The sequence below is a fragment of the Ornithodoros turicata genome, chromosome 1, assembly GCF_037126465.1.
Source record: "Ornithodoros turicata isolate Travis chromosome 1, ASM3712646v1, whole genome shotgun sequence".
Lineage (NCBI taxonomy): Eukaryota > Metazoa > Arthropoda > Arachnida > Ixodida > Argasidae > Ornithodoros > Ornithodoros turicata.
Window position 1 is genome coordinate 76265023 of NC_088201.1, and position 136014 is coordinate 76401036.

General features: G+C 45.8%; 3 protein-coding genes across 4 annotated transcripts; 2 read left to right on the forward strand and 1 right to left on the reverse strand.

Annotated features, from left to right (window-relative positions):
• Window positions 1-8299: 8299 nt before the first annotated feature.
• Window positions 8300-62261, reverse strand: LOC135378409 (uncharacterized). The gene is made up of 5 exons (XM_064611439.1): window positions 61520-62261; window positions 45630-45825; window positions 42662-42790; window positions 41053-41144; window positions 8300-8585 (listed from the first exon to the last, which is right to left on the reverse strand). Exons 1-4 carry the CDS (start codon window positions 62095-62097, stop codon window positions 41127-41129), a joined length of 921 nt encoding a protein of 306 aa, XP_064467509.1. The 5' UTR covers window positions 62098-62261; the 3' UTR covers window positions 8300-8585; window positions 41053-41126.
• LOC135378410 (uncharacterized) lies at window positions 12022-81467 on the forward strand. Of its 2 annotated transcripts, none has more exons than XM_064611440.1 (4): window positions 12022-12191; window positions 72449-72664; window positions 78305-78433; window positions 81166-81467. In XM_064611440.1, the coding sequence occupies exons 1-4, from the start codon at window positions 12057-12059 to the stop codon at window positions 81226-81228; spliced, it is 543 nt and encodes a 180-aa protein (XP_064467510.1). In that variant the 5' UTR covers window positions 12022-12056; the 3' UTR covers window positions 81229-81467. The 2 variants fall into 2 exon arrangements, with proteins under 2 accessions (XP_064467510.1, XP_064467511.1); XM_064611441.1 differs by lacking the exon at window positions 12022-12191 and adding an exon at window positions 27261-27444.
• A 29719-nt stretch (window positions 81468-111186) lies between these two features.
• LOC135376241 (uncharacterized) lies at window positions 111187-116469 on the forward strand. The gene has a single exon (XM_064608866.1). It carries the CDS (start codon window positions 111187-111189, stop codon window positions 116467-116469), a length of 5283 nt encoding a protein of 1760 aa, XP_064464936.1.
• The last annotated feature ends 19545 nt before the right edge of the window (window positions 116470-136014 follow it).

The window sequence follows — 136014 nt, forward strand, 5'->3', positions numbered from 1 at the left end:
CAGTGAATACATCAACCCCCACTCCACAGATTCTGCCAAGTCGACAGGTGGAACCATTAGATTTGTTACGTGTTGCAGACTTTGTAACATTTTTGAGTCTTTGGACAAGTGCAGAACATAAGTATGACGTCAACAGTGGGAGAAGAAGCCGATGAGAACTACTAGCTTCTTTGAAGGGTACGGGAATACTTACTGTTGAGGTATAGTTACGACTAAGGGACACTAATTAATTTTCCATAGAGTTGCATCCTCTACACATGAATGCCCAGTGAAACAGCGAAAGTTCATTGTCTTTTAAGCCCCACTACTGGAATTGTTCAAAGTGTGTCGCAGCTACGGTTAGCCATGCAAGGTGACCACATGAAATTGGTACTAACATTGCAGAGTTCCTATTTCCCCTGTTTCCTGTGTGTGCCCCCGGTGATTCCGCCACTTTACTCTAACTTGGGCGCAGCTCTTGAACTTTTGACCTACATATTGAACTCCATTATCATCTCTGTTCGTCTCTGGACATCATCCTTTTGCGTTTTCATCATCTCAGCATCGGATTGACCTTTCTGTATTAAGTGTACTGGGGTAGCCAGTTTGACTTCGTCGAAACTCACATCCCCATTTTTTTCTTTATTCACATCACATCACATCACACCCCCTATTTCGGACACAACAGTCATTTCTTTTTATTGCTTTCCCGATCCTACCTTCTCAGAGATTAATGTGGTTCTACACGCGTTGCATGGGCACTGCCTCTTTTTTTACTCATGCTTTCCGTTTCATGTTCTGGTGAATAAATCTTCAATTGTGAGTTTGCAGCCATCGTGCTGTGTACTGTGTTTGCTCCTCATCTATGTTGATGTGCTATGCCGTCCTTGTCAACATGCCAAATCTTTTTGTTGCTACAGATCATAACTTCAAAGAGTTTTCTTCTGCACCCTGCCGTGAGTGAAAAGTGTCGGGTAGTCCTACTTTTGGACGTAAAATACACGATGTGGTAACATCCACATATCTAAAATTTAAATCGACGGGGATTTGCTGTTTTCGTACAACTTTCATTTTATATTTCTTTTGTCACAATTAGCACACTTGAAGAAAAGTTCTCATCTTCATCAAGATGACAGGTCATTGCTGGATCTATGTGCTGCATTATTATTCCTGTACGCTGGTCATCAACAGAGAATACAAAAGCACACAAATGGTAAAATATAACTTCCTTGTTAAACTCAAAGGGGAAAGACAAAACTGTTTATACTTAATTCTGGTGTTTGTTTTGTTTCAGGTTTTAGAACTCTATGAAGTACGTCAAAACATCAGAGGGCAGAAAGTCCCACTCTGTTTTCTAAATCCCTGGACAATAAAAAGAAAAATATTGTGACAAAATGTTGCTTCGACTGTTATATTATATTTAAATAAATGTTCTGACGCGTCTGTTGTGTACACTGAAACCAGTTGCTATTTGCAGGGCTGTCAAAATTACCTTACAAAAGTACATCTCAATCACAGTAAGAGACGTGAAAAGTGAATAATAAGTGAAATAGATGCGAGAGGCAGAGTCGGCGAAACGGGGGGGGGGGGGGGGGGGCTCAGCCTGGGATGGAGCCCGACGCAATGCACGCCGGTTGCTAGCACCAGGAGACGTGAGGAATAAGCCCCGGCAGGACTCATCAGCGTGTCCAGTGATTTTCTCGCTGGCACTGGCGAGAGGGATAGGTACTCACCTATCCCTCTCACAACAGTGGGAGTCAACAGTGGAAAAGTGGTCCCAATAAGGAAATGACTCTGATTGACTCCTTATTCTATAAAGGGTGGACAAATAAAGAAGGGGACTGCGAACTTACTTTGACATAGTAGGCTTGTAAAACGCCGACTGTGCGCGAGAAAAACAAAAACAAACAAAAAAGAACAACAGCAGAAATCCGAACGTTATTAGCGAATCTTCGGCCTCCGGACAGGCATGAACGAGTGAATAAAGTACCAATTTGGGCCTGTTGGTTACATATAATTTGTTATTTAATGTATTTTAATAATAAGAATTTCATTTTTAACAAAAATTATTTCTTAAAAATAAAATTTAATAATTTAACTATTGTATTAAATGTTTTTAGCACTGTTTTAGCGATTTTATTATGAACGACTGATTTTCTCTTCCACGCATACATCAAATGTGTTGTTCTGCCCCGCGTCTCACGTTGCCCCACTTGTCCCTATATCGGAAGAACGCATTTATTCAGTTCAGCAGATTGTCTAGCCAGAAGAAGTATGTTGATTTGGAACGCCAATTTCACACTTGTCCCCCGGCAGACGAAAACTTGCCCCTCGTATTGCGCATTGTCGCATCCTCCAATCTTCGATAGAAGGCCCTTTGAGTACCTGCACTTCTATGAAATGGTTGCTTGAGAGTGAAGAATACGAACGTACTCAACACACATCCAATTCGTGCCTCAAGACGACTCGGGCGTTGTGCGGAGAAGCGAACCCCTCCTGTTTATTAGTGCAAATGGTCATGTGTGTAAATGTGGATGTGGCCAGGACAATGTCAGGCACCGGGCCTGAACGCTAAAAGCGACGCTCTTTCTGCGTAAAATATCGAGAGCAATAATGAAGGTAATTCGTCAGTGAAACACAATAAATATATTTGCCCCCTATCCCCACAGAGTAATTTTTGCTTCTTTGAAGAATTATATCACATTCCTTGATACTGTAATATGAACGATTTCGAAAAGGAAAGAAGCGTTAGTGACGTCTGACAGTTACATTCCTTTTTCTCATTTCTTTTGCATTCTGCATCTGTGACAAAAAAAGAAAAAAAAAACACCGGACGCGAGAACTCTCACGTTCATGTCAGAGTCCGCTTCCACTCGTATACCTGCGGCCGTACGTACCTTTCCATGAGTCTCTTCCTGAAAAAAAGAAAAGAAGAAGAAAAGAATGTGTGACGCAGCAGCACTCTTGAGTTTAATGGGTCCTTTCATACACCACTCGGAGGAGAAAAGCGTTTGTGCAAGTCCAACATTCAAGCGCTGTGATTCAAACCTCAGAGCGGTGAGAATACAAACATCCTTCTGCGAGATGGTCCACGCTGTCTCCAAAATAATAATGATGCCGCCATGTTGTACGTAACGTTTGTCTGCCCTATAGTACGGTGACATGTTGCATGTGCCGCAGAGTAGGACTGCGGATAACTTTGACCACCTGAGGTCCATTTGACGTGCGCCGGAAATCTCCGACACACGGTGCTGGAAGCAACGTCTACCTCCCCCACATTGCTACCGTCCTAGGCCGGGTTTATGCCGGGGTCTATGCCGAGGGAACCCAGCAAGCCAACACGTTACCGACTGGGCTACCGAGGGGGACGCTGTCTCCAAGGGAATCCCTATCAACGAACACTTTCCCCTCACCTTGGCTTCTGTAACCTTGTAACAGAAAACTGTCATCCTGATCTCACCTTCACTCGAAAGTTGTGTTGGAGTTCTTGCTTATCATTTTCTTCGATTAGATCTCCTTTAATGGCATCATATCGGCATATCGGTAATCAGTCGACGCAAGGGCAATGGGTGGACCGCGATCTCCGACCGTCAAGATGACGGGGTCTACATGACTTGGACTTGGGGTGAAAAAGCAGATATAGTCGAGGCAGACTCGTGAGATGATATTCATTCTGCAGACCATCTGGCAAAGCTATCGTCCAAGTCCTTACACCTTTCGAAAGCCCCTTCCCCCCGTCCCAAAGAAAAACAGAGGACAAAGGGGCGATAATCAGTTATTTTCCCTCTTTTTATTGCCCCTGTTATGATTATCATTATGATGATTGGGGTAACAGTAAAACAGTGGTAAAATTGTGACTAGTTGAAAGTACGTATGAACAGTGATGAGGATGCGACTAGTTAAAAGTAAACGTGATGTGTAATAAAAAGAGAGTGTGAATGAAAAAAAAAGAAACATCAGTCCAAAACTAAAAAATGTTTACAATGCCTCTCAAAAGATTAAAAACGCTACGGAAACGGATGGTAGCCTCATAGGAGCAATAGCACCGGGCGAAGAGGCAAAAACTGTGCGTAAAACTCTCTGACCTGGTTCCGGCGGTGGGTTTCATGACGTGTAAGAAGAGAGGGAAGCTAACCACAGTGCGCGCATTGAGGTGGCTACTCTCTGTAAAGTAAAAACCCGTGGGTAAGGAATGTATGGCCTATGCGCAACCTCGATCGTGAAACGCTACATAGACGAGGAGTATGAGCATGTATCGCAATATTCTCGCGAAAATTTCGCGAATGTTAATTATACGAAGGTAAGCGAATTTATGACGTGAGCGCAAAGTTGGTACGTTGTTATATGCACTTTAAAAGCAGGTGGTCGAGGCGGTGATAGAACTGGTTACCGTAGTCGGCCACACTCAGGCGAGCAACGTCACCACAACAGGTCTTCACTGTAGAACATGTTCAGGACCAACCGGCGTCTACAATGATATTGTTCACCACTGAAAACCATCCCTTTTTGTGGCAATTTGGATACTCATTGCCACAAAACCTGTACGCCTCCCGTTTCCAACAAATGAGGAAAGATTTCCAACGAATCACAAAAGAATGGGCAAAAATCGGGGGGAAGTGAAGCCACTTGAACCCGCGCCTCCTGTTTATCGTCAGGGTTTTTCGACGACTGACGTTCATATTCCTAAGCACTTTCGTATTTGGCACCTGGGCGCTTTGTGTCAGTCGCCTTGCTGTTGTCTTTGTCAGTTCGTGCATCCCAACTACATAATCGTTACTTTCCATCAGTAGGAGCAACAGCCGTGGCAGCCGACCAAGGAGCATCCAGAACGTATATTTCCTCATGTTCCTCACGTGCAAAACGGTGACCCTCTCATGGCAAGCAACCAGAAGTCAAGAGATGACTTACGAGCTCTTGATATTCCAAGCACTGTTTCCTCGTTGAGGAGTCGCAAAGAGGGACGCCTTCCTTCTGTGGACGTATTTCATTCCAACCATGACACGAAACGTGCTGTCAAAAATGTGTCAAGAACGTTGCGATTTGCATCCGCCTCCCCGTCATCGCCGTAAGTAAGACACTGCGAGCGACCCACCAGACTTATCGCATTTTCCTGCCTAAAGTATTCAAGTGTAGGGGTCAAAGTTAGATCGAAGACGATAAAGCGAACGAAGGTTGCGCCGCGAATAGTCTTAATTGCGGGGCTACGCGTTGCATTTTGTAACCGGGACACCGAATGTGCGAGGCTTCCAAAGGTGGATAAAATCCGTTAATCGCAAATAGTTTCCGTCGAGGCCAGGGAGACGTCGCGAAGTTGGTCATCATGCAGGAGAACCACGCGGTTTCCTGATGATGGCGGTGGTGACGATGACGACGACGGTGGTGATGGAAGTGGTAAAGCAAACTATGGTAAAATATGTAGAGCGCATGCCCCACTACGCCGGAGGTCGTGTACTCCAGAGCTATATTATGTAGGGTCACGTGGCCAGTAATGTAGCACGTTAGTTCAGATCCTTTACTGGTTGAAACGCCCCGATGCCGGATTGCATTACTTAATCATCTCGCTGTAAAAATAGTAACGAAATACAATTACAGAACAGGTCTGTTTGTGACAGCAGCGAGGGGCTATGGGTCGTCTTCATATTCTTGCCAAAAAAGAACACTTGTTTCAATTTTGAAACAGCGATGTAGCCAATATTTTTTTGTTTGGAGTCTGTCTCTCTTCCCTCTTCTTTCTGCCTCGAGATTTTCTTCTTATTTTTGTTATACCCACGTTACTATATGCGTTGCAACAACTAGCTGCCTTTCTACAAATTCGGCATTTTCAAAAAGTAAAAGATATATCCCCTTGAGCTGGCGAATTGCTTTGTAAACATGTAAGCAGGCGTTGTGCCACCACTGTTAGGCATTCGCTGGAATCGATCGCTTTTCTCTCGCTAGGTGGTTCACTACAAACATATCGGTAGTGATGGAAAGCGTCCAGGAGCGATCCTTTTCCTCGTTTGAAGGGTCTTTAACTTCAAAGAAGATTTGTCGGAGTACGTCTCCTATCCTTGCGCAGAGAATGCAGTTATCCCTGTTCTGTATTGGGCTTGTCATTCAACCTAACTGCAATTATAGGCCCGTGTGAGAACCGTCGCGGTCTTCAAATGTTTACGGAGTTCCTGGTGACTTCCGGTTTGCTCCGGAGGCTCTACTAGTGTCATACTCTGTTGTCCAACGGCCCTCAGTGCTCCTTTCAGTGTTTTTCCTTCTTTCTTTTCTTTTTCATTTTGTCGTCCTTTTGTTAGGAATACCACAGCCCCCCTCTGTCCCCTACTCCTTCCTGCTTTCCCCTCTCCATCTGTCCACGTCTGTACGCCGCTCATAGCCATAGTTGCTTCGAGGCGCTAACACGGAATTTAAAAAAAATACCACAGCCAACCTGGTACACCTCCGTTGTTCTGTGAACGACTTCTACTTAGCTCATTTCACTTAACCCTCATATCTCTCATTTAATGTTACACATGTAATGGGGTTATCGTACTGCTCCTCGGCGGTGAAACAGCTGATGTCTTATGGTCATATGGTGATAGCCATATTGATGTGTTGTTGCTTTTGTCATGCTCGAATGTGACCATAAACATGAAACTGTCAAAATGTTCCCCGAGCTTCCTCACCAGTTTCTGTATAGTCTTCCGGGGCGTACTCGAAACACCGTGTTGTCAACCGGAAGGAGCATGCTGCCGTGTGATGTTTTCTGTGTTTCTTCTCTGCAGTTTACCAAGAAAGCCGAGCTCGTGACTTGTTTCTTGTAACATAGTATGCCAACGCAGGCATTTATTTTTTAGTCTAAATATTACTGCCGAAAAAAAACTACAATGTTTTCTATCAAATAAATGACGATAAGCACACGCCACATTTAATTAATGATAATAATTGGGGGTTTACATCGCGAGACAACTGAGATCATGAGCGACGCCACAGCGGTCGGTGTGTGGATTGCTTTTGCCCACCTGAGGGTTCTCTCAAAAAAGCTCATCACACGGCACCCCGTATTTAAACGTCCCTCGCGGAAGACGGCGTGCCTAAGCAACTTGTACGCTGCCACCAAGTTCCTGGTGTCCTCGGCCGGGTTCGAACCCGCGATCTCGGGATCAGAAGGCGCAACCGACTGAGCCACCGAGGCCGGTACACGCCACATTTGCGTCAAAAAATAAATGCTGAAACTCCGATACCATACCACGACTACTACCAGAAACCTTGTTGTTCATTGGCAACGAGAATATAAACACCCCGAATATTTATAATAATATATGATCAAGAGTCGGAGACTACGGGAAGCAGCCCTTCCTGGGAACGGTTGTATCGGCACGAGAAGTTTACCAACAGGGCAGGTTTCGATAAAAATTCGGGAATCGGGCAACGCATGAATTCTAAATCACCATCGCGTAAAGTTCAATCGTGAAACTATGACTGCAGTAACGCATTTTGAGAAATGTTGTTTAACTATCCGATAAAACTATTACGTTTAATGTCGGAAAATTGTGCTGTGGAATCGCATAAAAGTTTGCTCCTCGATACTGTGCCCTACAGGTCTGCTTGTGCTAAATCGGTCTCTTATGTGGAATGATTTTTTTTAAATGTTCTCTCACTACCAGTTTACTAATTAAATGTACGTAGCTTATTCAGACATTTCTGCGGTGTGGTGGCTGATAAAAAAAAATGAGGCGTTGCTGTTTCACTGAAGTAATGCTACTTTTCAGCAGTTCGTGTATGCACGAAGGCAACGTTAGGGCACAGGTTGCGATTGACTCTCATTCACCGGCAAACAGACGACACGAAGCCGCTGTTACGCGCCTACCTCAGACCATAGAACTATCATAATATCCAGAAAGCAAGGTGAGAAATAGGGACATTTCGACAACTGAGCTGACATGATATACATACGGCAGAGCTAACGGCAGCTCCGTGCACCATTCTCACATGTCGCAGTTCAGGCTACACTAGAAGGTACAATGTCCTTTCCTTGCGGAATCGGGAGCAACCTAAGTACACCCGACGTTAGCAGTCAAAACAGATGGCACCAGAGGGAAAAAACCATCACCAGGGATGCTGAGGGGGAGTGGCTGCATGTATCATGGCGGCTCCCGGACTTGAACGTTGGGAGAGGCCATTGACTCTTCTAGCATATTCCCTTGTGATTTCTACGGCTCAGCCAGACCGTGTTCGTACTGATTAACGGAAGATGCCATAACCAAACGATAATATAAACAATTGCGAAGCAAACGACGTTGGGAACAGCTTCACCGATTGTGAAGAAGAAAGGCGAGAGAGAAAGCGATGTAGTTTGACATTCATATTTTAATTCGTGTCAACATAGAAAGACATGGAATCGCACTGCAAACATGGTAGGGTTTCTACGTCGGGAGAATCTCTTCCTCTGCCGTGACCTCAACGACCGACAACGTATCCACGGGACCCTGGTTGCCATCAACGGGCAAAGGTCGCATGAGGGCAAAGCAGCACTGTTTCTCAAGTGCACTACCGCTGGTAGGGTCCATGCTGGATACGCTGACGGAGTATGACAGAAATTGGTATGCTACTTGCGATGAAGGGATGGTGAAGACCTGCAAGAAACAAAAATGGACAGATTACGTACGATTCCTGCAAACGGTACTGCAACCATCACAGCTTAACCTAAAGGGAAATAATTTCACTCCCGAGTATAGTAATCGAAACGTTGATGACCCCTGCTAGCAATTTCGTCCGAAATAGGCCCTCGCATTTCTTGCGTTTTACATGGTTTGTCGCGAGAACATGCAGCGGACCCCCAATCACGGTGAGGAGCATGCACTGGAAAAGCTTTTCTTCATTTCGCGTAACATTTGCGTGACGTCTCGCCAGCACGGTGACGTGTCAGCGTCCTGTCTCACATCTCTACTTCACGTATTCTCTTTAGTGGAACGCAAATAATTCTGCAGCAGGAGCGCGAAAAGCCGAAGCCTCCCGCTAAGAGAACGCCCTGGTGTTGTCACGATCACGCGTACGCCTCTCTGCGCGGAAATATCACAGCTTGTGGCTTCTAGTGACTTGCCCGTAATATATTACACCGCTCAAATCAGCGGTGGCGGAGCGACACACAAGTGATGGAGGGATACGGTAGACTAGGAGATATTCTACGCGTGGAAACAAAAACTCCACAATTGATTATTGCAAAGTGAACTATCCCTTTAAAGCAGCGCATAACACAGAAAATATGGGTCTTTGAATATCCACTACCCTTGCTTAACCACAGTCATGCCTTGGGTCAACAGCCGAAAAAGTGATCTGAGGTAATTTGGGAACCAGCCGATGGTCACGAAGGCCATGGTTTTGTAGCACAAGACTCTGGCAAAGCAACCTTCCCTAGCAGAATGGACTTCATTCATTGAAAGATCGTGGAAACATCTTCTTGTGCTCTATTCGGTGCCCCAAAATGATATTCCGACACATCCGGAACTGTTCTTTACAGACAAAACGTAGGCGATTCAAATTTATTTTGCGTGTGCCCCGCATTCAAATATCTATCTCTCGTCGCCAGGGCATCATGTTGTCTAGATAACAAATACTTCGTGAACATTCAAGTGCGGAGGTACCGCGTGTCCTGATCATCACGAGAATGTGCCTCATCAGTGCCTGCTTATACACGCATCGTGGAGCAGGAGCTCAGAGGTGTTGATGCACGAATAAAGATGCTGTAACTTCTATATACTCTTTTTTTTCATCATATGACCTGTAATGTGGCCAATGTTTGTATCTTTGTATGGTTACAATTCCCACAGGAACGCACTGTTCACATTAATGACATTTCTGCGCCTGGACGAATAAGTCGTGTAATGGTAACTCGGGATAAGCATTGCCTATATGTGTCGCAAGTTATAGAGATTGATAGTTTTGGGCTCATTTGATTTTCACTCATTTCTACTCAATTATCTTGTAAACAGAGAAACCACAGCCGTACCAATCTCCTTGCCTTCCTTCGTTCCCCTTTATGCATCTGTCATGGCTATGTAGGGTGCCTGTGTGTATTCGAAGCCTGCACAAGGGTAGGAGGCGACGCAGACCTTGAACTCTGATTTCCGACGAGGTATTCCCCCACTATATTCCCGGAATCAACAGTGCACAGCACTACAAAAAAGTCACCCAGTGACATCTTTTCCTGTGCTGTTGTCGGAACTCAATACGGCGATGCTATTATAAGAAAGAAAATCATGTTCGCTGAAGTAAGAGGGGAATTCAGATAAATATATACTCCGTTCTTGCCATCATGTTTCTCGGTGTTCTTTTTTCTTTCTGTTGCTTTTTTTTTTTCATGTCTGGTACATGTCAGCATCCACGTGTGTGCATGCGTGCACGTATGACCGAACTGGTTTTCCACATTCCGCGATGTGAGTGTTCAGCAAGAGGAACTGATAATTTGTGGCTTTACGTGCAGGTATGGTAGTCGTATCTTCGGATCGCCGCTGGAACATCACTTACATTGACAAAGCTGTGGTCGCACCGGCGGTGTCTATACTTCCCAAATTACGCCATAAAATTAATTGACTAGGTCAATGGAATAGCCTCAATGAGGAAACCGTATGATGTGATACGTTGTCCTCCGTTCTTACATAAGGTTGACCTTAACTGTTTTCTTGTGGTGGCCTTTCTACATGGGATGTTAAAGCAGTCTGCAGTGTTATAAATAATAATAATAGTATTGCTACGCATGCGATGCTTATACCGCAGCGAAGACATATTTTCGAAGTTAGTTAAGCTACACTGTGTATTTCCCCAACGATGGTCGCAAGCCTGGTGCTCAGAATATTTTTTTCACCTTTTCTTCCTGCTGTTTCGGTTTGTTCGTTCGTTCCTTCGCTCGTTTGTTTGTTTGTACTTTGTGTGTTGTTGTTGATGTGTTTCGCCTTGTTTCGGGTATCGTCCTCTTCGCTGTTTCGGATAATTTTCGTACATGAGTCGAAGTGAGCTACAAAGTGGGAATCAAGGCTGAAATGAGACGGGGAATAGGAAGATACCATTCGGGTGTATTTTATGTGCAAGATTTGGTGTCTTAAAGTGAAAACTTCAGTCGCTACAAGTGCAAACAAATCTAGTACGCCGCTGTTTCTTCAAATAAGTTGCAAATGTTCGTCGTTGCGCTGGAATTCAAAAGTTGGGCTCGCAATCCACATATACTCACAATCAAATAAACCCATAATGACACGAAAGAAGAAAGACAACGAAAACTTTTCTTTTCATCACTAGGCACGTCTGTGCTATCCGTTTTAGCTTTACGTTATCTTTCAAGCTAAGAAAGTAAGGATGGAACGAGATCGATATCTGTATCGATATTATCGACATTTCTGCCAATCGTTGGCATCGGTGACTTCCGATACCGATACTTTGTCTACTATTGATACAATATGAATATTTTCCTCGGTGGCATCGGCATATATCTATACATTATCTACATTTCAATAAGCATTTTACTACAATTTGTAGAACACGTAGCTAAGCTGTCAATCTTTCTTTATGCCATCACTCCGGTGAACAAATGCACTGGAACACTCGAACCTTTCCTTACGACCATGTTCCCTGTACCACCGAGTAGATACGTTCAAAGTATTCTCCATAAATTACCACTCTTCTTTCACCGTACTCGACAACGCATGGATAAAAACTACAAATCAGACCGGAAAATGAAGTGCCTATCGGAGTTGAGGGTATGCTTCGTCACGTTCGAAGACGGGCCTGTCTGAAGTGTCTTCATTGACCGTTTCGTCTTCTTTCTCGCCCTTTTCACAACCGGCACGCAGACGTACGCACAAAGAAAATACCAAAAAAAGCCTTTAAGGGAAAGCATGTCTTGTAAAGCCCATTACGACATCGACGATCAACTCGACCTTGCCGCCTTGCCCTACACATACGTGAGAGTGCCCTCTCCTACTTCGACAAGATGAAACCGGCTCCATGGGAAAGACCAGATTTCCCTTTTTTAGCCGTAATCTTCGCAGAAATGTAGAGTCGTACATAGAGCTTGTATGAAGTACGTTAAGGGGGTGGGTGGATCCTTTTTTTTAATGGCGACTATAAGGATAGCTCGCACGTGGGAGGTCCTTTCGTTTGAAGAGTGTCCGCAGACGGAAGCGTTTTCGTGCCGTGCGCAATTTGTCGAAATATTTCTGGCGAAGTCTGTTGGAGTTCTACCTTTTAAGGTAGGTAATCTCTTTGTAATTGCGTATGACTAGGATATTGCCGTTGATAGCAATGCGGATGGACTCATTGCAATCTCAGACTGCATTAAGTGCTGGAATCAAAGACGTCCTGTATGGTTCAGCTGTTAACGTAAAACTGATTTTTTTGCGAATTCGGGTGGTCATTTCATGACAACACGGCCTAGCACTCAGAAATTGCTAGGTCGCCGCCCGAGCTGGATCACGTGAACCCGAACACAAGTGCTAGCGGTTTTAGTCACTAGGATTACGCTAGGGGAATCGGGGTCGCCCGTCTTCGGGTTCAGTCGCTGCTAAACCACGTGAACTTCGACGCGAATCAGAGCACGCGCCACCGTTGCAGTGCGGATGTGACGACACCAGATATAGTTGGGCAACCCACTGCTCGGTCGTTTTGAGACCTGGCGAAAAAAGTGCTAGCTGGCAAATTCCGGGCGCTCGGAAAGCGCCACGCGAACATGCGAGATTGCTCGGCTGTGACGAAGCGAACATGACTGCTCGAGATCTGGCAAAAAAAAAAAAAGTTGCCACAAAATGACCACCCGAATTCACCATTTGCCCGTTTCTATTGCTTCACAATAATGCTAGTAGAAAAAATATGTTGTTCCTTTATTGTTAGTAGGCTTGTTGCGCTGTTTGAATCGAACCGGGTAATTACCCTCCGAGTCATTGCCTCTCTGTTGCAATCAGCCGGTTGTGATCAGCCGGTTTATGGGTTCACGGCTGAGCTGGTGTCACGTTACGTCTAAGGCAAGTACTCGGCGCCTCTGGCGGTCAGCGGTATTCACATCACAGGGGCCAACAATGTTTGTCCAATAAGATGTTTTTCCTAAGGAGGTAAAAAAATATCCGGATAACATTCTGCGCAATGATTATTAATCATGCTGTCACCGCAAGAAACTGTAGCGTCTTTGATTTGGCGGTAACATTCTTCATAGTTATTTCAATAAGAGCAAGCGCATAGTGCGAGCTAAGTACATTTCTGATGGTATCTTCGACTGGCGTTACCAATGCTCTAAGCCAGAGCTGTCCGAGCTGGAGGGAGGAAAAAAGATGAAGAAACAACTGTCGAAGTTGTTGTCAGAGCGCTCTAAAGCGATCGCTGGCTGCCAGTTCAAGATACAACGAGAATAATATAAATATAATAATTAGAAGTAGATTTACACATAAGGTAAGTCAGCCTATTTGTGTGGCGACATGCTGCACTTGCCGCAGGGTAGGACTGCGGGTAATTTCGACCACCTGGGCTTCTTTTGACGTGTATCATGAGAAAGTGCACAGGGGCATTATTGGGTGTCGTCCTCGCACTATCTTGATTCTGGTTCTTTTATTTAAGACTATTTCTGTTTACAAGATTTGGTGCGGGACCGCTAGGCATGCCTGTGATGCGGTCCCTAACATACACATTATACAACACGTTATACAATGTACAACACATTATAATATATGCACAATCCAATGTTGCCCTGCAGATAGCATTTCAGATAACTGCAACATCAATGACATCCGGGAGAGAACAAAGAAAAAATAGGTTACAATACATCCGACAATCGTTGCCTGAGAATGTAAAGACTACATGCGTGTTTTATCTGTGTTGGAAGTCCATTCCAATTTTTTCCTGCAAAATACTGGAACATTTGCAGCCCATAATTCGTGCGAGACTGGGGAAGCCGTATACAGAACTCACTTCTGGAATTGTACTGCTTTATGATATAATTAACTGTAATTAGCATTGAGTCGACTATGCCGTGCAACAATTTGTACATGAGCAAGTGACATTTTCGCTGACAAGCAAGCTGATGCAAGCACAGCATGCTCAGCAAGCACAAGCAAGGACATGAGCAAGTGACAGTAACGCTTTCTTTTGCAGTGAATATAATGGCTGAATAGTTGATTTATAGGCAATACCAAATGCTTCAAAGCAGTAAGATATGGTGCGACATATGCTTCAGAGCAATGGTGCGACACATCATATGTTTTAGGAAGTTCGTGAGAAAAAATTCCAATGAACAAAGCATTAAAACGCAAGCAATCTGGTGTAACGACGTTGATGGTATATGCATCTGCATCTCCACAAAATGTTAAGTGAAGCAGAGGAGACTCCGTCTGTTTATTATCGGGAAAGCACGAGAGAGACAGAATGGCTCCCCGCACAAGAGAGCCGTCGTCGTCCTTTTATGATCTCCAATTGCCCGTGACATTATGATTTCCTTGAGCTTGAAGTGGTGGTAGGGATGAAGATTCCCAATAGGTTGACCGCTGAGCTACGTGTTTTAGAAGTTCAATTAAGATTCCTTTAAAAATATCGATAATATACAATACGTGCCGATGTCCGCAAAGAAAATCCTGTCTACTTGTGTTTTCCATTGCTATCCCTACCTGCGCCTCAAGCTCAAGGAAATGATAGCAGCAAGAGTTTTAAAACCTGCAACTTCGATCTCTTATACAGTCGACCCCCGCTTATCCGGACTTCATTTATCCGGATCCCGCGGTATCCGGACAAAAGGCGCGGGAACGGATTTTCCTCCATGTATTTTGTTCTCGTTTATCCGGACTTCAGCTTCCGGACTCGGACAAGAATTCAAGGGAACGAAAGTCGAAAATTCTTGTAATCCAGCTTCAATTATCCGGACTACCGTGAGTAAGAGGAGACGCTGACCCCACTTCGTCACCCTTTTCGCATTTTCGGGGTTATTCCCGTCACACGTCAGGGACCTACATTCCTCCGTAGGGGAGACAACCGTGCACGATGACCCCCTTTTCTATTGGTGTGCGTTGGGGCACGTTGACCAATCGAGTCATTTGGAAATATCTCGAGGAACTGTCCGGTTCTAGAGGGGAAAACTCCAACCCGAGGGCCTGCTGCTTTCGGCCAGTTGAGCTGCGATTCCTGATGCAGAGGCTCACTGCGACTGCCGTAGATGATGCTGCGGTTCCTGACTACGTTGACGTTGATAAGGATGATGACGCGTGTGCAGCTATGACTGATGACGGTGTGATTGCTGCTGTTGCCTCCTATCATGTGCAGCAAGACGGTGCCGATGACGCCGGTGAGAAACAAGGTTCGAACATTGACACTTTGCGACCGCACTGACATTCTTCGAACAGCGCAACAGCGTGGCTCAACTCTATGCAATTAGCAAATGTTTGCAGGAATCGAGTGCCTACACTACTATGTAACAGCTGTCATTGACGAGATTTCTGTGTTTTAATTCAACCTTGCTCTGTAGGTCGTCTCTATTCGGTCGTTTCATTTATCCGGATGCCCCGGTATCCGGACGATTTTGCCGGGAACGGCACCGTCCGGATAAACGGGGGTCGACTGTATTTCCCAAATTGTCAGATAAAAGAACCCGCGACGAAATTCGAGAAAGTGATAACGACGAATCTCTCGTGACGAAAAAAAAAAGGTACTAGAAAAGGCGATTCTACTAAAATGTGGAAACGAGAACAGAATCATAACTGTGGTCGGCTGTAAGGTGACCATGGTACCACCTTCTAAACACATGTGTTTGCAAATTCGTGTGGATACACGGCGGTGTCTCCAGAGAGGATTATCGGAATTTTGAACCTATAGAAGATGCTAGTAGTGTTTGGGGCCCTCAACCCACTAGCCTTGCTAGTCTTCTCGAGACCAGTGTCAAAAGCGCGCTGCATGTTTCCTATCTAACAACTACAGCTATCCTTCCAGTGTTTCTTCTATTAAAGGGCTTGTGACACATTGATAGATGTGATTCATTACATCATACACACATTGTATTACACACAAGGGCACCGAAGAAAAAAAGAATTAACTTTCTACGTGTCGTACTCGGCGAAATATATACCCTAAAACACACGTACTCGACAAGCTCTGACATCAGAGCTCCGGCCGTTTTCATTGGTAGTCGTACGCACGTGACGTTCCTCGCGCTTCCTCATTGGCGGAGACGCCTGCCTTGAGGTCGGAGTCGCATGAGTTTCGGCACGAATGTGCCAGTTATCTACGCGATTATTACACCCTTTGCTGTAAAACTCGGATTGCAGGTTCGCGTCCATGCAAATATTTTACATTTATCTGAAATAACTTAAGACTCTGAAATAAGTCGAAGTGTCGCAACCCCTTTACGCTCTCGCTTGGTCTCACCGATCTTGCGGTACGGAAGGAATACATTATCGTAAGTTTTTTTCATAAGCGATTTTTGAGACCCGATTTCATAATACTGGCCTCCTACATAGCCCCCAGTCTTGACCACCAGTTTAAAATCTAGGGCTCCATCTGTCATTCAGCCGAGTTTTATCGCCCATCTTTTCTACTACTATTTGCTTGGAACTGTCTTCCTCAGCCGCTGATTGCCGTTGTACACGCTAAAAGCAAATTGGAGAGCCAAATGGAGATGAATTGCAGTCCCCTAGACTGAAATTACTCCCCATTACAGTCCCCTAACCCCGAAATTTACTCCCCGGAACTGTAAATAGTCAATGAACTTCGCAAATGGTATCCTGAATGCAATAGTCTACGTAAATATGCGTTCTTCGTGAATTTCATGGAATAAGGCTATATAACATAGCTAACTTAGCAATTTTCCACCCGCACAGAGGAAAAAAATAGTGAGAGATTCTTTCTTTCAAAATTATGCCTTATGCGTGTCGCAAGATTTTATATCACTCGGCATATCACATTTGACGGTTTAATTCAAAGTATAGTTTCATTCATGCCCATGGATTATGTACCTTGGAGTCTTAGAAGAGAGCGTGAAATGATGTCCCCTTTGTGTGACATTCATTTAGACCCGAGCATTTACTCTCGAAATGGACTAATTCCTGTGGCAAGGCAGTTAGCCCCCAGAAAGGCTAAAATTACTCTCTCTTTTTTCCCCCTTAGAGTGTAGGCCATAACGTGCTTAGGCATGAGCATGTCTGTTTTGTTGGCATTGAGTGATTCCTCTTACTTTGATTTGTAATACATTCTTGTTACATTTGATGTTGCAATTGTGTAGTTGTAATTTGTTATGTTATGATGTAAATCTCATGTCCCCTATCATGTAAATCCCCCACGGAGCACTTTGAGGTGTATGCCATAAGTAAATAAGTATTGGCCATAGGAGTATCCGTGATAACGTCCTCGTACAGGGACCTCTGTAAGCGCAAAATAAACCTGGTCTCGGAAACCTACTTGCTACTCCATCGTTTTATTCGGTACTTGTTTGTGTTATTTCGAAATGTCGTAAATTGAGCGGAGTTGTGAGCTGACCAACGACTCATTCGTTCGTTCTCCGGTCTTTCTCTCCTGATTTTGGGGCGCAAATGCCCGGAATATGTATCGTGCTTTTCAGGGTTGCTCTGTGGTTGAATTTATTCACAGTATCTCGGAACCCAACAGAGAAGAACACCATTGCCATCACTCCTCGCGAAGCGACATTCTACAAGCATTTTTTTAGACTTTGTTTCCTTTTTTCATTTATTCTTCCCTCTTTCGTTTTCTTCTCGAATATGTCGCGCCTTAGCAATTGCGAATGGTACCTTTCTTTAGGGGCAGAAGCCAAGCAGGAGCCTGGAAACTAAACAAGTTATCTCTTTCTGTTTTTCGTTATCCAGTGCGAGCACTATCGAAAAAGAAAAACAATTGTAGCATGTTCTCAGTAAAAAGAAGAGTAATACTTGTCTTCTTGGGTACTGCACGCATTGTCAGAACCTCTTTCGGGGCTAGCTTCCATGTCGGGACCAACTGAATGTCACAAAGTGGGTACTGCATTGCACGCATTGCTCGCATTCTCTTCACCGTACTATATGCATAGTCTAGCGCATAGATGAAAATACTTTGACCCTGAATCAGACTGGATATTGATATGCATAATACTGGCACGCAGTTGATGCTGGCATGATACTACGCACGCATACTGGCACGCAGTGTGGCATGCGTAGAGCACTGCTTGCAAAAAAAAAAAAAAAAAGTCAAGGAAAGAAGAACAAGAAAAAAAAAAACTAAATACTTCATGCGCTTCGCTACATTGCGTAGTTCCAGCAAATTCTCGCAGAGCGCATGTAATCGTAGAACGCTGCATTCAGAGGAACACTCGCCAGGTTTGGGGACTATTAGCACAGCTAGTTTTAGGGTCAGGATACTAAAATCGGAAAATGGAGGAGGGGAGGGCAGTAATTACAATGTAACTCTCAAACTTAACTTTTTTTGTTTGTCTGTTTTTTCTCTCTCGTAAACAGCGCTGATATCGCGTCGGCTGACAGACACTGCGGGGAGGACATCCGATTGTTTCTGCCGCTATATAATTGCACTAGTATCATGAATACTAACTGTCTGCCCAAGGCTAACGTCACGGAACAGGCCCGTCTTATCTATGAACAGCTATCGTGATTGTCGTTATGCTACTATAACTAACGGTAATATCAGTCATAATGGAGCCCGTTTGTAAGTCATTGCGTATAAGAATGAGCCTGATGTTTACACTGGCTTTTATGACTTGCTTCTCAAGGACGGACAGCTATACACGAGAGCATTCATTATGAGACGCTCTGACAGTCACTTCTGCGCACTATTTACGTTGGGTAACGTCTCGTAAACAACTTGTTTGAAAATGCCGTTGACGCTGCTTGTTGCTGGGAGCCAGGAGACACCTGACAACGAAGCGCGTCTGAGCATCGCGCCTCCATACGGATGCGTAAAACTGATGTACAACCGTTTGCCTCTTAATATAGGGTGGCACTAATGCGATGGTTCTCAAACTAGGACATCGAGGAAGCAACCATATTAACCTGATATTAGAAATAGATTATGGTTTGCCATTTTGTGTTTATATCGAGTTGTCGTTCTTGGATAACTTTACATCAGTTATAAACTTGCAAGCAACCATTGGTTCTAGTTAGCTTCAAGCAAGATTAGTCTCACGAGCGTCTATCTCATATTTCCTAGTTCGTGTAGCCGTTTAACGCATTTATTTTAATCGATAAATATATAGAAGGCTTGTGGCCCGTTTCCTCGCTCGCATGTTCAATCAAAAAGAATGTCATGTTTTACGGGTCCACGCTGTGTCCATATGTAACCACTGCATATCATACAGAGAACAAGATACCCTAGCAATTATGTGACCTGCACGTCCTTGGCCAGAAAGATATGAGTGAAACAGGTATTGCCTATACAGATCAAGCTGCATATCGAATCTTTCGCTCGTCCTCATAAGAAAACGCTATCGGTCCCCATTATTTTAAGACACATAGTATAGCCTTGAAATGAGGCAATGTCCGCCGGGAATTGCGCGAGGAAATACAGATTTTATATATTTTTCAATGCGTTAGGATTAGGAGTGTCAAAGCGGAAAAAAGCTGTATATATGGGTGCGTGTGTGTGCATGCGGTCTGTGTACGAGATAGTGAAGCCTCACCGAAGCAGCCCGAGCTCGAGAGTGTTCTAAACCGTGCCCGTCGCTTCATATGCTCTAATTATTCTCGTCACTCCAGCATAACAGAAATGAAATCTAGTCTTCAGTTACCTCTACTTAACATCCGTCGCAAGGTTGCGGGTCTCACACTACTACACAGAATTTACCATCACCTTCCAAATCCTCAAGGGCATCCTCTTACGCCGCCTGACTACGTGTCATCTCGCATTGATCATCCATACAAAATAAGACGTCCTGAATGCAGAACATTAGCTTACTCTAACTCATTTCTACCTCTCGCAATAAGCGAATGGAATGGTCTACCCGAATCACTAATAAACATACCGGACAGTGATTCATTTCGTTCCCATTTGTCAACATATCTTCTTTGCTAATGTGTTTTTACGTACAAGGTTCACTTCTGTATTCATATTTTTTGCATTAATAATTATTATGGACGGTGTCTAACTTTTTGCGGCTCTCCTTTATTTTCAATTATCATTTTTCTTTTTCTTGTAACTTCAGCTTTGCGTCATGTTTGTGCGAAAATGTTCAAATTACTTTGTCAATTTACTCCCCTCCCTTATGTAAAGCCCGCAAGGGCATTTAAGGTGAAATATGAAATGAAGCAGAGCTATGAGTGAAAATGTAAAGGGAAGATAAGAGGGTAAATGTAATTGAAGGTAGATGATATGAAATTGAAGTAGTTGAAGGTAATTAAGGATAAGAGGCAAGAGTAATTAAAGGTAATTAGAGGTAATTAAACCAAGAAAGTTGAGTTCAATGGTAACGAATGTAAGAAGAAGAACGATCAATTGAAATTAATGATTACAGAAGGTAACCGCAGGTTACCAGAGGTAATTAAATGTAATGCAAGGTAATTAACGTCAATTAAAGAGAAATTGAGAGTAATTAAAGCAAGTAAACGTAATTAAAAGTAAAAATTCAAGATTACCTCAGGTAACCTGAGGTTACCTGAGGTTCCTCCACAGTGTTGAGCCCCCCTTCCCCTCTGGATGCATTCCATCGTCTTTGTAGGTCACTTCCACACTCGCACAAGTCGAAGTTGCCCCGCTGGTGTGCCGTAAGGGCTCGCTGTGGGCGCCGGCAGTCGAATTTGCCTCCGCCGCTGATCTTCTTGAACGCTCCCGTTGCTCTCTCGATCGCTCAGTGCTGGACTTTGGGGGTTCCTCTCGAGCCGCCCTTTCTTCGGATTGCTGCTTCCTTCGATTCTGATCGTATTTTAGTTCCAGATATACCAACATTCCGGCAAAATTTTGATATTTCAAATTTCCAAATTTATAAAATTTGGGTTGTTGTTGTCGAACCCGATATCACTTAAAGGGGATGCGATAGGTCATCCTACGTTATCCCACACGTAAAGTACTGTTCCTTTTAGCGCCGTGAACCAACCTCGAAAGTTTCACAGCGAAAAGGGTAATAGAAGCGGAGAAAGCGGAGGTGCCGAATAGGCACCAAATTGGCACCGAAAATACCGAAACTTATGCGGCTCTGACATCACACCCTTCGCCGCCGTCAGTGAGGCAGCGCATGAGAAGTCACGTGCTTACGGCTGCCAATGGGAATGGACGCAACTCTGTGGTCTCCGACGTCTGCACTTTGCTCGGGAGTGGGTTCGAGGGCTTGTATCTCGCTGAGTACGACTCGTAGAAGAATAATTTTTTTCTCCCCAGTATTCTGGCGTGCAGTACAATACGTCCATGATGTAATGAAAGGAAATGTAAGAAGAGCGTCCCGACCCCTTTAAGGTCCAGGTACAACCTCTGAAGCGCTTTTCAACGACACCTCGATCGGCGTCCTAGCTTGACTCGTTCGCGAGGTAGACTGCCCGCAAGGTACGCGTACCCCTATATTTCCGTCTCTCTCGCACGCACCCGCCACACCCAAAGATTGAGTCAGTCGCCGCAGTGACCTTGTTAGCTATAATCGTACACATCTAAGCTATCTGGATTTGGCCGGTTGGTTGCTATCGGTTTATTACTAATCGAGTTATCCCATCATGAAATTTGCTATAATTTCGTTGCATCTTAAATTTTTGCCTGCTACCAAACCGAACTTACAGAGGTTTTAACGTCAAAAAAATAAAATAAAAAGCAAAAGCTTGGTCGTGTATGTTTCGAGCTGTGTAATTATAGCTGAGTCCGATAGAGTAGTCTATAAGTTATCTGTGTGTTTACTTTGTTTCCAACTGTCATTCCTGTGAGCTGTTCCAGTCAGCAACAAGCTACTGATATTGGAGTCAAGCATTGCACGGTCCGACTTCTTCGGGCTGGACCCGGCTAGTGCGCGTAAAAAGTGCCTGGCAAGGACCCGATACCTCCTTTTTTTTTCTGTAACCCGATCGCACCGGGGTGAGTAAAGCTCGACCCAGCACATCCCTTGCGTTTAAAACACCGACCCGGCCCGGTCCTCATCAGGCGAACAGCTAAACTCTGAAAGCCTGAACAGCCAGAACAGAAACTACAACAGCTTGAGGGCTAGTAACACATAGCCAGCTCTTGCAGCGCTCAGTAAGATGAGGTGGGGTATTTCTTTCGGGGGTGCTGAAATCCAGATGTATGTGCATATAGGAAGGGTGTATGCTGAAATAAATGCTTAGAATTAAAACATTAAAAACTCCACGCTTAAAATTCCACCCGTCAAAATCCATCCACTGAAGTAGACCATTTCATAATCCACGTCCTTAAAATCCACACTCTCAACACAAGTCATTGTTAGGCCTAGGGTGGTTCTCCACCGTACGTTAGTTCATGGGCGACACTATGTTCCATTCAACGAAACCCGCAATATTTACCTTTTTTTATTCATATCTGTTCCATAATGAAACATGTTTCGTCCAATAATAGCTGAGGAAATCGAGATATCCAGCTTCAAAGAGCAGAGGACGACGCGTACGAGTACAGGCGCAATGCACACATTCCTGCGTCGAGCTGTGAATGAGTGTATTCCTATAAACCGGAGGTACATGTCCAGTAAAGCAGAGACGTAGTCAAAAGTCATTCCAAGAGTGAAGAGTGTACCATTTTCCGACACGGATATAGATAGCTTCCGTTGAACACCAATCCGCGAGGGTGGATTTTGAAAGATTTATTTGGAAGGGTTCATTTTTCGAAGTTTATTTTTCCGACTTTATATTGACGCCGTGGATATATACATGCTTTGTCTTTTAAAGTTTATTTTTGAAGTTGGATTTTCAAGAGATTTATTTGTAAACGTTTTATTTCAGCATTCACATGCACACACTAGATTGACACAACAGGAGAAAAAATGTAATATGCCGTTTCGATGCCTATTCGGGAATCATCAGAAGACACAAACAAGTTCTTGTTTTGTCTTTTTGTTTTGGTCTGTTTTGTTTCTACTGATTATGATGCACAGATAGGCATCGAAACGTCATATTAAATTTTGTTTTCTCCTGTTACGCCAAGCCAGTGTGTGTATGTGAATACTCATGACGTCCCCTGGCTTTTTGGTCTATCTTCAACGTTTTAGAAGTGTTGAAAGTGTGTTTAAAGTAGCACAGAAATCATTTTTAACACCACGTTGTCTTTCTGTAAAACTGTTAAGTAGGCAGTAAGATGCACCGTGAGAAGTAATTCACCCCACAGAGGCAGAATTATCGCAAAAGGCGACCGTGCACAACGGTGGTGAAGAGCATCACCAGCCTGTGCCTTGCACTGATGCTACACCGTCCGCGCTAGCTGATTTGTTCAGAGTATCGTCGGCTAATCAGCTGTTCAGGGCTCTGAAGAAGCATTCCACACAGGGAACTCTGCCCGGACAATGAAATCCTCCATGCGCACGGTCACCCATTCAGTTCCTAATCTCCCCTTAAGGAACAGTTTTATGTACTACAAAAGGAGAACACTCTCACAGACGGAAAGAAAAGACAGGCGCCAACCTCGACTAACCGCGCAAACGGTATGGCGTCATCGGTTGTCCTTCTCCTCCTTGTTACACTCCGGAGGTCAAGTCTAGAGCAGACCTCGGCAAAAAAAACTCATGAGTGCGATAAATCGCGATATGCACAATCACAATCACCGAAGCGAAAAGTCTGACGTGATTGCAATCATTTTGACAAGGGACTTGTGATTAACTTAAACAAGGCTGATGCAACATGAATGAGGAGGGAAGTTTTTACGATTGCGCTCAGCTGTCATCTTATCTCGCTGGCCCGAGCAGTGCGATCACACTGTGGCGCCCCACGGCGGTGCGAAAAAGCAATCTCAATAAAACCGGACTCCGAAATGGCGCGCTTCATGTAATGATTTCGTGAGTGCGCCATCACAAGCTGCGGCGCTTTGAAGGCCGGTGCTCTTTGCTTGAAATTGAAAGCGCTCGCGCAAAACTCCCCTGCATGTCACTTGCTGAATGCTGAAGCACAGTATTTACGGAGCCGGCGACAAAGCCGTGGCACAATAGTGAGTGGCACAATGGTGCATCGTACGCTATCACCTTTGCGAACGTAAGGGATAGCGTGATGGTTCTGCGCACTGCGCGAACCTCTCTTTATGCATTTTGCGTGCGCAAGACCGCCAGCGCTATCCCTTACATACGCAAGGAAGATAGCGTATGATGCACTAACACTCTCTAATGTCTTTGTAGTTTGCTACATGAAACGTTGTTCTACATTGCACTCGTTTTAGTCGTTACCGGCCTCAGCGGCTCATCGGTGTACCGTTTTCGCTTATGATCGCAAGATCGCGGGTTGGAATCCGGCCGGTAACTTTGTGGTAGGGTACAAGCTGCTTAGAAACGCCGTCTTCCGCGAGGGACGTTACATACGGGTGCAATGTGGTGAGCCTTCATCGCAGGTGAACCTCAGGTGGGCAAAAGCAATCTTCAGACCGACCGCTGTGGCGCCGCTCATGATCTCAGCTGTCTCGCGACGTAAACCCCTATTATTATTAATAATAGTAATAAACCTAGCAATTATTATTATTTTTATTATTATTGTTGTTGTTGTTGCATATATCTGTATGTTTGTACTGTATGTAAATATGTGAATATCTGTGATATCTCAATGTGAATATCTCCCTGTTATGTTCTCGTTCGTGAATATGTCCTGAACATGTTATATTTTGCGTAATCTGTATACGTTTGTATATATATACATATATATGTATATATTTGTAAGTACTGCATTGTCTACGTGCGCCAATACCAAGGCTTCGGCTGTTCTTGGGCACGTTAATAAAGGTAGCCAGAGGTAGCCAGCGAGCTGGTGGTATAGATCCATAACTTAAAACTCGAGACTAGGGGACAAAAAACGACAGCACAGACAAGGTCTGAAAGGTCGTTGAGACCTCATCTGTGTTGCCGTTTTTGGTCGCCTAGTCTCGGGTTTTAAGTTATGGATCTATACTACCAGCTCGCTGGCTACCTCTCTATCCTCTCTATTATTTTTCCTGTGCCCAGGACGGGAAGCCCGCTCTTATTGTAACTCCTATACGTCAGAATTTACAACCAACAGACTGTTGCTATTTATGATAACATACACTCTCCCCGAAAAATGAAATCGCTGTTTTCTCTCACAGACCTCTCCTGTGTCATATCAGCGATGATACAGCGTCAGCCGCTGGCGCTGGGGGTGGCACGTCTGTTGTTATCGCTATCGTGTGAGTGCACTAGTAATGCCCCATGATCACGCTTTACAATATCGCGAACGTGTGACGGCAATCACCAGTGTCACTGTTTTTCCTCTTAGCGTGGTAGCCTGCGAAAACCAGCGATCCTCGGCTGAGTGCGTACAGTATCGCACCGGCGCTGCAAATAGTTTCACTGTGAGTACAGATGACGGGCGCCATAGCAGCCACCGCTGATTACGCGTGCGGCTGAAACGGGCGCACACTATATCAGATGATTGTGATCGTGAGTTATCGTGAGTCAAAATGCCGAGCTCTGGTCTAGAGGGAACGAGCGCACCTGTGTTTGTGTACGTTTTTCTTTTTTCTGGTGAGAGAACTGCATGCATCAAAACCGTTTGTGCTGTTCGGCAAATCGACGCATATGCTTTCATCAGATGCCTTAAACTGAAAATATTTCGGATGGCTCTCTGTACTCCTTCAAATGGTGTATATCGGCGTCACCCGCGTAGAAATGACGTAGTGAGTGTAATTGTTGAACACGATGGAGAGTAACTGTTCTGAGGCTGAAGCACACTACAGACGAAGACAACACGAGCCTCAAGTTGCCTAAGAACACGAACAATTGAAATACGACTGTCATATTGAAAATGTAATCGCTTCTGAACAGCGCTCTCGGACATTCCCACCATCACGATCAGGATCGCCATCTCCGCTCCGATAATTCCCGTCATCTCTCATCGTCATCACTCATCATCGTCATCACTCATCATTGTCACCACTCATCATTGTCACCACTCATATTAGATCCCCTAGCTATGGGGTAGCGTTCCACTCCTAGAGTGGAAAACCTCCCCACTTCATCATCAGAATATATCTGTTGTTGTTGTAATCGCTTCTGGAATTCTGCATGGTGACGATCATTCCCTGCCTCACCTGGCCAGAGTTCTTATTGTGGTCTTCAGACGGAAAGCCAGGAATTATTATGCAAGTTATCATCAGCTCTTCGTGGTTTGCAGGTGGTCACTCAGCTAGCTAGATATGTTTCATTTTCAAATCATGTTTCGCGTGGAAGCTAGAGCATATCGACATGTGCACCCCTAGGGTCCTGTCATTATTTCTCAATATGTAATATACTTTAACGACCCGACCCAACGTTTAATAACTCATTCATCCCTGTGTTTCACGCACGTTCTAGTAAAAATAGCACTTCGGCATCCATGAAAAAATTAGCCTTAATTGAGCGTAGATTGACACGCATGGTAAGTTCGCCCACACTTGTGTGGCTACATGCTGCACGTGGGTAGGACTGCAGATAATTTAGACCACCTGGAGTACTTCAACGTGCACTAGAAATCTCCGACACACGGTGCTGGAAGCAATGTTTACCTCCCCCTACATTGCTATCGTCCTCGGCCGCGTCCACGTGTCCTCATGCCTGCACACCACAGGATGTAACATTGGCTTCGCACAAGATAAATTGGATACGTTTGGCTACTTTCTCGGAGCACACTGGCGATTTGTAACGGTTTTTGATCTAGCTGCCTTGTACAGGGCCGCGTCCTTCTGTAGGTGATATCAGATGGATCAGCTCTGTTATGGCCTTTCCTCATACACGGCAGACATTAGAGAATTTTAGTACATGGTACGCTATCGCCTTTGCGTACGTGAGGCATAGCGTTGGTGGTACATAAAGAGAGCTTCGCGGATTGCGCAGAACCCCCACGCTATCCCTTGCGTACGCAAAAGCGATAGTGTACAAAGCACTAAAACGCATTATGTATTTCGGTTAACGACAGCTTAAAGGAGGTACTTTTTTATTATCGTTAAGAGGCTGCAGCGCATCTGTGGTGCAATAGTTGGCTTTGTCCGTTAACCCTTTCGCGTTGAAAGGCAGCAGGTTTGTTTACATTAACCAGCGTCCACTTGTTACTACCGCAGAGCACGCCACGGAGAAAGCGCGTGACACTGGTGAACGACCGCATCGTAAAAGTTGGATCGTGCTAGATAAGCGCTTTACGACACCTTCGGAGACGTCTCAAGGCAAACGGCATCTCCCTCATTACCGGCACTCTTGCGAACGCGGGTATGTCTGCCGGGGTTACCGGTGTTATTGTTGTTGCTGCTATTGACCGTGAGGCGGGATCAACACACCAACACGGGCAGTTTGTGCGTCGACATTCATATGAGCATTCACGTCAGTGCGACATCAGGCTTCAGCGCGCGGAGAGGATCAGTAGCCCTTCGGAACTAGCGGTGAGTCGCCCATCGGTCGTTCGTACTTTCGTTTGCTAATCTGTGTTCGAGGTTAAAAAAAAGTTGACAATTACCCCTTTACAAGTGTGTCGGCATTGCAACATTTGTCTTCAATTTCGGTGAGAACACGAAGTTTCTGTCCTTTTATATTATTTGTGAGCAGGTCCGAGCGTTGCGCCAATATATACAGCATCGCTTTCACGCTATAGGACGAGGCAAGTGGTGAAAAGCTGTTGGCATAGCGAACGATGTTTCCCAACTTATAATATGCGATGCATGAACAAAGTATTAAAATAGAAACGATCTTGAGTATCTCTGTAGAAGGTTAAGTTTCATCGAGCTCGAGGAATTGAAGGTGGACGGGACGAGGCATGAAGGGGTCTGAGAATGACTCGAGTATGACTTTCGTCCTATCCACTTCTCTTTGTCTCTGCGTTCAGTCCCTCAAATGTAGGCAAACGTTATCTGCTACACGTAATACGGGATTATAACTACACATCAGCGTATAAAGCAATGACTGACTCTTCGTATCCTACACAATCGAGAAAATTTTTTAGCTCGCTTGCATCCTACTTTTATCTTTAACATAAGTGTCACAAAAAGGCATACGCCTCCCGTTTTTAACCAACCGGGAGGCAGAACAATGTCATTTGCGATGGTGTTTAGCAAAGGGCGTGATATGCGGTGTTCTGCTTTGTTTTGTTTTAAGAGCGTGGCCAGAGCGCCATAAATTATGCCAAATCATCAGCGACAAAACAACAAAACACTTTCGCGGTGCGACAAAATCTTTACTGAGTTGTTTTACAACACTCCACTCTACTTGATGGCTTATTTTGTATATATTGATATGAGTACAAAACCGCCAGTGGTTAGAACACTGTAAAGATATCAACAGAGCGTTCAGTAGGTACAGGTCCCGACAAAAGTTTACGGAACACTGGAGTGGAGTCATCTGAGCGACACGGTTGCTGCAAACAGGAGCAGATAGACTTACAAACAGGTGACCGGGTACTCGACGCACCTCTTAGTAAGTGTGCCCACTCCAGTTCGCCGCTAGGGTGTCGCTGAGATCGAGAAATACGTCGCTCTGGTGTTCCGTAAACTTCTGTCGGGATCTGTACATTCATATAGTTAGAAACTTACAAAACGAATTCTCTTTCCTTCTTTCTGGCGAACTTTACGACAATGCTGGGTGACGTCACGGTATAGCATGGAACTCTGCTTTCTGCTCTTCGCATTTCAGTTTCGGTTTGCTATTGTCATCATGTACGAATTGATTGCCTGCTGAAAATGAATGCCAATGTTGTATTCGGTATCGAGGGGGTGTCTCGTGTTCGGTATGATGCTCACCAATTTTTGTTTTGTTTTGAATCTTTGCGAAGTCTCCCTTTAACATGCTCCGCAATCAGCACACGGCACACCGTATTTAGCGTCCCTCGCGGAAGACGGCGTGTCTGAGGATCTTGTACCCTGCCACCACGTTCCTAGAGAGCTCGGCTGGGTTTCATATCGCAAACTTCGGGTAAGTAGGTGGATACGCTACCACTCAATCTCACCCTCCACGGTGTCACGAAAAATATCGAAGATGATTCATAATACGAGAGCTCAGGGCTCAGCTTATCCTTCGCAATTTTAGTTGTTGCAACAAAATGTTGCCAAGCCCTATGAATGTCAACAGATCAGAGGCTGAACGAGGGGGGGGGGGTATATTTATTAGACGAAAAGGAAAGAAAAAAAAAGGGAGGAAAGGTCAGCCAAACGGGACGTCGGCTTGCTATTCCATAAATCAATCAATAAATAAATAAATAAATAAAATTAAGAAATAAGAAATAAATAAAAAGAAATGAAAAGAATTAAAGAAAGAAAGAAATAGGAAGGAATAAGAAATAAAGAGAGAAAGAAAATTAAGAAATAAGAAATACATAAAAAGAATATGAATTAGGAAATAAAGGATAAACTAACAAATGATGGAATAAGGATGAGGTAGATTAAAGACAAAGATTACAACAAAAAAGATGACTACCAAACGGTGAAAGAATGATGAGATGGATCACAGATGACTTTAAAAGGAACGCATGAGGGTGAGGGTGGGGCACAGAAGAATGAGATTGCACGACTGAGTGCACAGGCTGTTCATAAGACCTGAATCTCTCAAGAAAGTCAGGACTGCTTTGGTCACAGACCGCTGTGTGTGATCTCGTAATGGACCGAGCAGAGTGGCCAGGGAAAAGTCCGTGCACCGCAGCTCGAGTAGGCATCGTCTCAGCTTGGCTCGAGGGGTGTTGAATCTGTGACAGTCGAGAAGAATGTGTGGAACATCAGCTTCAACAGCGCAAGTGGGGCATTTGGGCGACTGGAGAAGACCCATTTTACAGAGAAGTAGAGGTGTCCTGGCGGCATTATGGCGTAGTCGCGGTGTAGAATGGACGCTTCTTGACGCGAGCAGTGGTGTGTGGCAACGAAATCCATCGACGGGTCGATAGACCGGAGATGGTCGTTCAGTCGAACAGCGTCCTCTTGAAACTGCCGAGTGCCGTTACAACGGAGTCGCTGTGTCTGTAACCGACACGATGAGGCTGAAAGTGGTAGTAGACAGTTATTGGAGGTGCCGTCCCCATGTGCCCGACGTGCTAAGGCGTCTGCGCGGGTGTTTCCGTGCAGGCCGGTGTGACTGGTTACCCATTGGAAACACAGGCTATGACCAAAGGATAGACGTCTGTTGTATATTGCGACTATCATGGTGTCTAGGCCGCCGAGTGTTCTGGAACAATAATTTGCTAGACCTTCTAGCGCCACCTTACTGTTCGTGAACACAACCCAAGCGCATGGCGGTGGTACCGCTACGTGGTTCAACGCGGTTAGTATGGCGAAGAGCTCAGACTCAGTAGTTGACGTTTCGTAGAGAAGCTTGTGCGCCACTTCAAGGTTTTCATGTGACATATAAAAGGCAGCAGTGGACCCGGCTTGAGACACTGATCCATCAGTGTACACAGGGAGTCGTTGAGAGTACGCTGAGTTAAGGTGCTCCAGTGTAAATTGGTGAGCAATAACGGGAGGTACAGAGTTTTTCTTCAGAAGACCAGGAATGTGGTCACATACAGGAGGCCTGCGAAGAGTCCACATTGGCGGGGCATAGGAAAGCACTGATGGTGTGGTGGGGAGGTGCACTTTCAGGCGGTCAACAGCAATATCAATGCTAGAGTCCGGACAGTCAATATCAATGAGCCGAAGATGATGGTAAGGATGCTGTGTGAGGTAACGCGCATATATCCGGAGTGTTTCCACGTCTCGTAGGACGCCTGCTGGTGTTTCGCGTGCCTCTGCCAGGACAGAATAGGTCTCTGTCGTTCTAGGAACTCCTAAACAGCCGCGGAGGATTCGGGCCTGAATATTGAGAAGCTCACGCTCTCCGGATATGCTGAGGCCGTGTAGAATAGGCAGGCTGTACCGCAATGTGCCCAGAATCAACGCTGTGCGCACGTGACGGAGGTCAGCGCATGAAGGGGCCCACGACGATCCAGCAATGCAACGTAGAGCATTTACAAAACCACTGGTCTTGGTGGCTATTGTTTTCACGTGCCGGGACAACGTCATACCTCTGTCTAATGTCATGCCAAGGTACTTGCAATGAGGCACAAAGTCCAGCGGTGTCCCACTGACGAACAATGGATACCTTTGGAATGAGCGTCGGGTGAAAGCTATGGCAACGGTCTTAGCAGGAGAGACCGATAAGCCTCGGTCGGCAAGGTATTCTACAATAGAATCCAAAGCGTATTGTAACCGGCGTTGGACGGTGTCTCGACGAGTGGCAGAGGTCCATATGCAGATGTCGTCTGCGTACAAAGTGATGCGGGTATGATCACGAAGCTGGGCGGGAAGCGAAGCCATTATAACATTAAAGAGGAGAGGGCTCAATACACTTCCCTGCGTGTGGGGCACCACGACGGACGGGATGGAAAGCGGTGTCACCTTCCGTTGTGCGCATGAAGATACGTCGGTTAGCTAGAAAGTCCTGGATCCATGAGACGGTGCAACCTCCTATTTCCGCCTCTTGTAGCGTCGCGACGACGGCGCTGTGCAACACGTTGTCATAAGCTTTCTCTACGTCGAGAAAACCTGCACCGGTGAGGTTGCCTTCAGCCTTTGCTTGTTGAACTTCAGCGACGAAATCGAGAACGTTGTCAATTGCTGAACGGGCTCACACTTAAACTTGGCTACAAGTGCAGTTGGTTTTCGTAGGTGCAAGTGGCGCTCTGAAAATTCGGTGTCTGCACGCATCCCGAAACATGTATCTGTGAAACTAATCCTTACTATCCCCGCAATCTCCTTGAACATATCAAACAAGAAACGAGATAAGGAATATACCCCAATTTAGGTGTGGACAGGCAAGTGAATTGAACGGTTAACCCTTTCTCCACCTCGAAGAATTGGTTTTTCAATCACGTTTCTTCTTCTTCAATGTTATGATGGTATGTATACAATACATTACATATGTGAGCACTGTCGCCTCATGAAAACGCTATTTGCACGCGTCAGCAAGTATTACGAGAGAGAGAACAAATTCATGTAAGACGTCAGTTGATAAAGTTGTGTAATGTGCATCACTGAGCTAGATAGGAGTTGCATCCTTTGTATTACGTTGGAGCACCGATAACGCGGATGGGGTGAGAAGGCCCAGGTATATAATAGATAAGTGAAGCAGACGGCGCGCCATGGCGTCTTAATCTTTCCGCAATGACTGCATCCTGTACGCAAGGAAAAGAGGTGAGAAGCCAAAAAGTAAGAAAGAAGAAAATGAAATGAAAGATGGACCCCAGACACAGCTGACAGCTTTCTGCTTGCTATATTATTCGAAAGTGATCAGCAGTCAATTACTCTATTTTATGTATAGAGCCAATTAATAGCCTCTGCGCATTCATTTTACCGTAACTTTAGAAGGGACGCGGGAAACAAACTTCGTACCTGGCCTCATACCCGCAGATGTGTCATCCGCAACGACTGCGTGCAATGTGAGTGTTACTCGCACTACCCGCAGACACCGTGCAGATATACAGGTGCACACGCATTTTTTATGCAAACAGCAGCAATACTGAATTTCTACACCCAAATAGCAAAAAAGAAAAAAAAAGGTAGAGTACAGCCCATGGCGATGAAACTTCCCATTCATTCATTTCCCAAACCCCTTTCGTCATCTCGAAATAAAGTTGTTGTTGTTGTTAAGCGAATATGGGCCACAACCCTCTTCACCTATATCTATTTAAAAAAATGAAGCTGCAATAATTCTAGTGTATCGTGAGAATGAAGAATTTTGTCACCAGCATGCATTCGTTGGGCATGCGTTGTTTAACTTTTATATCGTAACTGTTGGCTAGAGTAATATAACATTGATAATAGGGTAGACTATCGTAACGTTCGGGTAGAGTATCACCCCTGGCGATGAAACTCCTCATTCCTCATCTTCGAAATAAAATTGTTGTTGCTGTTCATGGGTGATGTTCTGCGTTGTACAGTATTTTCGTCGATATGTAACATCGTTTCTACTCAGAGAAAGGTAAAAGAATCCAGGGGTTGGGACACTTGTATAGATGTGGTTCATTACATCGTGGACGCATTGTAGTGCACGTCAGAATATTGAGGAAAAAAATACTATTCTCCCAAGCAGCACAATGTACTGAAAGTCGAGTGCAATAGGGGTGGACGGTATGTGTCTTATCGATGTCCCTTAGTTTCATGAGTCTGTTCAAGGCCATTCACCTACCCGACCTCCCCTATTGCACCCGACTTTCACTACATTTTGCTGCTTGGGCTCCTACGTGTCGTAGTTAGCGGGATACAAGTCCTCGAACTCACTCCCGAGCAAAGCGCACACGTCAGAGCGCTCAGAGTTGCCTCCATTCCCATTGGCAGTCGTAAACACGTGACTTCTCGTGCGCTGCCTCACTGGCGGTGGCTATAGAGTCACTAAATAGGGTACAGAGTATCGCATTCCTCTTCCGCGCCGGAACCACCGTTCGCTGTGGGCGATTGCACTGAACGTGTCACGTGGTTTCTCCTTCCAAGAACTCGCCGTCCATGTTGAGTCACCTCCATGCAAAACCGCGCACACTAATTTTTTTTACACCTATGTTAGTGTAAGAGGGGTATATTTTGCAATATACACCCAGATCACACTCATATTACACTCCCTCGAGGCTGATCCTCTCATAGATGGGTGTGAATTGGGTGGTGTGTTAAGGGTATAGTAAGGGTGTAATAAGGGTGCAATGGTTTAAGGGTGTTTTGCCTTATTGTAAGATGTTTAACATTGTCGTGGAATATGAGTGACGTGTGCACTGAGTCTCAATTTTCCCCTATACAAAAGCCAGTAAGAAACACAAACGTTATCTTGATGGTGAGGTGGTACACCAAGCAATTCCTCACTTCAGTGTTTTTGTGTATATATAATCAAATGAAACTTAGACACCTCACCCTTCGTTTTGACTGGAATGCGAGCAGGGCTATCGAATTTGTGGACGCCCGCAAAGCAGGCAATGTATATAGTATCTGTTTTCTCTTGGAAAGGAAATGCCTTTCTAAGTGAACTTTTGGTTCGTTATGCCATTTATATGATGTTCCAAATTTATCACTTACTTTAACCGTGTACAACATTGTCCGTATATCAGACCGTATATTGGCCCAATATGGCACCAGTTTGGAATTGCTATATTGGGAGAACACAATGCATTGCATGTTCGTGCTATGTATTTACTTTGGCTGATATGCAAGATACACTCAATATGGAAACAAGGCTGCACACGTTACGCCATTGCTTAATGGTGTTGATTTACACCAAAAATTATACCATCAGAGTATCGTCCAATTACCAGTGAAAACCATCAAGCCGCACACCCGCTAAGTAGGTGTTACACCCTTTCAGAGGTAATGTGGGTGGGTAGGTAATGTGGGTGGGTAGGTAATCACACCCTTTTAAGTGTAAAAGTTTGAATGTGTTGTGAAATACACCCTGAGAGGTGGGTGTATTTCATTACACCCACCTTGTTGGGAGTAGCTCCTACACTCAAAAGGGTGTGCGATATGACGCACCTAACTGACACCAAAAAGGGTGTAAAAAAGTTTAGTGTGCGGTTTCCTGGGTTGCGAGCTGGCTCGACTGCGCGTTGTTCTCCACCGGAGAAGGGGGAGATTGGCGTCCCATTGCTAGGCGACGCAGCCGCGCCTGACTCAAGATGGCGGGCTCGCTCGCCGGCGTGGCTCAGTATCGCTACTCTGCTCTCTATTTAGTGACTCTTGCGGCGGCGAGTGCTGTGATATCACCACTGCATGGAGTTTCGGTATTCGTGGTGCCCATTTTCTCCGCTTCTATTACCCTTTTCGCTGTGAAACTTTCAATGCAGGTTCACATCGGTGCAAAGAACCGTCTTTTACGGTTATCTGGGATAACTTGGGATGACCTGTCGCGTCCCTTCTAAGGGAGGACGAGAGCCGCCCATATTTCGAACAGGGACAGTTCTTCTTTCTGGGTCGGAACAGTCTCTGTTCGAAATATCGGTGGCTCTCGTCCTAGGGCTATCCTTGAACTGTTCCTACAGTCGCAAGTACATGTTTGGAAACAGAGGCATTGGACGCGATGTCGGAAAGTGATAGCCAGAGGTAGCGAGTCCTCGTCCTGGAGTCGCTTTCCAGCTCTTGCTGAAAAAAGAAAAAAAAAAAGATCCGCTCGTTGGGAACGTAGCATAACATATGGGTGAGTGCTCATATCCTCGTTTCGAGGGTCATTTTAATAAATGTGACATGACATCGTTAAGGTAGACGAAGGTGTTGATATATTTGGCACTGAGACGCAGACTCATGCTCGAGGACATGTGTTTGCTAAATACGTGATCCAAAGTTACGAAACATTATACGGCTGTTGACGACTGTCTCTATTACGCGTAATTGCATCAAACAGGAGAGTAAACATCGTGCGCGGTGCACTTGACGATCTCCAGCGATAAGCGAAGTAAATTACTGCCTAGGGATTTACACTTACAGTATTTGATGCAACTGTCCCAGAAAAATGCGCAATAGAACTTGGCACACGCGACCAAGACGTTATCTATTCAACGTCGTTTCCAAAAGCACGGGCCAATATCCCGCACATCGGGTGGAGCTGTCTAAAGGCTTAAGATAGTGGCTGATAAGATCGACACTATCCGCTTGCGCGCGGTACCTGCGTGTGTAATGGCGAATTCGGGTGGTCATTTCGTGGTAGCCTTTTTTGTCAGATCCCGCCTGTTCTCGCCAGTTTTCCCACATCTCGCATGTTCGCGTGGCGCTTTCCGAGCGCCAGGAATTTGCAAGCTAGCACTTTTTCGCCCTGCCTCGATACAACCGGGCAGCGGGTTGCCCAACTATAAGCACACATAATCCCACACAAGCGAAGACGACATCCAACTACTACTTCACTGCACGAAATATGAGAACGACAGAAAGATCCTCGAAAAGCGTCTCTCCACACTGGACAGCCGGCCACTTGGGGCCAGTTCTCACTTGGCGACGCCCGACGCGGCGTCGTGAGCGGCGGCGGAAGTAGAGGCGCATTTCCGCCGCCCCGTCAGCGCGCACGATTGTCATGTTCCCAGGCAGCATAATGTACTGAAAGTCGGGTGCAATAGGGGTGGACGGGTAGACGGAAGACCTTGAACACATTCGTGAAACTAAAGAACATTGATAAGACACATACCGTCCACCCCTATTGCACTCGACTTTCAGTACATTGTGCTGCTTGGGTTTCCACCACAGTGGCATTCCGTCTCCCTCGTCCAAAGCAGACGAAAAATCAGGAGGCGTGGCCTTTCTGTGTCACCTAATTGGTCGCCAGCTGTCGTTCTCGGCAGCTCTCGCCGACGTCGTGAAAGAAGGTCGGCATGACAGTTTTTTTGGCTCGACGTCTCTCCTCTCCCGACTCCGGAAATGCGCGTCTATGTCCGCCGCCCGCTCACGACGCCGAGTCGGGCGTCGCCAAGTGAGAACTGGCCCTTACGATTGCAAAGATTGTGGGTGCATGGTCTAGAGACGACGAATGCCGCAAGGCGGCAGGCTACCTGCTACAATTCCTCAAGGCCGCAGACCTGCGGGACCTGTGACACGTGTGCTTCCGCGCATCTTCGTTTCCCTGTGTCTATGATTGTGTGTGTGAATTTTTTTTTGTCCGGGTTAAATTTTTTTTAAGGGTAGCAAGCCAAATATTGACTGACCTCTCTCTCAAAACTTAAAAAGAACTATAACCGGTGTCGTCACATCCGCACTGCGAGGGTAGCGACGGCCCGCATTGGCCCGTGCGTTCAAGTTCGCGTGGGTTGGCGTACGACGAAACCCGAAGACGAGATAGTGCAGTGCCACTACCGTTATCCAAGCAGCTAAAACCGCTAGATTCCTCGCACTCATGTTCAGGTGGCAAACGGTCATGTGATCCAGCGCGGGCGGCCGACCTAGCAGTTTCCGAACGTAGGCAGTGCTGCCATGAAATGACCATCCGAATTCGCCGTTAGATCCGCGACCCTATCAGCACTAATTGAAATACATGTATGCGCTTTGCGCGTTTATTTAGTATATCGGCGCATTCGGCTGTCACTGCACTTGTAGAGAAAAAATCAGCATGAGGAAAATATTATGTACTACTACTACTCTCAGTTATATGACTCCCCATAGGAGACGTCGGTAGAGACAACAATGTTTATTTGTGGGTAAAATGCGGATATCTGGGCGTACCGTAACCCGCGCCGTTTTCTACGCATATCCGCGCAGATTCAAAACTGTTCGCAAGCAACGACGCAGTGCAACTTTCCCCACGGAATGTCAGACGATGGTGGTGGTGGCGATGAAAGGGCTCGGCGTTGTCAGCCTCACAGAGGTGGACAACGTCACGACTAACGGCCTGGGGAAAATATGCGTCCTGGGCCGCACACGCATCACGCGATAGAAACAGTTTACTACTCCTCCCGATGCTCCATGCAAAACCGTTTTTTCATATTTTTATTAATGTAAGTAACAATGCTGCAAATGTAGCTTGTTCTTCTGCGTTCTGCTGCTTAGTTTTCAGCGGATATCCGCGAATGCGGCCTCTTCCCCAATTTCGCGTAGGCGTCTCGGCTATGAGGGGAGGCATGTGCTTTGAACTTTCTTAGGACATAGCCCTGAAAACAACACTAGAGGGCAAAACAACTTCCATTTTATGACGACTGACAGTTTAGTTTCATCATACTGGCACCGTGCAGGTGGCCCAGCTTCTGCAGTGTTGGCAATGCTAGACCCACGGCAATGCGTAGGCGAACACAAAACGGAAAGGGACATGACATTGAGTGGCACCTTAAAGTTTCCATCCTAATGCCTGTTATCTAAATGGGCATCTATCAGTTCACCATTTCCATGTTTTTCTTTCTACTTCTGATCTAATCTAATCTGATCGTTTTACCATGAGTATCCCTTCCTCTTTCCTCGTGTGACGCGCCTAAACACTAGTGAGTTTTAGCATACCGTTGATAAAGTTGTCGTGCCTATCGGAACCAATCGCAGTGGTGCGTGACTCAGAATCTTACCCACTGATTGGTTCCGGTTGATACGGTTCGACGCAAGCCACGTTATCAACGGTCTGCTAAAACTCTCTATTTCCTATGCGCAGGGACCTGTCCCTGAAACCAAGAGGCATTCATTTTCCTACAGGGTCAAGAGTTTCCCGCAGGGGTTGTATTTGAGGTGTACGATTCTGTTTGTGGCATGCTCGCCGTTGACCTGTCAGCATCGAAAGTGGCTTTGCACATGTCACTGACGTTTGGTGACCGCACATCTCATCCTGTTTCTATGTTATATTCTTCGGTTACACACACAGCATCCTTGACCAGTCGGGCACCGAGATATCCCACATTTTGAAATGAGTGCCATTGTCGTCGATTTGTCATCCATGTCTGTAGGAACCATGTAATCAAGCTTGTGACCATCAACAGAAAGTGGTGTGCAAATGGAACATGCAAAGATAACAGAATGTGGGTCGAGCGCATTTTAACCTTGCTTTCTACAGCATCGAAAGTGGCTTTGCACATGTCACCGACGTTTGGCGACTGCACATCACATCCTATTTCTATATTATATTCTTCGGTTACACACACAGCATCCTTGACCAGTCGGGCACTCGAGATATTCCACATTTAGAAGTGAATGCCATTGTCGCCGATTTGTCATCCATGTCTGTAGGAACCATGTAATCAAGCTTGTGGCCATCTACAGGAAGTGGTGTGCAAATGGAATATGCAGAGATAACAGAATGTGGGTCGAGCACATTTTTAACCTTGCTTTCTTACAGATTGGGCTTGTAGTTATATCACAGCTCTTAGACCCTTGTCAGATGTCCACAATGAAATATGCGATAAAGCTCTAGCGATTATGTTTGTCTCTGCACCAGGTCGTCATACCTATAGTAGTAGAGGTCGTGGGGTCTCGTGTCCTGTGTATTTTTTTTTTTTAAAGGTGGTGTTGACAGAAAGCATTATTGATGCCGCAAATACACAGACCAAATGCATTCATGACTTAGAGCAAGCATATCAAGTGGTAAATATAAGTGATTTTCTGTTCGAAAAGTTTATGTTTGTCAGTTAGTTTGCTTACGTTGTCATATTATTAGATTAGTCAATTTGATATTAGCTTATTTCCCCCTTCGTTGAATGAATAATTTGTTCATCTTAAAATGTACTTTCTCAGTTAGTTAAATGGTTAATGTCTTGTGTATGTCCGTTACTTTATTATTTTTTATCGTTACGTTTATAGTTCCTCTCCTGTCGCTTAGAATCCTGCACCTTAGCGTTGATGGAGTTGCCTAGATGTAGGAAAAAGAGAGGATAAATTCAATTCATCACCCGACGCATTCGGCTGCTCTAATAGATGAAGCCCCTCCCCTTCAAAAACACCCTCTCATCCTTCTCCACACACACTTTCGCCTTCCGTGGAGGCGATAATAACACGAGCAAACACACGGCCGAACAAGCAGTCATCATATAGCGCACGGTGAAACACGATCCCAGTGAACCGTCTCCGATCGACAACTCTGCATATAAAAGTCACAAGTGCTGACAAAGCAGCATCCGTCTGGTGACCAGATACTCAGCCAAACACCGTGCCCAATCGGTCTAGAGCAGATTCTAGCGATCCTTTGATATGCATGCCCGAAACAGTGCAGAGGATGGGCTCAATGCTTTCCAGGGTTGTACGTAGTGAATAATTTGCTGAATCAGCCCTCCCAACGTTATGGAGGCACTGGCGCCAGCACGAGATGTTGAAACGGAACCTGTCCAAAGGCGTCTGAATAGCTCCAGGTAAAACGGACGGAACGCTGAATGTAAGCTCCGGGCGTGCTAGATAGCAGCGAGGAGTGATACCCGCCTTGTAGTCATTGCTCTCTAAACATAGAATGTGTCAGACAGCTCAACAGGTATTTCACATCATGCCTTGGAGCATGGCCCTAGATGTTTCGATGACGACGAATCTGCAAGGTTCGCCACTGCGTCATTCCCCCTATGCCTGTGTGTCCTGGCATTCACTGTAGTATGACGCTATAACCGGCGCCTCCGAATTGGGCATACACAGTCAGAATGCCGCGGATTATGTGGATTATGTTAATACTTAGACATTCAGTTATGGGGATCCAGTAGTCACTGTAACGGCACTTATATTTCGTTTTCGCAGGTGGGTTATACGGCCAGGGGGTCATACTGTAGGAAACCGTATGCAACTACTGGACGACTAATTAGCTCAAATTCATTAATTGTCCTATCAATTAGGTGTGTTCTTCGAAATGCGAGATAGTATAAAGCATAGCCTAATTTGAGCCAGGCATTATTCAAATCCATCGTTCTTATTAAACACCCTGAGAAGCGAACGCACATTGAGATATAAATTCCAGAATTTTGCTACGTAGATGAGCCGAAACCAGCTCTAACACAAGAAGAAACAAGAAAATATTTTCTATATATACCAAGGATTTTACAGAAGTATAAAAATGAGACTTTTTGTCGTACGTTTTCATTACTGGTCAGTATGACGCTGCACCCTTGACGATGAATGATGAAATACTTTTGAACTTCAGAATTTTATCCCTGCATGAGAAGGGAGACTGACCGACGAGATACTAGTATTACCTCCCAACGCTCAATCAAGGATGAAATTCTTACTGGCACACCGAAATGAAGCGTAAATACTCCTCCATTCTATAATTTTCACGATTACTTCTCGAAATAGAAGGCGTGTGTCTGCACGTATTCATCGAGCATGCATACTTTCGTGTTTTTTGTTTGTTTGTTTGTTTTTTGGCGTGAACATCTAAATCTAAGAGTGATTTAGCAGTGACACTTAGTCAAGATTATTATTGGTGTTTATGCATTGTTGGACTGTGAGTCAGTTAAGAAGCAGTCGGATATTCGGAGAATCGCAAATTAGCTGTATCGTTCCTGTTTGCCCGACTGTTTCATGTATGCATGCATCCTGCAGCTCATGTTTGTAACGTTCTATTCCTAATTGAAATAAATAATATTAACTCTACTTTTCGTTACACTGAACTGCACCTGTGCGTCCCGTACTTACTTTGTCCGCTATTGCTGCCTAGAGTTGTTCCGTGTGGTTTCCATTGTCTTTTGACCCCCGCCTGCCTCGCAGCCTCATGCGTGGCGTAGTGCCTGCAATGCACATATCAAAATGTTAGCAAGTTTATTACAGCATGCAGAGCATCGCACTGCCTTTTTAAATTAGTTGTTTTGTACTGCGGCGAGCAGCTCGAAGCGTAGAGCGTATATTGCACATAAGAATGTGTGTCTCTGTTTGGCTGCTGGGTTTTGGTGACACAGAACACATTAGATGTAACATGTAGGAGAAAGTAGGTCACACGGTACGAAATACCCTAAGTAACAAAATGTTGCGTTGGAAATGAGTACAGTTCTAGTGAAAGCGAGAAAGCTGCATGTGTAAGCAAGCAGAACAGTTACTCGTTAATGCAAAAAGGTGAAGGGCGTGTTCGTTGAAATTCCACATTGTAAACGGATGCACAGGGGCATATAGGTGGTACATAGGTGGAAGCTGTCCTTGTGTGTGTACGTGGGCGCGCGCATTGTCTCTGTGCTTTCTGTTACCATGTAGATTAAGTTCTAGCACGGGTACTTAAATTATTCAGACATTAAGTTCAGGGTATATGCTCTAAAATGTCAGTCACATTTTCGCGCGTGACGCGATACCTACTTGACGGACAGATTTTCCACACAATGAATAGTTTATGCCGAGAAACCTACGAAAAAATTTTTGGTTACCAGGCACTGGGTGTAACAAAATAAATACGACCACGCAGACTTTCGTGCTCATGCATTTCCTATTGGCTATACCGATATAAACATGGCGGTCTGCTTATCGTTGTGTGTGACTGTCGCCTGGTGCGCTAGCGATATGGAAACCGAAAGAAATCCATATGGGCTCTCATTTCTGCTATGCACGATACGTACCGTGGTGCTCTCTTAGATCTTAATTGGAGCTTCAGGCGACAAGAACATAACAGATTTAACTGACACAGACATTAGCGGACATAACTGCTTCAAAAGCATGCAAATGCGCTCAAAGAACGTCGTCTCCGACGGGAAGTTTCTCAACACGATCAGTGCGTACAAGGCGCATTAGGCTGCGGCTCGGAGGCGTCATGCGCGCGCTTAAGCCAATCACAGACGCCTTAAGATTTGTGGGCAGACTTGCATTTGTGAACAGGAGTCGGTCAGTCACAGAGTATAATGCCGTCAACTCTGCCACCCAGCAGCGTGGCAAAGATTTTTGTTTTAGATTCCATGTTAACACCGCGAAGCAACTGCGGTTCTGCGCGGTGTACGGATGTGGAGAGACAGGATACTAGTTGGAAAGTGCACAAGACAGGTTGGATGAGAGATAAAAGAAGATAATAAATGAGGACAGGATGAGGAAAGGATAAATGAGGAAATGAGAGATAAATGAGGCCCAGAATCATCAAATCACAAAAAATATGATTTCTCGTTGTCACCCCTGGAGTCATGAGAAGAAAATTCGATGATTCATTGCGATAACGGCTGGTTATTCCACGGGGTGCACTAATTCCTACAGCTCAATACGCATCACCTTGTTCGCCACCCTTGTACTTGCTGATTGGTGTTTTTCAACGCATCTCCGTCACAAATGCACTTACCGATTCCATGCTGGACTTGAGATTGTCCAACTCGCGCTGCAGATCGCCGCAGCGTTTGTTGGCAGCTGATAGATCGTCGGTGGCTTCCTGAAGGTGGCGCTGTAACTCGTTGCAGTAGCCCTGTAGGTCCTAGAGGGAAGTGCCACGCGATTAGTTAGTAAGCTATATCACTAAGCATGAAAGACAGTAGGTAATAGCCGACATTGTTTAACACACTAGTCGAGGAGAAATGTGGCAGATATTCTTCTGCAATAAAGAACGTCCGCCTTTTTTCTGACTCTCTTTTGTTTTCCTCTCCGTGCTGTACGACGTATGTATACGATGTGCTGTGGTGTAATTGAATGCTTATTTAACATATTCTGGTCAGAAAGTCCGTTGCAAGAGAACCTGTAGGCATACCGGTCAAGTAATATGGCTTGTCTTCCAGTCCAGTCGTCCTCGATCATGTTTCACACGGTATTTATATAATGCTTTCATTGGTATGCGGCGGAGCGGATGGCAGGTCTACGATCTCAATGTGTGACGATGATTCCTATTCACTTTTAATTCTTTTACCACAGTAACAAATACATAATATGGTTGAAATCTTGTAAACATATCACAAAACCGCAAAATTGGTGTGGTCAAGGTAGAATCACCACAACAGACCGCTCGAATACCACCACAGCTGGGTCATACACACACATACATAAAGCTCCGACGATGAGGTGGCGCTGATGCCGGTCAGCAGGCCATAGCTGGGTCGGTGACAACGCTGGTATTGTCTTAGAGATAGCACTTTGCCTGGCGACGTAAACAAGAGGACATCGAACGCACGGAAAGACACTTGCAAACTAGGTAACACTGGTAGCTAGAAACGTGTAGGAATGCATACACTAAGTAACACACTTTCAAGAAGCCTGCAATTGACTAACAATTGATGGCGCTTTGACAGCAACCGCTGTCTATTCAAATTGCGTTCTTATTTTTCTTCCTGACTGCGCAGTAGCCACAGTTGCCGCTAGAGCACCCTGTTACGTAAATTGTAGAGGCTGAAGAAACAACAGTTAGGATAATCCAACATTTACAAGGCCCAAGGAACGATCTGGTAATTGACGAAAAGTCAGAAAGTGTTAGTGGCGGGACTCGAACCCACTTCCTCTATGATTGCTGCCAATGGTGTGCTACCAATTACACTACGCCGAAACACTCTCGTCAACGTCTACTCACGTCTCGTTAGTATGGGGCGCGGGAGGAGAATTGACAATGCGGTTGCCACAGGTGAGCGCGATGTCGGCCTATATATCGCCTCTCCTACTACCTATCGAGGCGCTCGCGTCATCCTCACGATGGCGGAGAAAAATGAATAACTCGCCCTGCTTCATGCCTCGTTCCGCGAGACACGCTTTAAAAATTTTACAAATAACATAATTTGAGCGTGGTTTGCTGCTGTCTTCGTTATTTTCGTTCATGCCGCTCCTGTGATAGTATACATGCCTATTTGCACCGCTTCCGGTTTGATGCCAAAATAACATCCGGTTTCCCAGCAAACACGCTCTGCGCCAACCGCTATGTCGATTGATGCAATTATCGCTTCTGATTTGAGGAGAAAGAGTGCCGTATACGTCTTTTTATGTCAATCCAAGTTGCCACAAAGAGGCGCACGCCTCCCCTTTTCAACAAATCAGGAAAGTGAAAAATATCATTCTGCATGATGGCTGGTTCCGAGCGCCCTTCGCGGAAGGACCGGAAGTCTTCGTGACACCAGAAGTTGTGACGGGAGCTTGTTTATGTTTACCTCAGAATCTCATGTATATTTTTCCTCTTCCCCTTCTGGATATTGAATACTCTCCTCCGCAGTAGATTTGCGATGCGGAATTGAGCAGTGCTGTTGCTGTTTGAGTTCTGTAAGCCGCGAAACTCCATCCCACTCGAAGGGAAGTTGCGGCAGTTTCGGGTCAGCGCGAAATGTACCTGTCGTCTGCTGTAGCTATCATTCATTGAGTGCTTCTGCCGGGGTCCGGTAGGTGGCGAGCAGCCAGCTGGAGAGCCACACGGCACCCTAGACTCTTAAAAATGAACTTCACCGCATAGCACGTTCGTAGCCCTCAGCATCTCGAATGATATCGTTATCTGCCCTGATTTGTTGAAAACGGGAGGCGTACGCCACTTTTGTGACACTTATGCAGTTCATAATTGTCACAAAAAAGGCGTACGCCTCCCATTTTCAACAAATTAGGGAAGATAACAATATCATTCGAGATTATGGTTGGCTACGAGCGTGCTATGCGGTGAAGTCCATTTCTAAGAGTGTAGCCACACTGCAAACTTACTGCATTAAACGGAATGGCAGTAACTTCACCTCCTAACCAAACATCATCTCGAATGACATAGTTCTCTCCCCTAATTTGCTGATAACAGGAGGCGTACGCCTTTTCTGGTACAATTATATCCTGCATAAGTGTCATAAAAAGGCCTATGCCTCCTGGTTTCAAAAAATCAGAGGAGAGAACGAAAGGCCAAACATTGCACAGCATGGTATCGTTATCACTCCTAATTTATAGAAAGCGGGGGACATACGCTTTTGTGTGACAATTAACGTAACTGCATAAATGTCACAAAAAGATGTTATGCTGTGAAATTTTGTTTTTTCGTTGTTTTTTTAAAGAATGTGCCGCGCTTATCTTTTCGTTCCCGGGTGGATGCACTGCTTACGTGGCCAAGCTGAATGCGCGTAAATAACTGCAATAACTGCTGATAAACTTTATCTCAAGTGTTCTGACAGTATTTAGAATGAGTGATGTGTTTTAGTGCACCGTATGCTATCTCATTTGCGGACGTAAGTGACAGCGTTGGTTGTTCTGCGCACGCGCAAACAATATAGAGAGCTTCGCGCATTGCGCAGAACCACCACGCTATCTCTCACGTACGCGATGGCGATAACATACGCTGCACTAAAACTCTCTAATATCTCTTTGCGTGCACTTACAAGAAGTTGCTTGGCCTGCTTCTTGAGGATCTTCTGCATCTCGTTGTTCTGTGCCGTGGTGTCTTCCAGAGAGAAGGACAATTCTGCAATCTCTGTTTGCACTTTGTGGCGAAGGGCGTTGGAGTCGTTCTTGGCTCTTGTCTCGGCGTCCGACACCCGCAGATACAGACCATCCAACTCGTGCTTTAGGTCACGGCTGGAAGGACAAGTGTTACGTTTGTGTTAAATCAGTGTAGATCACTAGAATCACTACGTAGCTTTAAGGGCAAGAGAAGCGGTACAGTCGCCATTCTGTGTCCATATTCTGCGAAGCACAGCACTCTGTCTCATTCTAGCAATAGAAGAGGAACTCTAAATGAGCACCCCGACACTCTTGAAACAGAGGGGAGCGGGGGGGGCTAATATCGAAATAGGCTTGCCGTTGTTCAAACAGAGGTGGTGGTTGTGGTGGTGCCCCTAAAAGAGCTCGCCGTTGTCGGCCTGACACAGGTGGGCAACGTCACGACTAACGCTTCTGTTCAAACAGAACTTCACCGTTTAGAATGAAGCTGGCCAACCATCATCCCCAATGACATCGTTCGATCTCCTGATTAGTTGAAAACGAGAGGCGTACGCCTTTTTCAGCACTTTTGTATTTAATTTAATTGTCACAAAAAAAAAGGTACACGCTCCGTGCTTTCCACAAAACAGGAATGATAAAGGCATCACCCTGGGCAATGGTGGACCTTCAGCGAACTACGTGGTAAAGTTCTGTTTCAAGAGTGAGAGTTAGAGTCCGTGATGTGGCTAAGCGTTCAGTTCGCTGGCGTAGCCAGGAGGTTTCTGGGTGTTCCAACCACCCCTCCGAAATTGTACCTTTGGTAGTGCATTTGAACAAGGAAACGAGGGGGAAATCCTCCTCTCTCATGTAAAGTCCCCATACAGCCCCTCCCGAAATATTTGTCTGGCTACGCCGCTGGTTCAGTTAGGCATTTTTCGGGAGTTTCACACTAGGGGTTTCTGCAGACTAGCATAAGTACGAGCTATATCACGTGTTCCTTGGAGCACTATCTACAGCGGACTGACCTTCTACTGCAGTTGCAGTTGGAGGTCACTGTATCACAGTAGAACGGTATCATGCAAGTATATATCAGGACGGCATGAACATGCGGGAATGCCGTTCACTGTGGAGGATCATAACAAATATCTGCTCCCTTCAAGTTGCTCAGCAATAGCAGAAGCTTGCTATACAGGGTGTCCGGCGAAAATCCCGCGGTGAATAATTCGTGAACAGGTGGCGCTATCGAAGAAATTTCTTTCCGGTAAAGACCATTTGTCCATATGTACGGCATCATCGGTAAAAAGAGAGAGAGAGAGAGAGAGAAAGGCGTAGGCCACCCGTACTATTCAAATCCAAGGAGAGAAACGTTGTCATCCGGTATGATGGTTGGCTAAGGGTGCGTTTTTTTTCTTTAATTCTACCCGGGTAATCCCCGGGTTACGCACCACGTGACCAGAGTGAGACGTCACGTGACCTGTGGATAGTTACCCCGGTTTAGAAATTTTCGCCCATTACGAGTTATGCGCCCGTCTCAGCGAACATGGCGGCAGAGGCAGACGACGTTTTTGACGGGGACATGATTGTAGAAGTTGCGGCACTTGTGCTTCTTGACGCATTTGACGAAGGGGAAGATGATGACGAAGGAAGAAAAAGGCATGCATCCAACGAAACAACAGTCGTGCTAAAGCCACCGAAATATGCTCAGAATCCGGCAGTTAAAAGACGCGGGACGCGTTCACTTTTCACTTTCACTTTCGTTTCACTTGACGTCGTGCGACGTCATAACCCTCTGCTACCCACCTGCTGAGCTGGGTCAGTGAGAGTAGGTACCCAGAGTAACCCTCGAGCGGCGAGAGTTGAATTTTCGCCGGTAGGTTATGTCGTCACTTCCGTCACCCTTGATTTTTCGTCCAGTAAGGGTTACCCCCGAGTTACCCGGGTAGAATAAAAAAACGCACCCGAAGACAGCGCTATGTGGTGAAGTTGACTTTAAGAGTGTAGAGAAGGAGAGGGAACACCAAAGCGTCTCCTGCGGTCTTGCGGCTGTTCCTTATCGTCCATCACCCCCGTGTGTCAACTAGCCGGATAGCTGATCCAAAGAGCACATTGGTGCACTGTTCCGCACAAGAAATATGTAAACCGAAACCGATTAATTACTCGGAAACATCGTTGAGTGTCGACGAGCAATTTTCACATATCCAAATTGACACAAAAAGGCGTACGCCCCCTTCTCTCTTCGAATCAGAAGCGATAACCCTATCATTCGTAACAATGGTTGTCGCACTGCGTGCTATGCGGTGAAGCTCTGTTTTTAGACTGTATGCGATGAAGTTCCGTATTAAGAGTGTACAAGTTCGAACTCTATGCCTTGGATATGGACAGACTTCTGTGCCGTATCTTGAGTAGTATCTTGGGTACCCGTATTCAAATACCGCGTTTCAAGTAGACTTTTCTTTCTTTTTTTTTTCGGATATTAGTATGACTGTTTTTCTGAAAGGCACTACTACTCAATATTCCTTTTTCATTATTTTCTAGTCAGTACTATAATTACTTTTCCTGTCGGTCTTACTTTATCGTAGTTACTTTCGTTTTCGACATGTCATGTTCACTTCGATAATTTATTTTCCCGGCCTTTTGTCTCCTCTTGAATTCTCCAATGGAACCCCCCGCGAAGAAATGAAGCAGAGATCTGCGTGTACGAATTGTATATCTCTCTATTGCCATCCAGTGAAGTTACAAGGAAGTCAACAAAAGGAACGTTTGAAGCGCGTGTTTAAACATGGCGGTTAGGAAGAGGAAGACATCATTGGCGACATTACTTTACGTTACTTTATTTACCTTAGTTTAACTACTTTACGCAATAAGTACGGTGCAAAGTACCGTATACTGCATATTCGCTTAAAGTAAACCACAAAGTACTACGCAGAGTACCTTTTAAAGCACTCGCTTGTACAATGTAGTTTGTGTCACTCCACGTTTTGTAGTTTGGTGGTGACAATTAGTCAGAAGGTAGTTATGTTTCTATTTTTATTCTTTGCAATTCAGGTTTTAGTCACTGCGCTGCCTACCGCTGTGCGTAGCCTGCACATAATGATGATGATGTCAATCATGTAGATAGTGAAAAATCGTGTGTTATTCATGTATTTTTGTGTTGCCAACTTCTAACAGCTGACCAGCACCGAAATACAGGTTTTTATAACCTATCAACAACGTTATGTTCATCTTTAAACTCCCCTCCCAGGCACACGTTGTTTATCGATATTTTTCAAGTTATGACTTCGGATTAAACAGCTCGGTACTTAAGCACATGAGGGAAGAATGCCAGAACAGGTACTTGATGTGCAGTACATGTTGGTGTTGGGGATAACATCGCCATATTTTTCTTGTTTTACCTACCAACCTACCTACATGTTGATGTAAAGTATTCAATGTCACCTTTAAGTACCTTTCTGAGCATAAAGTAGTACTTGATAGTTGAAGTATACTTCCTATTACTGATGACTGCACGTGATATTTGTTAAATGAAATCAGCGCGCCTATCGCGTCACTGTGCAATCCGTTTCTAATTATCTGCCCATGGGCTAGAATAGTTCCAAACATACATCGCGGTCCAAGATAGGGACAGAAATTACGCAGTTTTCACACCACGCTACATCACACTACAGATATATATTCAGATATTCCTGCCAAGAGTGTAAACTTTGGATACGAAAGCAGCAACATCTTAAGATTAGACGTGCTCGGTTTATCAACTTATAGCTCTTCTCTCAATGCGTGCAGATTCAACAGGACGTGATCAGCCCAAAAGACGCTTACTACGCCGAATCCTTTCCCATTGCATCGATATGGGCAATACATCGTCAAGGTCTCGTGACCCCGCGGTTCTTGTTGGTGATGATGATAATGATTTTTTTTATGGCGCAAAAGCTACTCCGGCCAAAATGCGCTGAAACAGTGTCCTTGTTAGTGACTTGGGAGGCTAAGCAGTGGAAAGGCAGCACGTTCTATTTCAAGCGTTCGGTATAAATAGCATGCTAAAAACGGGAAATGTCTGTTGAAAAGCGATCCCATCATCCTCGGTGCAATGTGTAAACTTCGTGGACAATGTGTAAACTTGCTCAGCAGAGAAGGGCTATTGTTACGGCAGTGAACGAAAAGAGCAAACAAAGGAAATGCCGAAGAAACAAGCGCTTGGCACAGCGTTCTCTTGTAAACCTTGGCCCCGTTTTGAACTCCGGCGCCAGGAACAGATTTAGCCGCTTCCGCTTCAGGACGTCCAAAGCAGCGTGCGTTCCAGGCAGTATCGCTAGCGGCGGGGGCAGTCGGTGTCGATTCTTAGTAGATCGGAATGGCGTTCACGATAGCCGTTCTGAAAAGACGCCTCAATGATAATTCTAAAGTGTCGCTGACGTTTAATTCGACAGCGTACTTTGTGGTATCGTTTTCGTAAAGCGCTTCTGATCTGCCAAAAATCGCCACTGACAACAAACCGCATACTTAGCCTGAAAGAGAATTGAGTGATTTATCGTCAAACACGCGATACGAGTCATCTCGTCATCTTATCAGTATTATTATATTCTTTGCTTAATTATTAATAAGACGGTGTTACAGCACAACGAAGGGATCGGGCTGAGATGCAGAGAATATATCAGATCCACCAGTCATCCGTCACATCAGATATGACACATCATCCCTCTATTTTACAATCGTGTTTTCCATTTCGCACATTCATTACGCGTCAAGGCACGCAGCTAAATTTAGAGCCAATTCTCACTTGGCGACGCCTGACGCGACGTCGTGAGCGGACGGCGGAAATAGATGCGCATTTCCGACGTTGGGGTTTATGCACTATATATTTTGCGATCTTGTATGATTTAATCATACAAGATCGCAAAATATATAGTGAATTGAGAGCGTCTAGATTCTTCATGAGCGCCACATTCTCCATTTTATTTTTCCCTGCAGCAAACCAAACTAGGTTTTGAGTAGAACTTATTATTTTTAATCAGTCAATGGACGGCAAAACAGAAAGCATATCCCTACGTTAATACGCGTCAACGTAATGGCGGACAGTTCTTTTTCGGAACTTATTTGTCGTCAGCGAAAGGTTTCACAGACTAATTTTATTGAAATATAGTTAGGAAGAATATAAAAGGCTGGCCCCTATGCTGAAACCCATATATATCGTTCGTTATCGTGATTTCTTTTAAATTTGCTCGCTCTAGACGTTACGTGACGGTACGTAAAAACCGCTTTGTCAGGCTGGGAATCTATTTTACCGTCGCGATTGGCTTTCGCCTGGGAGCTCGTCACGAATCATGAGGAAGTGATGCATTTATAGCGAGTAATGTTTTTTTTTTTTTTTTTTCGAAAAGTTAAGCATAAGGCGCGCTTATACAAGATTCTCGCAAAAGGTATTTAAATTAAGTTATTGAGTACCGGGCAAATAACGTAACTTAATAAGGCACTAAGACCCAATCTTGAAAAGTATTTAAAATACAGTATTAAATAATTTTAAAAGTAACTCGTTACCTTCAAGATACTTTGGCGTCACAGTTGGAATTCGCTATGAAAGAAATACGAAGAGCGGTCGAGTTGAAAATGGCATTACCAAAAACATTTATTAGCTCGAAACAACTCGAACGCAACGCAACGCAACGCTCGAACGATGGCTCAACAGAAACGACGTAATTAATTTAATAACATAAGTGTCGTTTATCTCCATAACATCGCTTTGATCCCATAAAATGTTATTGATATTATATGTGCCCACTCTGCCTAAGACTTTCAGCATGGGTCTCCTTTCCTTCCTGATAGAGATCTCAATAGTTTACCCCCGCATACACTTCAGGACAACACATCGCCACATGCATGTCCTTAAACCCGAGGCGTTGCACTGCACCCCATCCCGAGAGGGACGTGGATGTCCCGAATATCGCAGACGCTCATGCATATGTACAGCACAAAGCGCATTGCCGAGACAAAAAAGAATCTATGGTTCGACCTTCGGGTGACGCACAGAGAAGTGTCTTCAAAGTAACTTTCAAAATGAGTAGAAGCTCTTGAAAAAGAATTTAAGTTAGATTACTAAATGCCGACTTTTAAAAGTATTTGCAAAATACCGAATTACTCGCAAAAGTATTTAAGATACGTAACCTAAGTAATGTACTCAAGTTACTGTACAAGTCTGGCATAGGGTCCCTGGCATAGGGTTCTGGACACTTTCTGTGAGGCGGCGTATTTAAGAATAGCATGTGTAGCACAATTGCACCTGACGTAAAGGCATGATTCGGAATCATTCTATAGGTCGCGTTGCGAAGGCGCACTTTGCGTGCTCTCGGTCAGTTAAGTGCAAAACAAGGTTTATCTTTGGTTGCGGGGGTGTTCGTGTGGACATTGACTCAGGCAGCTTCCTCGAGGCAGCGCGGGCGCGAACTTCCCTGAAATCAGCTGCTATAGGCGACTCGCATAAACCCCATGAGGGAGGTGAAAACCGCGCGGGGCATTTTGGGAGTTACGTTCTCCGCAGCTTTGCTGTCTGCGCGCATCTTTAGGGTCAGCCCTGCACGTTATTCTCTGTGCGGACGTGCAGAAATGTTGCGTTGATATTCGAGCCAACTCCACAGAGGTAGTTGCAGATATGCTCAAATTTGTCGCAAGTGCGTCTTAGGAACGTGAACGGCAAGAAAAGACAGGCGAAGAAGTTAAGCTACTTGTATAGCTTACTACTACTTAGAAGTAAGCTACTGCTACTACCACTTGTGCTGTCTGCGGTCTTCCCTGGGATTTCCCGCAAGCTGTCCAGACGAATGTCGGCACAGTTCCGCTTCAAGTCGGCTCAGGACGCATACTAATCCCCTGTCCCCCACTCCTTCTTGCTGTCCTCTCTCCATCTGTCCACGTCTGTACGCCGCTCATAGCCATAGTTGCTTCGAGGCGCTATCACGGAATTTAAAAAAAAAAACGTCTTCCCCACAGACTCTCTAACATGCACAACAGATGGCGCTACAAGATTGGAGCTTCGAATGGCTGCTGCTCGTCGCGATGCCAGTAGAGAGGGAAGCATAACCGACGCATTCTCTCACCTGCTTCGCTGTCTCATAATGAACGAAGTGTAAGAAAGACAGCCAGAAAAATATACGAAATAAGACTGACACACGAAGCTTGCGTAGCGGCCTCGTAGGGCCGGATCCAGATATTTCTTCTTCTTTTTTCTTCGGGGAGGGAGGGACGGTTTCTTTTTCGAAGAGGGTAGCGGAGGAGGGGAGAGGAGGACACCTAATGTTTTTAATGTTCAACCTAATGATCTTGGGGGGGGGGGGGGGGCGACCGCCCAACCGCCCCTCCCTGCTTCCTTGGATCCGCCAGTGCGGCAGCGGAACGAAACCGTCATTTTTTAAAGTAATCTTTTTCCACGTACCGGATTGGTATTTTTATTTGCAACATTGTAAGTAAGAATAACTAAATATCAATATGTCTAATTTAGTAAACACGCCATAGTATACCAACTCTATTATTTACACTATGAATTGAAATATATATTAATTACATCGTATTAATTCCAATTAGTTAACTTAAACGCTTCACGGTGTACCTGCCACCGCGTACAGTGCCAATCAGTAATAGAATTCTTTTAACGAACAAGACCATCGCAGCTGCTGGCAGATTTTAAAAAATGCATTCAATCACATTAAGAAAGACAGAACAAAATCACTCTACATTCTTTTAGGGGTTCATTATGGAGAATTCTTATGCAGAATTCGTCGGGCGACGAATTCAGTTTCTCGTGCTTTTTTTTTTTTTTTCTACATTCAAATTCTAATTAAAAAGCACAGCGCACTTTCGTGTTTTAATGTGTTTACTGTTTTGTGGTGATCGCAGATCAAAGGAAAGGGGGGGTCTAGAAATGGGGGGAGGGAAGAAAGAATAGTTAAAGCGTTTTGGCATTTTACGACGGCCGCTGCAATTGGTATGAGCCATCCACAGGATGACCTCATCACTTCAACGATTGCAATCTGTCTACTACGTGGAAGGTACTGTGAGCCTAAAGAGAACTGACATTGAACAGCTTGTTCCAGCAATCTGATAAACGATAAAATAACTCAAGAGCAAATAGTGAGACCGGTAAATATCTCACTGGCTGTTATCTCAAAAGGCGCTAATCACGTGATAATGGTTTTCGTGAGGTGCTCAAACAACTTCTACATGGTGTAACACGTGAGAACAGTGACAAGTGCAGAGGCGAGACATCGCCGTGGGGCGGTGCTCAGTTCGACTCCGTTCCGTCTTGACCGAAGAAGCCCCTCGACACGGTAAGATCAACTTTGACATTTCCAGCAAGTTTGGACGTTCGTACCATTGATGTTTCACCAAAACCGAGACACAATAAGGTGTGCGTAATGTGAATACGTTGAAAAGGGAATGGAACCAGCTCTGGCCCTGAAAGGGACAGTAATTGTAAAACCGAAATGGTGTGATGCATACGGTGGAACCCAACGAAACCATGTTCCGAGACAAGTCACAGAGAAGGTGCACATTATTTGAGCTGGTATTTCTGGCAATTCTACTTGTAGCCCTCTTATTCGTTTAATTTTCTACCGGATACTTTGAGAACGAACACAATGGACACTCAACAGTATATCATGGTTTCTATTGGAGGCGGACAGTATATTCCGATCACTCGTGCGGATTTATTTCATTCATGACGCGTAAATCTCCTCCAACTGCTTTCATTTTATTATAGTCACAGTGCTGAAATACGCCACACCGCAACCCACCCTATTCCTTCCTGTTTGTATCATCAAACACAAAACTTGTGCCTTGATATGCACTCATCACAAGTGCTAAAATATACTCAACTTAGCCCGCGTGTGTAGACACGATTCATTAGTCCGGGTTCACTTGATGAGAAAACAAAGATTAATACGAGTCAGGTGACCATTCTTCGTGAATTGATATTTGCATTAGTATACACACACAGACAGGGCCGGTGCTAGGGGCGTGCAGGGCCTGAGGCAAAGGCACATCGCGGGGCCTGTTTCACACGATTAAGTGCATACTTGATATTTAAAAAAAAGTAATCCCTGGTTGAGGGCTTCGTGCGCGGGACCTATGCAAGCGCGGGGCTTACGGCGGTCGCCTTACTCGCCCCCCCCCCCCCCCCTATCGCCGGCCCTGCACACAGGTAGCTGACGTGTCGAATGCAGACGCTCAAACTGCCACGAGATCAGTCGCTATCCATAGCAAAAGTCGATCGATCGCTCGACTTATAGGTACTTCTGTGGGACAGATGTGTAGAGATAAACTTTGCACTATCTGTGCATTCGCTAAAGTAAACCGTGTGTGCGCTTATCTCGATATCCCTTCGAAGGGGATATAACGCGGAACAGGAAAAGTGCTCAGCGTGCAGGTCGTCGTACATTCCCGCGCCTTGTAATAAAAGCGCCGCAAGCTTTTAGATGATCTCTGCAAGCGAGCGGAGTTCCTGCTCGCAGTCCGTGGAATGTTAGATTTTGTTAGCGAATCTGTTTGCTTTAAAGTAGCAAAGAAGTCATTTTTAACACCCTGTTTTCGTCGTATAAAACTGTTAAGTAGGCCAGTAAGATGCACCATTAGAAGTAATTCACACCACAGAGTCATAATTATCGCAGAAATTGAATTTAAAGTACGCCGCAAAAAGCGACCATGCGCAACGGCGGTGGAGAGCCGTACGAGCCTGTGATGTCGTGCTCACGCTACAGGGGCCACGCTCGCTGATTGGTACAGAGAAATCTTGTCTGCTACTCGGCTCTTCGGGGTTCTGAAAAAGCATTGCTGCAGGTTCGGTCATGATTGGCAACTGGCAAAACTGGTTTACGACGGCAAAGGGACAGTGTGCTGATCCCCATGGGGACCAACGAACCAGAACGAGTTGCCCCTGTAACGTCATCGGTGACGTGGCATCATACTTTCTCCTCCTAGTTATACCCGGAGTGGCGAGTTAAGGGTGAACGCGCGGAGCCTTGTTTGTGTTTTTTTTTTTTTTTTTTCTGTGAAACAAATTGCACATATCAAAATCTTTCACGCTATGCGGTAAAATGACACACACACTTTCATCAGACGTCTTAATCTGATTTTTTTTTTTTTTTACCCTCTATACTCCTTCAAGGTAACCTACACGGCTGCCCACAACTGTATTCCTTAATAGTGAGTTTTAGTGCATCATACGCTGTCGCCCTTGCGTACGTAAGGAATAGCGAGGTGGTTCTGCCCATTAGGCGAGGCTATCTGTAGGTTTGGCGAGTACGCAGAACCGTCAATGCTATCTCTTACATACGACATGGCGATAGCGTGCGATGCAACCTCACTAATGGTGTGTCAGGGGCAGCTATTACAATATTCAATTGTAACAGCTCGCGGCAGTGTGCGATAAGGCCGTGCCGTCAGAATGGAGAGGAATTCGACCGTAGAGTTACCAAGCGCAAATGCGTGAAATGTTGATGTCCTTCGATGACGTCTGCGTGCCGGACTGACACAATGCGCTGATTAGAGTGCAACATGCCGCCGGTGTGTTACGCGTGGAACGGTTTCTCGAATAATAGTCTTGGTTTCAGCCACGATTTCAAATCTGTGCAAGCCAAGTGAAAATAATGGTATATAATGCGACGGAAGTCACGACGGAAGAGGTGTCATTGCAGTATGTAGAATGATACTATTATGGTAGTACGATTAAATAAAGTCGTCTGGCTCGATCAAAATGCACTTCTTGGACCTCACAACTGTAGCCACAGCATATCTCAAAAGGGAAGTAAACGGGAAGAGCTGACAAAGTCACCAATTTTTCAATACCCCTCCTACTCACCCACCCAACACCAACGCTGGGCGACACCCCCTCCCTTGCGACACACCCTCCACATATTGGCAGTGGTACTTAAAATTGAATCCTACCGCCGGCTGTGCTGTCTCAGGTTTTCCCTGGGTTTTTCGAAGACATTCCAGACGAATGTCGACACAGTTCCCCCTGAAGTCTGCCCAGGACGCATACTAATCCCCCTGCCCCTCCCCCACTCCTTCCTGCTGTCCTCTCTCCGTCTGTCCACATCTGTACGCCGCTCACAGCCACAGTTGCTTCGCGGCGCTAACACGCAATCAAAAAAATACTTAAACTATTACTACTTTAACGCTAGTAGTAATGAGCCGCTTCTTTTTTTTTTCATGCTTATTTATTTATTTATTTATTTATTTATTTATTTACACTACCCTACTGCTCCACCTAAGTGGCATTGTGTAGGGGAGAGGAGACAACTTAACAACACAATCACAAAAAGTTCAATTACTCTAACACGTACATGCATAACTTTTCACCAAAAGTGGCACTTGGGGAAGAAACAAGATCTCGTGGAAGTCTATTCCATTCCTCAACTGTTTTAGGAAAAAAAGAATTTCTAAAAATGGACATATGAAAACGATAGGGTTCAACCTTATACTCATGGTCTACACGTTCTGAAATGTAACTCGGTGGGAAAAGATAATGCCCTCGAGGAATGCCTGTATGTCCGTGATATATGTGATAAAAAAGTTTTAATCGAGATTGCCTCCTACGGCATTCTAGTGAAGGCCATCCCAGCATGGATCTCAGATATGCTGATCTAACCTGAGGAGAGTAATTATTACAAACAAATCTAGCCGCTTGGTTTTGTAGTTTTTCTAGTTTTTTCCGAAGGTTTATTTCAGTGGGATCCCACACCGCGCTACAATATTCTAAGGACGGTCGAACATATGAGTTGTAAACAGTTTCTTTAATATCTCTAGGAGCCCTTTTGAAATTCCTCTTAACAAAACCCAATGTTTTACAGGCCCTGCTTGCAATTCTGTTTATATGTGCTATTCTATTTCTTTGCTTGCTTATTCTATTCTGTTTCTGTTTAATGCTTGCTATTCTGGATAAGCCACCGATTGAGGCTGGTGGTGGTATGATCACGCTCCATACGTGTGTTTTAATTTCTGAACAAGGCATGGTAATATTCTGAAATGACGATTAAGCGTTAGATATAACGTTAAAAATATCTCTAAGGGAGTATTTTGAACGTCGGACATCAATTTCATGCATGATTTGTGTGTATAAGACACAAGCAAACTGTGTTTACTGTCAGGGCAATACACGATGAATTACCCGCAAAACTACAAAGAATGAGACAAAGAAACGCAGACGAAGAAAGAGCAAACGACACCAGCGTTTAAACAAGAGCTTGCAAGCAAGACGTCAGATATCGCAAACAGGCGCTTTAGGCAATGCGATAAGACCAAATGTCTACATACTTCGGCCTATATAGTTCATCGCTCAATGAAAGCTCTTCAGAATCCCTCTTTGCTGTTCACCGCGGAAATAAGAAATCTTTTATTCCAGATTAACGTTGGCAGATTGCACTATGTACGGCGTGCTTCAGTAAATAGATGATCATAATTAATCATAATTCGGGATTTCACGTCGCGAGACAACTGTGATCATGAGAGACACCACAGTGGTCGGGTCGGTGGATTAATTTTGCCCACCTGACGGTTCTTTAACGTTTGCCGAAAACTCGGCACACCACGTTTATAACGTCCCCCGCGGAAGACGACGTGTCTGACCAACTTGTACCCGTCTACCAAGTCGCCACTATTAATACAGGTATATAGGCAGTTTACAGCAGAGTTATCTGGGCGCAGCTATCATAGCTCACGTGACCCTGCGCGCCATTGCTTGCCTTCTCTTTCGGCTGCCTGTTGGCACGGCGCACGCAGTACGGCGGTGCAGCCCAGAGACGCTTTCCCCGATTTTCAACTTCTTGCTGTGAATTCCGGATGGAAGGATGACACGAGGCTTTAGCCGAAACTTAAACGGTCAGGTGAGTGCGCTTTTTATTAAATAAAAGCGCACTATCAATATTTACGTTGATCTGCTTGATTTAGTGATATTTCTGCCCTTGTGCGTCCAACATGATCGGCCCCACTATGCTTGAGTTACAACACATTCCGGCGTTGTTGTTGTTGTTTTTTTTTTTTCGCATACGTTACGTTATGGATACGTTCATAATGTAATATAGTAAGATCGTGATTTCTTGCTTTTTATCGCAAGAGTTGTGGCACAACTACCCGAGGAAGATATGCATGTATAAGGGCTGTTATATTTTCGTTATAAAGTAGGATACTTTTTTGTTGTTGTTGTTGATTTCAGATGTATACAACTAGTACATGATCAACGAGATAGAGGGAGACGGAAAGCCTGCGCTGAACTACAGGGGGTTTGCAAAGGAAACGAACGTGTTTGACAGTGGCGATGTCAGTGTAGAACTCCCGACGAGATAAATACACGTACACAAAGTTGAGCGCAATAGCATCGATTCCATTGTGTGTTTTCGAATATTGGTGCATAGTAACATGGTCTTCTATAGATTTGACACGTGGTCAGTATACATCGAGTAGATTATAATTGCACCAAATATATTTGTTGTGAGACTTGATATTACAGTGCAAAAGTAACGTGTTAAGGAGCATCAAATTGACTGTTGCTGTATCCCATTCGTATTGACCTTGGTTGTTGCTCAGGTCCAAGGCTTAAATGTTGCCAGCTTCAAATTGTTACTTTGGCTAGCGCAACTCCCTTCAAATGCAGCACTTCGCATCCTGGAGATGTATTACGTTCAGTGGTGGCCCCTATTTCGCCCCTACAGTCGGTTTGTACCCACTTTCTTTAGAACGAAAGCAAACTAAAGCGAAAAGCTAGAACAAAACGGAAAAATTGAATGTGAATTGATGAGCTAAAAAGCGCGGTGGCGCCATCTACCATGAGAAGTTTCTTCCACAGCGAGTGTCGGCCAGAATTATTCGCGAAGGGTTCTCCGTTCTGTCTGCTACATGCAAGAATATAAAGGCTGAGAGAAGACGGGCTGTCCCTCGGAACTCGCGTTAGAACCTCGACGCTAAATTCAGGAAGAGCAGCAGTAGGACTGGGCACGTGAAGGCTATGCAGAAGTAAAAAAGGGAAGATAGAGAGACTCGCACTCAGACTCACTTCGTGAGGGGCGAGGTGCTCAAAATAACAGCTGTGTAAAATTGCGATTTCCGAGCGCGTTTGTACACATTTTAGACGAAGAGACCCCAGCCAAACAAATTTGAAATTGAAGCAGTTATACGGTATGCGGTACGAGACCTTAACAAGTAAGTTTGCAGTTATTTTGGTAAAACGCACAAAACAAAAGAGCATAGAAGGCGTGCACGTGAACTCTGTTAGCGGACAACGGGAATGTTCAAGAGCGACTGTTACCCCTCTGTCTCTTCATTTGGGTCAGGTACTTAATTTGAATGACGCTTCATCGTTAAGCGCACCAATTCTATGATGTCTAGCAAAATCGATAGATGGGGCGAGTAATGGGGCGTGCCACATTTGAAGGTCGCATCCACCGCAAACTTACGACTATGCACGAGCCGCTTTCCACAAAACTTCACGTAAACATCTCGTTAAAAGTAGAGCTCTATGTTAAACTTTTAAACGTTTTCTTAAGAAACGCGTTGCGTAACACGTTTCACAGACTAAACGTTTTCTTAAAACACGTTTAAACGTGTTGTGTTAGATATACGTTCAACAGCACCTATACGTATTTAAACGTTTTCCCAGGAGACGTTTAATCGTTCTTTTACATAATTGTTTTCCTTCCTCCTCTAAACACTACAGCTTACTTTCCTTGAAAGACAGTGCAGGCTATCGTTAAAGTGGTATGTTACTTTGTCCCGCTCATTTGTGACCGTCATATGTTTAATAAAGAACAGTCACAGCGTAGGGCGCATTTTATTCCGCTTCTTGGTGGTTAATAGAGCGTTGCCACGACCCACGTTCGCAGCGCACACCGAACTCCGCTCCGCGTGCACTCATGGCATTGGGATCGCTGACGCTCCAAAAACGGAGTTTTATCTTATCGACATCGTCCGGCAGAATTACAATTCTGGGTGTTATCCTTTTCTCCATCCCAATTTGTTCATAACGGGAGGTGGTCGACTCTTTGTGGGAATTCGCGTCAGCGCATCATGCCACAAAAGTCGTGTTCATCCCTTTTTTCCCACTCTGGCGCAAGAATATCATTCGGGCAGTGATTGGTTCTTAACGCGTAATTGGCAAATGTTCTGGTTTTAGAGTGCAATAGTGGGAACCAGTAGGAAAGAGCAGGTTACATGCTTCAGGCTAAAGTAGTCGCTCAAGGTGACAGTCTTCCGCGTTGGTCTTTTCACCAAAATACTACTCGCGTAAAGGAGGTAAATACGGAATTTTTAGTATAAACTACCCAAAAGATCCAAACGTCATCACCGCCATTACGAGCTCGACATGTTTAAAACTATAGTGAAACACGTCGGTTCATAGTGAAATGTAGGACGAAAATGAACACAAAAAGAGTTGATTAAAAGCCAAATATGAACAGAAGTAATAAGCTACTTATAAGACAGTGAGAAACATTCGTAGTTGGTAATTACTGATGGCAATCATGACGCGCCAGGCATAACGGGGACGACTTCTGTCTGTCTCCGTAATGCCTCGCGCGTCCATGTTTCCTATTAATAAAGATAAGAAGTTGCTTAAATAGCAATCCGTTTCAAAAGGCGTTGCGTGTCGTATTAGCAAGACGTTTAAACGACCTTGACATAACGTTCAACCGCTTCATTTTAACAAAACGCTTAAACGCTTCGCATTAGCGAGACGTTTAAACGTTTCGCATCAAGGAAACGTTTTCCAGACTATACGTTAATCTAAACGGCGTATAAAACGTTTAAACGGAAACATTTTAAACTAAAATCGGAAAAACGTGTTAGATCCCGAGCCCTAGTTAAGACATCCACTGACCACTTATCATAGTAATAATCTGCCGTGACTCCCGTCGAAGATGCAGTCTGCGACGGCAAGGGTGCCGGAGGAGCCGCGGCCCGCACAGAGGATGCCAGGGAACGGTTCTCCCGCTCGCTCAGCTTGTTCTTTCGACGTATTCCGAACGCGTCTTCTCCAAGTCTACCAAAATCTTCGTCGTCACTGAATGACGAAGGCACTTGCAGTGGGCTTCGAAATTTTGATATATCCGCCAGCATTGAACGAGGCCGACGCTGGAAGTCAAAGTCCAGATCACTTTCCAAGACTGTCTGTAGAGGTGACAGTGTGGGCATCGGAGTTGATTCCCCCCCTGTGGGCCTCAGGGTCGACTCTGAGCCGTGCACAGATCCGAGGGCGCTTCCAGCGGAACCAATGTTCGATGAGGCGAACGTGGTCAGGTTGGCATCCCCCCGGTCTGACCTAAAAGACGTCCTGCTCACTGAGTTCTGGTAGCGCTTCTCAATATCATCGATGGCTCCAGAGTAGAGGCTGTTGCCGTACTTGTAGTTGTCGTTGTAGATGGTGGTTAAGGGTCGTTTCCAGTTACGAGGTGCCATTTCTGCGTCGTATGGTACAACTCCTGTGTTGAGTCACAGAAGGTCGACTAGAAGAGGTGGATTTTGTCGTCGTGGGCTCGTCAATGTTCGCGTCTGCGGCTCGAGAAGCGTATTCGTTTGTTAGATCAAAAGCGATCTCTTCCCTCGTCGTATCAGGAGAGGAGGACGGTTGGGCTCGGCTAAGTTTAGAAAGGTTGGGAGCAGGACAAAATTTGGCGGCGCCACGTACTGGAAGGAAAGAGGGCAGGGAGGAGGGCGAAAGAAAGGGCGAGGCAGGTTTGGGTTGTCGACGCATACAGTCAGTTGTGACGAAGGGTTAAATGGAGGGACTCCCAATCGGTGGTCAGTTCCGAGGAAGGGGCATAAGGGGCCCTGGGATCATTATAGATACGATACTGCAAGGATGCAGGACCGCCCCTAATGGGACCTGCGTATATCGCGTAATTCCGAAATTGTCGGCAGTATCTTTGTCTCAATCTAGTGGTTTAGAACCTCCGAAGAAAAAGAGTTCCTATGGAACCAGACTGCCTTCGTCTGTGCAAGTCACTAGATAAGCTACGCTTCAGAGTATCGTCACTCAGGCAAAAGTGGGGAGTTCGAGCCGCCATGTTGTTAGCTTATTTAGTGACTCTACGTGCACCCATGCTTCCTTCCCTACAAGAGCGAATAAAAGAACAGGAGCTTCTGGCGGCGATCTCGTAATATTTTGCTGTGCGTGCCGGCATGCAGGTCTCTCTCTCTCTCTCTCACACACACACATACACACACACACACACACACACACACACACACACACACACACACACACACACACACACACACATACATACACACATACACACATACACACATACACACATACACACACACACACACACACACACACACATACACACATACACACATACACACACACACACACACACACACACACATACACACACACACACACACACACACACACACACACACACACATACACACACATACACACACATACACACATACACATACACATACACATACACATACACATACACATACACATACACATACACATACACATACACATACACATACACACACATACACACACACACATATATATATACATTGGATGGTGATGGGGTGGGCGATTCACCGCCGCAATTATCAGCCACTCAGCAATTATCTATATATCCTATGCAAATACTTATGCAACCGAAACAAAATAGTTACGTAACCGAACTGAACAACATACATCACACACAGATATGCTGCTCCTATATATGTGATATGTGTAATCGGGTCCTCCTATCAGGCAACTCATTTTGTTTTAATGCACCTCCGGTGGCGTTTTGGAGTTACGAGGGTATAGCTTCATCGTTCAATTGGAATTGAATTTGCAATTATTCGCTTCGGTATCCGACTAATCCGAATATTCGCGCAGTCCTACAGATTTTGTTCGCCGCGACGTAGAAGCAGTGGCCGGGAGTGAGGTTTGCATATATTTGCATAAAATCAATGCCACGTAATATTCGTCATATGTGCATGTATCTGGGTTACCGTTGTCTCTAAATAAACTTGACAAAATAACTTCCGAGAATATGCACGTCGTCTTGAAGGCGACTCGGAGGTCACTGATACCGCATGCAGAAAAATTTAGGGGGCGAGATTTTGTGAGAATTTTGATTTAGTATAATTGCATATTTTAGTTTATTTTTATATGTAACAAAATAAAACTAACCAGCTAAATTAAGTTAAATAAAGGTTAATTTAGTTACAGTGGTCTAACTAATGTAAACACTAAACCGCAACACAAAAGCGTTCCGATTGCATTTTATTTTTGTTTTGAATGTCAGCCCCATAAACCGTCGGAAAGACTTACATTCCGCAAACAAAAAAGCGTAAATTCACACGTGGTCAGTTGGGGTTCCAATCTTGTTGCTTGTGATCTTCGCAAGCTCATATCTAGAGTCCGGCTCTCTCGGCTTAAATACTTTCCGGGGTCGGAAGTGTTTCTGTGTGGGGGGGGCAGGGGGATAGGGTGCTACTATTAAATATCTCATTCGGGGTGGAACCACATGTCATTGTTAAATTTGAGTGATGTCATGTTTCTGTGTGTGTGTGTTTTTGTTGTTGTTTTTTTCTGCCTACCCAGCTGTTAACGCAGCAACGCCAGCAACAGCCCGCTGTTAAAGGTCCATACATTGGTCAAACCAGCATTCTTCGCCAATTATAGTCACAACCACCACATGCTGTAAAATGAAATGTGCTTAGCATTGTTTCTTGTTGTACTCAAATAAGATTTACGTTAAGCTCGCGTGCAGAGTGCTACAAATGGTGTATTTCATACGTGATTGGAATTGAAAACCCAGTTCGGGTTTTTACCCGAATTGGTCCTGTACTGATTCGAAAAGGATGGCGACAATCGTGAGGCTTAAACTCGATCGGGTTAAAGTCCCGACGCGTGTGTTCATTCGCGTGCAAAACTCGCAAATCTGTCCAACGTGCACAAGGAAAATCTGAGAGGCATGTGGTTTCTGATAGGACGTTGAAAATAGTAGAAAACGCGGAATGCTATTTTCGGCCCCATCCTTGGGGAGTGCAAAAGAAAGGTGAGACAGATAGAGAAAACAAGACCGACGTCGTGTTTGCCAGCCGACGAGACGCAGGGGTCCGCTAACATTTCTGTGAATGCCATCGGTGTTCTGCCTGCTGTTTAGCGCTGACACCCCGTGAGCAGTCATACCGCGTGTCAGTGCCCCTATAGTGCTTCCACCAGTCACAAATGATGTGGCTGCACGTGACAGGTGCAGACTCTTCGTTCATCGGCAGACAGTCTGCCGTCGCTCATAAGCAGACAGAATGGTGTTTCGTCTTTGTCGTTATTTCGGACGTTCTTTGCTATATTTTATTCACTGATGTTATGTAACCAACGTAACGTTGCGAAATCACGTATCACATGCAATATACACGGGCGCGCACGCACACACAGAAAACTGCACACAACGTCCACTAAAAAATACGATCGAGAAATTCGAGGAATTAAGAAATGCTCAGTTTTTTTTTTTTATTAATTCGCAAACCTGCGAAAAAGTAAAATGTTACTGCGCTGAATGCACTTGCTGTAGAAATGTTTGCTTTTCTTCGCGTGGATCTATCTTTCGCGTTTCTGCGAACAGAACATGAAAACATTTGCCATGCAAAAAAGAAAAAAGGCGCTTCTTCCAATCTGAAAATTTTCCGTCCTTCTCCGTATGTTTCATAACCATTGCCTAAGTTATTGGGATCCCAGTTTCCAGCATTCCTTCTCATCCCATTCCACAGCTATGACGGAAGGGCCGAAATTAATGTCCCTTAATTGTTACAAGTGGTGCGTTTAAGCGTATCGTGCTGCACACAAAACATGGGTAATTACTTAGTAAACCCCCCATTCGCCGCTCATAGCCACGGTTGCTTCGCGGCGCTAACACAGAACTCAAAAGAGTAAACCCCATATATGTTACCTTCGCTCTTATTAACAATGACATTGATGCCCACACGAACCTCTCAAACTGAACTCCACAAACATCAACACAAAAAGGGGGGAAGACATCCTGGTCATTTTCAGTTTTTATTTTGCACCTAGGCACTGGTAAAAAACTTGGGAAATAAGTTGTGTGAATTGACGACGTCTAACGTCGTGATTCCATCTACCGTGAGCCTTCGCGTAGCCGTCACCAGTGATCAAAATTTTTCGCAAAGTGCCGTCTGCCACTCACTAGGATATCAAGGCTGAAAGAAGACAAAGATTAGTCCATGGGCCGCGCATAAGACCCTCGATGCTAAATTGGGGAACAGCTGCATTCGGATTGGGCACATGAAGGCGGTTGAGAAAAGCAACGGCGACAACTTCCAACGAGTGAAAATGAAGAAAAGAAAAGAGACAATGTGCCGAGCCAAGCAGATTCCGAAATAGAAAGAGCACCGAAAACAACGAACCATCATTGTGGTCGAAAAAAAAGAGAGAGAGAGAGGGAATTTATTGTGTGCTGCTAGTGGCGTATAATAATACACATTGTGCAACATCAAATCGAGTGTGTAACCAAATGCGGCTGCTTAAGGAAAGGTTACGACTGAAAGAGATGACAGTGGACTGACGATGAAATGGTGACAGACACTGAAGAGATGAATCTCTCCTTCATAGGCTTATACAGTCCAGGCGAATTCAACCACTTTGGTGGTGCGGAAGTATCTGCATGTCTTTGCGCACATGAAAAGCGGTTCGGCCTGTTAGTATACATCTGCCACACGGGAAGGAAAGATGACATTAAGTGCGCAATGAGTTAAGTCTTGCTATCATTCGTGCAGTACTATGCGGATATACGAGGGGCGTTCAAGTCAAACCGGGACTTTTCATTTTTCGCAAAAGTAAAATGAACTTACAGGCGAGAAATTAGTTTTATTTTTCAACGTAATCATCTCCAGCTGCACTAATGCACTTGTCCCAGCGTTTCACGAGGGCTTGGATGCCAGCAGCGTAGAAATCCTTACCGACGCGTAGCAGTCATGATCGGACCACATTCTTGACCTCGTCGTCGCAGCTGAAGTGGCGGCCCCCGAGGAACGCCTTCAGTGGCACGAAGACATGGAAATCGAAAATGGAGGTGTTCATGAGTGATAGTGCTCAACGTTCCCACAGAAAGGTCCGCCTTTCGAGCCAGTTCGAGACATGTTATCCGTTGCTCCTTGAGGATCAGGCGCTCCACAAGTTGGATGTTCTCGGGAACTCTGACACTAGGTTCTGAGCCGCCCCGGCCGGGATCGTCCTGTTCTGATGTACAGCCGTCTCGGAACCGTTTGCACCACTCAAACGCTTTGCTGCGGCTAAGTGTGTCGTGGCCATACTGGACCTGAAGTCTTCTGTGAATTTCAGATGACTTTACGCCTTCATTCACGAGAAACTTCATGACAATTCGCTGTTCGATGTGCGCGCTCACCTCGTTGTCGGGCATCTTGTCTAGCACGTGTCTTCTGTTTTGCACAAACTTCGGACCACTACGTGGTGAACGCGGAGGCCTGTCGCGTGTGAAAATGATGAAAAAGAAGTAGCGCGAGCCATTTATACACTCAGGAGAGAGAAAGTCCCGGTTTGACTTAAACGCCCCTCGTACTTAAAGGGACGGTCTCGTACAGATCGAGCGATTCCGAAACTTAGCTGAAATTATATTCAAGAGTGCTACAGAAATACAGTCGCGAAGTTTCAACCAGAACAACAAAGTGGTTTTCGAGAAATTTGAAGGAATATGCCGTGACAGCAGACGACGGAAGTCGCAGCTGGATTCAACTCCCTCTCATGCAACGTCACATGTGACATGGTTATGGTATTTATGGTGGCAGCTCGCCCATTGGGCGACCGAAGCGCAATGCACAATACAGTCGGAGGTGTATGTGCTTTGCGCTTGAAAGTTGTCACGCGCGACGTCGTAATGTCTGATAGCAAATTTAGCGATATAGTGACGGGTCCCTGTCACTAAGCGGTGAAGATGAGCTCATCGGCGCCGATCGATTGAAGAACCGGGGACGTCGATGAACCTTTAGCTACTGACCCTTTGCAACATCAAAGTGTTTAGCCAGTGAAAGTAGTGGATGATCGGAAATCGATTGACGCGGGTAAGACTCATCCATAAAAGCGCACTTTTTTGCGTATATATGTTCCGCTTGATCGTGACACCATTCTAAATTGTACAAACATTGCAGGTGTGTGTGTAGACACTGCTCGCCAATACCAGCATGTGTGTTGTGCGCACAATCCGGAACCTGTTTCGATCAGTCACATACACATGGTGTTGTATTCTTCCTAAAGGTGTTGTATTCTCCTGAAAGGTGTTGTAAGGTTTGTTTTTGTTGCGCAGCTTTTTATTTGCATATAAAAATGTGTGTTTCATGGTACGTTATGCAAAATTTCAGATTTGGTCATATATGTATCAGAACTTGGATAGACTGCTGAAGAAAGCTGCTCTCTCTATCCATTCCCGCAAGCGGCAGGAGGTTGTCAACGTGATAAGTGAAGGCTTTCCATTCATGTCATTACACCTGGAGCAAATGACAAAATCAAGGATAAGCTGATCTACTTCAGCGTCTTCAATTACCCCTGGCCTATGAAAAAAAAAGCCCTTTTCAGGACCATCCAACATATCTGCATCAAAGACCATGCCGTATTTTTGCTAATGTTATGGCGGTGTGTTCATGAGCCCATGGCTCAGATTTTGATTGTGTCATGGGGGGGGGGATATGTTTATTAAGAAAAAAAGAAAGGGTTGCACACTAAGATGTCCAGCACGTTGAATATAAAAGATTTGGAAATGTTTAAAAACTTTCAAAAATATCAAAAATACCTGGACGTACATGACAAATTTGTAAGATGGAACAGCGGTTTGCAACATACTTACATGTCGTCTGGCTTATTGTTGCTCATGTTACACTGGTGTGTTCGTGAGCCCATACTGGCTCAGATTTTGATTGTGTCAGGGGTTGCACACTAAGATGTCCAGCACGTTGAATATAAAAGATTTGGAGATGTTTTAGAAACTTTCAAAACTATCAAAAATACCTAGACGTCCATGACAAATTTGTAAGATGGAACAGCGGTTTGCAACATGTTTACATGTCGTCTGGCTTATTGTTGCATCATGTTACACCGGTGTGTTCGTGAGCCCATACTGGCTCAGATTTTGATTGTGTGAGGGGTTGCACACTAAGATGTCCAGCACGTTGAATATAGAAGATTTGGAAATGTTTAAAAACTTTCAAAAATATCAAAAATACCTAGACATCCATGACAAATTTGGAAGATGGAACAGCGGTTTGCAACATGTTTACATGTCGTCTGGCTTATTGTTGCTCATGTCACACCGGTGTGTTCATGAGCCCATACTGGCTCAGATTTTGATTGTGTCAGGGGTTGCACACTAAGATGTCCAGCACGTTGAATATAAAAGATTTGGAAATGTTTTAGAAACTTTCAAAAATATCGAAAATACCTAGACGTCCATGACAAATTTGTAAGATGGAACAACGGTTTGCAACATGTTTACATGTCGTCTAGCTTATTGTTGCTCATGTTACACCGGTGTGTTCATGAGCCCATACTGGCTCAGATTTTGATTGTGTCAGGGGTTGCACACTAAGATGTCCAGCACGTTGAATATAAAAGATTTGGAAATGTTTTAGAAACTTTCAAAAATATCGAAAATACCTAGACGTCCATGACAAATTTGTAAGATGGAACAACGGTTTGCAACATGTTTACATGTCGTCTAGCTTATTGTTGCTCATGTTACACCGGTGTGTTCATGAGCCCATACTGGCTCAGATTTTGATTGTGTCAGGGGTTGCACACTAAGATGTCCAGCACGTTGAATATAAAAGATTTGGAAATGTTTTAGAAACTTTCAAAAATATCGAAAATACCTAGACGTCCATGACAAATTTGTAAGATGGAACAACGGTTTGCAACATGTTTACATGTCGTCTAGCTTATTGTTGCTCATGTTACACCGGTGTGTTCATGAGCCCATACTGGCTCAGATTTTGATTGTGTCAGGGGTTGCACACTAAGATGTCCAGCACGTTGAATATAAAAGATTTGGAAATGTTTTAGAAACTTTCAAAAATATCGAAAATACCTAGACGTCCATGACAAATTTGTAAGATGGAACAACGGTTTGCAACATGTTTACATGTCGTCTAGCTTATTGTTGCTCATGTTACACCGGTGTGTTCATGAGCCCATACTGGCTCAGATTTTGATTGTGTCAGGGATTGCACACTAAGATGTCCAGCACGTTGAATATAAAAGATTTGGGAATGTTTTAGAAACTTTCAAAAATATCGAAAATACCTAGACGTCCATGACAAATTTGTAAGATGGAACAGCGGTTTGCAACATGTTTACATGTCGTCTAGCTTATTGTTGCTCATGTTACACCGGTGTGTTCATGAGCCCATACTGGCTCACATTTTGATTCGATATCAGGGGTTGCAGACTAACATGTCCAGCACGTTGAATATAAAGTTTGCGGAAGTTGAGTGTTTATGTAGTCATCTTTTATTGTCCCTTATTGTAATGTACGTCCACAGGACTGACCAATTGTGTTAAAATTGGGTTGTTGGTATCGGGTAGTCATAATGATATTCAAGCAGCAAGCTCTGAGCAACCTGTCGTCCTGTCCTGTCAACAAGGTTGTCTTGACTTTTGTTGCTTGAACATCATATAATCACAACACTGATTTGTGGATATAACTTACATATTTATATTATGCAATACTTTTCTCACATCAGCAATGTGCAGGGAAAAATTAAATAGAGCTGTGAAGCCTGCGAATTGGAGTTGTTATACAGTATTTGTGACCCTGGCACAGGAAGGAGTGCCACTCTCATCAGTTAGTGTCAGCTACTGAAGGGGTACAAGACAACATTATTGAGCATAGTTTGGCGATACTGCTCCGGTAGGGATAATACCTTAGAGAGGCTATATGCAAAACAAACTGATGTAGCCTGCTGGATCAAGCACTTCCTTCCGAGGTTCGCGGGACTGCCGCTGCGTGCGGTGCCGACAATTTCTGTACACATCACTTTTGGCTATTATCAACAAAGTAATACCTACATTTCAATACTGCGCGTATCCAGTTCTTTGGACACCGTTGCCGCTAACAGTTGACTGCGTGACGGCCGACATCTTTTAGTTCGAGCTGCGTCCGGCGCCGTCCCATACATATCGTGCCCGCAGAACGTCTCTTACCTCATATGCCTCGTGAACGAAACGTGCGGAGTACACGCACGCGCGTGTGACAATCAGACCTTTTGTTGAAGATGTTTCGAGTGTGTGACTCCCAACAGGTGCTTTTCTATATCCACTTTCGTCACATTGTCGTCGACAAAAGAGTTGTTATACACCCGGGTTACGTTTTCACCACTTCCATACGGAATATTCTTTTCGCAGGTAAGACGAACTAGAAGTGCTCAAAATACCGAACGATACGAGACAAGTTAGTAAATAAGCGTCAACTGCCTTTATTAGGTGGAGTCATCCACGTAAACTGCCGCTCGAAATGAAGATGCGAGACGTATTGACATTGTTGTTCGGCCACATTTTACAATACGCGTCTTTCGTTTGACCAGACCACACGCAGCAAATTTATTGCCGTCGCCGTGATCCTCGAGCACCTTTTGGAAGTCGTCTGCTCTCACCGCTGCAAGAAGGCGCGAGAGCAGACGATTTGTTCATCCAATAAGCGGTCTGCCATCGTAGCGGATATCGCTGTTGCCAACAGAAATCGCAATGTGCTGGCGCTGTTCTTATCAACTTAATTCGTTTATTTAATAACCGTGGCGATTCTGGACGAGCGAATTCACAGTATTACGTTTTCAGATATGAGGAATCGAATCGTACGCTTTGTGGATAGGCCAGGGTGTACGAGACCGTCCCTTTAATGACATTCGTCCGAATGACATTCTCCGCGTTATGAGATCGCCACAACTCATTCGCCCATGAAACGCGTACCCTCGTTCCCATTGTCTAAGCACACGAGCAATTTAAAACTTCAATAAAGCAACTCTGTACTACGCACCGCGCAATTATTTTATCAATTACACGAAAAGAAGCATTATTTTTGCAAAAATGCAAGGCGCTGTTACCGATTTTTTTTCTTTCGTAAATGCTTTCGGCGTAGATTGCCACCTGACAAGCCAGATGACAACACTTTTGTGGCATAGCACAGATCATCGATCATGAAATGAAGCAAATTTTATCATTTTGTGGGTTATTACGAGTATTTTCAACCTCTTTCAACACGTTTGCGGTCTTCAAGTATCCATCTTTTTCGCGGCTAGTGTGAAACCCGCATCGACATCATCGCGTTTAATGTCATTCCAATCTGACGTGCAGCGCGACTATCGTAAGCAGTAGCATTCGAGACCAGACTGACATCATACACTGATGTCTCTTTTTGTTGTTGTTGTTGCCCATGTGGCACGGATATTACTCGCTCTTATTAGACTACCACGGAATCAAACATAACGCCAACTCAACTGCCCATGTAGCGAAATCTCACGAAAACACATATGGATGCCTACGCGTATCCAGCCGTAAATTCCCTCAGATAAACTGTAGAACAGTCTGAAGGAGGACTATGCTGTGCAAAATGTTGCTCGCTTGTTCGACATCACTAACATAAAAAAAAAAGACAAAGAAACCCGTTAAACCACTTTTCCATTATCAATTTTTTTCTCTACGGCCACCATGGAACCTTTCGAGAGAGTCGTTCAGCTCCGGCTGAGGCCGTTTTACCTTGTTGTATTTCTGAAATTGTTTGCTCTTGCATTCCAGGAATTGCGCAGGATGCTGAGCACCATAAGTAGCCTGGTAGCTGTTGCCAGTGACAGCCTCCAGCAGCTGGTCTCACAGAGCAGCACAAGGGCAACGTCCAATCCGTCTTCGCTCAAGCGCTACACCCTCGACGACGTTGCGCAACACTGCTTCCACGACGACTGCTGGCTGGTCGTCCACAATCGCGTCTATGATGTTACGTCTTTCATAACCCAGGTGAGTCGTGCGCTTCGTTCCTCCAGCTGTATAACGCTAAAAAATATCACTGAAGCTTTCTAACTTTAGTATGTAAAAGTTTTCGCGTGGTGGACCAAGCTAGAAGACAAGTGGTACGCTCATACAACTATAGTATATGGTACGTGGGCACCGTAAATCGGAAAAGGCGAAATTACAAAGAAACATACACGCTGAAAGAAATACAGAAAACGCAGTTCGCCATTTCATAAAATGTTGACGGCGTATGCGCAAGACTGTGGCGTATCCTATCGGAACTTTGGCGAAACAATTTGGTTGTCATTCGTCGTCTGCCATTACGTATCCACATGATATGGGGGTGCACATTTTTGCGATGAGATTCAGCATTTGGTGAACCTATGGAGCGGAAGACTTTTTGATAATGATGGTAATAGCATGTGCGTTCAGCAGTTGCAAAGCTAATTAGGGCAAGAGGGAGAAGTTTGGCTTTCTTTTTTTTTCTTTTTTCGGTTGCCATGCAAACGACAACCCACAGCAGAAGTTCAGTATTTGCTCGCACAGAGCACCAGTAATAACCTTGTTCCAGCATGTGATGACAGATCAGTACCCCCTGCCCCCAAAGTACGATGGTGTATCCCCGACGCGCCATGAACTTCAGGTTATGTTCCATTAACCCTTTATGACCAACGGAGACCGCGCGCACATGGTTTTAGTTCACGCCATAATTGACAACCATTTTAGGAGGGTCGTTCCATAAGTTTCCGGCCCGACCAACTTTTGATAGTCATAGAGACGAAACAAGTGTATCACTTTTCGACATAGTCACCCTTAAAGGGACGGTCTCGTACAGCCGGGACGATTCCGAAACTTAGCCAAAACTAGTTTCACGAGTACTGTACGCATACAACCGTCAAAGTTTCATTCGGAATAATCAAGTCGTTTTCGAGGAATTTGTCGAAACGTGCCGTAAGAGCAGACGACGAACGCTGCGCCTCTCTCATGCATACGTCACGTATGACGTCGGCCTGCGGGTGCGTCGTCAGCGCCATCTAGTTTAAGGCGAGCCAACTACGCTCTGGCAGCGCGCGTCCGCCATATTTTGGGCAAGGATGGAAGCGTTGCCCGCGCGCGGATAGTACGGCTCTGTTTGAACCGCGCGTCTGGGGTGATCTTTTGTCGTGCGCCGCCAGGGAGTTGGTCTGCTTTCTCATCAAAGCATCGCTCTTTTCATGAGTTGTTCGTCCATCTGCATTTGTAATGTCAGTGTTTTTTTTTTTTTTTGCGTGCTCTTGTGCAGCCAGCGTGGCATGAGAGACGCCGAAGGAAACAAGGCGTGTGCACAAACTGTTTGGCGGCTAAAGTTCACATGATACCTGGCTTTACAAATAACTATCGTCAGAAGCGTTCTGTTGCCATTCTAAATGGGCGAACTATAAATACCTCGCAGGCGAAAGCATAGAACATATAGTAGGATAGTAGGAAGCATCGAAAGCATGCAACACAGTAAGGTCCCACATTCAAAATACACGACTGGTCTTGAAATGTGCATAAGAACACAATACAGCATGCAAAAATATGGTGTACCGTATCTGAAAGTCGACAAAGCAACGTGGATGGAAGTTGAATCCGTATATGGCACGCATACTGTTCTCGCTAGCCATACGTGTGTCGGCCAGACGTGCCAGATGAACTCATATGTTCACAAAAAGGGTTCACACGTCTTTGGGAAAACCCATCTGGTATGTTCGTCAAGTCTCTCGACCAGTGACTTCTCGTTCGCCATCGCGCGCTCGCTCGCTTACCATACACGGCACCACATGTACGGCGTGCCCAAGATATGGCCGAATGTCGTCTGCTAGAAGGTGGCCAGACTGACTTTTGAAAAGGGTCTGCAGAAGCATCTTGGTTTGAGTAATCCCCCTTTGCTCTCGAAATGGCGACACTCAGGCATATACCTCCGCGAGTGGAGAATGTAGTCCGAGCATTGACTGTGGGGTCTCTCATAATGTGGCGCACAATCGGATACGTGGAAGCTAAGTCACGTGTTTTCTTTCCGCGAGTATTTAATGCGGTTTTTAAATAAACACGTACTCCTTATCCATGTACGTCGTCAACGACACTTCATTTCGTAGCATGATCAGTGAACAACGGGGAGTGTAATGGAAGCGCGCGTAATATATTTTTGGTCGGAGCTGTAATGCGACCGCGTGCGCCGATGGCCAGCGACTTCAGATTTGTGATTGTGGATGGGGTTGTCCTGCGACTGTTAAATTGTCTCTGAGGATTAACATAGTTGTTCTGAACCACCATGCTTGCCACTACTTAGAATGCGCGTTTTTCACCTGAGAACTGAAAGAAAATGTACGAGTTGCCGCGGTGCCCAGTAACTTCTGAAAGTCGTCTGCTCACGCCGATGCACTAGCACGCGCAAAAGCAGACGATTTCTGTATCCTATCACGGACTTACCCGCAAGGCGACGTGGCCGTTCTTATTGTTGCCAACACAGATCGCGGCGTGCTCTGCAATCTTTATCAATTTAATTCGGTTATTTAATAACTGCGGCGTGTTTTGTCGGGTAAATTAGCAGAATTTCATTTTCAACAAAGGGCAATCGAATGGTAGACTTTATGAAAGGGGCAGGGGGTACGAGACCGTCCCTTTGACTTCGATGCACTTTTGACCCCTTTCAACCAGCATTCTTATACCCTTGAAAAAATAGTCCGAAGTTTTGTCCGCAAAATGCTGGAAAATTGCCTCTTGCACCTCACTATCGTTTTGAAATCTCCGTCCTCTGAGATCCCTCTTCAAGTTTGAGAACAGGAAGTAGCCACTCGGTGCCAAGTCTGGACTGTAGGGTGGGTGGTGGATTTCTTCGAAGCCGCACTCCTTCAGTGCAGCCTTGGCAACAGAAGCCGTGTGGACAGGGCCATTGTCCTGGAGCAACCGGACACACCTGCTGCGCCTCTTTTTCTTGATGGCGTCTTGCAGTCGGTGCAGGAGTGAAGCATAATAAGTCACATTCACTGTGGTGTTCCTCTCTTTGAAGGCGATGAGGAGGATCCCGTGACAATCCCAAAATATTGTTGCCATGATCTTCTTTGTGGATTGTGTGACCTTGGCTTTTCTTGGGTGTGCTTCTCCTGGTTTGAGCCATTCCATCGACTCCTTTTTCGAAAGGGGATCATAGTAGAGCACCATAGTCTCATACCCTGTGACAATTGACTTCAGTATTTCTTCTTCGTTCTCTTGACAGAGCTCCAAAAACTATTTGGCACAGACGACGCGCTGTTGCTTTTGAACTGACGAGAGAAGTCGTGGCACCCATCTCGCACTGACCTTTTTCATGGGAAGGCCCTCGCCGATGATGCGAAAAACGGTTGTTTTGGAAAGCCCCAGCCTTTCTGAGATTTCCTTCACCTTCAGACGCCTGTCGCTCAGCACTTCCTTCTCGACAAGAGACATATTTTCTTGTGTCACTACTTCCACTGGACGACCATCGCGTGGTTCATCTTCAATGGACTCTCGCCCCAGTTGAAACTGCTTAGCCCAGTCGTTGTGTACGACGGAGAGGCTTCCCTGTACACGTTGTCCAGTCGCGCTTTAATTTCTTTAGGCGAAAGTCCCTCTTTTGTCAAGAATTTTATCACAGCGCGGTACTCGATTTTTTTCAATTTTCACTGAAGAGTGCCCCCTGGCTGTTTGAAATGCCGCTCACCAACCGACAAAAGCATGGAGAGGGTTGAGGGTGGTGCTCCGGCCCTCCAACAGATGGCGCCACGCGTCCTTAATCGCATTTTCAAATTCGCGCGCAATCAATTTCTACCTCGAGCCGGAAACTTATGGAACCACCCTCGTACTTCACCAGTTAGCCGCGCGGTGCAGCTCTTTCTGAAAAGGCGGATTGCAAGGGAAGCCGTTATGACCTTACTTGACTATTGAAGGACGACGCGTAGTAAGTCACCAAATATGGAGAGTGCAGTCAGGAACAGATGAGGGGAACCTCATCTATAGGGAGCATGCGTACAAACTGCCTTATGTGCTCCCCCTCTGAAAGTTTCACGTATGTTGAACGGTAAAAATATCGTCTTAGCACTGGGATATCACACTGGTTTGAATGCACTTGGATAAGGCTACTTTTGTAACCAAGTCCTATCACCTTGGGTAGACGAACGTAATGAGGATTGTGGCATCGTGCTAGAACGCATCATGTGACGGTGGTGTAATATCCGCGTTCCTTCCGCATTCGCTAATCGCGTCGAAACTCGCGTTTGCAGGGGAGCTCTGGGCCTTATCATAGAGTAGTCAAACGTCAGATGGCCAACAAGAACAAATAAATCCTGACTGTGACATGGGGTGATTCACCACTGGAGAGCCAAACGTCAAACTCCAGTGATGGAAAAGCAAGCATATGTACACAGTGGATGTCCCAATGATGGAAAGCATCGAACTGAACTTGCATACAAGTAAAATGTAAGCGAGCTGGTGATACTTGACGTTGGCAACATGTCCCTGAGCTTGGGAAAAGGACGAAAGACAACGTAAAAATGAACAGCACAAACATGACTAATTGGGCCTTGTCTTGTGCAGTGCGTATATGTGTTTTGTTTTTTTGTCCTTCCTCCAAGCTCAGGGACACGTTGTCAACGGATGTGACAACTTTGCGCATTTTGACGTATAGAATAGACTAGAGCACTAGAAATAGATGTCTATAGAATAGACTAGAGCTCTAGAATAGACGTCTTACGTCATCGAGTTTGTCTCTTTCCGACCGTTTGTGGCTGTCAGTCAAGAAAATTAATTCATTTATATGTTGACAGTTAATAACTTTCCGGTTACGATTTGGTGGAGGGTTAAGTTTTTTAAATGAAGTTATTTCGTCAAGTTGGCTTCCCTGAGTTAAGTCCCTTTTGTACCTTTGCATGAGCTATGAGCTGTGTTATTGGATTGGATTGGAAAAGAAAGAAAAATATGGAGAGGTTAGTCCCGACCCAGTCAGAACTGGCTACTCCAAAACGCGTTTGTTGGTAAACAAAAGGAAGGAAAAGGAAGGAAGGAGCTGTGTTATCCTGATGTAAGTTCTTAGTGGTTTCATTGCTTTACTGTTCTTTTTCGAAATCTGCGTGTATATTAATGATGCGAACTCTTTATTCTGAGCATATTAGAAATGTAGTTGAAATCTTGTAACTATACTTTGCCCTCGATATAAATGTAGTTCAACTACTGAAAATGTAATTGAACTAATGGTTAGGCTAAAATTTTCGCAAGTACTCATATTTAAAGGGGGATGCGACACTTTGAGAGATGTCGCTCATTGCATCCTGCTTGCCTTGCATTACGCGCGAGAGCCTTGAGGTGAAGAAACGTAGTGTATGGTAGATGGCAAAATATAAGCCCTCGAACCAACACCTGCGTCTATCTCTGTCATCGGAGGAGTCAATGCCTCCATTGCAAATGCAAAAGCATAGTGTCGTCTATGTGATACAGGGTACGCAAGAGCGCTGCGAACGATGATGCCATAGCGTGCTTATTCATGGAATACTTTTTAATTTTGATAGTATATGTGCGCGTTGTTCGTCGCGAAATGTAGTATTAGACAGCCATAAGGTGCAGTACCCAACCAACCAACCAACCAACCAGTAAAAACCAACGCAATTCTTGCAGCATCCGGGCGGAGAAGAAATCATATGGGAGCACGCAGGAAGAGACGCCACGCTCGCTTTCACCGGTGCAGGACACAGTCAGGACGCGGTAGTCATACTCAATAAGTACATCATCGGAGTCCTCGTTGAGGTAAGAATTATGTACAAGGTGGGTGCAGATAAAGTAGCCCCACATTTTCGCACATAGCGCGTTCCCCGCATACCGTACGAACTTCCGGCGGCGCAGGACGGTGCATTTATGCGGTGCAAATCGAGAAAGAAAAAAAAAAAAGAAATCGTGGTAACCAAACTCTGCGCAATAAAATCGTTAGCAACGTGAACTTCGCTCCGTGTATTTCCGATGAGACATTGCAACGTAGCACAGTTGCATCGCCCTACCGCTGGGGGTGCCACCTACACAGAAACAAAACGAGACCTGGTACGCCTAGCGGTAGCTAGACGCAACTGTGCCGTGACCGCTATATTGACTTCTGCCAGGAAAATCGGGATGCACGGAGAGCAACGTTTGCATGGATAACTTTTTGTTACGCGGAGTTGGGTTACTACGATTTTTTGTGCGTCTGTACCGGATAAATCCGTCATACCGGAGGTTCATGCGGTAAGCAGGAAACGCCATACTTGCAAAAATGTGGGGCTACTTTATCTGCACCCACCCTGTACATTGGGTGAGAAACGGTGGAGTGTTGCACGGTTGCAGAAGGGAAAAGCTTACGACCACAAGTAGTTTCACAAGTGAAGTGCAAAAATCGCGCATTGCCGTCAGTGGGAACGGAAAACAAAAAGCGATATGACCACTGATGCGTTGAACGGGCTCTGTGCTTCGAAAGTTTTCAGTTTGCAGCTAGTGAGAAGTGAATAAGGTGTTAGACTGCTGGATATAGGGGAAGGTGGGGCAAAGCGGTTATACTGACGTTCAATAATGTTTTTGAGCATGTTAATGCGGACATCTGCATGTAAAATTATACACTTAAAATATTCTTTGATCTTTTGGCAAACCACCATTAGTGTGCCATAGTGGTAGCTATTAGAGATTTTATTTAAAAAATATGTTTCAAAGTAACCAAAATTTCTCTTTGCCCCATGGGGAGGGCAAAGCAGCAAATATTGAGGGGTAAAGTGGAACATGTGTACACTTTCTTAAGGCTCATTCAGACATGCGTTTCTTGAGACTGCGCCGCACCCTCTGAGACGCGAGGAGTTTCCAGACTGTTTTCGAGGACCGCTTCGTGTTTGTTTGATATAACTGCGAAAGTGAGAAGTCCTGCCGTTAGATCTTTGCAGCATAGTCGTTGCTTGAAGTTACCAGCCATAATCCAGGGCAACTACAATTTGTTTCATAACTTGCACATATTGTGTGATTAAGGAGGGCGGAAGCGATGTGATTGTGCACCATTTTAGTTACAGCGGTGAAATACGTTATTTACTTACTAACATCCAACGCCTCCGTGCACCGACACGAAGTTTCTTCCACACGCGCACCTAGTGCTGCTCGATGAACATTCTGTATGGGTGATCATGAAGCCGAAAAGGGATTTTTCCGCCAAGTCCCGCTTTCCCCTACAGTAAATTCAGTAACAGTAGCAGCTGTAGTGCAATGGAGTTCAACTACAAATGATTTGTCGCCATCGACGCTTGTTTCCATGACGAGCTTCCTTGCTGTTGCTCGCCCAAAGTTCTTTGTGTTATTTCGGCCCCCGCCTGTCTTCGAACTCGATGAGATCGAGAAGGAAAGACGAAAACGAGGAGAGAGGTAGTAAAAAAAAAAAAAAAAATCTGGAAAAGAAAAATGATGGCGCTAGGTGTGCGCGTGTTCACGATTGTGGAAGTTTCACGTGGGAAATGCTAAATAAGCTTCGGTTCAGGGTAGCGACACTGACTTCCGAGTTGAGCTAGGAGCCATGCAGAATTTTTTGGCGGTGGCGGCGCCCGGATAAAAGATGAGCAATATACGCCATATCAAAGGGGGGGGGGGGGGGGGGGGAGTTGAATTTTTTTTTGTTAGAAAACCGTCCTAATTCGGAACCCATTTGGCGGTGTAGGCGTTTCAGTGCACTATAGCTGCACTGTTCAACGCTCTAGAAACTGTGGAATAAAAACGACGCTAATATTTCATGACAGTATGGCTAACACCTTTTAATATGCAACAGGAGGCATATAGTGTTACAATATCGCCAATGCTACTGATGTTAACGAGAAAACAGGCGCATAGCTCTACTTCCGAGGGCGAGCAGCCGCCATCTTGTTTCCGTGCCAGGCTAGCGTCAAGATTCCGTCTACCGAGCGCGCTCCGAAATGTTGCTTTCTGTTGCAAGCAGACAATCAGGATACACTGACAGCCTTGAGCTCACCTTGACATTCACGGGACGCTCTCGTGGACAATACATGGATTATCGCAGAACAATCACACACGCATCCTTATCCCACGGGGAGCATAGCAGTCTTCGAACTTCAACTGGGCATGGCGCTGGTGTGGTGCGGAAACAAGGTGGCGCCCCCTTCTCTCTGTTGGAACTCAGTGTCGATATTCTGAAGCGAAGCTTATTTAGTGCATCTTTCACGTACAACTACGGACGTGTATTCTGACTGTAGCGCCCGACATCGTTGGCCCTGGAGATGGAACGTCGCCGTTAGCACGGGAGCCCTCCTTTTTATATTCCTTAGAATCCGTTCGAGCACGTTTTCTTTTATCTTGATTGTTCTTTCGTCTCACGTGTCATATTGTCATAACCAAACAGAAAATAAGAACTTCCATGGGCCATTTCAGCTCTTAACCTCTTCATGTGTCGGTGCGCCAACGAAATACAGGCTGTGATGGTATATTTAAACCTTTGGGATAATCAAGTTTTCTCGTGTTTATTTCAGGAAGAACACGTGAACATCATTTCGGACATGGGCTTTCAAATGGCCGTCTGCACAGAGTCCTAGGCTCAGTAACTTCAACCCTGGACGAACTTCTCATAAGAGCGATGATCTCATGAACTTTGTTGATTTTCGTGATCCCTCATGCTTCACATCGAATTGAACGTGGCTGTTCGCTCATCTATTTATTGTGTATTCATGAAATGTGTTTGACTCGTAGTCATCGTGTTGACACCTCGATATGGTGCGTTCTTGCTACGCATCTATTTATGCAATAAAGTGCCACGTTGTTATGTTACAAAACATTCTGGGTTCTTAAATCATTTGGTCGGGATAATGGAGATGAAGTGGAGCTGAAGTGGATTTCTGGTGTAGTGAAGCAACAGTCTCCTCCAGGTGAGTAGTCGTGCGAGATCACGAAAGAAGAGCAATATAGGAGGTAAAACGTCGTTGTCTTCCTCCCGGCTCATCTGAATCAAAAAAATGCATTAAATGGGACACCAGACCGCAACGCCCTTTGTCGAACGGGGCCACGCATGCATCGTCGGCACGTGGTCTGATGCGGCGACGGAATAAAACCCTTCTCGGTGTGGTTTGTGCTGAGCCCTACGTGTCCTGTTATTGGCACGAGTTGTTTGATGCGTTGACAAGCGAAGCACTATTCGTGTGTCTGAGCAAAACACGTTAGAAGCAGCCGTACAGCGCATCAAGAACACTGTTTTCCAACAGCAGAAGGGCACGTCATCTGTGGCATGGCACTGGAAGCAGGTGCCAGCAACTCTCAAAGTGCCATTCTATGGTCGTTCGCTCAAGCTTGCTCTAATGGCAAGTTTCATCTCTTACTCCAATGGTGCCGACAAGAGGTGGGGAAGTTACTCGACAAGTCGAAAAATCTGTTTAAACATGGGGCCCTGTGCAAAAAATCGACGATATCTCAATAAGCGTTACGCATTAAAATTCGCTTCGCCTCTGTCCACTAGATTTATATTCCTGTAGGGCCTTCATGGTTCCAGGGGTTCTTTACATGTTGTTCGTTCGTGTTAGACGATGACATCTTAACATGCTTATCTTGTTCCGCTGTTAACTGGCATCAACGCAATTTCCCATTGCATTCACGTCCTGTAAGGCCGCTTTCCCGCATAGCAGCGGAGCGCGCAGGCGGGAAGGAGGGGCGGACCGCGAATTTTGCGAACGTGCTGTTGTGCAAGAAATGTAACTAAGTTGCCAATGAAGTTAGAGGATATGAAAATGAACTGGAAGTTCGTAAGTTATTTGGAAAAGTAACGAGTTACTTGCTAGCTAATATACACTTTTTAGTTCCTAACCTTTCTCTAAATCAGACTTTTTACAACAGTTTTGATATACGTAAACTATACCAATAGAGAGTTTTAGCAGACCGTTGATGTGGCTTGCGTCGAACCGTATCAACCGGAACCAATCAGTGGATAAGATTCTGAATCACGTAGGACTGCGATTGGTTCCGATAGGCACGATAACCTTATCAACGGTATACTATAACTCACTAATATTTAACTACGAAAGAAGCATATCTTTACATGGAAGGATTGATGATTTTGATCTCTTAATAATGTTCTTGAACGGAGCACAAAGAAGGCATTAAAAGTTTAGGTTCTATGAGTTGTCCTTTACGCACATGTCGCAGAACCACGCCAAGTTCTAACCCTCCTACGCAGTCCCCTCTGTCATTATAAATACACTGCTATTCACAGTGATGAACGTCACTTGAGCCTCCTAATGTACGGTCAAAACGCGCCGCGCATGTGGTTGATGTCTCACTAGGGAGGGATCGAGGACGCAGCCCGCGATAGTTGTAGACGAGAATCGAACTTCGAAATTTTCGCAAGCTACTTCATGTTACCTGAAGGAGGAACGAGTTCCTCAGGAAGTTATTGGAGCTGAAAAGCAACGAACTAAGTCGAAAGCTACGGAGAAAAGCAGCTTCTACAAGTAACAAGTTACCCCCAATACTTGTCCTGACAGCCATTCGGTTGATAACGACTGTCGGTTATTCTATAGGCTAAGTTCTGTTACTCAATCCCGTAAATGAAGCCGTAGAAGCTTAAAGTGCCTGTGATAGTTCATCGTGTTGCCTGGCTTTTCCAAGGTACGCTCTGTGAAAACGTGTTGGTTTGTCGCAGGACATACAACGCAAAGTATTTAAAGGGACTCTGACCAGAAGCTGTGGGAGCTCTTTCGTACTTGCAGTCGATAAAGCACACAACAAGGACTCTCCATGCGAAAATTCACGCATTAAAACCCCACGGTTTCTCTAAACTCGAATTTTAAACATTCGACTTCATCCGAGTGCAGCACGCCTAGCGTCAAACCGAGAAAACATACGTTTATATAGAATATCCACACCGGCCCACCATCAAAATGACGTCAACATGAGTGCCACTGGCAATAACACCCACAATTGGCTCAAACGTGTCACGTGGTCACGCAATACCCTTTATGAAATGGCATTTATATGTTAATATTTTTTTTTTGTTACAGAGTCTCAAAAAGAAAAATATACCCTGCATTTAACACATGTAGTAGGGTCTACGAGGTTCTGTTCTGCCTTTTCAATCTGCGTTCTGTTATCTTGCGTTCCATATGGTTCCGTAGCCAGTCAGCTGTAACGGCTGCCACATTACGAGCTTGCGCACTTGTGTGATTTCCGGCTCACCCTGCCTTTTTCGGGTCATTGCGTTGGTATTGGAGTTGTTCGCCATATTATGAACGTTTCACCTATCATTGAGGCGTACCGTTCGTGATCTGCTGCGAAGCAACGAACCGCAACGGCACTCACTCGACTCAGCGAAATTCTGTCTGCTGTACTGCAAATGCTGCTGTACGAAATGTACTGCAAATGCTGAAGTTGACTTCTTTGAACCTTCATCTAAAGAAACCAAGTTTCGAAACGAAAGTTTCGAACTTTTGCGAACTCGAACTGTGCTAGGTTCGTGACATCACTAGTTCCAAGTCTACGCACTCAAAACCATGCAAGTGCCTTCTTATTAACACCCGCGCAGACACAATAGCAAGAGACGCAACATCTACCAGAGATCTCCCTGCCACCCCTCTGCCCCTAACGATCTCTGTCTGCTCCCTGCACATTCGCCGGTGGCGCTGTGTCCGTACCCGGCAGTTCCGAGCGAACTCTACCTCATATCATCATTTCGTACGTATCATTGACCCCCTGCAGGACTTTACTATTGCCTGCCGGTGCAATAGAGCTGAAGAATCACTCCTCCACCGTCTTCTAATGAATGTTGCACGGACATCCTCACTCCTGCATAAAATGCGCCAGACGAACTCTCCCAATTGCGCAACTTGTGGCGGCATTGCCAGCGCCATCACATCAAGGCGCGAATAATAAATAGCCTTGCCTCGCTCAGCCCGAGCTCTCGCTCTGACCTGGCAATTCCACCGCCATGTTGTTGTCTGGTCTCGTTAGTCTTCAGTAGCACTACAGTGGTGACCCGGACAATACCTTGGACAATACCTGACGGACCTGGACATGGCAGTCGTCAATTCCTCCGGCTTCTCGGAACTGCCCGCTCCGCCTGTGTCCCAGGTCAGCTTCGAAAGCTCCGCCCACGCCTTGTCTCAGCAGGTTCGTCACCTTACCCAGTTGGTCGCAAACCTTTTATGCCGACCAAGATCATCAACTTCCTGCCGCGCTGACCATCGCGCAGACTCCCCATCGGTTCCTGCGCGTTCCTGCTCCCGAACCTCCAGCAGACTTTGTCACTACCACCACCGTTTCGGCGCCGATGCGCGACGCTGCCTCCTACCTTGCTCGTGGTCGCGACAGCCGAAAACCTTTTCCACGACAAGAGCGCCCGAGTCCACCAGCAGCCGCCTTTTCCACATCATTGACCGTACCACCGGGATGCGCTTCCTCGTTGATACGGGCGCGGAAGTAAGCGTCATACCCGCCGACAAATTTTCACGCCGACCCCGACAGCAGTGCTTCAGCCTAAGAGCCGCCAACGCCTCTACCATACCCGTTTACGGCCAACGGTCTCTAACCCTCAACATCGGGCTCCGAAGAGATTTTAGGTGGCTTTTTCTTGTCGCCGACGTCACCCAAGCAATTCTCGGAGCAGATTTTCTCAACAGTTTCAAGCTGCTCGTTGACGTCAACGGCAGGCGCCTCATTGATCGCTCAACGTCCCTGTCAGTCTGCGGCCTTAACCTCCCTGCACCACCATCCCGCGTACTATCTTGCACTGCGCCGGACGTCCCCTTCGCCTCTATACTGAAGGATTTCCCTGCGTTGACTCAACCACCCGACTGGACGAAACCCGTACAACACGACGTTGTTCACCACGTTTCCACCCGTGGCCCACCAGTTCACTTCCGCCCGCGGCGCCTCGCGCCCGAAAAGTTCCGCGTGGCAAAGGCAGAATTTGACCACATGCTTGAACTTGGTATCATCAGGCCATCATCCAGTACGTGGGCTTCGCCGCTGCACATGGTGCCAAAGAAGACCGGGGACTGGCGCCCGTGCGGCGACTATCGCGCATTGAACAAAGCAACCATCCCCGACCGCTATCCCATCCCGCACATCTTGGACTTCTCAGCTCATCTGGAAGGCGCCACCACGTTCTCGAAAATAGATCTCGTCCGCGCTTACCATCAGATTCCTATGGCAGAGGAGGATATACCAAAAACCGCCATCACGACCCCATTTGGCCTGTTTGAGTTCCTTCGAATGCCCTTTGGCTTGCGGAACGCTGCCCAGACTTTTCAGAGGTTCATCGACAACATCATTCGCGGATTACCATTTGTCTACGCGTACATGGATGACCTCCTCGTCGCAAGCCGCTCCCCAACAGAGCACGAACATCATCTTCGGGCACTCTTTACCCGCTTACAACAGAGCGGCATCATTATCAACGCCGCTAAGAGCGAATTCGGAGTCGGAGAACTCGACTTCCTTGGCCACCATGTCAACAGCCAGGGCATCATGCCTTTACCATCCCGAGTCGCTGCCATTCAAGACTTCCCGCAGCCCGTTTCCGTGACCAAACTACGACAATTCTTGGGGCTGGTGAATTTTTATAGGCGCTTTGTGCCATCATGCGCAGCCAAACTGAGTCCCCTCGAGGCTCTGCTCTGCACCAAGCGCTCGAAACACTCTGTGCTGGTTTGGACCCCTGAAGCGGCAGCTGCCTTCCAGGCAATCAAACAGGCAATCGCTTCGTCGTCCCTTCTATTCCATCCTCAACACGACGCCCCAACGTCCGTCATGGTCGATGCATCCAGCACAGCTGTCGGCGCCGTCCTCCAACAACGTATCTCTGGCGCTTGGCGCCCTCTAGCATTCTTTTCACGCAAGATGAAGCCCCAGGAGACTCGTACAGTGCCTTCGGTCGCGAGCTCCTGGCCATATACCTCACCGTCAAGCACTTTCGCCATTTCTTGGAGGGCCGACAATTCACTGTATTCACCGATCATAAGCCCCTCGTCTACGCATTTTCTTCATGCAGCACAAGCTACACCCCTCGTGAGACCCGCCACCTCGCATTCATCTCGGAGTTCACCACAGACGTTCAGCACATCAGTGGTGCAGATAATGTGGTGGCGGACGCTCTCAGTCGCGTCAACTTCATTGGGACAACCTGTCAGTCTTCGCTCCTCGACGCACTGGCCCAGGCCCAATCATCCGATCAAGAACTCTCATCTTTCAGAAGTGACCCTTCGTCTTCCTTAACCATGGAGGATGTCGACCTGCCAGGCACTACACATCCTGTCGCGTGCGACACGTCACAAGGTCGACCCCGCCCATTTGTTCCGGCGGTACTTCGACGAGAAGTCTTCTCGACCTATCATTCATTGTCCCATCCTGGCATACGCGCAACTCAAGAACTCATTTCTCGGCGCTACGTCTGGCCCTTCATGAACAAGGACATCAAGCGCTGGGTTCAAGCCTGCATTTCGTGTCAGCGGACTAAGGTTCACAGGCACACCCGCCTCCATCCTTCTCAGTTTCCCGCGCCAGACAGCCGCTTCGCTCACATCCACATCGACTTGGTGGGACCACTCCCAATATCATCCGGCTATCGTTACATCTTCACCATCATTGACCGCTTCACCCGTTGGCCCGAGGCTGTACCGGTACCCGACGCCACTGCATCCACAGTTGCAGCCGCCCTCTTGAACACCTGGGTGTCGCGCTTCGGTGTACCGTCTATCATCACGTCAGACCGAGGTCCCCAGTTCGAGTCCGCCCTCTTCTCTAGACTCGTCAACACACTGGGCTGCAAGCGGATTCGAACGACTGCCTACCACCCGGCGTCAAACGGCCTCGTGGAGCGCTTCCACCGACAGCTCAAGGTTGCCCTCCGGGCTGCTCCCGAAACACCCTGGCCAGAAGTCATACCGCTCGCGCTCCTGGGGATCCGCTCCACCTTCAAACCTGACATAGGCTGCGCCGTCGCCGAGCTGGTATACGGCACGTCCCTACGCCTCCCCGGAGATCTCATTTGCCCGTTGCCAGGCAGCACTGCTCTCTCACCAGCTGACTACGTTTCGCGGCTCCGCCGTACTATGGCCGCCCTTCGTCCAGCAACATCTCGGCCCTCGCGTGTGTCCTCGGCCTTCCAGCATCCCGACCTCGCCTCCTGCACACACGTCTTTGTGCGCTGTGACGCTGTACGGAAGCCCCTGCAACCGCCCTACACAGGCCCTCACCTCGTGCTGCGCCATTCACCCAACTTTTACACCATTCAGCTGAACGGCCGCGAGGACACTGTTGCCTTAGAACGGCTTAAGCCGGCATACGTCGACGCGGTACCACCGTTGCCGCCCTCCTTCTCCGTGGAGCTACTCTACGACTCACTACTCCAACTACTCTTCCCCCACCGTCGCCTCCTCGGCTGTCTACCCGACTCAGACCGCCCCGACAAGTCACTTGGGCTCCCAAGCTCGTTTCTGTTCGCCAGCTTCCAGCGCTTGGCTAGGGGGGAGGCCCTGTGGCGGCATTGCCAGCGCCATCACATCAAGGCGCGAATAATAAATAGCCTTGCCTCGCTCAGCCCGAGCTCTCGCTCTGACCTGGCAATTCCACCGCCATGTTGTTGTCTGGTCTCGTTAGTCTTCAGTAGCACTACAAACTTGTTGTGTGGAAGCCGACATCGAGCACTGCCTCCTATCCTGTAACCGGTACGTCTTACAAAGACTCGTCCTCCAACGCCACTTGCGACAACTTGGCTACCCTAACGTATCTTTGGCCACCCTGCTCGGCCCGGTCCTGCACAACCAGGGGGCAGTTACGACTGCCCTGTTGAGCTTTCTCCGTGCCACCGGCCTCTCGACCAGCCTCTAAGGCCCTTTTGTGTGTGTGTCTGTCTGTATGTGCGTGTTTCTCTTCTCTCTTTTTTCCGTTTTCTTTCTTTCTTTTCGTTTTTCTTCCTTTTTTTAGTTTTTCTTCCCTTTCGTTTTCTTTCCTTTTTCGTTTTCTTTCCTTTTTTTCGTTTCTTTTTGTGAAAGGAATAGCAAGTCGGTCTCTGCCTGACTAACCTTTCCTCGTTTTTTTTTTTTTTTTTCAATAAAAAAAAAATGCCCCCCCCCGCCATGAAAATGCATCCGATCATTCTCGTAGCTGTTCTGTAACACGTATGCTTTCTTACGTATCCCACAGAACCCTCCCCTTCATGAACCCAGTTATACGTTATGTGACCCTTCTGATGGCTCCTTACGAGGCTACGCCGCTCTGAAGCATTGAGATGACGAAAGGTCGTGGGGGCAAAATCTCTCCTTTCGAAATGAATCCGTCATTCCACACTGTGCCTACTGGCTTTGTATCAAGACTGACAAATCAGAGAGACCTGTTCTGCCTTTTTCAAGGAAGTTTGAAATGTAAGTATGTGTTACATTGGTTTCACATATCCCCACCACAGGTCCCCCAAGGTCGCCATTTTCCCATGTATTTGTTCCTATCCCGATGCGTGCAATGCCGGAGGCCGCCCTTAGATACCCCATTGTTACCAGACGTTGGCTTGCGTGGATTGTAGCGCGCTAAAGATCCAGTTGAAGCACAATCCAAGCCAGGCCAAGTCACCGAAGGAGAAATGGACGACTGCAGCGCCTGCGGCGCCTGGTACGACAGGTACGCTATGTGATGCACGCAGCCATGCACTAGATCCTTCCGATCGCTCAACACGTTTAAAAACGGACCAAAAAGTGAAACACGACAGAGAAAGTTGTTATACGCGTTTTATTTGGACATATAAAGACTAGATTCATTCGCAGAAACAACAAAAACATTTTGCCGCTAAACTTAGCGCGGTGCAGTGATACGGAACGGCAACAGTGGGGTATCTAGTGGCGGCCTTCTTCATTGCACGCTTTTCCGAGGTGAGTTTGGGGGACCTGCCCCACCACATATTGAGTGTGTATATCGCTGTACTTTTGATGCTATGCATATCTAGTGTACATTATTATTGAACACCTAGTGTGGAAAACTCGACACCAGCCACACAATGCCAACAATTGTTTCTGCCTTTTCTTCGCGACTGCTTATTTTTATTATAATATTATTTTAGTATAATAGTCTAATTTTTAATACTCACAATTTTACCATGGTTTTGGCGCACTATAGCCCGAGTTGCTTATGCGCCATTAAAATTGAATCATCATCATTATCATCATCATCATCTTTAACTGCCATTATTCAATTCAAGTGCCATGTTTCAGTTGGATACAACGATATGGCCAGAGATATTTTTTTGCTTTCGTTCTGGAGTTGCTCATTTCAGAAGAATAGTCACTCTGAAGTCTGTTTTCGGAAACATTAAGAGGACTAAAACCAAACACTTTTCTTTCAGAGCATCCCTTATGCACCTGCATTTCAAATAAGATCTGTGTTACAGGAATGACAGACCACTCAACAGCGATGAACATTTGAAGGTGGAAGTGCTGGAACGAAGATGCTTTAATCTGTGTGAAAGGTGCTTTGTATGTGTCTGAGTCGAGGGCATAGGTAACAAGCTAATTTCTGTCTTCAGAAGAGGTGTCAACTATGCTCCTTCTATCTACTAACCAGCTCCACGTTTTAGGGTTCCCTGTAAACTACTGGAGCACATCATATACCAGCACGTTGTTAACCATGTTGAGTCTATCAATTTCTTTTTTTAAATACCAGCATGGCTTTGGGTATTTAGGCAAAACTAACATAATTCGGTCGCAGCATTTTAAACTGTCTTGATTTCTGAGTCCACGTAGATGCAGTATGTTTTTTGTTATGTAAGGGCCTTTAACACTGTGCTTTATGCTCGCTTGCTGGCCAAACTATAGCCTAATTAAAATTTGATCCTGCTACCATTAACTGGATATGCAGTTTCTTGAGTAGCGGCCCAGTAGCCACCTACAACCAAACCTACAATTCGTGAGGAGAACTTATCATATCACCACCATGGCAGCATTTCTCACGTTACATTTGCATCACATTTTAATGTAGTGTGAAGGAAGGCCTTTAGGTGATCGGTCTTGTATAATTAGACGCCCCTCCGTTATGTAACACCACACGCTTCTTCAACCTATGACTGATAAATAAATATATTGCCAAGTAAATTGTTTACAAGGCTCATTACCCCATTTCACCACATTATACCGCAAGCAATTATTAGAGTAGTGGCCCAGGGTATGAAGCTCGCCACTAATCATCATTCAAACAAAGTTCATAATGTAGAATCATTTACTGAAAACACCGACTTAACACAACGACTGAGAACAAAGAGAGTGAACGTTTCGTCGCCTATCCGGGTGGCATCATCGCTACAACAGAGAACAGTTAAAAACAACATCGAAGGAGTCAAATCAGTGGTGTGCATTCCTTTCATCTAAGGCGTTTCATACGCCATTCGAAGGGCACTCTGCCCATCAGGCATTAAGACTGTGCATATAAAGTTAAGTGCATAGACTGTGATGGAACCTACATTGGCGAGACAGACAAAAGACGTGGGACAAGACTAAAAGGGCACACAAGGGATGTTGCCAAGGCTTCTAATACAACTCAAACCAGGACCGAATTAGCTACCATTGTTGACCTAAGGGACATGTATTTAATTTTGATGGTGCGGTAACCTTTGCACATGACTAGCGATGGGGCCCTAGAAAGTTCTTAGAGTCCTGGTTTATCAGACGTGAGGCATCAGCCTGTAACACAAACCGTGGCCCCCTATCGGATGTGTATGACGCCCTCTTAGATAAGTAGGCTGGTGTGCTCGTCTTTGGCCTCTGTTGTACTGATGATGCCACCCGGATAGGCGGCACAATGTTTACGTCACCCGGCATTTGGAATATATTTTCAAATAAAGTTGTTGTTTTACAAAGCTCAATACATTGTAGAAATCATTCTTATTGCCTATTGTTTAGGGGATACCATTCTTACAGTCATATGAAGCACTGAAGGGCCAATTTCGAAAGTAAAGGCAATCTGATTTATGTTCTTGCCGACGTGGCACAGCGTATGCAAGAGGTAGTTCCATTTCAGGAGGCTAAGAACACTCAAAGCAATTAGTGTGCTAGCATTAGATATTTGCTTTTGGTAGGGCAACTAAGAAGGGTGGATGGAAAGACAGTTACAACCTGTTTCCACAAAAGACACTCAGATTCATTAGCAATTTCCTGCAAGAGAGCTAAGGCTTTTCCAGATTACTAGAACATGGGTATCTGATTGTAGATAACAACAACTCATTCACCAGAGGTCAGTGTTACACACACCCTGCTTTCCATCAAAATTGTTAAAAGGCGTGGCCCCCTAAACCTGCACAAAATTCCTGGAGTGCCTTCCCTGGGTACTGTCGCTGTTCCTCTCATAAGGTGCTCTCTATGAACCTGACTCCCAGTTCTGGATGCACTGCCTGAGGTAACTTCAGCATGTTTTCCCAACATGAATGGTCGCAACTTCTATGAGCACTGTTGTACTTACTGAAAGCAATATGAAATGCTATGCCTTGACATGTTATGTTGATATCCTTCTTAAGACCGTAGAGAGATGTTCCTTGCGCCCTTTATTCCAAACCGCACTATCAGACGCAAGCCCACTTGCCACGAAGCCGATGAGTATTGCCTCACAGTCAGGGCAATCAAGACAATCAATCACTGAGGCTCAGAAAAGCTGTTTTCTATGGGGATCTGGTCCAGGACTGAGACATGAGTAGCCCCGAGAAAGCACCAGGGTTTCTTTGAATTTTAGATGTGTCAGCTTTAAATTTCCTCCTTCCCCCTTTTTTTATGTAGTACCCGATTACTTTAGCCTTGTACAGCTTTGGAGATTGAGGATGTGGAGATAATGTACGAGGTGGAATTACGCTTTAGGCACAGTGAGGCAGAGTGTGACAACATACCTTCTGAGAATGTTTATGTAACATTCACACAAAGAGATGATAGGTATTACAATAGAGGTTACATCTTTTTCTGGTTTTGATATTTATTTATTCATGAACATACCTCAAAGACCCTTGCGGGCATTACATGAGGGGGGACATCAACATGGGTCACTTAACAAATACAGAAGTTACAAGGAACATGCATATTTATTTCTTTATTTATTTTCACTTAGACCGTGATGACAGACGTTTGAAAGACAGACTCTGCTTTTCATTTGTTCATCAGTCTTGCTCAGGAAATTGTTCAGTGTAGCAACGGTACACAATGTCAGGAAAGGGGGGGGATATGTTTATTGAGAAAAAAAAACAAGGAAAGGTTAGTCAGGCAAAGGCCGACTTGCTATTCCTTTCGTAAAGAGGAACGGAAAAGGAAAGGGGACGAAAAGATAGGAAGAAAACGAAAAAGGATTGCTCATCTATTCCGCAAGACTCATTAAAAAGGACTAGTGTTGTGTTTCAACACAACATATTGAACTCATGAACTATGCATCATCCTGAGAGCTATAAGTCATCCTAAATACAGATGTTGAATTATTTTAAATGCGATAGACGAGCTGTGCGAAGAGGTACCTCCAGTTCGGATGTTGGGTACTTGAAGCTTGTGTCAGTTTCTGTGTGGAAGGCTCACCAGATCCTGTTCACTGCACAGGCTGGGATGACCATGCTCTTGTTTTTCCCAAGCTTGTGGTAAAAACACCTTGCAAACTGGCGATACGCAGTATATCCATATCGTCTACGCAGATGTACATAAAATATAGTTTAGGCAAATAGGTAACCGGTCACAGTACAGGGTGTGTGTCGTGGCATTTCCACATGTACTTGAGAGCGACTGCAATTTATCTGCACACACCTTGTATATTACTACACATGCTGTATTCTTTTAGAAACTAACATTTTTTTACTTTTCAGTGAATCGAAAGTTAGAACACTCAATATCGCTAAAAGCCTACGCTAAAAAGCTAAGCACAGGGCAATACATAAAAAGGTAACTTAAGACATAGCACACTGACAATTACAAAGTTGCTTATATTGCTTTTCTTCAATTCACAGTTCTGTATAGTGTCGTCTTTTATGTGCTGCGCCCTGTACTTTTTAGCGACTTTAATGCAGGACCAAATCAATTTTGAGCGCCCAAATTTTAACATCGTTCGACAGGGCCACATGTGACTTACTTGTGAATACGGTCGCTAATACACTCTTAAACCCGTATCTTTTATTGTAACTTTTAGAAACATGTAACTTCTATATAGACGTAGATTTCGAGATTTCTTATAGGTTACACCAGTGTGGCGTATATTTAGAGGTTAAAAGCGACCAAAGTCATGTCTTTACAACACGAATAGAGGTTACATCTCGGAAAAAACAAAAACAGCTTGTTGTAACTTATAAATGTACCCTCTACTCCGACACTGTAACTTCTAAGCGAAATCTCCAACGATAATTTCTTTGTTAGTTTCTTATCGTTTGTTTTCCTTCTGTTTTTCAGCATAATGCCGCGTTTCAGCCTCCCATACGACAGTTGCGAATCTACGCTGTTATTTTTTATCTGTTTCAGCGTCATTTATACGTCGACTACATGTTATCAATGCTGTATGAACACAGATTATAAGTTCGCAGTCTGGAATACTGATAGTATGTTTCTTTCTAAGGGGTGGAAAACCATTGTCAATGCCGCAACCACCAAGATTTCCGATTTCGCTGCGTAGCCGAGCCTGGTCTAGGTCTATCCACACTGAGAGCGGTTTCCTTGAAACGCTTAACGCTCGTCGTCCGTCCGTTAACAAGTGTAATCTGTTTCAATCTGTGGTTTTCCTCGCGTTTATCATAGTATAGTCAGGAACAACGGAAAAGCTAGGTGTCGCTAGCAAACAAGGATATTTTCGGTGTTCTCAGGGGAAAGTGTAGTGAGTGCGAAGATTGCAAAGAATATATAACCGAAAACGAACGTCACCACCGCAGCCCTAATTCACACACTTCATACACTGGGTAAGTGTACATTTTGTGCTAGGTACGTGCGTTATTTTGATAGCAAGAGCTCTTGGCGCATGTTTGTTGTGATTATGGCAAGCGTTTTGCGGTCCTGCATATGAACGCCACTTATGCTTGCTACTTTTCTGCTCTTACTTGGTCGCCAAGTCAATACACCGGCGTGCATTGTACGAGCTGCGGATATATGCATCGAGATATATAATTCGTAGCTTCCTACTTGTTGTATTGTTACGATATTCTAAGACTCAATCGCGGAGTGAACGCCTTCCCGCATTTACTTGCATTGCTTTGTACCTTGTGCTTTGTACGGATTTGAATGGTTCCGTAAATGTTACTCTCATTGCCCAAACTTTTGTTCCCAGGATCCCACATGCAAGTTCACATACCGTCACCAGCGCAATGCAGTACCTCACAAACTCGTCCCAGAGCGCCTCCAACGCTGATAACGCAGTAATGTAGTGTCTCCTGCGTTACTGTACACTCATATTCTTCAAGGTTGTGTGCGTTTTATGTAATACTGTATTGCCATTTGCGCTCGCCTCTGCAACACGCATGTGGAATAAATTTTTTTCTGCCGCAATTCTCCATTTCGTTGGGTCTGTTCAGCTTAGCAAACATAGGTCAGTTGTTTTGACTCGCTGGCTTCCTCGCACTTTTATGCATTGCTTCTCACTTAGAAGATAGTTCTTTTTTCCACATACATGGTAAAGCGACCATGGTTTTTCCTCACATCAGAATCGCACTTGTGCACAATGTGTCACCTCTCGACAGACTTCTGTTTTTGTAATACACATATGTTCAAGATCTCCTTTTCTGCTGGTTCATTTTGGTACCTTGGTGTGTTCTGTAAATGTCTGTCCATATCCCACGCACAGGGTGTTTGTTTTTATTCGCATCACACCAGCGCTCATTTGACAGGTGGGTTATGTTAATTTTCGCAAATTAACCCATCCGTAGTTACAAACATTTCCGACATTTCCTGACGCATGTGTTTGTAACTACGGATCGATTAATTAGCAAAAATTCACATAACCCACCTGCCAAATGAGCGCTACTCTGTTGCGAATAAAAATGAACATCCTGTATAAAAAGCCGCACGTTGGCGTAACCCTTACGGGCAGGTGCGGATTGAAGGCCGTAACCTCTAATTAGTGGGTTTCCTTGTAACTTTTATAAAAGGTACTGCTCAGAGGGTACCTGGTAGCTCCTGAAATAGAGGGTAAAATATTGCGATTTTTTACCCTTTACTAAAGGGTACCGAGTTAAGAGTGTAGGTTCGCGCTGCCCACGGAATTCAAAATATGCCACCTTCAGGACAGTCGTATTGAACATATAGAAGTTGGAAATCTTCGTGGGTTGTAATGCGCTGATATTGCTGTTATTCGACTGCGCTTTCGAGCCCCTTGCAGCACAAGCATTCGATCTCCTTCGGTATTATGACGCAGCAGCCGCACCGGCACCTTAAACAGCAAGTAAGCATTAAATATGAGGGCACGAAATTTCAGAGAACGTTTACATGTTCGATCACAGTGTGCGTTAAAAAGCTCATCGATTACCTGTCTGTCGAAGACAGGCGACTGATCCTGTTTGCTTCGTCTGTGACTGATGTTCGTAGAGGTTTGACTTCGGCTCGCATTTGCGGTATCGGCGACGTTGCGAAAGCGAGGCTCCCGAACTGTTCAGCACACAGAATTTCCTTCTCGATCGCAGAAAGATCAGAAAAAAGTTCCGGGCCCGAAGTCTCCGCATTTCTTGCTTCGACGTCCATATTGAAGATCGCTTTCCAGATGCCGCCGCTCTCACAAACTCACTAACAACAGAACTTCCGGTCCGGGCGCCCAATGAAACATGAACCTCATGTTTCGTCACGCACACGGAAACTGGCGGATATCCACTACAAAGAGGCTAGATTTCGGCGCCGATTACGCGAGTTGAGGAGGAAAAGCCAAGCTGGTTTTCAGTTCCCCGTTTGGCAAACTTTGCCGCCACGCACAGCCAAAATATTTCGCGTGTGGCTTGGAGGCATATTATGCCTTCGTAATAGATGCAAACGAAAGATTTGTTGTACTTCTGGTCAGAGTCCCTTTAAAGGAACCGCAGCTAATTGTGCACTGCTTAATATTCCTACCGCTGACGTCTTTCGTGACGTCATTTGTTTACGAATCATAGTAGTACGCGTAACGGATGGATAGGGCTGAGGGTCTGTCATGGGATCCTCCTAATGACACGTAGGCCTATGATAGTTTCGACACCTGTCTACGTAGTATTGCTAGGTGTGGCCGTTGTTCTATGAGTGACTTTCAAGTTGGGAGGTGGCGCTACACATGCTGGGACTTCGAACTTCCGCTCCGAAATATTTTGTTTCGGTCCGACGCTTTAATTTTAAATTGAAATCGCAATATTTTGCTGTGTGAAATGTTTGGTTACAACGCGGTCAATTTGACGTTTTATTTAGTGAAGATAATAAGCAACATTTCAGGTATGATACAACGAAATGTACGGGCAGTATTTTACGCAGCAATCTTCTGCACCCTGGGGATCATAAACATGTAGTCCAGCGTGTAGCGTTAGTCCAGGTTCCAACTCCCGCCCAGTTAGCTAAGCAGAAGATGTAGTCCGGAGCACGGAGCTGGGTAAACGTGGAGGCCCCCCCTTGAAAAGATGAAAGTCAAGATGAAAGTCATGTATCTGTCCCTTCTATGTTGTTCCAGCCTCAGAACATCAGTTTCTCTCTAGCCCCCCCCCCCCCCCTTCTTTCTTTCTCTCACTGCCGTCAGAAGCTCTGTAAACAAAGGAAGGAAAACGCTCATTCGCACTGCCGACATCGTAAATTCAAATTATTTTCGTTCCCGCTTTATAGTGTACAAGCAACCTGCCGTTCTTGTTCCCTCTTTGGCGAGGGCGCGCGGGGCGGCTGTCCTTCTCCCCCCCCCCCCCCCCCCTCAATCGCTACGGCTTTGTTGTAGTCATTTCATTTTAGTTTCAGACGATGTTGTGACTTTAATGAAATCCTTTACACATGATGAGTTTACAATCTAGTCACAACCACGGACAATTCGACATAATACACAGCAAGGCCTACACCCCTTAGTTCAATCTAATTTTTACCCTGACGTCATTTTTCCAAAGGCGCAGCATCCCAGGGTACGCGATTTATTTGTGCGTGCTTTTTTTTTTTTTTAGCTGGAGAAACCCGCGAGTTGAGTATGACGTATGACGAGTATGACGCTAGAGTAGCCACCTTCAACATGATTTTTCGAACGGCTGGAGCTACTCTGCGCAGCAAGATGGCGAACGTTGAAGTTTCAAGCGCTGGTTTGCGCCAAATTATAATGTGCATTCAGCAAGAGGAATCGGAAGAAGAATCTGGTTCTGTTTGTAAATCTCTACAACTCGGAGTGAAATCGGGTACTGTTAATGCACTTAGGTGTTATCGTTTGTTATTCTTTCCTATCTCTTTTTACCTTGTTTGGTGCTTGTGTGCAGTAATCGGCATTCATGCAGTAAAAGTTGCATGTACTTGGTGGTGAAGCCTGCATCCCTGGAGAATTATAGTCAGAGGGGGGGGGGGTAGTTCGTTAGCGGGACCACTGGAATTTAAAATTAGTGAACGAGTTTGGGAGGTAAATATTGCACATGGAAGTGCAAGAGGGTCGTATACAGAAAGTAAAAAGTTAGGTATTATCAAATTGTGTGGTCTGGAATACCTTTTATATGAATTTTAATAACCCCATCTGAAGCGCTTCTACAGCAGGAGAAACACGGCTTTGCGAAGCCTCACAAATGTGCAGGTTGACATTTTGTGAAAGGTAGGAAGCGTTAGGTTAGTCCAGGCTATAGGTCAGAGTAAAGGAAGTTTCTATTCCTCGGGTTTTCTCCTCTGCTTCCCACTGCGAGACGGTTGCCGATACATGGTGGTGGCCGAAAACTTGACCGCAGACGTACTTCAACGGCACTCTACAACACGTTTATTTGCATCTATTTACAGCAACAGCGAAGGTAGACTTACATTGCAAAGTTATGTCAGTACTACCTCGGGCAGCACGACTGCTCTCAAGTCCGCAGCTCAAGATGCCGCTATTGTGTGTACGTGCCTTATATAGTCCACGCGCGCAACCAGTTTCTTTGTACACGTTCTAATCATTCTATAGTTTTCACACCACAAAAGCTTAACTCTCGGAATCAATTAAGAATTGGCGATTCATCGAGTTCTACATATACACAATCGTATAGATTTCTGTAGCCACAAAGTATCTAGAGACTCCTTGAATAAGGGCAACCCCGGCGTGGCGGCTAATCCGTTAAAGGTGTACAACTCGAACACGCGATTGATGTTGCAGCTGCCGGGCAGCGTGCGCTAGTGTTTCGAGGGGGCGGCGACAGCGCCCCAAGCCACTCAAGCGGCGAGGAGGAGCGAAACCGCACTGAAGCCGAATCCGCTCTCGCCTTCTTCCCGTAAATGGAGGTAGGAAAGCAAGGAGGGGCCCCTAGCGCATTTCTCTACGGGAGCGAGCGTGTCGGGTCGGCGGCGCTGCGCAAAGCATTGTGGGATCGTCTTGCCCAGCGGAAACATTGCGGCTCTCATGTGAAGGTGTTATAGGTGGCATGCATAGTTGAGTACAAGAGCAGCACCTTCCTGAACGGTCGTAAATTTTGGTGTCCTACGAAAGATAGATCGAAGAGTTTTAGTTGTGAACGCACAACCTGGTTTCTTCAGAAAAGTGACTCTAAATGCCCTTTTGAGATGGTTTTCAGCCAAGTGACATGTGAGCCGGGCCCTGCGAACGTATTTTTATTCGCTCAGTCCTTGATAATACGATTCCATGGTACCATATTTGTTGCAGCATTTCCTCTTGAGTATGCTAATGCAGTATAGCACCAGTACATCTCAACGTTGAGCCTCATTTGAATAACATAAGAGTTCTCGCTCGATATGCATCATATCAACTGGGTGTTTGAGGAAGATACTTTCGATACTCTTTCGACACCAGTCAAGCGACGATCATCTGAAATCTTATTAAAACCACAATTGTGCCTTGCAGTGTTTTGTTCAAATCGCGATGTGATGTATAGTACATAACAAGCATCCTACAATATTTACAATCTGCTCCAACAATAAATCGAAATACGTCAATAGCATCAAGTGAAACTGTCACGAGGTAGCACACAAACAAAACATTGATGATACTGTAAACTTTGGTAAAACAATGTCCAGATGTAGGTAAATACAACGAGGCTAAAGTGGGACACTTGGGTATCATTAAGATCGAGGCAACACAACAAACTTGTTGAACGTAGGTTAAGTGCTGACTGAACAAACTGGTGCCTTGAAGTGGTTCTCCTGTATTATGCTTGCAACTTCAAGCACTCTACTAACAAAATTGAATATGTAATGTACATGAACGAGTAAAAAGTGAAAAAAAAGGTATCTGTTGTCATGGTCATTGTCCCTTGAATAGTGTCAGCTTCGTGAACATCCGGCGACATCTTTGTGCTTTGTGAGTGACGACTTGCTGTTGCAGACTTTGTGGCATGATGAAGGCGGACATCTAAATACTTATGCGCAATGCATTTTATAAGATGGAAGTAATGGTTCTCTAGCGGCTCATGTTCAAGCATGTGATTATCTTTAAGCACTGAGAATGATAATGCCACCAATTACATCCATCAACATTTTCTTCAGCAGCCCTGTTGCCGACAAGACTGAGGTAAGCATTGTTGATCTGAACACTTTCTCACACTTTTGGCACACACGGATGACGTCCTGTGAACGATACACTAGCCATCCCATACGTTTCTGACGAATTAGCGAGTGTTCAGGAAGACCTGCTGCTGGCACAGATAGTGCTTCCACACACGTCTCACATTTCAAACATTTTTGGAGGTAGCGAACTACAAATCCAGCTATATATGTGACAACTGTGTCAGAGAACAGCGACAGTTTTGTGGGGTCTGGTAGATAGTCATGGTCAGGAATTTGAAATGTGCTTTCTTCCCCGCTTGAACTTAATTCTCGTCTGCTTGCTGACCAGTTGATGACTCCTTCAGAACGGGGCTGTACCGCACTGGAGACGTTTAGGATGCATATATTTTCCAGGGGTAAGCAGTTACCAGTTGAAGCTGCACCAATCTCGTTGTGAATGATCAGTTTCTTGAAAGCCGATTATAACTGTCGAGCTGTAGGATTGTTATTGCATGCTCCGTGAGAGCGGATTGCTCCAAAAAAGAGCTCCAAGTGGTCTTGGCTCACTTTATATGCCGGCAGGTACCGAATCTTTGATGTTTGTTCAACAAAGTTTTCGTAGAGTTGCAATATGCTGCGATGACAAATGAGGAACCCTACGAATCCTGTTTTCCTGTTGGTGTTTACTAATAGCTGTCCTGTGTCAGATGTTAGTAGTGCTGCCAGGTAGGACGATGCTTCATTCAGGAAAGTCCGGGCTCGTGAAATGTTCTCTGCACAAAGAGGCTTCTTCCAAGAGTGCTGTCGAATGTTTCTGGAGTTCAGAATGTCGAAAACATTGTTGATGACACGGAGGAACTTCTCTGTTGGTTCTGTTTCACTGAAACCTGGGAGAGACACTTGACGACAGTGCTGCAATGCATCTGCCACTGATGCACTCAACAGCTGAGCAGCTAGTCGCACCTTCATGGACTGTTTCTGTCACCGCAAGTGTGCCGCCCCCAGCCGGTTGCCAGCATGAATTCCTTCTTTTTCTTGAGTGAGATGAAGCATTTCAATGTGGCTCCAACATATTTTTCCACCGCCAGTGTCAATAAAGCTCTGCTTCTGGCAAAGTGCATTCCGCACGAGCTTCAGCATATGACAAGGGTCAAAGAAGACCACAGCTGGCTTCATTGTGTCTGGGTGGGGAAAGCTTGTGTTGAGTCCAGCTTCCGCATTCATAGAGCATCCTAAGATTCTCAACATTGCCATGTTTGATGCTGCTCCATCATATGTTAGTGACACAATGTCTATTCCAGCCTCGTTTGCAAGTGAAAGCCCCTGTCTTACCAAATTAGCCTTCTGTTCTCCACATAGTCCATCAATTAGAAATTAGCCTAATGAGAGCTTCCACCTGCCATTCAGGGATACAATCATTAGAACGAAAGCCTCTTTTGCTACTGAACCATCACTACTGCCACCCATCACTACTGCCACCCCGTAGTTACAAACATTTCCGACATTTCCTGACGCATGTGTTTGTAACTACGGATCGATTAATTAGCAAAAATTCACATAACCCACCTGCCAAATGAGCGCTACTCTGTTGCGAATAAAAATGAACATCCTGTATAAAAAGCCGCACGTTGGCGTAACCCTTACGGGCAGGTGCGGATTGAAGGCCGTAACCTCTAATTAGTGGGTTTCCTTGTAACTTTTATAAAAGGTACTGCTCAGAGGGTACCTGGTAGCTCCTGAAATAGAGGGTAAAATATTGCGATTTTTTACCCTTTACTAAAGGGTACCGAGTTAAGAGTGTAGGTTCGCGCTGCCCACGGAATTCAAAATATGCCACCTTCAGGACAGTCGTATTGAACATATAGAAGTTGGAAATCTTCGTGGGTTGTAATGCGCTGATATTGCTGTTATTCGACTGCGCTTTCGAGCCCCTTGCAGCACAAGCATTCGATCTCCTTCGGTATTATGACGCAGCAGCCGCACCGGCACCTTAAACAGCAAGTAAGCATTAAATATGAGGGCACGAAATTTCAGAGAACGTTTACATGTTCGATCACAGTGTGCGTTAAAAAGCTCATCGATTACCTGTCTGTCGAAGACAGGCGACTGATCCTGTTTGCTTCGTCTGTGACTGATGTTCGTAGAGGTTTGACTTCGGCTCGCATTTGCGGTATCGGCGACGTTGCGAAAGCGAGGCTCCCGAACTGTTCAGCACACAGAATTTCCTTCTCGATCGCAGAAAGATCAGAAAAAAGTTCCGGGCCCGAAGTCTCCGCATTTCTTGCTTCGACGTCCATATTGAAGATCGCTTTCCAGATGCCGCCGCTCTCACAAACTCACTAACAACAGAACTTCCGGTCCGGGCGCCCAATGAAACATGAACCTCATGTTTCGTCACGCACACGGAAACTGGCGGATATCCACTACAAAGAGGCTAGATTTCGGCGCCGATTACGCGAGTTGAGGAGGAAAAGCCAAGCTGGTTTTCAGTTCCCCGTTTGGCAAACTTTGCCGCCACGCACAGCCAAAATATTTCGCGTGTGGCTTGGAGGCATATTATGCCTTCGTAATAGATGCAAACGAAAGATTTGTTGTACTTCTGGTCAGAGTCCCTTTAAAGGAACCGCAGCTAATTGTGCACTGCTTAATATTCCTACCGCTGACGTCTTTCGTGACGTCATTTGTTTACGAATCATAGTAGTACGCGTAACGGATGGATAGGGCTGAGGGTCTGTCATGGGATCCTCCTAATGACACGTAGGCCTATGATAGTTTCGACACCTGTCTACGTAGTATTGCTAGGCGTGGCCGTTGTTCTATGAGTGACTTTCAAGTTGGGAGGTGGCGCTACACATGCTGGGACTTCGAACTTCCGCTCCGAAATATTTTGTTTCGGTCCGACGCTTTAATTTTAAATTGAAATCGCAATATTTTGCTGTGTGAAATGTTTGGTTACAACGCGGTCAATTTGACGTTTTATTTAGTGAAGATAATAAGCAACATTTCAGGTATGATACAACGAAATGTACGGGCAGTATTTTACGCAGCAATCTTCTGCACCCTGGGGATCATAAACATGTAGTCCAGCGTGTAGCGTTAGTCCAGGTTCCAACTCCCGCCCAGTTAGCTAAGCAGAAGATGTAGTCCGGAGCACGGAGCTGGGTAAACGTGGAGGCCCCCCCTTGAAAAGATGAAAGTCAAGATGAAAGTCATGTATCTGTCCCTTCTATGTTGTTCCAGCCTCAGAACATCAGTTTCTCTCTAGCCCCCCCCCCCCCCTTCTTTCTTTCTCTCACTGCCGTCAGAAGCTCTGTAAACAAAGGAAGGAAAACGCTCATTCGCACTGCCGACATCGTAAATTCAAATTATTTTCGTTCCCGCTTTATAGTGTACAAGCAACCTGCCGTTCTTGTTCCCTCTTTGGCGAGGGCGCGCGGGGCGGCTGTCCTTCTCCCCCCCCCCCCCCCTCAATCGCTACGGCTTTGTTGTAGTCATTTCATTTTAGTTTCAGACGATGTTGTGACTTTAATGAAATCCTTTACACATGATGAGTTTACAATCTAGTCACAACCACGGACAATTCGACATAATACACAGCAAGGCCTACACCCCTTAGTTCAATCTAATTTTTACCCTGACGTCATTTTTCCAAAGGCGCAGCATCCCAGGGTACGCGATTTATTTGTGCGTGCTTTTTTTTTTTTTTTAGCTGGAGAAACCCGCGAGTTGAGTATGACGTATGACGAGTATGACGCTAGAGTAGCCACCTTCAACATGATTTTTCGAACGGCTGGAGCTACTCTGCGCAGCAAGATGGCGAACGTTGAAGTTTCAAGCGCTGGTTTGCGCCAAATTATAATGTGCATTCAGCAAGAGGAATCGGAAGAAGAATCTGGTTCTGTTTGTAAATCTCTACAACTCGGAGTGAAATCGGGTACTGTTAATGCACTTAGGTGTTATCGTTTGTTATTCTTTCCTATCTCTTTTTACCTTGTTTGGTGCTTGTGTGCAGTAATCGGCATTCATGCAGTAAAAGTTGCATGTACTTGGTGGTGAAGCCTGCATCCCTGGAGAATTATAGTCAGAGGGGGGGGGGGGGTAGTTCGTTAGCGGGACCACTGGAATTTAAAATTAGTGAACGAGTTTGGGAGGTAAATATTGCACATGGAAGTGCAAGAGGGTCGTATACAGAAAGTAAAAAGTTAGGTATTATCAAATTGTGTGGTCTGGAATACCTTTTATATGAATTTTAATAACCCCATCTGAAGCGCTTCTACAGCAGGAGAAACACGGCTTTGCGAAGCCTCACAAATGTGCAGGTTGACATTTTGTGAAAGGTAGGAAGCGTTAGGTTAGTCCAGGCTATAGGTCAGAGTAAAGGAAGTTTCTATTCCTCGGGTTTTCTCCTCTGCTTCCCACTGCGAGACGGTTGCCGATACATGGTGGTGGCCGAAAACTTGACCGCAGACGTACTTCAACGGCACTCTACAACACGTTTATTTGCATCTATTTACAGCAACAGCGAAGGTAGACTTACATTGCAAAGTTATGTCAGTACTACCTCGGGCAGCACGACTGCTCTCAAGTCCGCAGCTCAAGATGCCGCTATTGTGTGTACGTGCCTTATATAGTCCACGCGCGCAACCAGTTTCTTTGTACACGTTCTAATCATTCTATAGTTTTCACACCACAAAAGCTTAACTCTCGGAATCAATTAAGAATTGGCGATTCATCGAGTTCTACATATACACAATCGTATAGATTTCTGTAGCCACAAAGTATCTAGAGACTCCTTGAATAAGGGCAACCCCGGCGTGGCGGCTAATCCGTTAAAGGTGTACAACTCGAACACGCGATTGATGTTGCAGCTGCCGGGCAGCGTGCGCTAGTGTTTCGAGGGGGCGGCGACAGCGCCCCAAGCCACTCAAGCGGCGAGGAGGAGCGAAACCGCACTGAAGCCGAATCCGCTCTCGCCTTCTTCCCGTAAATGGAGGTAGGAAAGCAAGGAGGGGCCCCTAGCGCATTTCTCTACGGGAGCGAGCGTGTCGGGTCGGCGGCGCTGCGCAAAGCATTGTGGGATCGTCTTGCCCAGCGGCACGGAGGAGAAGTAAGGAGACCGAACTCGACTGGAGAATGACGTCCCGATTCCTCGAGTCTATTGTTGGCCGCGGCGCGGCGCTCGCGTTCCCTCCGGTACTAGCTCCGCGAAATCGCCTGCAAGGCAATGCGCTGTTTGCCCTCGAATACTCTACTAAGAAGCGTTAAAAACGAGTGTTTGTGTAATAAAAATTAACAACAATTTCTCCAATAATGAGTTAATGTTTTCTGGTCAGCTCCAATCTTGTTTTGCAATTTCTGTTGCCTCGTTTTCGTGTCATAGGTGGCACCTACTCCAAAGGAAGCAAAGGTTGTGTTGAAAAGCCACATTTAAATGGCGTGGAGGGAATGATGTGTTTGAAGATCTGTAAAGTTTCCGGACGCGATCTTTTCGGAATATGTCGGAATTTCTATGTGGTGTAGCCGCATAAGCTGGGACTGGGAAAGTTTTATCTGCGTACGTGTGAACCAATTAAGAGAACTTCGTGTATGGCGACGTTTTAGTGACACGCTATGCTACGGTTTTGGGAACAGAAAAGAAAGTCGGTATGTAGTCTGTAATGTGTGTCGTCCAACACTGACATCTTGAATAACACTGACTTTTGATGTTCAGTTCCATTATAAGTAAGTAAATATAAGTAAATTGAAACTCCTATAGGCATATGCCTATAGGAGTTTCAATTTACTTCAGCACAAGCATGCTGCTACGCTACACCAGGTATTCTACCTAAGCTAAAAAAGACCCAAATTCAGTAGATATGGGCTTGACACCCCAACCGGACACCAAGATGAAAATCGTCTTCGGGATCTCTTCCTTAAACTGAAGTACGTGTACTGTGTCCTGTGCCGCGTTTGCAAACCTGTGACAGAAAGTGCGTTCCGGCACCTTGGCATTAAATTCAAGTGCGGTGTCATGTGAAATGTAACTCTATCCTCTGTACCCTAGCGGATGCTTTACAATTACGACAAAAAGTTCGCGTTTCCCAAAACGTTGTGCACGCGAAGCGGATGGTAGAAACGCGCGCTAGGACGCTGTCGTGCAACAGCTGGAATCCAAATGTGCTCAATTACATCATTTCCTCACGCTGCGAGACGTTTGTGGGAAGTAATAATAATCAGTGCACACCATAAACAATGTAGATCTCGCAGTCGTCCATTGCCAGTCACGAAAACTTATACTACCATCCTGTACGATGTCAAACAACAACCTTTGTGCTCCTTCGGGTGTCTTTTTATGTCAAATAAAACAAAACATACTTCCGCGATTCTTAACAGCTTCCTAACTGCGAGAGCACTACGCTTATTTACACCTTCAAGCCTTCGAGCAAACGCGGATCCCCCTTGACGGCGGCTTCCCCACATTGTAAAATGAAAGCTTCCCGCTTTGCACCAACAAGGACTCCAGGCGAAAAATGCAAAGAGAGATCGTTCCTTGATACACGACAATCGTGTTTCTTTATCAAACTATTTTTTCCTGCTTGCACTGGACACACTAGTAACTCTGACACAGCACATTTACAAGCACGTCATTTCAGAGGAGCAAGTACCTGAGGGAGCGCGAGCGCCGCGCCGCGGCCACAATTAGACTCGAGGAATCGGGACCACACTTTTTCAACGGCGGCGCGGCAGAGTTCGGTCTCCTTACTTCTCCTCCGTGCCCAGCGGAAACATTGCGGCTCTCATGTGAAGGTGTTATAGGTGGCATGCATAGTTGAGTACAAGAGCAGCACCTTCCTGAACGGTCGTAAATTTTGGTGTCCTACGAAAGATAGATCGAAGAGTTTTAGTTGTGAACGCACAACCTGGTTTCTTCAGAAAAGTGACTCTAAATGCCCTTTTGAGATGGTTTTCAGCCAAGTGACATGTGAGCCGGGCCCTGCGAACGTATTTTTATTCGCTCAGTCCTTGATAATACGATTCCATGGTACCATATTTGTTGCAGCATTTCCTCTTGAGTATGCTAATGCAGTATAGCACCAGTACATCTCAACGTTGAGCCTCATTTGAATAACATAAGAGTTCTCGCTCGATATGCATCATATCAACTGGGTGTTTGAGGAAGATACTTTCGATACTCTTTCGACACCAGTCAAGCGACGATCATCTGAAATCTTATTAAAACCACAATTGTGCCTTGCAGTGTTTTGTTCAAATCGCGATGTGATGTATAGTACATAACAAGCATCCTACAATATTTACAATCTGCTCCAACAATAAATCGAAATACGTCAATAGCATCAAGTGAAACTGTCACGAGGTAGCACACAAACAAAACATTGATGATACTGTAAACTTTGGTAAAACAATGTCCAGATGTAGGTAAATACAACGAGGCTAAAGTGGGACACTTGGGTATCATTAAGATCGAGGCAACACAACAAACTTGTTGAACGTAGGTTAAGTGCTGACTGAACAAACTGGTGCCTTGAAGTGGTTCTCCTGTATTATGCTTGCAACTTCAAGCACTCTACTAACAAAATTGAATATGTAATGTACATGAACGAGTAAAAAGTGAAAAAAAAGGTATCTGTTGTCATGGTCATTGTCCCTTGAATAGTGTCAGCTTCGTGAACATCCGGCGACATCTTTGTGCTTTGTGAGTGACGACTTGCTGTTGCAGACTTTGTGGCATGATGAAGGCGGACATCTAAATACTTATGCGCAATGCATTTTATAAGATGGAAGTAATGGTTCTCTAGCGGCTCATGTTCAAGCATGTGATTATCTTTAAGCACTGAGAATGATAATGCCACCAATTACATCCATCAACATTTTCTTCAGCAGCCCTGTTGCCGACAAGACTGAGGTAAGCATTGTTGATCTGAACACTTTCTCACACTTTTGGCACACACGGATGACGTCCTGTGAACGATACACTAGCCATCCCATACGTTTCTGACGAATTAGCGAGTGTTCAGGAAGACCTGCTGCTGGCACAGATAGTGCTTCCACACACGTCTCACATTTCAAACATTTTTGGAGGTAGCGAACTACAAATCCAGCTATATATGTGACAACTGTGTCAGAGAACAGCGACAGTTTTGTGGGGTCTGGTAGATAGTCATGGTCAGGAATTTGAAATGTGCTTTCTTCCCCGCTTGAACTTAATTCTCGTCTGCTTGCTGACCAGTTGATGACTCCTTCAGAACGGGGCTGTACCGCACTGGAGACGTTTAGGATGCATATATTTTCCAGGGGTAAGCAGTTACCAGTTGAAGCTGCACCAATCTCGTTGTGAATGATCAGTTTCTTGAAAGCCGATTATAACTGTCGAGCTGTAGGATTGTTATTGCATGCTCCGTGAGAGCGGATTGCTCCAAAAAAGAGCTCCAAGTGGTCTTGGCTCACTTTATATGCCGGCAGGTACCGAATCTTTGATGTTTGTTCAACAAAGTTTTCGTAGAGTTGCAATATGCTGCGATGACAAATGAGGAACCCTACGAATCCTGTTTTCCTGTTGGTGTTTACTAATAGCTGTCCTGTGTCAGATGTTAGTAGTGCTGCCAGGTAGGACGATGCTTCATTCAGGAAAGTCCGGGCTCGTGAAATGTTCTCTGCACAAAGAGGCTTCTTCCAAGAGTGCTGTCGAATGTTTCTGGAGTTCAGAATGTCGAAAACATTGTTGATGACACGGAGGAACTTCTCTGTTGGTTCTGTTTCACTGAAACCTGGGAGAGACACTTGACGACAGTGCTGCAATGCATCTGCCACTGATGCACTCAACAGCTGAGCAGCTAGTCGCACCTTCATGGACTGTTTCTGTCACCGCAAGTGTGCCGCCCCCAGCCGGTTGCCAGCATGAATTCCTTCTTTTTCTTGAGTGAGATGAAGCATTTCAATGTGGCTCCAACATATTTTTCCACCGCCAGTGTCAATAAAGCTCTGCTTCTGGCAAAGTGCATTCCGCACGAGCTTCAGCATATGACAAGGGTCAAAGAAGACCACAGCTGGCTTCATTGTGTCTGGGTGGGGAAAGCTTGTGTTGAGTCCAGCTTCCGCATTCATAGAGCATCCTAAGATTCTCAACATTGCCATGTTTGATGCTGCTCCATCATATGTTAGTGACACAATGTCTATTCCAGCCTCGTTTGCAAGTGAAAGCCCCTGTCTTACCAAATTAGCCTTCTGTTCTCCACATAGTCCATCAATTAGAAATTAGCCTAATGAGAGCTTCCACCTGCCATTCAGGGATACAATCATTAGAACGAAAGCCTCTTTTGCTACTGAACCATCACTACTGCCACCCATCCCGATGTCAACATAGCCATGTGATTTTTGTCCATACCATTCAATGTGTTGGCGAATTGCCATCAATTGTCATCAACCATCGCAGTGCAGAGAGTTGGAATATCCTTCACTTGATTCTCTGCTACCTTCATTTTTAGTGCGTTTAGTGCTTCTTTCAAAAATCCTGGTTGTCCATCAATTGTCTGGTACCATATTCTAAGTGTACGAGGGTGGGGCAGGCACGTGTCAAAGGTCTTGCGCACATACTGTAGGCCTTCTGTGAATAAAAATGCAACGTGAGTGCAAAAGTTCGCAGTTTTGCGCTGTACTTTCTGGGGAGGGCCTGCTTCTTCTTTTTTGCCGTCTGTCGTAACAACAGATCTTTGTTGGCTCCTACTATACTCGTTAATGCATCCGCATTTTCTTGTAGAAGAATATTTTTGGCCATCAGGTCCTGAATCACATTTTCGAGTCTTGCGATTTTGTGTGTCATGCGACGTTGTCTTTCTTGCAAAGCCTTGATTCTCTTTTTGCTTCCCGTATGCAAATTTCCAATGCGCTTGACCTCCTTCTTCAAAAATGCTTTCACAGGTGTGTCTTTCATTGGTGAAGTTCCCTAGTGTAGTGGGTAATTGCATGATTGGTATAAGTCCTGACAAATTGGCAAGCCGTATGAAGAAACATTCTCTAACAGAACTGTTTTCAGTCCAACTAGCTAAGGGGTATTTTGTTGAATACTATTATGTTGCAGGTTATTGCGCATGAATATATTATGGTATTATAGTCCGAGAGTAGATACTGTTATTGCATTTGTTGCGAATAGCATTTGTTCCTGGTAGAGTGGTCTGCTTGCCACTATATTGCACGTGTGCACAAAGGCCACAGTTTGTTCATATTTGTCGAGTAACAGTGCTTAGCGGCTTCAGGTGTAATGACTTAATTTATATTTCTGCTGAATTCACACAAATCAATCACACATGCTTATTGTTTGAGAACATTTATTAGACGACTCATACTATAGAGCACACTACGAGTACTAATACTAATATTAATACACACTAATACACTAGTTGGAATTAGTTACAATGCACAAGATACAATGTATATATGGTTGCATGACTATGGGACTGTACATATATGACTACACAACTGTGACTATATACACATGACGACCATATTCGTCACTGTGGCTGTGTACATATGAGACGGCCTTCATACGGCCTTATTGTCTGTTAGTGACCATGCCACATAGAAGATGACATGCAGTCATGGTGTTAGAACATTTTTTGCGTGTAACATTTTTGGGCTGAAGTTGTAAACGTGTTACAAAGGGAAGAAGACAACGATCGTGCGGGGAGCACGTGAACTGTTTTTTTGGTGTTTACTTTTGTCATTCTTGGTTCGGGTACCGTGAGACATGGTCGCAAATAAATGATGCTGCGATGGAATGCTTGAGTCCCTGTCTTTGAGCGAAGCTCCCCAACGAACGATTTCACATAACTTTTTGGTGCCGAAACCCGGGATGTTCGAGGACTTAAGGTATTGAAGGACTCTGATCGACGAACACTGCTGAAACGGTAACGACGCAGCGAATCAACGGAATCGAACACGGCGGACGCCATGTCTCATCTACCGAAGAAACGTCAGGTGCTCCGGTCCCAAGTGACCCGAATCATCACCGAAGCCAACAGTCTACTGAGCGGGACTGGAGAAGCCACATTGGACGCTCTCGATGTGTTGATCGAACGGCTTCAAGCGTGTCACCAGCAACTTAACGACGTAGACGCTGAAATCGAACACAGCGAGATCGAACAGAGCGAAGAGGATTTTACGCGCACATATGAATACAACGACCGTGTGATTACCTGCATCGCCAGACTGAAATGCAAGAAGAATGGATCTGTACAAACTGGAATACAGACCACTTCTACGACGAGATCGACGGCAGTCAAGGTGAAACTCCCTAAATTGGAGTTATTGAAGTTCGACGGCAAGCAGCGAAATTGGCAGGCCTTTTGGGAACAATTTCAACGGCTGATCCATCAGAACGAAGATCTGACCCAGAGTGACAAGTTCAGTTACCTAAAGTCGGTATTAGTCGGCGAGGCAGCAGCTGCTATAGCAGGTCTGCACTTGTCAGCAGAATGCTACAAGGACGCAGTAGAGTTGTTGCAGCAACGTTATGGGACGGAAACTGCCATCATTCAGGATCACATGGAAGCACTTTTGAATATTCGTCCCGTACGATTGTCCGAAGACGTACGCGAGCTTCGTAAGCTCTATGACAGACTCCAAGCCCACATTCGCGGACTGAATGTCCTAGGTGTGAGTGAAGACTCTTACTGTTCACTGCTGTACCCTGTACTGCTACGCTCGTTACCGAGAGACATTGTGCTGCAATATCACAGAAAATCGGCAATGGCATCCATCCCGGTGGGAGTTCCATCTGATATTCAAGCTGGAGACAGCGCCGGAACGGCAAGAATTTCTGACCCTGCTGTGAGGCAATACCGGAAGAAGGTGTCAGACCTACTTCAACTGGTTAGAATTGAAGTAGAAAGCCGGGAGCAGGCAACATCTACCCAAAAAACCGACGACAAGGGACAGTACAAGACTTCTCACGACCGCAAACGCCAGCCAACAGCTTCAGTAGCCGCACTGCAGCACTTGGCTGGGAAGACACGCTGCACATTCTGTTCGTCACAACAGCATGAGACGGAGAATTGTGATTCTGACATTCCGTTAACGAAGAAAAAGGAGATTCTCAGAGCTGAGCGGAGGTGCTACCGATGCACTAAACTTAATCATCAATCCAGGGAGTGCAAGAGCAGGTTGCGTTGCAGGAAATGCACAGGCCGACATGCAGCTTCAATGTGCGATCCAAGCTACGCGTCGAAAAAAGGATCGAAAGAAATTGACGGGGATCAGGACTCTGTCGCAACGCCAACGACGTCCGTTAGCCTACATTCAGCTGCTGACAATTCAAGGAGGGCTACAGTTCTCCTTCAGACTGCGACGGCTATGCTGGCTGGAGAAATATCCACGACACTTGCCAGAATCATGTTTGATGGCGGGAGCCAGCGGTCCTTCATATCAAGGAGGATGGCGAAGAAACTGGGGTGCAAGTATTTGGAGACCGAGGAGCTTACGGTTGAAGTGTTTGGAGGCCACCTCACAGAACGGAGCTTCAGGAGAGTACGATTGTCAATGAGCAGTCGTAATGGAGAAAAGAGCTTCGAGATTGAAGCATTGGAAACCGACAGCATTTGCGAGCAGATTCTTCCGATGATTGACAAAGATATACAAAGCAAGCTGAACGACAAGAATCTGGAGCCAGCTGATGTTATTCAGACCGATTCCAAAGAGATCGCAGTGCTCATAGGATCCGACTATTATTGGGAAGTCGTCAGCGGGAAGGTGGAAGACCTCGGCAAGGGACTGAGGGCCATCGAAACGTCCTTCGGCTGGTGTGTTCAGGGTCCCATCCCGACAGGCGGAAATGTTGTACACTGTAACAAGACGGTAGTGCTGCGGACGGTGACGCAAGAGCGGCCACTGGAAGAGCTCGTGACAAAGTTGTGGGATTTGGACAGCCTGGGAATACGTGAGACAGAAAACGATGATACGAGGGATAACGACGTTGTAACGTCGTTCATGGAGACTGTGGTGAAGGTCGAAGATGGCTATCAAGTATGCCTACCGTGGAAAACGGAAGTGGATCTGGAGAGCAACGAGGCCGTCGCCCGAAAGCGACTTCATCAACTCCTGAGGAAGCTTACACGTGACTCACAGCTCATGAGCGAGTATGACAACGTCATACGGCAGCAGCTACGCAGCGGTATTGCGGAGGTGGCAAGCCCACATCAATCATCGCAGGGCAGGACGTACTACATGCCCCATCAGGCGGTAATCAGAGAAGGCGCCAGCACGACAAAGCTGCGGGTCGTATTTGATGCCTCGTCACACGATGCCAAGGCGAAGTCACTGAACGACAATTTGGAAAGTGGCCCCAACTTGAACTGTGACCTAGTGGCATTACTGCTGAACTTCAGGAAATATCGGGTGGCTATGGTCGCTGACATCGAGAAGGCCTTCTTACAGATTGGCATCACCGACGCTGACAGAGATGCACTACGTTTTCTGTGGCTGAAGGAAGCTCCGACACACGATCAACCTTTGCCAGACATCGAAACGTACAGAATGACCAGGGTCCCTTTTGGAACCACGTCGAGCCCCTTTCTACTGGCAGCTACATTACAACACCACCTGCGGAGCCTGAAAGACGAATACCCCGTCACGTGTACGTTGCTCAGCGAGTCACTGTACGTTGACGACCTTCTGGTTGGAGCAGCAGATGAAGGAAGTGCCGAGAAACTTTACCGTGAGGCGAAGAGCATATTCCAAACTGCTTCTATGAAGTTGCACAAATGGGCGTCCAATAGTCCGACCATGAGGAACTTGTTTGAGGAGGAAGCAACAGCAGCGATGCCACAGGGTCAAGTGGCGGGTGTACTGAAAGTTCTTGGATTATCTTGGAATCCCGCGACGGACAACCTGACATTCGCAGTGGACAGTGTCAGGCAGATCTCCGAGCAACGTAAAGATACGAAACGTTTCGTACTACAGACAGCAGCAAGGCTGTATGATCCAATGGGATTGATTTCGCCATTTCTCGTAACCGCTAAACTCTGTTTTCAACGCACTTGGCGACTTAAACTTGGATGGGATGAAATTCTACCAGATGACATCAGACACCAATGGGCTGACTGGTGCGACGACCTAAGACATTTATCGCGGATACAAGTACCGCGATTTTACGAGTATGGCTCAAGTGACGTCGCCGACAGCAGAGTGCTGCACGTCTTTGCGGATGCAAGCACCGCAGCCTACGGCGCGGTAGTGTACCTGTGCGTAAGGGACTTAACAGGAAGGACGACGACGACACTGGTTCTGGCGAAGTCAAGAATCGCTCCACTAAAACAACTGACGCTGCCCCGTCTAGAGTTGATGGCGAGCCTCGTGGCATCACGCCTATTTCAGTACATCGGCGGAAACCTCAAGCTTGACGTTAGCGGCGTGCATTTCTGGACCGACAGTATGATCACACTCCATTGGATCCAGGGCGATGCAGCAAGATGGAAACCATTCGTAAGGAACCGAGTGACCGAAATTCAAAAGAACAGCGATTCGCATCCTTGGCACTACTGTCCGAGCAAAGAGAATCCCGCTGACTTAATGACAAGAGGAATATCAGCTCAACGACTGATCGAGAGTCAGTTGTGGTGGAAGGGACCACCGTGGATCGTCAGCGACGAGAGCTCGTGGCCAGGAAGGCCCCCAACGACACGGTTTGCGTCCGAAGAACTTGAAGAAATGAAATCCCAGGTGTTAACCACAGCTACTTCAACATCCACAGTACCGGTTTTACTTGACATCAACAAGTACAGTTCCGTACTCAAGCTTCATAGGACAACAGCATGGGTCCTGCGCTATATTCATAACCTGAAATCGCATGTCAGGAGGAGTGGAGTACTGTCAACAGAAGAGATCGAAAAGGCCGAAATCCATTGGATAACGACAGTTCAACGGATGACCTTTCAGCACGAACTGAGCTGTATCGAAAAGGGCTCCAAACTTCCGAGCAACTCGCCATTAAGGGACCTAACACCATTCATCGACAACGACGGGATTATCAGGGCTGGCGGACGTCTACAGTTCAGCCGTGGAACGTACGACGAGCGACATCCCAGGATCTTGCCTGGAGATCATCATTACACGAAGCTACTGGTTCGTCAGACTCATCATCAACTTCTTCATGCGGGCATCAGAGATACACTCGTGCAACTACGAGAGAACTTTTGGGTTACCAGAGCTCGTCGACTTGTAAAAAGGGTCATTCACGACTGCGTGACCTGCAAGCGTTTGAACGCCAAGGCAGCAAGCGAAACGGTTGCTCCTTTGCCAGCGGACCGAGTAACGGAATGCCTACCGTTTGAAGTGGTGGGAATTGATTTTGCCGGACCTCTGATGGTGAAGGAAGCTAGCAGTACCAAGAAACGTTACATCGTCCTTTTTGTATGTGCAGTCACGAGGGCAATACATCTCGAGTTGTCCAAGGACATGTCCAGCAAGAGTTTTCTACAGGCTCTACGACGGTTCGTCTCACGGAGAGGGCTATGCCGCATTGTGTATTCTGACAATTTCTTATCGTTCAAGAGAAGTAGGAGCGAACTGAAAGAGCTGTGGTTGGCCTTAAGGGATCCGGTGGTGAAAGATCATTTCTCGACGAGCAAAATTGAATGGCGGTTCATTATGGAGCGGGCGCCCTGGTGGGGCGGGTTTTACGAACGACTTGTGCGATCCGTCAAGACATCGCTGAAGAAGGTACTAGGAAAGAAGCTCCTTGATACGGAAGAGATAGTCACCATCCTGACTGAAGTGGAAGCGGTGATTAACTCACGGCCTATAACGTTCCTCTACAGCAACAGCTCTGAAGAAATGCCAATTTCCCCAGCGCACTTCCTCGTCGGTAAACGTCTGACGTCTCTACCTACCCCACAATGCAGAGAACTTACCTCAACGAAACTATCATTAGACGAAATTTGGACAAGTCGACAAAGGGGTCTTGCCCACTTTTGGAAAAGATGGCACAAGGAATACTTGGCCGAACTGCAGTCATCTCGTTCGTCGAGAGTTTTCAAGTCATCAGCGCTCAAACCTGGCGACATAGTCATCTTGCACGATGAGAAACAACCACGGCCGCTCTGGAAGTTGTGCAGGATTGTGGACGTATTCTGCGGCAGGGATGAGAAAGTCAGGGCTTGCACCGTACGCCTACCTGATGGGACTTTGCGAAGAAGACCGGTGCAACTGCTGTATCCGCTAGAACTGGCCAACGGTTAAAAATGCGCGTTAGCCCATTTTGGGGGGGAGTGTGTTAGAACATTTTTTGCGTGTAACATTTTTGGGCTGAAGTTGTAAACGTGTTACAAAGGGAAGAAGACAACGATCGTGCGGGGAGCACGTGAACTGTTTTTTTGGTGTTTACTTTTGTCATTCTTGGTTCGGGTACCGTGAGACATGGTCGCAAATAAATGATGCTGCGATGGAATGCTTGAGTCCCTGTCTTTGAGCGAAGCTCCCCAACGAACGTACCCGCATGGCGATGCAGGTTGCACTACGTTTTCTGTGGTTGTTCTTGTACCGTCGTAGAGCCTGTAGAAAACTCTTGCTGGACATGTCCTTGGACAACTCGAGATGTATTGCCCTCGTGACTGCACATACAAAAAGGACGATGTAACGTTTCTTGGTACTGCTAGCTTCCTTCACCATCAGAGGTCCGGTGGTGAAAGATCATTTCTCGCAATTCTTGATGCAAGAAATTCATGCAGAAATGATCAAGAAATTCTTGATGCAATTTGCATGTGTGCTGATTCTTTTGTGGTTCATGTGTTCTACTTCTACCTCGGCAATCCAGCTTCAAAATGGTGCCACTACTGAGGTTGGTTTAGTCATGATCATGCTAACATGTACATAAGCATAAGCGGAGCATGGTTGCGAACCATTCACAGGTAGGTGACAAACTTGGCATGTTGGCATACTAAGGAATGGTTCGCAACCATGCTCCGCTTATGCTTATGTACATGTTAGCATGATCATGACTAAACCAACCTCAGTAGTGGCACCATTTTGAAGCTGGATTGCCGAGGTAGAAGTAGAACACATGAACCACAAAAGAATCAGCACACATGCAAATTGCATCAAGAATTTATTGATATGGATCAAATTCATTGATATGATTTTCTTGTACAACGCAGGCAAGATCATTGGTCAAGGCATTTCAAGTTCATTTTTTCATGTGTAGAATCACAGCATGCAGATCATCGGTATACAGGGTCACCCAAGATAAACTTTGGGGTTTGTAATTGAAATAAATGCAATTAAAATTGCCCTCGTATGCTACACTTTACGTTAGAAGATCTACCATGTCCTAAAATTTCATGTGAGGTTGCTCACTCCCATTTAATTCTTCGACGATAAATCGTGGAAACTAAAATATCGTCGGCTCCTTAACATTTCCTATGTTGTATATCCACCATTCTAGCAGAATAGACCCCAGAGTATATCTTTGGTGACCCTGTACATCCAATCGGTGCTTCAATTTCATTGTTTCATTTAGAATTCATTTGGTAACTGCATAGTGCAGACAATTGCAGTAATCCAGCAGAACAACATAATGAAATGCAGTATTCAGTTAATTACTCCTCAGCAGTTTGTCTCATGGTACAGATATGTTGTATTCTTGAGACCTTTCCAAAATAACAGTTGTTTGTTAGACCAAGAAGCCAAAGTGAAAGATTACTGCATAAACATGGAAATGGTTGCTAATTTTGCCTAACTATGTTAAATATTACTAACTTAAATCACCAAATTGTCATTAATTAAAAGGCTGTAAACTATGCATGAAGCAAGAGAAGGATCTTAAACCACTGATATCCATTAGCCATTGCTGAATAGTTGAAAGGTTTGAAAGTTGGATGTTCCCAACATGGGGATAATGCATAGCATTATGTGCGATTTTATGCATGGATGAATGTGTTGAGTGAAAAGCACATATGTATCATCCTGACTCTTACTAGTTGATTCCTTACCACAGCTGCATCTGCACTCTTGCTCGGGGTGCCACTCTTTGTTCCCAAAAACATACAAGATTACAGCAGTTAAAATGGATGGGGTAGGCAATTACAAACTGTGTGCAACAGTAGTTGAACTCACTGGGGCAAATTCAACTTTACTTTATTAACTTTTCATTATTAGTAGTGAATGAAAATGTGAGGAAGTAGTGGTTTGGATGATAGGATGCTGCAGCTGGGGCATTCTACAGGTTGTCTTTTTTTAGGCGACGTAAGAAAAATAGTCATTATGTTCCCGCTACTTTAGTCACTAACAGGTGCTATGGCACTAGTATCACATGTTTGTAACTCAAGTAGCAAATAGTATAACGCTCGTTTTTTTATTGCTCTCATTATGCCGCGCCCTGTGTCGACTAAAAAAAGACACTGCATATTTTGTCAGAGGAACAACAAGGAAGTTGCAATGTGAGAGCAACTTCTGTGGTATAAAAGAAGAACATAAAATTATTTAGCCCCTTCTACCAAAAAAAAAAAAAAAAGGATAGAAAAGATGGGACACACCGATGCAGTTGCCACATCAGCTGAGGAGGATGCTGGGCATTCCTGGTCCCTACACTCTAAATCGTTTTACACCTTAAAGGGTGTAAATCAAAATGTTCATGGCGCACACCTTTTAAGGTATATTTTAACACCCTCATAGCAATTGGGGTGTAAAGGGTGTAACGCCGAATAAAGCTGCTGGGTTTGTGGCAATAATCTGGTAACTGTGTATTCACAATTACCAGCATATTGCATATAATCACATTGAGGTCCATATATGTATGCACATCAAGGTGATTAAATATGTGTGTAAACATGCACAGCCGACATACAGATAATCATGTATGGCGTGGCAGCTGTGCATGGCAATGAAGCATGGCAGCTGTATATAGCTTTTCGTGAAACTGTAGACCTTCTCATGAGCAGGCACCTCCCCCATATGCATGTTCATTACTTAGAACGCTGCATGTATTCGTTTCTTCAAGGCTTCGCAGTGTTGTACCCACAAATATATAACCACTGTAAAATGCATTATGTTGTTCATTATCCGCGAGTCATCATGATGTTTGGTCCTTTCCTATCTGTATGGTTGTAAGCGTTTCGAAGGGAAACACCAGCATTTTAAAGATGTTGCTAGAAAAACTCGACATTTTAAGAACATAACCCTTTCATTAGCAAGAAGACATCAATTTTATCAAATGTATGTGGGGTCGCAGCCCTTCATCAGAAATGCCACATCTACTGATGGTTCCAAGGAGATTCACGCAGAATCTATAGTCTATGTGAAAACTGCAGTTGATAATGATAACACATTTGCTGTTGGCTGTTGTTGCCAAAGAATCTTCAGAGGAGGACTTACCCGTGTTTATTGAGACTGCAGGCATACATGTTATTAACTCTGATACCATTTTTCTCATACAAACATTAACTACAGTTGAGTGTGATGAGCACTATCATGTATTTGCTCTGTCTTGCAATCAGGAGCAACATGTTTTAAGAAATTTAAGCACTATCTCAACAGACCTTCTAAATCTGTATGCATTACCAGATGGTAGACTTGTTGTAAATCCAGGCCATGCACTGTTGTAATGTAACTTCCTGTTCCCTGTTGTTTTATATAGTTACCTTTATTCATGTAAACGAAAAGAAACATACTAACTTTCTACACACAGGCGACACACTATCACCATATTTCACCTGATGGTGGAGTACACCAACGTTACACCCTCAGGAACTTCCAAAACAAAGTTGTAGGGTGTGAAAGGGGTGTGATCTTTTTTAATACACCTATTTTACACCTTTAAAGGTGTGAAACGATTTAGAGTGTAGATGAAGGTGCATCATGGCATTGTGGTGATGTACCCTGCCCACATACACATGCAACAAAATAGAGACTCACTGTGTGCAAAGAAATTATGCCAGCTGTTTACTTACAATGTCTTTGAAAGGGTTCACTGATATGTAGTCACAACTGAACCCAGTGCTGCCCTGCAAGCATGGAAATGATAAGAAGGGTTTTGTTTTATCACGTACATGTAGGCTGAGAATGCAACGTACAGTGGGGCACTTACGTTGGAGCCCTCATCTGTGACCAAGGAGGGATTCTCTCTTGACGGGTTTGGTTCGTTCATTTCTTGATCCAATGTTGGCTCTTTCTGCACAGCATATCTTTCATTTGAAAAATCGCCCATGCATATAATTTTCCATGATTCAAACAGTGCCCACGTCGACCATTGTCACATATCTCTGTGTGAAACAGCTCAAAATTGGGTGGGGGAAAAGAGCAGGTTTGAATGGCCAAAAGCTTGCATGCTTCAAACAAGGCACAGTTGGGCAAGCCTTACAAAAAGGAGGGATGAAGAAAAACCAAGAAAACCCACACACACACAAAAAAAGCAACGTCCTTACTGATATGTTTCCAGACACTCCAGACCCAAGGCTGCCTCCATCTTCCATGCTTCGGCCTGCTTCGCTACGCTGTTCATTCTGGTTGATATTGAGCACCCATTAGCCTGAAGAGCAACTAAAGTAATAGGTTCTTCAGTCCTGTTGTTTAAATTCACTCCACGGAAATATCTGCGGCACAGCGCCTTTTCGAAGACGTACTCGAAGTGGCGAAGATCTGTCCAGATCTTCGGCGCAAAAGTGCTTTGAGCACAACTTACTGGTCCTGCTTTTCGGGGTCCAGCCAATTCTCCAAATTGCACTAACGCAGACATCCGTTTCGGAGCTGTTTAACGGGAACCTGCGTGAAATAAATTACAAACTTCACATCTACGGTTTCTGTAACAAAACTGGCAGTGAGGATAAAAAAATTAAGTGAGCGGCTGGTGAAGATATCCACAACGGGAAGCCCCAAGCGGTACTACAAAACCATTACTACGCTTTCCGAATTCAGTTTCAGGTTGTCAGTCATAGAAGTTCGCGCAATACACTTCTGAAACGTCGCCCATTTCGAGCGTGGATGTCAGGAAAACTTACTCATGAAACGTGATTCCACCTTCTGTGCTGCGCCCGGAAGATCGACTTTGACATCCAGGGCACGAACAGGTGACCATAGTTGCGGTTGAGGACCATGTATCTCAGCTTTTGAGGTTGCACAACACTTCGCAACGCGAACCGTGCAGCGAAAGCGTCTGCTCGTCGGCGCAGCCAGGGCGATGACGTCAGCATTGGGCAACACACTTACGCGAGCGACCGCCAGAGGAGTCCCATGGGCAACTAGACTTTTGGCCCCCTCCTTGCTTTCCTACCTCCATGTTCCCGTACGCAGCTGCTGTTCACTTTTTTTTTTTTTTTTTACTTTTGCAATGACCAGCACATTTCGGGTGCCCCAGATCCGCGTGGCTCATATTGCTGCGTCGTTGGCAGCTCCGAGAACCAAGGGAAGTATGAGATTTTATCGTTTCCCTGCCCGGCTGTACAAGCGCGGCCGCAGGCAACGCTGGATACGCGTCATTTGGCGTCATTTTGACAACGAAGTACTATATATCCTGCAAATTCTACTCATGTGACACCTGCGTCCTGTTTTACAGTAAAGGAGAACGTCTTCATTTCTGCAATTTGCATGTTATTTATTTTATTTGCGTTCTATCAAAAGCATCGAGCTAAAACTTCTGTACACATGTCATCTGCTGTGCATAATGCTTGCACACCAGTTCATCGTAGCAGAAAGTAACTGGTGTTGAAGACACCAATCTTCTCCTTTCGAAATTGGGATTTATCCCCGCCACTGTGGCAAATCGGTGACAGACGCAAATGCTTGCCGATTGAAGAATATCGCCAGTGCCGCATCATGTCTACATTTGCCGGCCCCTCCCGCTTTACACTCGCACTGTCCATTCATTATGCGTATGGTTTGTGGTGTTCGGCATTTACCTTCAAGCAAATTTAGGGGGTGTTTATCGACATTTATATGGTCTATAAAAACTGGCATTCTTTCGGCAGCTACGTTCCGCGGGGACGGACGGGTTGTCCTATTGCGGGCGTCTCTTTAATTGCACGCGAAGCAATGCCTATTGCCTATTTTGTGAGTGAGGAAAACAACCAACTAGCAAAAGTGAAATACTAAATGAACAATGGCGATTATCGTCAGTACAAAACATTTTTCTGAAAACGTCGAAACCACAAAACCTACGTGTGAAATATGCATGAGCTTGAAACGGGCAGACTAGTTGAGAAAAGGCACGTTGCTATCACCGCACTGTCCCCTCCCGGGTGTTCGGAGACATCTTCCACTTGAGAAAGGTGTCCGGACTCATAAAGCCTTCTTTGGTCTACTGTTGTATGTCAAAAAACAAAAAGCCTGCTTCTTTAGGAGGTCGGACACCGCATCTGAGTTTGATGCAAGCTGCAGCGTTCGCCATTGCGCGACACACGACAGCAGCCAACGGTGCGTCATACCGATTTTCTTCACTAGTGGCGCGCGTGTCAAATTTTCGCCGCACCCTCTGGTTAGCGCACGGGGCACAGGGGTGACACAAACCCGCCATTGTTGTAACTAACCTCAAGCGGGTGCTTTGGGCAAAACTGCCATCTTGTCCTGGTCGCACGTCATAGAAAACGTCATTTGGAGGCCATGTGACTTTGTTTACATGTCGTTTTGCCGCTTACCGACATATTTCCGTCGTCATAAAGCCAAGAGATGGACGTATTTTGCCAGCGTAGACTATGCGGTGCTTCTTCCGCAGCATGATCGCACATTTTCCCTTAGTTTAAGTGCATCGCACGGGCTCAGTTGGGTCTTAACGCGCGGTCGTCATCACATCTTTGGAAGTCAACAATACAAGGCCTTATGTGCAAAACTGCGCGTTTTACTGCGAGATTATCGGATAAAAATAATTACCGTGATCGAAAAACTTCCAAAACATGGCGCAGAAATAACAACCGCATTGTTTACAAACGGTTTAGGCCGCCGATCACGCCCAGACAGAACATTCCCAGACAGAACACTGTGTCCCATAATATTCCCAAATCGATTATCCATGTCCGCATTCTTGCAGATGTCCCAGGGAAGTCCCACGAAGATGTGAATATTTCCCCGTCAAAGGCCGTGTTCAAGCTGTCCGGCGATGATCCGTCCAGGACTGGAAACGGACGCACCAGCGCCGCGTCGCCCGGTCGCAACGGTCGTTGCACGTTGCACTGTGAAGTGCAATCATTGTGCAATCGCAACGATGCCGCAGGGCCTAATCTGCGTGTAGTTTCGGAATTGAAATTGTAGTGGTAGAGGGCTGGATTCAAATTTTTTTTTTGCGTTTTTTAACTTATTTTGCAATACGCCATGCTGGAATACGAATAGATATTATTACAATGTGTCTGCGCACACGTTTCGCATTTGCAAATATCGTGAGTACGAAACTTTTGCTTGCTATGTTCCGCTAAACGCAGACTAACCACCCGTGCGGTTTGAATGGGTTTGAGGTGCGATGATGAAGCGGTCTCTGCGTCTGCCGTGGAAATGAGGATTGGACGACCTGATTTTGTATGTAATTGAACCGATGTATTTCGGAATCCGCTTTTCAGTCTTGCAATTCAGGTGAGTTTTTTTCCGCTAGCATCCATGTGCCGTTTGACTGATTTCATGCCACACGAGCGACTCCCGATTCCTTGTCAGGTCATCTCTCTGTGTTGCGAAGCTTACACCACAAAGAAAAGAACCAACTTCAAAACTGCTAAGGTAGATCACTTTGGTGTAATGTTTTGCGGTGGTCAAGTTTATTCTGAACGCCTGCCTTAGTGGCCTGCCTTACACCATCAGTTGCTGTTTTTAATGTCAGTTATGCCGAACTTCATGGTGGTGTTATCTTTTATTTGCTTCGATTTTCCTTGTATTTCTTCTATAGGAAGATCATACTCCACGGCTCATGTAGCGCATGATTCAAGGGTACTGCAGTATGATTTTAGTGCTCATGGCAAACAGCGTCTCCTCACTCTTCCGATCTGAAGCAACGTAAGAAAAAGTGAGATTTTGGCACACTTATTAAGTTAATTATGTCCCAATCTACAACTTTGGAGGAATATAAGTGCATGTGCTTCAGATTTGACAATGTGTATGGCATGCATGTTCTTTGAAGCTCAATGTGCCAACAATAAATGTACAATCTCAAGCGCAGTCTACTTTCCTTTGATGTTTAGGTTGCGTCACCTGGCATGACGACAAGATTCCTGCACAAAGTACAACGCAACGAAGAAGCAATCAAGTCGTGGTTTACAGGATGCATCAGAACACTTGTCGCGAAAGATTTGATGAGTTGCCTGCAAGGAAGCACCAAGCTGCGCAAATTGAAAAGACTGTTGCAAAACTTATTCATGTGTCTGTGAGTGTGTGTGTGTGTGTACAGAGGAACATTTGCGTTGCATGTTGATTACTCCAATCGTTTTGCCCCATCCAAACATCCTTCGAATCGCTCGTAAATTATTTACTTCTGGCGAATTTAGAACATACTTTCGCTCTGATAATTTGGGTGTATTTAGGGAATTGATGCTTAGGGTTTAGTATACATTAAGCATTTCATTTTCCACAAACTGTTTTTGTTTCACTCCAAAAGATCCAAAAGCATGTTCATGATCTAGCATAATATCAAGATATCATTTGGAAGTGCTACAATTTTTTCATTCGTTCTGAGTCAGCTCACATTATACTTTGCACAGATTCAATTTGGGATACGTTGAGGTAGTATTTGCAGTTGATTATGATTTTCTTCCTTTACTGAACATTCTACGCATATATCTGTGTGTGGGACCGCAAAAATATGTGACATATGTGCTCTGGGAATATAGTTCTGCTGCTGTATGTTGTTCTGTTACCTGTCTGCGAGTTCCCACACTCTGAGAAAAGGCCCATTCAAACATTGTCTTTTTATGATTAATTGTTCGATATTCTGTGGAATTTGTCCAAATTTGGCGTTTATACGGGGCTGTAAAATATTCGTGTACCTATACCTTATGCTCTATAACAGTGTAGCTTTGTGAGTAACTGTCCTCATGATTTTTGTAAACTGGAAATTTTTTAGTCAAATTTACAACTCGTGCACAAATGGAGCGTATGGGTGCCCGCATGAGAATTTGCATGTTTTTATATCATGGTTGCACAAGTGCTCGAGGAAAAATATATTAATTACTTGTAAAATCTGCCCAGGAACATCCCGCGACACTCAAAGGCAGACCTCTCGACTTACGCCACCGACCACTCTGTCGTGTTGTCATTGCACGACACATTTCCCTGAAACGTTTCAGGCTTAGTTTCGGCTATATTCATAACATTACTTCTCTGTGCTGTACAGACATTGGACAAATTCATTTTGTGTGCCGCATGAGACTGTACATAACTTTTCAACAATTTTTCGCGTGTATATTGCAGCACATGTTCTGATGGACGGTTCTGCTGTGGGGTGTAAGCGTCATTGCAATACAAATGCCTTACTGTACGTGTATCATGCGTAAAAATAAATCACTTCTGTCCATTATAGTGATTTCTATATTTTAATTAATATAATGGTTAAAAATCAACAAGACATTTAAATTTCAACATGAAAGAGTACTTCCATCCGTCGTCCCTCACGCATCTCGCATTTTCAAATGGGACCGCCGTGGGAAGTAACTGGGATGTTCGAGGAGCTGACAAAACGGTGTCCGTGGGACGTCTTGTGTCCCGCTAGACCCGTTCCGCAGGATGTCGTGAGATCCCGTTTAAGACATCCGTGGGACCTCCGTGGGATCAATTTGTTCTGTCTGGGTTGTGTCCCATGATATTTCCAAGTCGATCATCCATGTCCGCATCCTGGGCAGATGTCCTAGGGAAGTCCCATACGGATGTGAACATTCGGTTGTGCTCAAGCTGTCCGGCGATGATCCGTCCAGGACTGGAAACGGATGCACCTGCGCTGTGTCGCAACGGTCGTTGCACGTTGTGCTGTGGAGTGCAATCATTGCGCAATCGAAACGATGCGGCAGGGTGCAATCTGTGTGTAGTTTCGGAATCTAAATTTTGGTATCGAAATTGGTTTCAGATTCGAAATTGTGGTGGTAGATGGTTAGATTCAGTTTTTGGCATTTCATAATTTATTTTGCAATACGCTCTGCTGAAATACGAATAGATATTATTACTATGTGTCTATGCACACGTTTCGCATTTGCAAATTTCGTGAGTACGAAACTTCTGCTTGCTATGTTCCGCTGAACCCGGACTAACCGCCCGTGCGGTTTGAATGGGTTTGAGGTGCGATGATGGAGCGGTCTCTGCGTCACCCGTGGAGACGTGGGTCAGACTACCTGATTTTGAAACGATGTATTCCGGAATCCGCTTTTCAGTCTTATAATTCAGGTTAGTTGTTTTCCGCTCGCACCCATGTGCCGTTTGACTGATTTCATGCCAGTCGAGCGACCCTCCCTTGTCAGATTATCTGTCTGTATAGTGCGAAGCGTCAACTACAAAGAAAAGGACATGGTAAGATCAGTTTGGTGTAATGCCTTGTGGTGGTCAAGTTTATTCATAACGCCTGCCTAAGAGGCCGGCCTTACACCATCAGTTGGTGTTTTTAATGTCAGTTATGCTGAACTTCATGCTGGTGCGCATCTTTTACTTGCTTCGACTTTCCTTGAATTTAATTTATTCTATAGGAGGATTATACTGCACGTCTCTTGAGGCGCATGATTCAAGGGTACTGCAGAATTATTTTAGTGCCCATGGCAAACAGCGTCTCTTCACTCTTCAGATCAACAGGCACACATGAAAACCAGGTATCGTGGCATTATTTGAGTGACGCTGTGTAACTAAGCTATATGCTAACATTCCACCTTGGGGGAATATTAGTGCGTTTTAGATTTCTTAATGTGATTCGTGTGAATCTTCTTTCAAGGATGTATCTTAGGTATCGTCTCATCCTGCGTACAGTTGTGACGCCGCCGGTTGTCACTGCCACAGTTGTGACGTCCGACTTTTAAACAATTTTTCGCCTGTATATTGCAGCACATCTTCTGATGGACGGTACTGCTGCGGGGTGTAAGCATCTTTGCAACGCAAATGCCATGTATATGTATCATGCATAAAAATAAATCATTTCTGTCCTTTATAGTGATTTCTATATTTTAATTAATATAATGGTTAAAAATCAACAAGACATTTAAATTTCAACATGAAAGAGTACTTCCGTCAGTCGTCCGTCACGCATCCCGCATTTTCAAACGGGACCGCCGTGGGAAGTCACTTGGATGTTCGAGGAGCTGACAAAACGGTGTCCGTGGGAAGATATTTGTCCCGCTAGACCCGTTCCGCAGGATGTCGTGAGATCCCGTTTGAGAGGTCCGTGGGACCTCCGTGGGCTCGATTTGTTCTGTCTGGGCGGGCGCCGCCAACTTTAATGTCACGTGAGCCTTAACGTTTGCTGTGACGTGCGACGAAGACCTGTCGAGGATGCATTGCGTTCGCCCAGCGCGCTTTCGTCTACGGAGCGATACACTGGATGCCACCCCTGCGGCACGGGGCCTATAGAGCCTCCCAATGTGGAGGGTATAAAATGAGAAAATCACCAGAACACTTTGTTTACAGTGTCTTGGTGCGATGCAAGCTTGCCTTTACAGTCAAGGCAGATTTTTTTTCGGGGTGGTGGTGCCGAGATGGTCTCAAGGCGGGGCTGGGAAAAAACTGTGCCGCCATAGTGTCTTTGCCTCCTTAGTAAACGTAGCGGATAATGCGAAGAAATCGGCGATGAGAGTTAATTTATACGTGTTTCGCACAACATATGACGCTCGTTCTTGTTTCCTTTCCTTCGCTATTTGGTCCTCTTCGAGAGAAATTCGACTAACCTGTACAGAAAATGCAAACACCCAACTGAACTACTAACCTGATAAATGATAATGAACTAACCAACGTGCTGTACCAGCGTGTCGGCCCTGCTAAGCATAAGGGCAGATAAAATGTGGCTTTCATTGAATTAAAAAAAAAAAAAACACGCCCTATTTAATGGAGGCGCGGGTATACTGTGCACGTTTTGAAAATGCTCTACAGTTCTAATTAAATATTTTATTTATATAGTAATCTTCCAGTAAGTCACAAAGAACATTTTCCTACATTGGAACATTTTCCTAAACTACCTCTAAACGTAAAGCCTTCAAAACTCTGTCAAGATCAGTCAGAAGCGGACTAATACCCCTGTTACACGGGCAGTCTTAACCGCGGTTAAGCTAACCGAGGTTACGGGTAACTACGGTTTGCCGCAGTTACACGGCGAACACAACCGCAGTTACCCGATTAGCCGCGGTTAGCGTAAACCTCACTTGGCAAGCTCGGTTTGTGCTGGGTAACCGACAATATGGCAGTATCCGTGTCGACCGTGTGTGAATCCAGTGAGTCTTCTTCCCAAAATCATGTGAACTGGCGGCGAGACCCTCACTAGGAGCGCCACTGTGCCGCCTCTTGATGGGGATCCTCGTTTCGGTTTCGTTTCTGCTACTAACAAAAACTATCATGTTGGAATGAAAATGGTGCTTACTTGCAACACATGTGTCGTTTTCGTCATGCGTTATCAGGAAAGATCAACACTGGACAGCGTCTTCCACGTGCAATGCCTTCATACGCAATGCAATGTGCGAATACTGCCCAGGAATATCCCCACGATACGGTTTGTTCAGTGAACACCAGGGGGCGACTCCCAAACTTCTCGGCGCCAATAGACATGTCGCAACGACAGAAGCATTGATACGCATTTGGGAAGATAACTTATCGGCGCTACGCTCCAACACATAAAACGCGTAATCACACTCGAATGGCAGAACAGTTGAATGCTGGGCTGCTTCCCGGTGAAGGGCCGTATATGGTTCACGGTTTCATTTTCGTCATCCTGATATGCGCTATCAGGCAAAGTGCTCTGCGCCATCGCTTTTCAAAGGGGTTGCGACAGATCATCGCAGGTTACGCCAACTAAACGTAAAGACGGTTCTTTCTGCCGGTGTGAACCTGCATTGAAAGTTTCACAGTGAAGAGGGTAATAGAAGTGGAGAAAATGAGCATCGCGAATACCGAAACTCACGCGACTCTGACATCTGACATCACAGCCCTCGCCGGCCCCAGTGAGGCAACGCACGAGTACGGCTACCGCTTAGGGCTTACGGCTACCAATGGGAATGGACGCAACTCGGAACTCTGTGACGTCTGCGCTGTGCACGGGAGTGTGTTCGAGGGCTTGTTTCTCGCTAAGTACGACACGTAGGAGAATAATTCTTTTTTCTGCAGTATTCTAGAGTGCAGCACAATGCGCCCAAGATATAATGATCCACATCCATGAAAGTAGGCCATTCCATTGGGCCTGTCGGTACAAATTCATGTTAAAAGTGATAAAAGCACAGACGTAACGACAAGCGTTTGTGTCATTTTGTGTGCGCTTTTATCACTATTAATGTCATTTTTCACGCTCTGTTGCAACGCCCGCACGTCTACATTCAGTGCACCACATTAACTCACAAAATTAAGGATGCACAAACAAAAATATGACGCAGACAATAACACTGAGGGTCCTATAACAACATGCAGCAAACATCGTCAATCAATTGCGAGCTAACAACAAAGTCAATGAGGAAGACGGCATTAAACGCACGAGGTAGGAACCACCAGAAAACCACGCGACCTTCGTCAACGGTCTGACTGATTTGTGCGTAACAGCAGCGAACCGTGGTTCACGGTAACTGCGGTTTGGTCGACGAACTGCTGTTAAGCGTAACAGCGGTTAAAGCTGCCCGTATAACAGGGGTATAACTGCGGCACATGCATATGTGTGACGTCATAACTCCAGCTTACCCTGCTTAGGAGCAGAGTAGAGAAGAGTTGTTACGAGGATTAACCCTGGCTATTTTTCGCCAGCTTAGAGTCCTAACTCTGGGTTGCCACAGTTGAATAAGAAAACTGCCCCGGACCGGAAACATAAATCCACGTGACATTGCGAGTTCCTTTACGTCATTTTGACAGGAAGTTGCAAACTACCCATTGAGTAGAAACGCGCGCGTCGATGTTCAGGCGCGCTTTTTTTTTTTCCTCAGAAAAAAATTACACACAGGGATTTCTTTGCAAAAATGATCCAAAAGCAGGGACTCATGGTTAGAAAACGGGTTCGTGGTTTTCCAACCATGAATTTTTTTGCGCTATTTGTCCTGTCAAGTCACATCCTTTCATAATTCGTCGAAAAGAGAGAAAAGTGGGCACCCAGTGGAAGTGGGCACCCAGGAAGTTCGCTGCTTGAAAGACAGAGCAGAGTCCCGACTGAATGTTCTTCGCTACCTCTGTGGTACCCGGTGGGGGCTCACTTCAAGGGCTCCTTTCGGTCTTCACCGGTACCTTGTATGCCAGGTGTTGGCTTACCAGCTTCCAGTACTGCATCATCTCTGTCCCACGTCTGAGCAACTGCTGGAGACCATTCTTGCGAAGAGCATCAAGACGTGCCTCGGCGTCCACAAGTCCACATCCACTGCTCTTCTCTTCGCGGAAGCCAAGGAGACACCTGTCCCCATCATGAGGCTCTTAGCCACTATATGAGGCTGGCAACTCGCCACCATCGACACACCTTAGTGCGCGCTTTGATTCGTCGTCCAGCGTCTGGGTACAGCCAAGCCGTTCTTGCCCACCGAAGCACCATCCCCAAGCACAAACCTCTGCCGAAGCACCCTGTCCCACTCTGGGCCCTGCCCACACCCCCTGTGCGTGTCGACGTACCTGGAGGGTCCTCGAAGAAATCTGCGTCGACGGTTGTTCTACGGCAACTCACCTTGGCCGTACTTGACAGCGATAGAGGGACGATTCAGGTTTTCACCGACGCATCAACGACGCCTCCCGGCTCTGCTTGCGCCTATGTGATCCCGCACTCGTCAGCTGAAGGATGTGCAAGACTCCCTCACCGCACGTCGGCGGCGGAACTGCACGCGATTTGTATGGCGCTTGTCTTCATTGCATCCTCTCCATCCCCAGCTCACTGGTCCCTCTACACAGACTCCAACGCCGCCTTACAAGTCGTTCTCCACTCTACAGGATCGGGATGTCTGTCTCCAATGGTGCATGACGTCATTGAAGTGTACACCTCTGCCGTATCACGGGGACATAACATCCAGTTGTAGTGGGTCCCTGGCCATTGCGGTGTTCCCCGGAAATGAGGCTGCGGATGGCAGCTTCCAGGCGTGCCCATCTAGCGCGTGGCTTTCGCACGCACCCCGTCTACTTCACAAGAGGAGATGCAAACAGCACGATAAACGGAGTAGTGAAACGTCTAAGCGGGGAACACTGGCGTCGATGCGCCCCAGTTTCCCCGCTACTGCACAAAGTGGATCCGGACTTGCAGATTTTAATGCCCCCAGCGCTCTCCCTTGCCGTTACCTCAATCATTCACCGGCTCCGTCTCAATATGCCATATACCGGCCGCCTTCTCTTTAAACTTGGGAAGGTTTCCACACCGAATTGTCCTGAGTGCGGGGTATTGGAGGACACAGAGCATGTTATCGAGGCCTGCCCTCGATACAGAGCGCCTCGTCTTTTTCTTGAGGCGGCACTAGCCCGCCTGGATAATCGCTCTTTCTCCGTTGGGAAGGTTCTAGGCTGCTGGCCTGCCCATCACCAGGCGACGGCATTGCGCGCTCTTGTGGACTTCCTTGCCGCTTCGAACCTGCTTGACACTCTGTGACAACTTCTGTGACACGGTGTTCGCACTGTATCTGACATTGTGCAGTGAGCGTTTCTCGGTGCCTAACGTCTCCCCCTTTCCTTCCCCTCGTTTTCCTTTATGCTTTATCCTGCTACACCCACTCTACCCCTTTCCTGTTTTTGTTTGTTTGTTCTTCTCTTTTTTCTAGCTCATCTTTTTCACCCACAAACGCGTCTTGGAGTAGCCAGTTCTGACTGGGTCGGGATTAACCTCTCCATATTTTTCTTTCTTTTTCCAATCCAATCCAATCTAGAGATTGTTTTTAGTTCGCTTGCTGGGCTCTATTACAGTAGCAAACCCAAAGCCATTCATTGTCAGTATGTCACCTAATTTTTCCAATCTCATTTCTCTATTTATGTTTCTGAACAAAGACAAAAATATAGTGTGTTAAAAGGAGAAAATTTCAGTGCTCCCGGACATTGTTATAATTGTTTTTCAAGAACTGCGTATCTTTCTCGAATCGTTTTTCATATCTTCGGTACCCAATTTGGAAAGGCAGCTTATTTAGTCGTCGTCTTGTGTCAAGTGAATCCTTTACGTAATGAATCCTGCACACGCTGTCCTGTCTCACAGTAACTACACTGCTCCTATTGTTTTCTTTTTTTCTTTTTTGTTACGGTATTTTGAAGAATCTACCATCATTTCTTTTATGTATTGCCCTCCATGATGTGGTCTAACGTTGATGCGATCCGCGACCCGATTTGAGTTTGAGGCCCCAGGGCTAGATGGTGAAAACATGCGTATCGGAAGAGCGGCTCGCAACGTCGAAAGCGCTTCCGAGCCGCATCTTTTTACCACTTGAGTTAATTGCGTCCAGAGCGGGACAAAACTCGGTCTCACACGCAGGCTCGTGAGACTGTAAATGTTATCAGCCCCGACTTAGTCCAGACTCCCTATCCTGTCCGGACATTACGTGCTTGAATGTACAAAGGAAGCCGTAAAACCTTGAGGTCCTCCAAGAGTAGATGGTGTCACCACCAGCTTTGGCTTCCGTTTTGACCCCGGGGTGGAAGATTGCCAGCGACATTGGTGGGGTGGTATCCAATGTATTGCTCCATAGACGAAAGCGTGCTGGGCGAACGCAACGCATTCTGGACAGGCCCTGGTCGCACGTCACAGCAAACGTCAACACACACGAGACCTTAAAGATGGCCGCACCCGTAATCGGCTGTAAACAATTGTAAACAAAGCGTGTACTGTTTCTGTGCATCGCTTCAGGCGTCGTTCGACTTCGGTAATTATCAGCCGAAAATCTCGCCTTAAAGGCGCAGTTTTCTACATTAGGCCTCGTACTGTTGATCACTTCCAAAGATGCGATGACGACCTGGCATTATGCCGCAGTGAGCCGCTGCGATTTACTTAAAGGAACTGTAAAGTGAATATCAACCCAGGGTAGCCTTATGATTTTATGAAAGCATAGGAAGAGTACATCTCAGTTACGAAATATTTCTTTTGGAATCCCACCCATTCCGTGCCCTGTCCCTAGCCACAGCACGCACGAAGTTGGATATTGCTACGGAATATTGCGCTCGCCTCGCAGCCGATCCCTCATCCGACCAACTATCGGCCCACGGCATTCCAGTTACTTTGGCGTCGTCTGCGGAGCCGGCTCTGGACCTTCCATTCTCGTTTCTGGAGATGGACTCTGCGCTGCGGGACTCCCCCCAGCACACATCCCCCGGGCCGGACCAAGTCACGTACAAAGCACTTCGGAACCTTCCAGATTCAGGTCGTGCTTGCCTCCTGCTGATGCTCAACGCCAGCTGGCAAAGGGGCGACGTCCCTCAAGTCTGGAAGAGCGCTATGGTGGTCCCCCTTCTCAAGCCTGGCCAATCACCCCGCAACATTGACTCCTTCCGTCCGATTGCCCTTACTAGCTGCGTTGGCAAGACGTTGAAAAACATGCCTGAGTTGGTGGAAAAGCCCGGTTGGAAAAACCCGCCTGAGTTGGTACCTCGAGACCGTGCGATTCTTCCCCGAAGTAATGCAAGGCTTTCGGCAGGGTCGGTCGGCGGTACATAATGTTATCGACCTAGTGAATGAGACGCAGCAGGCAAGAGCTGAAGATCGCATGACTGGTGCCGTCTTCCTGGACGCAAAGAAAGCGTACGATAGCGTTTTTCATAGTGCCATCATCGCGACACTGGAAGAAACTGGTAACTGAGGCGCTTCCCTTCTTTGGATCCAGGACTTCCTAAGCGAGCGCTTCTTGTTTGTTCGGACCACTGAGGGGGACACTGACCCCCACCCTGTTAGCCGAGGCGTTCCTCAAGGAAATGTGCTCAGCTCCCTGCTCTTCAATGTCATCATCGCCTCTCTTCCTATGGCCTGCTGCTGCCCCACCACACGCGTCTCACGCTATATGCCGACGACATCTGCTTATGGACATCTGCCGCTTGTCCGCGACACCATTCAGCATCCACTGCAGGGAGGCTTAGATATTATCGTCGCGTATCTCGCCGACCGCGGTCTCTCCGTTTCACCCAGCAAGACTGTGGCCATGGTGTTCACTCGTCGATCATTCACGAGGTTCCCGCTCGTCATTGAAAGTTCACCACTTCCATTTGTCCCGTACTGCAAGTACCTGGGCGTGGTACTCGACCGTGATCTTTCCTGGTCTCGCCACATTAAGACTCTCACCACCAAGATCAACACGTGGCACCACAAGATACGTGGCGGTTCTTCGTTGCTCACATTCTCTGACCTCCGCCGTGTCCACCAATCCCTCGTGCTGGGTTCTCTCCGGTACAGCCTTCCCATCTTGCATGGTATCAGCCGAAGCAGAAATCGAGATCTCCTCTTTAGCCAAGCGAGGAGCCTGCGCGTCTGCTTGGGAGTCCCTTCGACCACCGAGACATACTCTGTCCTAGCCGAGGCACGCGAACCGCCGATCGATGTCCTGAGGGACGGCGCAACCCTCCGCGTTCTCGCACGGTAGTTTACTCGGCACCCTCTTCACTACCTTCGCCACGTCGACGAAGACTGCCCGGTCTCTGACTTCGGTCGTGCTCTCGTTGGCCTCAAAGGGTCCGTCCCTGCACAGTTCTCCCTGCCTTTGCACACCCCTGCGATGTGGACGCTTGCAAGACCAAAGATCTGTGCCACTATCCCCGGCCTCCAGAGGAAGAACCATGTGCCTGTGACAGCATCCACTGCACCCAGCAAGACACAGTAGCCCACCAGCTCGCGCTCGAGCATCTCAGTTCGGCCTATCCGCTGAGGCGCGCCATCTATACTCATGGATCGGTAGCGAATGAGTCATCAGCAGCGGCCTACTACGTCTCGCAGGAAAACCGTGACCTCGCCCTCAGACTTCCCTACACAGTGTCCTCCATGGATGCGGAGCTGCTCGGACTGCTTGCCGCTCTGCGGCATATCGCTGAATCTGTGCCTGATGCGTGGGTCGTCCTCACAGACAGCAAGGCGTCTTTGGCGCTCCATTCAACATACGACCCGAGCGTCGTGAGTGATCTGCGTACCATGGTACTTCAGGAGTACGCCCAACTCTCCTCGGTCGGCCACCGTATCTGCCTTCAGTGGGTACCCGGGCATACAGGGCTACACGAAAACACCTGTGCTGACGCGGCTGCGAGACGCGCCGCGCTTGATGCGGCCACACCGGTGCCCTTACTGCCGCTCCCGGTGTCTGCGTGTCGCCTGCTTATACGGCGTCTCTGTGGCAACGGCACCCGCCAGTTTGTTGTAGACGCTATCTGACTTAATGCATTCCTGCTGTCCATCGACCCCTCACTGGAGTTTGTCATCGGCTGCCGCTGTACCCGCGAGGAGGAGTCCCTTCTACATCGTCTTCGGCTGAACGTTGCCCTCACCCGTTCACTCCTGTTCAAAATGGGCCGCGTCTCATTTCCCACTTGCCCCTGCTGCGCCGTAGAACACGATATCTCTCATCAACTCCTCCACTGTCAGCGTCACCACCATCATTGGGCCGTGCTCTGGCAACACCTCTCAGAGCTTGTGTGCACGGACGGACAGACGTTTCTTTCGCAACACTCCTTGGCCCTGTGCAGCGAGCTAACCAGTGGAGACTGGAGAGTCACAAAAGCGGTGCTCCGCTTTCTGCATGACACGGGCCC

Excerpts from the sequence above, each read along its gene's own strand:
- LOC135376241 (XM_064608866.1), top strand. The coding sequence starts at position 111,187 with ATGTCTCATCTACCGAAGAAACGTCAGGTGCTCCGGTCCCAAGTGACC.
- LOC135378409 (XM_064611439.1), bottom strand. The coding sequence starts at position 62,097 with ATGGCACCTCGTAACTGGAAACGACCCTTAACCACCATCTACAACGAC. Across the intron at positions 45,826-61,519 it reads GATTATTACTATGATAAGTG|CCGTGACCTAAAGCACGAGT; the intron begins GTCAGTGGATGT and ends TTGTCCTTCCAG. Across the intron at positions 42,791-45,629 it reads AGCAGGCCAAGCAACTTCTT|GACCTACAGGGCTACTGCAA; the intron begins GTAAGTGCACGC and ends ACTTCCCTCTAG.
- LOC135378410 (XM_064611441.1), top strand. The coding sequence starts at position 27,277 with ATGTCTGCCGGGGTTACCGGTGTTATTGTTGTTGCTGCTATTGACCGT. Across the intron at positions 27,445-72,448 it reads GTAGCCCTTCGGAACTAGCG|GAATTGCGCAGGATGCTGAG; the intron begins GTGAGTCGCCCA and ends CTTGCATTCCAG. Across the intron at positions 72,665-78,304 it reads TTACGTCTTTCATAACCCAG|CATCCGGGCGGAGAAGAAAT; the intron begins GTGAGTCGTGCG and ends CAATTCTTGCAG.